Here is a 128,501-nt window from a genome sequence, read left to right as displayed (position 1 = left end):
TCGACTGCTCCCAAGAATCCATGGAAGAAACAAGGAGCATTTTATCGAAGAGAAACGTGGAGCGTTATATTCCACGACGACATCTCACACCGTCACTTTTTTCCCCAGGACTTGGTTCCTTACCATGATCTGCACGGTCAGGAATCATTGCCAGGTACACAGCACTTCAGTTTCGTCGCCATGTGTTCTTCAGATCACTGTTTGGAACCATGCCAGCCTTGCTAAATGCCAAGGAAAGCTAGTACATGTGTACCGCATTTGAAGCTTTGCACTTAATCTGTGATGTTTGTTCGTCTTCCTCAACGGGGAATAGAAACCCTGGAACAGGTTAATGATTGATCGGAAGCAAGGCCAAGTAATGGACTCCAGCATCGTTCCTAGAAGCAGTCCCTGTATTGTTTCTTTCGATTCAGCTTGGGGCATTGAGATGCTAACATCAAGTCATCAAGTAACTGAACGAGAGCTATGAGCTTTTACGCTTTTATTTCATTTCAACATTGGGCTATAAACTGAGACGATGTAATAATGAATGAGGATTGTATGCATCACACGATGCAAAAGGCCTAAACTTTTTTCCATTGTCTAGAAAAGTAATTGATACAGGCCTGCAGCTCAGCGGATTGAGCAAATGAAATAAGCATTTGGTGGGTAGGTTGGTTTGTTTATCTGTTCGAGTGTTGAAAAGTCGAAAAGAAGACCAAAAGAAATTCTTCTTCCTTTCCGAGAGGAATTTCTAGTCAGCACATAAAGCTAAACATGATCTCAAAGCACGGTGATGAAAAGCTTGGGACATGCTTACAGTGACAAAGAAAAATACCAGCCAGTTTGGCCTTTCAGAAACAAAACAGGCACAAGCTTGTAGACGCTTCTCCACGAGAAAGTACTAGGGAGAAACCTGTTCACTTGGTCAAAATGAATAGTCAGCAAGCTAGCGACACGTAAATCGGTAATGCATTGATGTTCATTCTCTATGAAGTCATTTGATCATCATTTGGATAATTCCAGTTACAAATATAAACTAACTTCACGTTGTCAATTGGATACACAACCTGTTCAGCAAGCAACGGACTCTTGATCTGCTTATGGCTTTGGGTTACGTGATTAGAAGTTGAACCTATAATGTTTAAAGATTTGCCAAGTCAGATATGATATCTGGTTTGCTGAATCAACGGTTCATTTAACAAATTCACGCACCTGCATGGTTAGCTAATCGTTTCCTCTTATGTGGATTTGCCGTCCTCGTATATGTTTTGGTGAGACGTCCATTTCAGCATCGATTCCCAAGCAACTTTGCATTTGCTGATTGGATCCCGTCACCCCAAGGAAAAGATTGTAAAGTGAGCCCAATTCTCTAATGATTGACGATATGATATGCATTGCAAAGTATGCAAACTGTGCTCACAAATTTCAGCTGACCTCTGCACATTTCTCTGGTCTAAGCCTTGTATTGTATCTGAAGCTTGTGCAAGTGTACAGCGACTTTGCTAGTACTAGAGACACGTCTCTATTTTTCATTTTTGTTTTTAGAGCCAAGATTGTCATTGAGAAGCTAATCATGCAAGTAAGCTTCTTGTTTAAGGCTCCACATGAAGGTGAAATATTTAACTGAAGACTGGTCAGCTTCTCTCTTTCAGATCAGGCTTTTTTTTAATGTCTGAGAGGAACAGCTCACAGTTTTTTTCTCCTTTTCTTCCGAGAAGAGGAACAGCTCATGTTACAAGTTGCGTCTCTCCAAAAGATACTTTATTTCAGGGTGCATGCAAGGTGAGGTGCCATTGCAAGATCGATGAAGCATTGTCTCCGAGAAGAAGGCCTGAATCTTTCTGCACATGCAAGGATGCCTGATGCCGGTAGCTAACCGGGCACTTCCCAGATCATATACTATAACCGACAAACTTTTCACCAGAAAACTTGCAAATAGCGCAACGCAAATCGGGGCCCTTTTTTTTTGCTTTCCTTGTTTATCTTTATCGGTAGAACTATTTGCTGTATAGCAACTGGCGTGAGGGCTGGGCCCTATAGTGTTAGAATTACGAGGGCGAAGTCTGTATAATAATTTTTAATAAATTTTAAAGGATTATATTATGGAGAGATAGTTTATGATAAGATTCATTTTATATTAGTATCTTATTATTAATTGAGGTAAGGAATTTCCTCTCTATATATGTAATGATATCTATCTTATTAGATGAAAAATAAACAGACTACTAATTAAGAGTAACTTTTAAATTGGGAACGCTCTCATTACGTGAGTCCCTATAAAAGTTAGTGTTTTACCTCTTTTCTTTCTGTCGTGATGCCGCTGTAGTCTGCTCTATCCCGGTATCGATGTGCACCGGCAATCGGGAGAGTAGGTCTCCAAAACCCCCGCTCTTGAGCTCCTGCACTGGGAGAGAGCGAATAAGGTTTTTAAGCACGCTCCGCGAGACTGCTCAAGTTGTTCACCATGGCTTGCCTTACTGAGTGCTTGGACGTCGCCCGTTGTCATCATCAACAGATTCAGCGCGTCATCAACGGGATAGATCGTGCCGTCAACATGGTACAACCAGTATCTGCAGCAACCTCCACATCGCAAGACCAGTATGTAAAAAATATGTTACTCGTACTTTATTTTCTGTGGTTCCTAATTTCGAGTATAGTAGATCTAGACATATATAGTGCTTTCATGCATATAACTAGATTATACTCTAGTAATGTGAACATGTTAGTTTATCAGTTTCCGCTCATGAATTGTTTATGTATTAAATTAAATCTAAAAGTGTCATATATTCTAACAATCCAAATACTTTATTATATACACTTAAGTTTATTAATGGTTGATTTTGTCGATGCACTGAGGCCAGACAAGTTTTCTGGTGTGTACTTTAAGAGATAGCAAGTCAAGATCACTCTATCGCTGACGTATATGAATGTCTACTGGGTGGATAATAGTAAGACGGAAGAAATTCTTACTGCTGAGCAGGAAAAGACGTTTACATATGTCAATACAATCTTTGTATGATGCATTCTTAGCGTTCTTGGTGACAATCTTTGTGATATGTATATGTACATACAAAGCACGAATGAGCTGTGGAATACATTAAATGCTACATTCAGTGTATCATATGTAGAAAGTGAACTATATATCTTGGAGCAGTATCATGACTACAAGATATTTGAAAATCGCTCTATAATCGAGCAGGCTCATGAGGTTCAGTGCATCGTGAAGGAACTCAAACTCCTCAAGATCAATGTACTTAACAAGTTTGTAGCTAGAGACATCGTTGCCAAGTTACCTCATTCGTGCCTTCGTGGAGAAACTTTGCCACTGCTCTAAAGCACAAGAGACAAGAGATTACTATTGAGAATTTGATCACGTCTCTTAATGTTGAGGGGAAAGCTGAGGCTAAATATTTGAGTCTAAAAAGAGACAAGGGCAAATAATATAAACAAATAATCAGAGATAACATAAAAAGAGAGCCAATTGGTCAGATATTGTGTTAGATTGTTAGTAAAATTTTGAATGAATACAGAAAGATCAATCAAATTTTCGGGATCGATAATTTTTCTGATACTTTTATACTGTTATACTTTAATCTTATAAAAACAGCAATTTTTTTTTTACAAAGCATCACCAAAACTGTGGCCAACCATCATTTTTCCACCCATATCTCATGATAGTCTCTTCCATCACAATATTCATTGTTAATTCAACTGAAAACTCTAACCATCCGGTTGTAATTTACAGTTAATAAGTACAAGGAGTTTTAGAACTTCAAACATAACTTATTTGCAATATTTCCCCAAGCCTTTTCATTGACTTTGCCTGTAACTGCAAAACATCTTTTCAGACAATGTTGTCACTCAGAACATGGATTAACAAAGAAATTAAGAAAACAAGCATGAGGCTTGCAAGCTACAGTGCAATTCATATGTACAAGGCTGAAATGGAGATGCCTAACAAAGAGGGTCTCACCTGGATATAGTTCTTCATTCTACCTAAAATGTTTGGTCAGATCAAAAGCTCCAAACAGGAAATAATGTCCTTGTTGGCCGCTGAGAAGCTCATCTGCATGCAACAGACAATTTCGATGACTTCTCTGAATGTATTCTTACAGGTTTACATAGAATTCGTGAGCGCATTGGCTACACTTCTTAATCTGATTGGTTCTTCATTTGGAATGCAAATTTGAAATTTCTCTCAACGATGTTATTTTTTCATAAAACATAAACAAAATATGTCTTTTAAATTCGTATCAGATTCGAATGATAGTATTAATCTAGATGGCACAAAATGAAAGAACATCAAAAGGAGGACAAGCTTCACCTGTTAGACACAGATTGCCAAAGGCACCGTCGACTCATGGTGGAGCGATGAGGAGGTGGCTGGGATGCATGTGGCACCGACGGTGGAAGCGGAGGCAGCAGAGTTTTGCGGGGAGATGGAGGCGGCGGGGGCTGCTTCTCCCCAAGCGATGTCAGGAGGCGTGATGTGGGAGGAGTCAATGAAAGCACTGAGAGACGGAGCTGGCAGCAGCGGCGTGGGGAGGAGAGGAAGGCGGAGCGGTGGAGGGGAGGAGCTCCGATGGAGACGGGCACAAGGCATGAGGGATTGGGAATTGGGAGGAAGTCAGTAAGTGATGGGCTCCAATTTTTATGTGAGACAAAGATTTTCTTCTTGAGATTTCACCGTGGATGATAGATCAGTAACAAGAATCACACGACATGGATAGGACGATTAATTTTTTTTAAAAGACATAGACAACGCGGCTGGCCATCGACACTCCCAACTTTAATATATAGTAATGAATTGAATACTTAAATTGTTTCTTGAACACTAAAAAGAGGCACTTCAGACTGACATTGAATGTCTTAATACTCGTTCTGTCGTCAACCTAGTAGTTGCTAGTTATGCTACAGCACAAACAAAACATTTCTTCGCTTCATATCATTATATATCACATTGCATTGATACCATCTGGTTGACACTTGATTGGTCCCCAATCGACATCAAATCATTTGAAATGCCAGATCAAAAGTTTAAGGGTGAGCTTGCATGATTAAGACTGAGCAACGTCTAAACGTGCTCCGGAATCGCTTGCTCAGTCTGTTAAAGAATCTACCAATCAAACTCCTCACAAATGACCTTCCAATAGAGCATGGAAAGACATGCCGTATCTGTCAATAACTGTAAAATAAATTCTATAGAATCTGCTATTAAAAAACCTATATAAGACTTTAATTTATACCGTATGTCTCTGATCCAATAGCTAAAACACGTGAAGAAGAGAAACATATGTTACATTAAGAACGGAGGTCTTTTAAAGGACAGAGCAGTATTTGTTTCCGCCTTACAGAGCCTCCACCAACCTCTCAGGACAAGGTTTTCATTTTCTGATAACAACACTTGTCATCTGGTGGGGATACGACTGGTGCTCACATTTGTGTCATCAAACGCCGCCACTATTTAGCTAGTTGACCTTTGCATCAATGCAAATTACTGGTTAGCACTGTTCCACCATCTTCTTCCTCTCACTAGCGCGTCTTTCTCTTAGATTCAAAACAGAAAAGATCGCATATTCAAATCGTGGAATCACCATGGTTAGGCTTGAACCAAAATCACACTGACTGCACTACGCATCGGCTGCCGAAGAGATAGATCTATTGTGTCAATTAACTCCTCTTGAACGCAAATGATCTGAAGAGCATTCCGTAGCCAAACCTGCTGTTCTCTGAAGCGGATAGATAGGTCATGCGAGAGAGCTGGTATGGCCATCTCCGTACCTGCCGACTGTTGACCGCATGGGCGGCTGTCCGGAGCTCATTGAAGCCGGTCGTCCCTTTCATCTGTACGACGGACATGACAAAGGAAGAAAACGAAGAAAGCGGAAAGAAGACGCCATCGATTTATTTCTGCCGCCAACTCCAGCTAGCTCGGTGCGTCATCTGTGACAGAATTTAGCATGGCGGATTATTTGGCATAGGTGAAAGTACTTGGTTTAATTCCCCATTTCAGTAGAAAGCTGCAATCTTTTTCTCTTTCTCGCCCAGCTCGTGACTCGCGGGTAGTTCCAGATAAGCAACAACAAAATCCACAGCTACTCGCACTGAAAAGGACTTCCTTTCGGGTGCCCTCGTCGATCGGCTCATGGTGTGGCTGAGAATTTTTCGGTGAAAGAGATACCAGCTCACGGGAGAGCGAGACGGATGGAACGAACGAAAGAACGTGGCCAAGAGTTGAACGGGACGGCAAAGTCTACCCTCCACTCCCATCAAGCTACCAGGCCAACCTTTTCTCATCGAAACTTCCAAATCGCAGACGCCGACCCCGGCCGGAAGCGGACGCTCCCAGTCCGATCTACCTCGAAGGAGGCGAGCTGGCGAGGATGACTGTGACAAATGGCGATTCTCTTCATCTCTTGCCCTGAAAAAAACATGACCGCAGCATGTGTCACTCTCTCTCTCTCTCGAAATAGGAGTGTTTCTTTTAGGGGTTAACTGAAGCAGAATGAACTGCGAAATGCGATGGACACGTGCAGCATGCTTGCTTGGCGAGACAGTGTGAACCGCGAAGTGAAAACCGAATGGATGTTCGTCGAAATGCCGTCCCCGTTGGCCAAGCAAATTCACGCCTCGTTTCGCTTCCTCGTCATTTTGCATATGAAATTTAGCTTGTCGGATCCGACAGTAAGAGCGTCGTTGATGACAGATAAAGACGGAGGAACAGAGCCCATCCAACGACTTAAAAAAAATAGAAATAAATTCAGACGGATGAAATATAGCAACCGTTTTTTTCTTGGCAGGATCAGGGGTGGGTAACATCGTTCTCCTCGGACTCGGATAGTATGCGTGAACGACGATTAACGTAGAGAAATACTGTTTGTACAGTGAAACGAGTGCAGTGTTACAGTGTTATACAGTAACTAATCAGCGTTTACTGTATCCCGATTCCCTGATGTACTGTTTACCCAAACTAGCAGTGTAGCGCTCGATCATGGTCCATCTATCGTGAAATCAACGCTGGTATGATAGCTAATATAAAGGACCAATCATCTTCTGTATTAGTAGGTCCTCTAATGCAGAGGATCCTTTCCGTTCTCCTCGTGTCGCGCCATCACTTTAGCCGCACGTTCGGTGGTGGTGAGTGTGAGGAGCAAATTATATAGGATCTGGTTTGTGAAAGATTTTTTTCTGTGCTAATATGTATTTATTTTTTTATTCTCTTCAAATAAATCATTAAATTATACAATAAATAATATGAATAAAATTTTATTAATGTCTTTCCGAACAGACACGTATGGAATTTATTTCCGTGCGTGCGCTGTGCTCAACGGCGAGCTCGAGGGCCGAGGGGCCAGGCTTGGCACGGAACCGGATGCCGGGCGGCCTGCTCTCCGTCTCCCTCTGACTCGAGAATCTTTTCCACTTTCCTGACGTTCTTTCCAGTCACGTCCTGATGAGAACAGAGATTTCTGTCCGGCATCCTGTCCCTGTCTGCCACTTTTTTAGCGTGTACCAGTAGCTTTAGTGGAGTGCTATCTGATGTACTTTCTTTTTTTTTGTTTCGGTAGGAATGTGGTCAGGAACTCAGGTTGGAGCACTAGTGTAACAATGCATCTAGTAAAAACATATTTTTGACTGTTAATATGCAAATTCAGCTAAGATTTACGTTACAGTGTTAAATGACCTGTTTCTTAATTAGCTTGTGTAAATGAGCTGGTTATGTCATGTGGTGTGGGTTGTCCTACATTTAGTCGATATCAGGCCACTTCTAACAGTTTTTCTTCGCGGACGAGATTTCCATCGTGAAGGGATTCTCGTTCCCTTCAGCGCTACAACGGTTTTCCTTCACGGTTCCCTTCACGACGAGATTCTCAGGATCATTCTCTTCAGGACGGGATTCTTTCTATTTTACTTTCGCGATTCACCTCGTAGAGAAACTGTTAGAGATGAGAGAAAATAAAGGGAATGAGAACGTCATTCAACAAAATTGACACGATATTCTTTATCCATCTTTAAACCAACATAATTCCTGAGATGCCGATGCCCGTGGGAGGTGAAAGACCGAAGGTTAGATGGTGCCGACGGGGAGGGAGCGCAAAAATGAACTGGTTAGTAGTTTTACGCCGTGAGAATGTGGTATGAAAGCAAAAATGAACATGAGTGTATTTGCTGAAATAGATAATATGTTATCGTATTTATAATTTTAGCATTTGTATTCGGCACATCATTTACCGAATATGAAATTTTGTTACATCGTACGCTAAAAAAACACGGACCCGATCATATTTGGCTCACCGTGTACCGAATACGATACTGTAGCCCGTATTGGCACACCGTATATCGAATATCAATCATATTCGGTGTGTCGAATGCAGCTACAGTGCCGTATTTTGCACACGGTATGTCGAATATGGATTTGTTTTGGCGTACTGTGCATCGAAAATTCATTTTCAGTAAATAATGTGCCGAATACGGATACTAAATTTGTAAATACGATAATATGTTGTCTATTTCGATAAATAAACTTATGTATGTTAGCTAATTTTGGATTTTTAAGAATGGGTATGAAAGCGGCATGAAATGAGCTGGTTAGTAGTTTTTACGTATCTATTAAAACCAATTTATCACAAAGTAGTTTTACGCTGCAATGGTGATCAAAGTACAAAATTTTCCTTGCGTTACTCCCTAACCAATTTATCACAAAACTTTGAAAGGAAGATCCACGAATTGCCAGATTCCAAGTCCAGCCATCCGACAACTGAAATCCTCGATTCAAGGAGGGTTCCTCCGAAAAATCCCACGAAGAAACGGAGCGCAGGAGCCCAAATCGCTCCCCCCTCACTCCTCGCCATTATTTATTTATCCCCTCGTCCTCCACCTCTGCCGCCTGATTTGCTTCCGCCACCGGCGGCCACCCCCACCTCCCCTCCTCCGCCCACTCATCACTTCCGCCGCCGCCGCCGCACCATCTTCACCTCACGACTACACCAACCACAAGACCAGTAGCGCCTCCCCCAACGGGAAGAATCCATTCAACCAGTCCACGATCGGCGGCACCCCATCTTTGACTCGGACTCCGCGTCCAGATCTAGGCGCATGGGCCGAGGAACGATGAACGGAGGCGCTGCCTCCCCGGCGGCCGCGGCGGCGACGCCGCCCCACCGGCGGCTGCCGGACTTCCTCCAGAGCGTGAACCTCAAGTACGTGAAGCTGGGGTACCATTACCTCATCACCCACTTGCTCACGCTGATGCTGCTCCCGCTCATGGCCGTGATCATCCTCGAGGCCGGGCGCACCGACCCCAACGACCTGCGCCAGCTCTGGCTCCACCTCCAGTTCAACCTCGTCTCCGTGCTCGTCCTCTCCGCCGTCCTCGTCTTCGGCGCCACCGTCTACGTGCTCACCCGCCCCCGTTCCGTCTACCTCGTCGACTTCGCCTGCTACAAGCCGCCAGCCCACCTCCAGGTCCGCTTCGAGGAGTTCATGCGCCACTCAAAGCTCTGCGGCTTCTCCGACGACGCGCTCGAGTTCCAGCGCAAGATCCTCGAGCGCTCCGGCCTCAGCGAGGAGACCTACGTCCCCGAGGCCATGCACTCACTCCCGCCCCAGCCCACAATGGCCAACGCCCGCGCCGAGGCCGAGATAGTCATGTTCGGCGCGCTCGACAACCTCTTCAAGTCCACCGGCGTCAAGCCCAAGGACGTCGGCATCCTCGTCGTCAACTGCAGTCTCTTCAACCCCACGCCGTCCCTCTCCGCCATGATCGTGAACAGGTACAAGCTCCGGGGAAACATCCGGAGCTTCAACCTCGGAGGGATGGGCTGCAGCGCCGGTGTCATCGCCGTCGACCTCGCGCGCGACATGCTGCAGGTGCACCGCAACACCTACGCCGTGGTGGTCAGCACGGAGAACATCACCCAGAACTGGTACTTCGGGAACCGCAAGTCGATGCTGATACCCAACTGCCTGTTCCGCGTCGGCGGCGCGGCCGTGCTGCTCTCTAACCGCGGCGCCGACCGCCGGCGCGCCAAGTACAGCCTCAAGCACGTCGTGCGCACGCACAAGGGCGCGGACGACAAGGCGTTCAACTGCGTGTACCAGGAGCAGGACGACGATGGCAAGACCGGCGTGTCGCTGTCCAAGGACCTCATGGCCATCGCCGGCGGCGCGCTCAAGACGAACATCACCACGCTGGGCCCGCTCGTACTGCCTGTCAGCGAGCAGCTCCTCTTCTTCGCCACGCTCGTCGCCAAGAAGCTGTTCAACGCCAAGATCAAGCCCTACATCCCGGACTTCAAGCTGGCGTTCGAGCACTTCTGCATCCACGCCGGCGGGCGCGCCGTGATCGACGAGCTCGAGAAGAACCTGCAGCTGAGCCCGGCGCACGTCGAGGCGTCCCGGATGACGCTCCACCGGTTCGGCAACACGTCGAGCAGCTCCATCTGGTACGAGCTCGCCTACATGGAGGCCAAGGGCCGCGTCCGCCGCGGCCACCGCATCTGGCAGATCGCGTTCGGCAGCGGGTTCAAGTGCAACAGCGCGGTCTGGCAGGCTCTGCGCAACGTCAAGCCGTCGCCCAACAGCCCATGGGAGGACTGCGTTGACCGCTACCCAGTGGAGCTCGTCGATGGCTTCCCCACACACAAGCCGCAGCAATAGCATCCCCCATGGCCACATCCATCCATGCTCCCTCCAATACAGAAATCTTAGCATGGATCAGACCAAATCCAAACCTCATATGGATAGTTGTGACATAATGGGGCTGCCTTTTCCAGTGCGTGATTGCATTGGAAGAATCTCTTGGCCTGCTGCAGGTCTGCTCTGTTCTGTAACTGCGTGTTCGTCAGCATTGGATCGTTGGTGTGTACTTCATGGATCATCCGGTCTGGGAGAGCATGAGGGGTCCTGCCCGGCGCCTGTGGTAAGTTTGCTGATGAGGTCAAGGTTAGCATATTGTTGTATGTACATTTGTCTGATTAGCCATTGCTGCCGATTGTCATTTACTGCTAGACAGTGGTCCTTAGGAGGGGTCATTCTTTTTATTTTACAAAAGGGATTCATGGTGAAAGACAGAAGTAGTGTCTTGAGTGTGTCGACGGATCGATGGAGTATGTATTTGTCCGGTTCAATTGGAAATTTTGCTCTTTCTTAGCTATGTTACTGAACTGGCCTTTGATGACTCGATGTATGCATCATATCATATTATTTGTTGGAGTGGTTTCACTTACTCATCAGTTTATCTTGTTTCATCCCTTATTTATTTCCTTGATGAAGGTTAATTCTCAGATGGTTCAGCTCAGGGGCGGATTTAATGGGTAGGCTTACCGCTTCCCAGCCAAAGAGTCCCCTGGCAACACTTTAAGTCCCCAAAATCCACTTCTAGCCCAGTCCATCTATGGGTGGAAAGAAAGTTATAAATTGATCTGAATCTATTTAAACTATTAATTTATCGCATCGGAACATTTAGTTATATAAATTGAAATCAGGAATACTAATAGATGGGAATATTATACTCCCGCTCTACTCACACATGCACATAATTTCTTATCTGTCACCGGTTCAGCTGATAAGGTTAATATATGCTTCTTTTTTATTAGCGAAACCAAGAGGAGGCGGATGTTTCTGCGCATCATGTTCTTTGTGTTGGGCCACATCCTAGCATCATGTACTGACCTATCACCAAGAAAGCTCTCTAAATATAGTACTACTCCAAATCCAATGTGTAATCTTGTCAGGCCAAAAGGACAGACTGGCTGCTAATCAAGTAATAAACTAGCATGTGGTGAGTGAAGCAAGCATCCAAGTAAAATTATGATGCAGGACAGCAGGAAAACTGCCAATGCTGTCCAACCGGTGGCTCCTGAACTAGGCTGCAACGGTGAGTCATTTGTCGATTTTACAGGACTTTTGCAGAGGAGAGTAGGAGATCATCTGTACTGCAAACTGTCTCGACTAGGCACCAATGTCTTGTGTGTCTCTAAGTGCAAGTTACGTGAGTTTGCTGTGAATTTTTTAGGACCCCATCCTGTCATCTATGATTTTTTTACAGAGAGGAGTCATTTATGATTTTTTTTATTTTTAGCAGAATCATAAAAGAGTTTTTTTTTTATATCGATACGGTGATCAATATACTACTACTATTTTGATATCGATACAGCCATAAAAAATTGATAGGTCATCAATATAAAAATATATGTAAAATATAGCGAAGTTATACTATTTTGAAACTACATTTCAAAACAAATATAATCGTATAATTTTTAAAAGTTCAATCTAAATATTTAAGAAAATATGAATGGCTAATAATTATAAGTGTTGACTGCACGTAATTTAAAATAATAATACTAGTAACCGAAGGAGTAAACTATATTTGACAAAGCTTCAACTTCTAGTATACTAAAATAAAATAATTTAAGTTTATATTTTTAGTTTAAAATAGAAACAAGATGGTTATTCAAAATACTTTGAGTGTACTTATAACCTTAGTTTTAGGTATTTCTAAAGTTAAAAATACAAAGCTTTTTTAGCTGGAGCTCAAACAGACGCTTAAGAACGATCTACCAACTTCACCCATCCCGTCTGTGCTTTGCTTCCCGGGCTTGGCCTGCTCTGCTTGGTAACCGCGACCGCGCAAGATTTGTAAATGTGGGTTGGTATGAGCTTGGAAATTGGGGGTCGATCTGGCCCAGCCCAATAAAATGACAGGCTTCTCCATTGTTGTCATTGTTTCCCGGCAGGTCCAATATTTGGTGGTTTGTCTGGATGGGCTAGCTCCAATGGCTTCTACACATCTATCCACTGGCGTCTGTTGGATTGTTGCGTAGAACGGGACTGTCAACCGGTGATTCGTCGTCCAGCCGGCATCGTGACTGACAGCCATAAGTTGAGAATCATTAACTGAGCATATATTATCTTAGGAATTGGGAAAAAAGTCTCCTCCTTAAAGGTTAAAAATTACTACACTAATCTGAAAAAAAGAAAAAAATCAACACCATTAATTATAAGGAGTCCAAACTATAACGGACTGCTCAGATTGATTTTGTATTAGCAGCCACAATATAGAAACAACTCTATCGATCGGTAAATTGGGCTTTCTCTCGTCTCTGCCCACGACGAACGCACGTTGCGTGTATGAACACATCCAACATCGGGACAAAGCTGTCCAATAAAAGATTTATATATAGGGTTAACCACTACTTGCGCGAGTCATATTACTAGTTTATAAAGGTAGTGAAGATTTATATGGGATAATCACGTAACTTCTCTTTGCCTAAAATGCTTAATGTAGAATACGGTCGGGAAAAAAACTGTTGTTGGTTAAGCATGGCCCCATGCAGCACCGAGAAGCGAGATACAGTGTCGGTCAACCTCGAGTCTTGAGGCCGGGTCCCCCAGCATCCAAGTTGTCCGAGTCCTGTTTTAAAAGGCGCATGCAGCTCCGGCCGGCGGGACCGCGTACCGGTGTGTCATGTCAAGTGGGCCCTCGTTCCGTTACGCGCCAAAGCTAAGCAGCGGCGCGATTGGATGTGATGATGGCGTACAGCACGGCAACCGCCTTCCGTGTGAGGGCGCGACTTTTTCCGAGGCGTATCGCGTCTAAGCTACGTGCTCGGGTGGTGCGGATGTGCGGTACACGTCACCAGGAGATCTTGGCCAATTCTCTCGCCAGTAATATAGCCTATGATGTAGAGACTAGTCCATAGGGATGGATCCCAGCCCCTATTGGCTGTAATGCTATCAGGATCGGTCATGAGATTTCAGTGATTCGAAAAAAAAAAAACTAAAAGCGAGATCCCATTAAACATAAATATTAAAATATTTATATATTAATTACAAAGATAATATTCTAGGTAGAGTACATGAGCATTTACGATAAGCTTGAACAACTTAGAATGTATCTGTTACGGTAAGCTGGAACAAAATTATTGTAAATGCGAAATAAAATTATGAGGGATCAGAGTACATACATGTATGATTGCGTTAATGCATGCTAGCTAGGTAGAGATACTCATGTGCCTATGTACAACTTGCTGCGTGTAGCTCTAGTTACTCATCGGTACATGCAGCAGTTAGTTTGCAACTATAGTAGCTTTAGAGCTATCTGCTCGCAGGTGCCAGCACCGCAGTACAAACACTGGACCCATTGATCACCGGAGCAAGCGGGGACCTTTCCATATTTCAAACGTGCGATTTCAACAAGGATCGGATCCATTTGAGGTGAAGTAGAAACTATAGAGCAGAAAAACTAGCGACGAAAACTCATATGACAAATAGCTGATGCATGTCCTCGATCGAAGCTGCGGGTATGAAGGATGCCTTGGAGTCGTGGTCCCACGGAACGCAAGAAACTAGATTGTTTGTACAGAAGAAAACATGAAACAGCCAAACAACTAAATAGGCTAGACAGACAGGTCACTTGAATTTTTATGGACCAGAGAAACCATGCTACTTGCGTCCTACCGTAGGGACTACTAAGTCTAACTGCTGCTTTAGATCTAGTTCTATCTGTTGTCGTACAAACTGTTATATATGTATATTATACACAGATACATGAAGAAGGGCCCCTTGGTTTTGGGGGCCCGGGGCGGCCGCTCTGCTCGACCCTCCTCAGGGCCGGCCCTGAATGCTATTGAAAGGAAAAGATGGAGGAGGTCCAAGAGGAGAAGGAAGAAGAAAGAAGAAGAGTGAGAGGAGGTAGAGGAGGATAGACCTGGAAACATGTGGGGTTAGAGCTGAGTGCAGCTAGAACGCATATGATTTGAAATCCGAATTAGGAAACCTGATCCGGATCCAATTCAATTAACGGGTGAAAATATGCCTTTAGCATCAAATCCGACGGGGACCCGAAACCCATATGGGCATCGTGGGCATGACTATTCTGATAAACCTACCACGCATAACACACATGTAAGATAAACCTATTCTGATTTTGATTGGATTGACTACACCCGACATATGATTTTGGAATCAAACAAATATATGCATATGATTCGGGTATAAGTTTGGAGCATATATGATTTTTTCTTCCTCTAATATAATTTTTATCTCTTCTTCTAATTTTATATGTTTAGTAACTAAATGACACTAACCTCATAAAAAAACTAAAGAGACAATTTTTTAATCGAATGTTATCGTAACAAAATATTGCAGCGAACCCAGCCACGATATTAACGTGCACCACCTTGCTAGTTTCTTTTATAAACAACAAGGTTAATCTTATCAACAAGCGTGTTACGGTTAGTTACTAAATTAAACTGACCACGTCAGAGCGAAGTATCGATCTATTAGTCGATGAATGGTTCAAACCTAGAGAAGACAGAAGAGATCATGGTACTATGCATGGTATAGTATCGCTATCATTTGATACTGGGCAGCACGTCGTATAGCAGAGTAGAGTTGCTCTATGGATCTCTGCCTCTCTCACCGAAAACCAAAGCCAACAAAGGGATCATGGTTAAGCAGGGCGGTCCTCATGCATGCATGCATCAACATGTGTTCCAGGCAATCAAACGACATCAATCTCTAGGCTTAACTCTGGGCGTGTGTCGGGACAACTTGATCTTCTCGAGCGGATTGGGCTGTCACGCAGGGCGAGCATTCAGCTGATGAGTAACAGCCACACGACAGATCCCCGGCAGGTGTCCGTACTTGAGAAAACTTTACTTAATCATCTCTGTACCTGCATTTTCTTAGAGTAATCATCTCTGCACTTACATTTTCTACGAAGCGATGAGTATTTTGAAACATTGGCCAGTAACAGGAATGAAAATATACTAAATCTTTTGCGTGTAAATGTTTTTTTCTGAACTTATCATCGAAACATACAGAAAAAAGGAGAGGAAATATCAGTGGTACGTACTGGTATTGCCTATAGGGTAGGGATGCAGGATACTAGTATATGATTGTGCCAGTTCGACATGCAGCCAGAGCCAGTGTACGTACTACTGCTACACGCACGAGCGATCCTTAATCGATCTCCTGGTGCGTTTCAGAGCGTACTCTCGCACGTACGTACGTGTGCAGCACATAGGGGCCATGCATGCATGCAGATGACAGAGGCTGTGGCGGTCGTGTCGGCACTTTAACTTGGCCGATAGCCTGCAGCAAATGGAATCATTGGCAGGAATAGGATAGGCTTTGGCTTTCTCTGCAACCGATCACTGCCTCCTTTGACTTCACCAGTCGTAGCTAGAAGAAGGAGAACTGAAATTAAAACAGCAAAGATGTATAGAACGTGAAGAACTTGGGAGTTGAAGAGCAAATCAAATATGGGGCTACACATCGATCGATCATTCCGATTTGATTCGACCTGGGGCTTTTTTTGAACGGTCGAGGGGCTCATCATTTCGTGGCGTGGCCAATCCATGCAAATCTATCCCTTCCCAGCAATTATATCTCCTCGTCTTTTCTCGAGTTCACCCTGCATGCATGCATGCATGGATGGTTTGCCTCTTTTCCCTTTTGCTTCTTTCGATTTTCTTCCTTTTCCTTTCCCGTTTATAGCCCCAGGGCTCTTTGCATGCATTGCTTGGCTCTTCCTTTGTTGTTTAGAAGTTCCCGATACACCTTGCGCTCCACTTGAAAATGTAGCCAAACATTGCGACACGCTTTTCATTTTTGCAAAGAAAAGTAGGGACATGACGTTTGGAGCATATCCGATTCCGTTGTTATGTATGCCCCGTACGTTTCAAGTGAATAATTAAGCACGTGAGACTTGGGACGAGCTAGCTAGTGATGCTTTAATTTGATCAGTAGTAAAACCATCTATATCTTATACCGTATTACGGACATTAAATAATAACACCCAAGTAATTTTCATATCATACATCTGTGCTCCACCTTAGTAATACTCGTAGCGCAGTACGAACTCTGAATGATGTATCCCACGGATCAACAGGGGGAGCAGATCTGACTGTGCGCCTGGTGATCGGATCCTCTCTCCTGCAAGCAGGGGCGAAGCTAGGTAAAGCTATGATGGTGTACTAGTATCGATAAATCAATTTTTTAATAATAATTATTTTATTATAATCATATTTGCAATAAGATAAATTAGGTTATATGATCAATACTAGTATTACTTTTGGTTGTAAATTTGATAGCACCATTGGTTGTAGCTTCGTCCCTGCCAACAAGTACGAGGACACGACCCACGTCCCCAGCCCGAGGCCAGCCGTGGGAGACTGCTCCCCGCTTCACGTGGCCGTCCTCGCCTCTCTTTTGACCGCCCTCGCCTCCCTTGACCGCTCGCCCTACCTGCAAGCTGCAGACTGCAGAGCAGAGCCCAGTGGAGGCAGACATGCGCGCGCACACCACTCATCGCTTCCCGCGCCGCGCACCACCAAACCCAGCCAACTCACCGTCGCACGTCGCGTCGTCGTTATAAGAAGCAACCGCGCCCAGAGCTACACGCCACAAAGAGCTGCTTCTTCTTCATCCGCCAGCCGACTCCCAACCGACCGCGCGCAGCCGTACTGTACTGCTGCCACTGTGCAGTGCACACGAGCGTATGAGCTGAGGCCGTTTCCAAGAACAGACAACACCGACCTCACTGCTCGCACACTGCGCTCCAATCCATGTCCTGATGTATATCACGACGCACGCTGCAAGTACCTAGAGAGCGGTGCTAGCTGTAGCCGGCCTGTAGCTGCGCAGGATGCTGCAGGAGCTGGCGCCGTGCGCGTGCGGACTGCACTACGCCGGCGGCTGCGGCGGCCGGTGCGGGGGCGCCGCCGCGTCGTCGGCCTTCTCGCTGCTGTTCCCCATGGCGGCGGGACAGTGCTACCACTGGGAGGACGAGGAGGAGAAGGGCCGGTCGCCGTACGGCGGCGGGCCGGTGGACTGCACGTTGTCGCTTGGCACGCCGTCCACACGCCGGGCCGAGGCGACGGTGGGGCTTGCACGGGACGCGGCATCCACGCGCGCGTACAGCGGCAGGCAGGACGGCGGCGGGGCATCCTGCAAGGAGCCCGGCCGCGGGTTGCCGGCCCGGCGGTGCGCGAACTGCGACACCACGTCCACGCCTCTCTGGCGGAACGGGCCGCGGGGACCCAAGGTGCGGCGGCGCGCGCGCTCACCTTTTCACTTGCTAACACAACCACCTTCCCCGCACGAGAATGAAAAAAATTCTGTACAGCGGCGCTTCAGATGCCTCCTAATGCAGCGCCGTCTAAATATCATTCGTCACCGTTCACGTCCCGAGAATAACGTGCCACACATTCTGACGCTCTTTGGTCTTTGCCTTGCTTGCAGTCACTGTGCAACGCCTGCGGGATCCGGTACAAGAAGGAAGAGAGGCGCGCCGCGGCGGCCGTCGCGCCGGCGCCGCAGGACGGCGGGCTGGGGTACGCGTGGGGCGGCTACGCTCGACAGCAGCAGCAGCAGTGGGGATGCTACGGCCCGGCCGCGGCGAAGTCGGCGTCCTACGCAATGTACGGCGACGTCGTGGACGCGGCGGCGGACGGGCCCTGCCTGTCGTGGATGCTCAACGTGATGCCCCCCTCGCCGGCGTTTGCCGTCCGGGACAGGCCTACCCTGTTCCAGTACTACAAGCAATAGGCTACTACTAGCTAGCGTAGCAATTTTTTATCAGCGTAGTTCAGCAACGAAATCAGTAGAAAGTTGTACTGCTTGACCAATCGCGTGTCAATTTACCTGTTCTCCACATTTCTTCTGTGACTTAACTAACAGTACTTTTTCACTGTTCAATAATCATCATCATTGGATTCAAAAGGTCTGAGGATACATGTAGAAAGAGATGTTTGCCCTTTTGAGCTGTGAGGTCACTCCAACGATCAATCATCACATACATTTCGGGACCCACGAAAGGATCCTCTTTTGCTTCCGTCTACACTGTATTATATGTGTTGCTTTCTGTTTAAATTGACCGAACCTTGTCAGAACATCCTCTCTCTCTCTCTCTCTCTCTCTCTCGATCGACTGACAGACGAGCAACGAGCATAATTTCTGAAGAAACCCGAATCAGTTTTGTTTTTGTTTTTTGAGTCTTGTTAGTCACATTGCTAAAACTGATCTGTATGTCTAAGCTCTCTACATAAATCAACCAACCAACCAGTTGTTCTCTTTCTGAATCTTACCAGTTTTTGACAGTACTGAATCTTGACAGTAGCCAAATTAACCTTGTGTCGAAATCGAATACACGCATGATTTAGAGGAAATCAACATGGTAATCGCGCGCGGTAGAAGGTAACGCGATGGTTGTTTGTATGATCAATCCAACATCACTTGGTCGATCACACTGCGAAATTTCAGGCTCGAATTGGTTCTGCAGAGGGAGAGCCAAAAAAGAGAGACGCACCTGGGGGTTGTCGGTCCTCCCCACATTCGCGCTTTCATACGCTCCAAGTCACTTCGAAAAATTCTGCGAAATTCGGGAGAGGCAGGGAGTACACACGAGAATCGTTCCAGAAAATTTCAAACTCACACGAATCCGCCGGGAGACGGAGAATCAAAAAAGAGAAATGCTCATAGGGGTGGTCGTTATCTCAAATAACGACCCCCCCCCCCCCCTCTTCCAATTCGTTTTTGTATGTTCCAAATCAATACGAAATATTCTGCAAAAACTGGAGGAGACAGGGACTACACTCGCAAGTCATCCTGCAAAATTTCAAACTCATACGAATTCGAAAGAGGGAGAATAAAGAAAGAAATGTTGACGGGGTGGTCCTTATTTGAAATACCGACCACCCCCTCTTCTTTCGCGGCTGAACACCGACCACCTGCAAATAACTTTCCTACACTGAAAATCACCACAGAAAATCCTACGAAAAATAGGAACACGAGGGGATTACAGTGGCGCATCATCCTGTAAAATTTACACTGAAACGAATTCTGCATAGACAGAAGTGAAAAAAGGCAAAATGTTCATGACGGGGGTGGCTGCTTCAAATCCCGACCACTAAAAACTCCAGAAAAATTCACATGGACAGGGGTACAGTACTGGATCATCCTGCGAAGTTTTATGCTCGAATAATTTCGGAAGAGGAGCAGTAAAAGGGAGAAATGTTGATGGGGTGAGGTCGTTGCCTGAAACTCCTGTCACAGTTCCTCTGCTGTTTTCGGACTCTGTGAAGCAGCAGCATGTAACACGAGCTTTGCAAGTTGCGTTGGGATCATTCCTCTCTTCCTGATCATGTGTTTATCAGATGTGCATCAGTTGCTTTGATTTCAGTGGCTGCTAAAGCAACTATGCAAGTTTGACAGACCTGGACTGAACGTGCAAGTTTGGTGCCATCACTTTTCACGGCAACTGTAATCGATCCATCAAAACCGTGGCCGAACAAGCCTTTGATTACAGTACATAACACCACCGCACTTGCCCGAGCGAGAAAAAAGGATTTCTGTTTACCACAAAGCTGATGACTAACCCGTGACTAGTTTAAGGTAAAAGTTACACTAATCTAAAGAAGCATACGGCAACTGTAGCAGAACAGGCTAAAAGTACTATTCTGGTCTAAGGAAACATCCAAGTACCTAGCATTTGCAACTAAAATTACATAACAAACGGTTCTGAACAACCATCTAGTGCTAGAACCATTTATCCACTTTTATTACAAGATATCCTGAAAGGCATGACATCAATATGTGCCAAGCAACAGTGTAGCGTGGGTCCAAAATGTACTCTCTCAAAAAAAAAAAGGGGGAAAAGAAAAAAGAAAGAAGGCGACAATTAACAAGATCTACATTGTCAGTTTGCAGGAGTTCTGATAAAGATAAGAAAATTTCCAAAGCAGCCAGGTCAAGAAATGTGCCTGAGATTTACCAGGAATACCAAACCTCTCATGTTTACACTTTATTTTCACAATGTGTCTTTGATCATACAATGCTGACGGCGAAAAGAAAGCAATTTGAGTAAGAGTCACTGCACAAGCATTTACATTTCAATTGGGATAAGTTGAAACAACATTGTACAATAATGTACAAAGCATCGTATGAACCAAAAAAAAAAAAGTGTGGCCTTCCCCAGTAATTGAGTTGGAAAATAATACACAAGAATTCTGATTATGCAAATCAACCTTTGCCTTTTATGAGGACAAAACTAGAAGAACCATCACATCCGCTAAACACTGGAAAGCTCAGCGAAACGACCATTGGATCTCCTCAAGAGTTCTTCCCTTTGTCTCTGGCACCCAGAGGACAACGAACACGAGAGTGAAGGCGCTCACAATCATGTAGGAGACGAAAGTTCCTGTTGGATTTGCAAACAAAGGTAACCTGCATCAGGTTTGATGGTCCATAGCCCTACACTACGCAAGAGAGAAGTGCAGAAGTATGGACCTCCAGAACTCCAGCTGAGCAGCAAATTTGCTGTCATTGTTATAGCAAATGATGTCAGCCAGTTGGCAAGTGTCGCGAAGCTTCCTGCGAGACTCTTGATGCCGACCGGGAGGATCTGAAAATGTAAAAATCCAGGACTAAGTCTTCAGAGCACTTACAGCATGAGACTGAGTTGTGAAACTCAAATACTTGCTCCAAAATTGTGGTGACGTGAATAGTGCTCTTCAGTGGAATGCCAAAACTAGGAGGGAGGCATCTTACGAGCTATATGAATAACGCGACAAAGTACTGTACCTCAGACATAATAATCCACGGTATGGCACCCATACCAAAAGAGAATGCAATGACATAAGTCTGAACAAAGTGATTTGAGTTAAAAATTTCCGCACATATTCCAACATTTGGGTGTAAATTTTCAGAAGAAACATAACTGGCAGACATACCACGAGAGCAACCAATGATACCATACTTAAGATGTAGTACATGTTAGAATCATGTGAAATATTATCCTGAAATGAAGAAATCATGATAAGAAAGAATAATATTCAGTGGATTGAGACGAGAGATACTGAAACAATAATCAAAACATTCATAAGCAGATTACTAGTCAAGTGCGAAGAGTGAAGCAGAAAAATTATGTTCTCATGCGAATCCTATGGTAAAGAAACTTGAACCTTGAGAAAAAATACAACAGCAACTGCAAGAAGGCTTAGAGTCATCCCGGCAGCAGAAATCTGTAGTTTGAAGTGAGAATTAAATCAAGCAACAGAAATCTTACAAACTAATGGTTTTTACAGGGAAGCGAAAGTTACAATAAGGAGGATCCGCCGGCCAGCTCTGTCTAATAATGCTGTTGTAACTCCAGTGGCCATAACCTGACAAAATGCAGTGATCAGATTAATATAAATTACAGAGAAACTATATCAGGTCTTCCTAATTAGTAGTTACACACCTGAATAGCTCCAAGTGCACATGTGGCCAAGTCACTGTTTGTGAGCCCTGAAGAACTTTGGATGTTAAATGAAATCTAAAAGCCAAAATTGACTATAATATCACTATTGCACAAAAATATAGTGGGAACTTAATACTTATTTACAATAAACAATGAAATGGCATCTTTCATCAAGGAAGGAGAATGATAGACCATTTTATAACTTGCAACTTGATTGAACCTATTATGATGCATAGCGAATAATCAGGTCAGTTTGTCCCAAGTGCAGTTCTTTGAAATCTGTAGACTGTAGTCCGCTACAGCATTCCTACCTCTGGAAGAAATATATTGCCAAACAGACACTCATTTTGGCTATCGAGCAAATACTTCTCCTGAAGTTTCAGTTAAATTTGCAAGGTATCCGGACTTTTGTACTTAAAACTTATTATGCCTAACTAGTAATAAAAAGTATAGGCGAGAGAAAACCTGCGCAACTTACCTGCAGCTTTGAAGATGCTACTTGCATAGAACAGTATACCGTTGATTCCACTTAGCTGTTGCAGTACAAGTAGGCCAATTCCTAGCTGCCAAAAGTTGTAGCATGTTCACAACTAGAAAACACAATCACTAATTTTGGTATGAAATAAGCCAACAAAGGTAAGAAAGTTACAATTAGGGGTGTGCGGTATTTCTTTTGGTTTAACTCTTGAAAACGGATTGTAGTCCTTTTGTTTGCTGTTGTAACTGCTCTCTGCATAATGGGGATGAAAGCTAAAGACGATTCCATCGATTCCAGAAGAATGAGGTACATATAGCCATATGCCCAATGTAAAAGAAAATCTTAACAACTAGACTGAAGATAGTTCACACAGAATGTAGTCAGTCAGTCCAGAGGAATGGATGAAAGTGCTTGCCTTTATATCATTTACTTCTGAAGTGATGTCAACCTCGAATCCCCTCAGAACTTGTAGAGAAGTCTCACAATCATCCATCATGTTCATCTTTGCCTAGAGACAAACAGATAAAAAATGGTCGTTAAAATTTCAGTTTGGTGCGATACTCCACAGTTCATATCCAAATTGTGCATGTCTATACCAGCCATCTTGGAGATTCTGGAATGAAGAATAAACCAGGTATCAACACTGTGCAGGGCAAGATTCCTACAAGCATGGCAACACGCATATTTGGATAAGAAATTACCGGCAGTCCAGACGCATATACTAATTCCACAGGGTACACTCACTTTTGCAATACCAATAGGATCTGCAATGAAAATATTTACCTACTGTATTTCTAGGATGCAAGTCATATATTCCAAAAACATTGCAGTTACATGTGAGCGGAAATATGAGAGGTTAAGTGTGTGTAAGCTAACAGCAATAAAGAACAGACTCAGCAATACATCCAGATTTAGCCACAATACCTATCACTGCAAGCAGCCTCCAAGGAACAAACATGCCGAGCAAATAAGCCAACAAGATACCAATGGTTATAGATAACTGTACAATGAACAATTGCATAATGAGTTCAAATAAACAAGCCAAGTGTCTGAATAACAAAAGGATAAGATGCAGGGAAGGATAAACACACCTGGTTTACAGCGCCAAGAGCTCCTCTCATATTCTGAGGAGATATCTCTGCTATGTATACTGGTACCTGTATCACATAATTCACAGATCAAGATTTGAGTGTTGTAACTAGTCCAAGCTTTCAAGGTTCTCATTGTATCGAGGAATGACCACTTCGTCTGAAAAATACTGACAGCTCAGTTGATATTTCTTCCCTTTACTGAACAGCATACAACCTTACAGAATCAAGCTCTAAGCATAAATCATCTACACACAAATAAGAAGGCATGAAGTCTACTTATACTAACCGTATAGGATATGATACCAACACCAAATCCTTCAAGCAATCGTCCCATATACAGAAATGAAGAGTCCTGTAAAACAGACATCGACAGGCATCAAGCTTATGTTGTCAGAAGCAGCAATGGTGAAATAAACTCATGAAAGATGTAGTGTCGTACTTTTGCAAAGGAGATTGCAAGCCAACCAATGACGTTTGGAATCGCAGCAATCATCAATGACTGCAAACAGTTAGCGATCCCATTAGAGTAAAATAGTACAACTTTAGAGCGATTAATTATTGAAATGTTGTCATACATTGAACAAGAGGTTGAACTTTTGTACAAAATACATCACCCACACTGCTTTATTAATGATTAACATATCAACGGCAAAGATTTTTAGGAAATTAGCCATCAGCGGAAGCAACGGATTGATCTGCCGAGACAATACACACGATCACAGATGACACCAGAGGCACGATATTTGTTAACGAGGTTCAACCGAAACCTACATCCCCGGGGTATGACTATAGACACTCCTCACCAAATAGCAACACCGGTCGTTTCTAGGGGTTCTCGGCAAAACCACCGCCCCTTACAAACCTTTCTCTATGCCGTTATGGTTACAAACGGTGGTCCTCCTCTTATATTTATGAGTAGGCCTAGTTACAACAATTCTACTAGAATTCCATCTAGAGTCCTACTAAGATTCCACCATATAACGCTAATACAACTTCAAGTCTTATACGTAACCAACTCCACACAATTATTCGACACATATCCAACAAACTCCACCTTGGCGAATAATCTACCACCTTGCGGCCATCATGCGCGAACCTCCATGTACACCAGACTTGAGTTGTTGCCTTTGCCGCCCAACGATACTGCCCTGATGAGTTTTACTTAGACTCACCACCTTTCAGAGACTCTGCTATCCCTACAACTTCAGACTTTATGACTCCACCTGCAACTGAGCACCTTTCTCTTCTATCAACACAACCTCTTTGAGCGAAATCATATTCCTCTTTAGCTTTGACACATGCCTGACTCCCTGAAGCACACAACTCTATAATAGATCTTAATTTTGATAGCACCTTACTCCAACAGCACGGTAACCCGCGTCGTCACATAAGTAGATAAAACAAAAATCACCAAACTTCATGAAGAGAATTGCTCCCTGTTGGGCGTCACGTGATAAGAGCCAACTGAATACAACATCCACGCTTTCAATTGACTGCATTCATGATACTGAGAACTTCACTGTCGCTTTCCGAGTCACATATAGAAATCGTCACATTAGCATTGCTCTTCCACTTGATTCTTAGGTTATGATTATCCGACATCTTATACCATAGCCTCCTGCAGTCTCAGACCAACCAAATTACTCCAGTTGCAAGTAGAGGCATCTCTACTTTCTTCTAATTCAGCCCTTAAAGCTTCTTCACACCCATCGATCTACACTTCAGGAAACCCGTACGTACAACTCGAAACAATCCACGCTCTTGCTAACTTCAAAGCACACAAGCTCTCTCCAATATCATCCTAGATCCTGAGCTCGCGCCACGTGTTGCCAAGTCACAGAGAATAATCACCACCGTCCCTCATGCTCCTATGTCGTTGTTACCAGTCTCTTCATCTCTACTAACCGCGGTATGACTGACCTATTACCGTCACTCTGTCCGCCCTGCACCACGGTATGTTCACCCTCCAAGTGAATAATCAACTCCACCTATATTATGAAATCTTATCTTATCTGATTTCCATCACCGGAACGGAGGATTATTTAATCTCAACTCTCAACACAGCATCCTCTCTCTCTCTCTCTCTCTCTCTCTCTCTCTCTCTCTCTCTCTCTCTCTCTCTCTCTCTCTCTCTCTCTCTCTCTCTAGTCCTAAAAAAAGTGATGACGAACTTTCTTAACTGTTAGGCGACAAGTAACAAACAGATCATCCAATTAAAGAACAAGTAATGGCAGTAAAGGATCAAATTTCTCACCCCTTTGCGTCCAATGTATTCAGCCATCTGCCCGCTGGCGATCGCCCCGACCATGGCACCGACGTTGGACAGCGAGCCGAACACCGAGAACTGCGGGGCGCGGTCAATATATTTTCAGACAAGAAGAAACGAAAGAAAGACAAACCGGAAGCAAGCGTGGAGGTTACAGCCAGGACGTACCTCGGAGATGGAGAGGTTGAGGTCCCTGGTGATGGCGTCCTGGGTGGGGGAGGAGAAGCCGCCGGTGAACCCGAACTGGATGGGGCCGAGCGCCACAATGAGCGTGCAAAGGAACGCGGAGACGTGGGACTCGCGCATGATGGACATGGAGGAGGTGCCGGCGGTGAGGCTGGACTGCCGCGACCCCATCCCCATCCGGTACCAGCTCCCGCTGTTCGGCAGCAGGGGCTTCTGCAGCCCGCCGTCGTGGTCGCTGCCGCTCTCGCCCCCGCCCCCACCGCCTCCTCCCCTGTTTCCGCTGCTAGTCATGGCGCCGCGCTCGCTTGATTCACGGTCAACACCTGGCGCAAGAACGGATTTTTTCTATCCCTCCGGCTTGTGACGGGAGAAGGAAGAAGAGGAGGTGTCGTGTTCAGACAAGGATGAAGGATGTGTCGATGTGCAATGGTCTTTTCGCCGATCCCAAGCTATACTATGACTATCCAATGCGCGAAGCTGGATCATGGATAAATCCATCGTTGGACAGACAGTGACATACTCGAGAAACCTTTTTTTTTTGTCTGCAAATGATAGTACACATCTTGTGATATTTTTTCACGAGGAAAGGTCTCGCTTGTGATTGGGAACTTTGACCGACAGATATGGGCATATGGCCAGTGACCCAGTGTGCACAACATTGCGAGTAACTTGTTTTTTATAATCTGTACAATATAAGTTAGTCGCACGTTCGTGCCAACCCATCTTTTTTTAAGTGCAAGTTGGCCGCACACACATACTTATATATACACACAATACTCATATCCAGTGCATCCTAACATATATCCAAATAAAATGTCCAGCTCCCCGTTACCAAAACAACCCGCGATGAAAGTGTCAATCATCAAGATTCACAGTGTCAGTTAGCAGAAATTTTTAATCAACAAAAGAATCCCAAAGCAGGCAGGCTTCAAGAAACTTGCTTCAGACTGATCAGGTAGTGCCAAAGCACTCATGCTTACATTTAATCTTGATAATGTACTGTTGATTTTACAACTTTGAAGGCAAAAGAAAGCAATTTGAGTAGACGGCCAGATGCTAATGACTGACATGGGCTTCGGGGATACAAACTTGGGCCTCTATTTGTACGGACCAAATTGGGTCGTGATTATTCTCCACGGTCCAAATTTAGGTCGCGCCATTCATCGGCGAACTTAACTGGACTGGGCCACACTCAGGCAGGCCAGCCCCACATATCTAACGTTTGCACTGGATTTTGTGCATGTTTGGATGAATTTGTGAATGTTTGAATTTATTTGAATTTAAATTGAATTAAAAAGAGAACATCACATGAAATGATAAAAATACATATAAATAGAGTATCGCAAAGGAACTCAATAAGTAATCTAGGGAAGGAAATAATTTTAGATATTATTAAGACACATTAGAGGAATATTGATGAATTTTTTCAGATTTTTGAGATTTTTTTATGCTTAAAAATTGCTAGAAGTAGATTTTTTGGAGTTTTTTTTTTGAAACCTATATGGGATATTGAGATGAATCCTTTTAAAATGAATTCATCATGAATTATAGTCTCTACAGAAAAAATTTCGTAAATTTTAGAGTACAGTAACCCTACTATCCAAATAAAGAAATAGAAGAGAAGAAAAATTAGAAAAACTGATGGGTACTGTTCATCAGAGCCTAACTGTCTTTGCACACCCAGGGCTGGACCTAACACGGTGGCACCTTACCGCCCTCTCACTTTCTTATTTAATTATTTATATTAGAAAATATAAAAATAAAAAACACCAGATTTTTTTATTTTTATATCTGGATAATAAAAAAATTACAAAAGACATCTATTTGAAAAAATTGCAAAAAATAGGTGCTATAGCTATTCCAGCGAGCGATACATTTAAAAATAAATATAGATGTCATCCTTCTAACGGACGATAGATTAAAAAAATTAAAAAAATATTGTGTTATATTGCTCTCAAAATTTAAAACACTATCGAAATAGTCATGATTTTTTTTTTAAAAAATAGGTTATAGAAGATATTATGATCTAGCTCTAAAAAAATTGAAACCAAAATATTACATGTACAATAAAAAGACAAATTTTTATTGTACATAGAAATTTATCTATTATATTCTCATTGTAAACGTAATTGATTGAGTTGAATTTTTTTGAGAGATAGATTATATCATTTTTTATAATATATATTTTAAAAAATCATAATTAATTTTTGATAGTGTTTTGAATTTTGGGAGGAATGCAATGCAATGTTTCTTTAAATCTTTATTTTTTAAATATATTGTTTGCTGGAAGGAAGACTGTAGTTTATTTTTTGTAATTTTTTTAAACATCTAGGTGTAATTTTTTATTTTCGAAATAAAAAAATAAGAAAGCTCGTTTGCACCGACCTTCCTTTATCTAGACCGCACAGTTTTAATCGGATGGTGCGAAGGATCTATCCCATGTCCAGTTGCCTACTCCTTTGACCAACTCCGGCGGCTCCGTACGTCGCAACCGCACGCTACCCCGCAGAGACGCCGAGATGGGACGGCCGGCGCGCTCACGATCTCCGGCGGCCGTGCCTCCGACGGCGGTCACAGACCACGGGGCCACCAAGATCTCCTTCCGCTCCCGCAAGATCGTCAAGGCACCGCCCGCGAAACCTCTCACCACGACCGCCGTGCCACCACTGGCTCCGGCGCTGCCCGCGCTGTCCTTCCTGGGCGAGCTCGCGGCGGCGCTGCGCCACCTCCACTCCGCCGACCCTCTCCTCTCCGCTGTCATCTCCTCCACCGAGGCCCCCACCTTCACCTCCTCCCCCTCCCTCCCCGCATTCCACTCCCTCGCGCGCTCCATCCTCTACCAGCAGCTCGCGCCCTCCGCTGCCGACGCCATCTACGCTCGCTTCCTCAAGCTCCTCCCCTCTGCTTCCGCCGCCGCCTCCGACGCGGTCACCCCTGCCGCTGTACTCGCCCTCGCCGCCCCCGACCTTCGCGCCATCGGCGTCTCCGGCCGCAAGGCCTCCTACCTGCACGACCTCGCCGGCAAGTTCGCCGCCGGGGATCTCTCGGACTCCGCCGTCGCCGCGATGGACGAGGCCGCTCTTCTCACGCAGCTCACCAGGGTGAAGGGCGTCGGCGAGTGGACGGTCCACATGTTCATGGTCTTCTCGCTGCACCGCCCCGACGTGCTGCCCTGCGGCGACCTCGGCGTGCGCAAGGGCGTGCGGGAGCTGTACAAGCTGAAGGCGCTGCCCAAGCCGGAGGAGATGGCGGCATTGTGCGAGCGGTGGAGGCCATACAGGTCGGTCGGCGCATGGTACATGTGGCGCCTCATGGAGAGCAAGGGCGCCGCGGCCAAGAAGAAGAAAGGCAGTGCGAGCTCGTAGCTAGGTATGTCAGTATCATGTATGTGATGGTCTTCTGTATTATTGTCCTGAAGCTGTTAGATTTAGATGATTCTGTGGTAGATGCTTTCCCAGATTACTGAAATGTTGTGACACTGCGCATGCTTATTTCTACGGTCATTGCATAATTGCAACTGGAATCGATCAAGTTCAGAATCAAATACATTTTTACTTGTAACTTTGTACTTGGATCAGATATTCAGAATGAAATGCTACTGTACTTGTAAGCTATCCTATCCTGATATATGGGCATAACTTAAGGACTTCCTATTCTGAATCAAATGCATTTTTACTTGTATTGTATCAGATATTCGGAATGAAATGTTACTGTACTTGTATGCTATCCTATCCTGATATATGCGCATAACTTAATGACTTCCTATCCTGATTCTTGTGGAAAAGAGGGAAGACTTTGTGGTGGGAAATGATATGGTTTTTCTGCCTCAAAACTCTTGTTGTCCTATATCGTTGTTCAGCTATAACTTTATTGTAGATCTTAGAGCAGTTAATATATAAACAGCTGGAATGTTTTTTTTTTATCTGAACCAATCTGTAGTGCTGTTCTTGACTCTACAGCTACACCACCATGATTCTAACATTTTTTTCGATAATGAAAGCTTTATTAACTCTTAAGAGCTTGCTCCCGGCCTCTGCACGACGAAGATCCACACAGCCCAACCATGATTCTACCATATGCACAAAGGATTCTCTAACAGTGACATCTCTTTTTTGAGTCTGATGCAAGAAACAGAGTGGCCAGCTAAACCAACTATTGGAGGCAACAGAATGCTACCAGGCACAATTTTTTGAATCAGCATAAAGACACTAGTTTACATCGTAATTTGCTCCATAACTTAGTTCAAGGGGACAATGAACACCTGCAGTTTGTGAATGTACACTAGATCCTACGACCACACGGAGACTTAACGTTGCTCAGTACCTACTATACACACACACACACACCCCTTTCCATCCTTTTATTCTCCAACCAGAGCTGGATTACTTTGCTTCCTTGTAGAACCTAAGCCCATCTTAGATTCTTAGAACTTTGTTTTCTGCTTACTGGAGCTTCCACGCTTTCAACCTGAAAACAAAAGTAAATACACACACTGTAAGTTTGTGTAAATTCTGAACGTTACTTCTGCCTTGTACCCTGTAAGATCTACTTCTACTGGTTTTAGTTGCGCTGCTTCTACAGTTGTAAAGCATTGCTTGTGGGAAAATCGCTCGCTCGCTCGAAAAGAAAAGAAACCACACAAACGCATGCCCGCCCGCACCGCTAAAAAGGCCAGGTCGATGAACTTTTTTGGCAATAAGCTGTGACCCGTAAAGGAATATGAGAGGTGCGTGTCGGCAGCAAGCTGGATGCACGAGGGAATAGACCGTAAGATCCAAGCTTTTCTGTTGGAAGTAGGAGATTATTCTGATAGTACTAGGATTAGATCACACGTGATTAGTGGGCATTAGAGGACAAAGACCGAGTAATTAGACCCAGATCCTTTTACTAAGTGCCAAATGATGTCTGCAGTTTGGCACAGAGAAAGTTGATGAGGTCACTCATGCATGGTAACATCTGAAGAACATAAAATACTTTGATGTCCTTGCGTGTTGAGTGTATGAGTTCAAGTGTTCACAAAATGGCATGGCATCTTATATGATCAGTTCCAATCTGCTTGAGAGGTGGCATGAATTCTACCTGCTTAGGTCCAGAATCCCTGTGTCTTGTACTTGGGGTACGGCAGTCGCCCCGACTCGATCATCTTCACGTCGTCGAAAAGGACTTGATAGTGGTAGCGCACCTCCTCAGCGGATTTGCTGCCTCCCATGGCGCTGGACACCTTATCCCATCGATTGGCTGTGCCCTCGCCATAGTAGGCGAGCGCCTCTTCAAACATCTTGTTCTCTTTCGGGCTCCATGCCAGGATTGAGTTGGGGGAGGAGCTCCGCGACCCAGACATCTTTGGAGCAAGGATCCTTGCTAAGATACTGAACCGGCACCAGTGCTAGTGATTCAGTTATCTAGTGTCTAGACTGAAGGTTTTTAACTCTTCAGAAGCTCTGATGGTTTGGCTTCTCTTGTCACAAGGGCTGCTATTTATAGGCCCTGCGGTTGCCTGTTGTGTGTGTGAGCTGTATGGAATCACGATTGAAGGTGGCTGAGGAGAATAAGGAACATGGAGAACGCGTGATCAAAATTCGAACGAGCCGAACGCTTGTGCTTGCTAACATCTTAAGCTTTTGTTGAGATGACTGGTGGTGCATGATGCTCAGCATGGTATCAAAGCTAGAGTTATTTGCGTCTCGAGCCGGCGACCATAGGACCCGGGAATTCATGTGTTCTTAAAGTTAATTTTGTTTTTTCAATAAGTGAAGTTTTATTAGCTCATAGCGTTACATCAAGATGATACAATCACATAAGAGTTCACTTTCGGTTTATTTATAGCCCAGATGCACACAACCATACAAAGAAACAAAACCAAAGAAAAAAAAAGAAAGGTGGACAACAAGCGGTCTACGATAGGGCTTCTATCCAAAATCTAGACTGTTATCCAAACTGAGTAAAGAATTCCTTGACCGTCTGAACCATAAGAGAACGTGCCGCTTCCACCATATGTCGATGCTCCTACCACTGCAACACAACCTATGTGCAGAGTCAACACATACATGTAAAGATAACCTGCAAATGAGAGTTAATTTTCTTTGTTAAAAATCACATCATTTCTGCTTGTGTTTGCTAACATCTTAAGCTTTTGTTGAGATGACTGGTGGTGCATGATGCTCAGCATGGTATCAAAGCAAGAGTTATTTGCGTCTCGAGCCGGCGACCATAGGACCCGGGAATTCGTCTGTTCTTAAAGTTAATTTTGTTTTTTCAATAAGTAAAGTTTTATTGGCTCATAGTGTTACATCAAGATGATACAATCACATAAAAATTTACTTTCGGCTTATGTATAGCTCAGATGTACACAACCATACAAAGAAACAAAAGCAAAGAAACCAAAAAAGAAAGGTAGGCAACAAACGGTCTACGATGGACCTTCTATCCAAAATCTAGACTGCTATCCAAACTGAGTAAAGAATCCCTTGACTGTCCAAACCATAAGAGAACATGCCGCCTCCACCATATGTCGATGCTCCTGCCATTGCAACACAACCCATGTGCGGAGCCAACACATACATGTAAAGATAACTTGCAAATGAGAGTTAAATTTCTTTTTGTTAAAAACCACATCATTTCTGTATAGCCACGATGACTACCAAAATATTATCGTTGCTACCATAATTTTGTCTTTTCAATGTTTACTAATCTCACAAAACCAATTGCCAACATATTTAAAACACTCCTAGGTGGGTAAAGATTGGAAGCCACGTGAATGACAAACCATACATAACGTGTAAAGTGACAATAAAAAAAAGATATGTTTAATCGTCTTATTCTTATGATAAAAGAAACACTTTTGACTACCCTATCATTGTCTCTTGAAAAGATTATCTTTTGTTAGAAGGACCCCTCTTTGAAGCCACCAAAGGAAGATCTTTATCTTTAGGATTATTTTAATCTTTCAGATTTTCTTGTTCCTTCAAGGTTCATCGTTATTAATAAGTGCTCGGTAAAGAGATCGAATTGAGAAACTACCAGATTTGGTCACAAGCTATGTTATAAAGATCAGGATATTGATTGCTTAGAGGTAAGTTACCAAGCCAAATATCTTCCTAAAACATGATCTGGACCATATTTAACTAGAAAGGTACCAAAGCGAAAAAGATGATGCTTCACCTTCATCAAACCCGCCTAGAAGTGTGAATCACCAGCGTTCCAGCTAACTTATGAAAGGGGTTTTGACCCTAAATATTTATTGAGAAGAAGGTTCTGCTAAATCTCTTCCTCGGATACTAATATGTATATCCATTTGCAGAGAAGAGCATTATTTTGAGCATCGAGATTTTGGATCCCTAACCCCCTGCCTTGATCTTTGGGTTGGTAGAGGACACTCTATTTTGCTAGTTGATATTTCTTTTTGTGTCTATCGTTTTGTTAGAAGAATCTGGAACAAAAATAATCCAGTCTTTTGAGGATCCCATGAGAGATCAGAAAAAAAGACATCATATAAATTGAGAGATTATTAAAAACAGAGTTGAGAAGGACAAATCTACCTCCCGATGATAAGTACTTGCCCATCCAACTACACATTCTTTTTTCATATCTCTACTCAACTCCTTTCCAATATGAATTTCAGAGTTTGCAGTAATGAATAGGTATTTCCAGATAGCGCAAAGGGAACTCACTCTTAGCATTTGAAAATTTCTTCATAATGGCTTACACTATCTTTTGCTTCACCAAAATAGAACAATTTGCTCTTATTGAAATTGATCTTTAAGCCAGATAATTGTTCGAAGATGCAGAGAAGGCATTTCAAGTTTCTAGCATTTTCTAAGTCATGATCCATAAAAAGGATTGTATCATTCGCATATTGGAGAATAGAAAGACCCCTCTGGACTAGATGGGGGAACTAATCCATTTACTTGATTTCCTTTATTCGCTCTTTTGATCATGCTTGCAAACATGTTAGCAACAATGTTAAAAAGGATCGGTGATAAGGGATCACCTTGACGTAAACCTTTTTTTGTTTTGGAAGAAACATCCAGTCAAATCATTTACTTTGATGGCTACATTTCCTCCGGATATGAAACGTTCTACCCAAGAGCACTATTTCAGTGAGAAACCTTTCATCTGGAGGCTCTTTAGTAGAAAAAGCCATTTAACTTTATCATAAGTCTTCTTAAAATTAATTTTTAATAATACTCCATTTAGTTTCTTTTGACGGAGTTCATGTATAGTTTCATGCAGTATTACGACCCCTTCTAGAATGTTACGACCCCACATAAATGATGTTTGGGTAGGTCGGATTATGCGGCCCGCTATGCTATTTATGCGATTGGTTGCAACCTTTGTAAAGATTTTGAAACTCGCATTCAATAGACATATTGGCATTTATTTCTAAATGTGATTGACATCTTTGGTTTTTGGTAGAAGGATGATTTCCCCGAAGTTTAAGCTAAAAAGCAGAAGATCTCCATAATACAACTCACGGAATATCATCATCAAGTCGTCCTTGATCACGTCCCAGTGAAAAGATAATGATATTGCTTAGAGTGGGGTGGATATGCTTTTTTTATAAAAAAAATCGTCCCCTTTTGATAGTTGACCTAAACTTGGAGCAGAAATAAACTAACAGATTTTTCACAAGTGAAAAACCTAAATATACTATGCTCAACTAGTACATAATCACCTAAACAAATATGAAGGTTACAACCCTAGGGTGGCAAAGATTATTTAAATCTAGCAAGATATGTAATAAACTCCAATTAGATGTTCTAATATTATTTATCAGATATTCTAATTTTATTGTTCATCGGATGTTCTGATATTGTTCATCGGAACATCCGATCAGTTTAAAATAACAGATTTGAATATCATGAGATTAACTCAATGCACATACATATAAGAATATAAGCATGAATATGAAAGTAATGCACAAGAGTAAGAAAATACGAAGACAAATGATTTGTTATCGAAGTTCGGATATTCACCAATATTCTACGTCTCTGTTGAGAAAGCTCGATCACACTTGAGTCGGGTCTCTTTCAACCATTCTCTTCACGAGGTTGTACACATGCACTCATCGTCTCCACTATAACCAACTCTTACTCCACTCCGAAGATGATGAGTTCTACAATCACTTCTAGGCCTTCTTACAATCTTCACTTGAGAAGATCGCTGGCAATCCACCACCGAACCATTTAGGAGACGGTGGTCTCCAAAAGTAACAAACTCCTGAACTCATGTACGATCAACTTCAAGTTATCAAACACACGCAATTAATGTGACACGTGCCCAAAATTGCCAGGTATTCAACAACACAAAACAAATTGGATGTTCTGACACAAGGATCGGATATTTCGATATATGAAAAACTCCAGAAATTATGTAGAATAATGAATCTACCATAATGATGAAGAATATAAAATTAAGGCATTGTGATAGAAAGTTATCTTCATAGAGTGACATTTGATAAATGATAATTATATTTATACATAACTTGACTCTTTAATCAATTAGATAAATCTTTAAACAATTTGCCAAGTCTCCAATGCCTCTATTTCACCTATTGATCAATTTTGAGATTTTTGGTCCCCAAAATTATTAGGTCGTAAGACATTAGTCACAATAGTCTTAGTAACCCAAGTGTCTTTCTTATTTTCAATCCACATTGAGTACCAACTAATTTAGCAAACACATTCCAATTTCCTCCTTCTCAAGCAAATGATCATTATTGATAATTTGAGGCTTAGGAAGATTACATTGGGGACATGATGATGATAAATGTCCATTCTTACGGTATGTATAATATATTTTGCCGCATAGCTTCTTAACTTGAGTATTTTCACCTTGATGACCATTTGTTTGACCACTTTGCGTGTGTGATCGTGGCATAGCTTGGGGCCTCTTCTTTTGTATTTTGTCATCTTGATGAGTTTTCGCTTGAGTACTTGATGGTGATGAAGCCTCTTCTTTCATTGACTTCTTGTCTTGTCATTTTTCCATCAATACTCTTTTCCCCTTCAAAGGGCAATTCCAAACATAATAACCCTTTTTCTTGCACTTGAAGCAAGTGATGAGTGGGGTGATCTTCTTTTAACCTCGACTCTTTTTGGTATTGTTGGACTTGTTCTTCTCGTAATAATTGAATCTAAATCCAATTTTATTTTTTGGATGCCTTCAGTCTTTAAGCATCTCATCTAGAGTGGTCTGCCCTTTAAAGCACATAGTCAAATCTTCCTTCAAAGAATTGACTTGATCTTTGAGCTCCTCTATTTCCTCTACAAGGTTAGTTTTACAAATAGAACTAGAGAAAACAATTTTATTTGAGCAACAAGAAATATATAATTCATCATTGTATATAGAATTTTTATTAAATGAATTGCTAGGACTAGCATAAGTTAAATTATACAAAGAATGTGTGTTGTTGTCCACACAAGGTTCATATGATTTCACCTTTATAAGAATTACCTCGTGAGCTATTTCTATCTTGGTATGAGAAGATACTAGACTGTCATGAGAGCATGTAAGCTCATCATAATTTTCTTGTAGTTTCACATACTTGCTAGTAAGCGTTTTAAGTTGAATCCTTAGTTTAACATTTTTTTTTCCAAAGATGCTACATAAGAAATAGAGTTATAGGCACAAGTATCATCAATAAGAGAAATAGAGAAATAGTATTTTTGTCCTTAGATAAAGAATTATAATTAGGACATAATATTTATAAATTCACTAGAGGCATAACATCTAATTTATAAATTAGATAAGCATGTTTAATTTTAAGATTCTCATAAATATTGGATAAAGAACTATGAGACTCTATAAGCTTCCCTTGCTTCCTATTTAAGTCTTTATGTTCTTCAATGAGGTATTTCTCTTGTCTCTCGAAGTTTTCCTCTTGACCTTTTACTATACTCATGAGTTTGATCATTTTAAATATATCATTTTTACTCAAAAGATCAAATTAAAACTTATCACTATTACTAGCATCACTACTAGCATTATCAAAATCAACCTCATTTATGGTTTTCTTTTTACCTTTTACCATAAGGCATATTGGTGCATCAGAGTGAGGGGATGCACATCTTGAGAAAGTGGATGCTTCACTTCCAAGTTGAGAACAATCCATGCAATAATATCCATATTCTCAATATGTATAGCAAATCTTGTTTGTACTTGATATTTTCTTAAGTGGACTTCTCTTCTTGATTTTTCTTGAGGTCTTTTTACCTAAGTTTTGTCTCAAATGAGCTTCTATTTTCTTCAAAATATTAGTTTCACAAATACTAATGGAAATAGATATATTGTAATGAGGATAATTAACCATATTATCATGATATATAGACAAATTTTCACTAGATAATATACAAAGGTTAATAACACTGGTAGTTATAGAAATTTCATTGCAAGTGTTGTTAAAGTCAAAAGAGATAATATGACACTTACTAATCTCACTCACCATATTATTATATTGCTCGGATTTCTCAATTGGTAAGGTAGATGACGAAGTGACATACTCTTGGACAAAGAAAAATTCATTTGGTGCTCTTTATGATGTGATGATGAAGTAGAGCACTCTCCGAATGACATCTCTAGAAGAAGACCTTATTCATCATATTTAGGTTTGTCATATCTTTCTTTAAATATTGTCTAAATGAAATGATCATCTTCAAGCGGTATGATCGTTTTAAATATATTTTCGCTCAAAGCATTGAATAAAGTACTAGTAGGTTGAGCATTGAGATATATGTATATATCTTTCTCATCAAATAAAATGAATTTATCACTAGAAGGAGAAATTATCACATCTATAACTCGCTCTATTTGAGGATCTAAAGTCCTAAAAATAGTAAGCATGCGAGCACTCCACTCAAAATAATTAGAACTATCTAATATGAGTAAATCTATGTGTACTAATCTATTAGTCGACATCTTTACTCTTTAGACAGTAAAGCTCTAAAAGAGATACTTGACTTTGATACTAATTAAAAAGATAATGACGTCGTCTAGAGGGGGTGAATACATGTTTTTGCAAAAGTTCATCCCCTTATGATAGTTAGCCTAAACTTGCAACAAAAATAAACTAACGGATTTTTCACAAGTGAAAACTCTAAATATGTTAGGCTCAACTAGTGCACAATCACTCTAAACAAATATGAAGGTTACAACCCTAAAATGATAAAGACTATGTAAAAGAATATTTTTTTTATAATACTATGTTATGTATTCCTTTAATTGAATCTCATCCTCAATTTTCTTTTCATCCTGCTCTAGGCACAAAATTCTCTTTTTTTTGTGTGTGTTTTTGCTATCATTTGAAAGTATTGTGTATTATCATTAGGATTTGATTAATTTTAGCTATTTGGTACCATTTAATTTCTTTCTCTCGTAGGAGTTTAACTAACTTTTCATTAGCTTGATTTTTTAGATGAAGCTTAGAATAAGATAAGTCTCTCGACTCTAACACTTTTGTCAAAGGTATCTATTGTATCCAAAAGTTCTTCATTTTGTTGTTTATATGTTACACTCGTGTGTGCAGCATATCCTCTGAGATGGCGTCTAAGAGTACTTAGTTTGTTTGATCATATTTGGATTTGTGTTCGCCCTTTTTTCCAAAGTTAATTTTGTTGTTTGGGTTACTTGTCATGATCACGCATGCACTTTTTCACCCTGTCTAACACATCAATCTTTTGGGTGAAATTGCAGGTGTAAAGCTCAAAAGAGAAAAACTTGCAAATTCTGGTCCTCCTGTTTGGGTTTCACTCGGATGGAGCTGACCTGGTCTGGACACCCCATTTCAGCAGCCTACTGAGTCAGTGGCAACGCCAATGGGTTTGTTTCACGCATTGATTATTCGAGTCGATTGAGGAAATGTAATAACTTTTCATCACTATGCACTTCATCGCTGGAGTGCCTCTTTCTACAACAAAAAAAGTACTTGCATGCCATCATATCACCTCATCTCACAAGCATTAGCATAGTAAAATTACCAAATTAGTATGCTACACCTTTTGAGATGGCAAAACAAAATCTCGTGTTTGAGCACACACGCACATTTGCCTCACGCACGAAAGATAAAAAGGTGAAGAAACTTTCTCTGCATCAGCGATAAAAGTAATAGACTCCTATTTATAGCTCAAGTTCTGATTAACTTTCTATTCTCCAGTTGGCCTCTGTTTGCTCAAACTTGGGCTCTGAAGTAAAGGTGGCAAAAACAGTGTTACAACTTACAAACAGGCCGACAAGAGAGAGGGTAACATCAAAGTAAATTGTCAAATCAATTCTATTGTCAAATATCCAGCAGTTGTTTTGTGTCTTCCATCCTTGCAGAGACCACAAGATAGAAATGCATGGTGCTTTGGATACATGCGGTTGTAGTCCAACTAAGTTACTAGTTGGCCTTGCTCTCTAAGAAGAAACCGATGAAGCCCTTAGTGACCTGAAAAATCTTGGTTGCCTCTCCTCTGAGTGGCAGGTCAGCTGGATCGCATGTCTGATGAGTTGGCTGGCCAAGTTTGTAATGTTGCCTTTTGATTTCTTCGCCATGGCAGATTGGCTGAAAAGTACTTTAACTTTTTAACCATCTGCTTGGTGAGTGAAATGGATCTAAATCCTAGCCTTTTTGTACACCTGAAGTAGGCTTGTTCTGGGCTGCATGCATGCCTTATGCATTATGAGACAAACTGGAAGAGTATGTGCCAAAGCAAGGTTGTTGAGCCCCTTTTTGACTGACGAATACGTCTCACCTGTTGCCAGGGCCCTGGAAGAGGGAATTGCATCTGTTCTCTATGGTCCATGCTAATGCTACCCTCATGATTTTGAAACCGCACTTGGACAGTAAGGTAATTGTTGCATCATCAAACCCTAAATCAGTAAATCTTTATTATGTCACGCCTTCAGAATACTGTCGTAGCAGCTTTTGGAGGCTGTCTTTGGTGTCTCAAATATGAGCCTGACATGCAGGTCGATGGCTGAGCACAGAGCTCGTAAAGTGTGCGTATCAGCCAATAGAGAAAAGTAAATTTTATAAAACTCTATCATACAAAAGACCCTCTCAACCTCGATAACACATATCCACACTCACTTCTTTTCAGCATAACTATTGAATTGTAGGATAAATAACGTGAATAAGATCTCACAAGAATCTTTCTCGTCCTATAAAGTTTACTTTCTAGATAGATTGTGTGGCTGTGCCTGCAAGATGCATTGAAAGACGTGATTCCTCAGAACTGCAAAGGCGCGCAAACAAAACCTCTCATTGAATGCTTCAACGCTTCATAGTTCCTAGATTCTTGCCTCTATCTGATAGCCAATATTTACCTTGTTAACTGACAGACAAGCTTGATGCATCTGATCTCAATTCTCAAATATCCAAAGATCCTAATGCACTGTTCAGAAAAAATAATAATATCAAAGTGCTGTTACTTAAACAATGACATGCATGTGACTTCAGAAAGTAATTTGCACTATGATGCATAATTCATTGGAGAATGAAGGACAGCAGGATGTGGGCTAAGAACCTCCATTCTTTTCACCATGTATCTCTTTGCAATCTCAGCCACCTGGTGTATGATCCATAGAACATATTCCAAAGGTGATCAGCAGCCGGCGAACACTCCTGTGGACCAGGGGAATATATCTGTGTGGGTATGTATCTTTCCATCTCCAATGACCCTGGAAAGGGGAATTGACAACATGCCAATCTTGTTCCTGGCTTGTTCGTGCTCGTAGAGCCCGTGAATTGGCATATTGTCCTGCGCAAGAAGATTTTATTTGCCGCCGCTTGACCTGTCCAAAGGCTGCCGTTTCTTCTCAACCTCTTTTTAAATAATATTATTATATTAAAAAATTGCAAAAATAATAATCAAAATCATAAAATTACAAATATAAATACATGCCGGCCCTATAAAATATAGGCCATAGCTAGCATAGTTCAATGGTAAAGCATCTCCTTGCCAAAGAGAAGATACGAATTCAATTCCCGTAGCTCGGCCTGCTACGCCAAAAACAAGAAAAACTCCAGCTCTTTCCTTTTGATATCCCCATACCACCACACCACACGGGGGGACATGGGGACGTCAAAAAGGGAATTCTATCACTATCAACTAATTTGTTCCACCTTTTCTTATTTATCTTTATCCACAGATAAAAAATATTCTAAAGTTGTTTTTATTTGTGATAGAATGAAAAAGAATTCTATATAAAAGGGGTTGGGAATTATGCCTAGATCTCATATAGATGGAAATTTCGCGAAGTGCTGACTAAGTACCTGTCAGCATTTACGTGCCGATATCCTACGTGGCAGTAGGCCCGAGGGCCTATCGGCACTCCGCGTGCCACATACGATATTCTAAGAAAAATTTATAACTTTTTTATATGATCTCCGATGGAGATATCTTTATACTAAAATTGTACCTATAGACAAGATATACAACTTTATAGTTAACCATTTTTCTATTTGAATCCGTTCGGTGCCAAAAAGGTGGCTAGAAGTTTCAGATTTGGAATTTATAATCATTTTTGAGCATCTAAACTGATACAAATAGAAAAATGTTCAACTATAAAATTTTAGATCTCGTCGAGTGACATATTTTTTATATAAAAATCATCTTCATACAAGATCATATGAAAAAGTTATGATTTTTTTTTTAAGATTATCTGCTGACAGGCCTCCAGACCTACTGCCACGTAAGATGGTGGCATGTAAAGTGCCGACAGGTCTGACACATATTTATTCTTGCAATTTTATGATTTTAACTATTATTTTTGCAATCTTCCAATAAAATAATATTATTTCAAAACAAAATCTTTCTTCTCCGGATGAACTGGCGTGGAAGGTTTGCGTCCATCGGATGCATCGGAGCAGCAAGTTGCAGTCTTGATTCTTGCAGCATGGATCGAGCCATCCGTAGATCTTCCCCTCGGAATCATATCTGCATAAAGCCGTCGGAAAGATGCAGGATTCCCTCTGATATTTTGAACCATCCGGGCAAGGCTTTCAGGGAGATGCTAGGTAGTGAAATGAAGGCTTGTTTCATTCACTTTGCAAGGGTTTCTGAAGATTTGGGTTATTGTTGGAGTACGTGTAAAGCTATGCGTGGGCTGCTGCAACAGATCAATTGTGTTGTTCACTGGTCATATGGCAACTTTACGATACTTCAGATCTTGAATTTCTGTTTGTATTTTCTTCTTATTTTGTAAAATTGGAGATTCTGGAATGTATATACTGTGTTGTTGGCAAATGACAAGGGAGAGTGGTCTAAAAAAGAAGATATGTGCGAGTGTTATATTGAAATGACTGCATTATCGTTTTTTTATAAAGAATAAATTATCCTGTAGCTTTTTGCCTACAGAGATGTTTTGGTTCTTCCGATTCTTCTGACGTTGAAGTTTCAGAACATCCACCAATGAGTTATACGGTCAACTTGTCTCTTATTTAAATCCACCGTTAAGTATTAGAAATGCTTTCGTATGAGCCAACTCTGGCTTTTGCTGTGAGCCATCGCTTGCTCCTCATTGATCTGAGCCATCATTAGTTGGTATCTGGCCAGCTGCTTGATCGTAACAGTAGATTGGATTCTGTGGCCGTCTCTGCATCAGCCGGATTCCAAATCTTGAACACGCAAAAGCTTGGATCCGATTCTACTCTGATCAACAAGTTGTTGAGGAATTGGAATCCAGGGAGGTCTCTGCAATGTTGGGATTCAAAGTGCGCGCCTTCTTTTCATCTGAAAAGGAAATGCACACGGATTCCAAAGGAACTTAATACCCAAAGGCGCTTATCAAGTCCAAAACATACCCGAAGGTGAAAACTTGGTTAAATAAAGACCAGCTGGAACGGCGGTTTTTAACACAAACTATATTGTTCACAAATGCATGATTACTCACGCAGCAAAACTTTTGACGGCGTTTTTCTCATAATATAACTAGAATAGAACAGCTGCGACCTGGAAGATATAGCTGGACCAAGACAAAAATTCAGTAGCAACGTTGCCGAACAGAGGTAAGGCCTCCCAGCCACGCATGGCGTCTCAGCTTCTTATTTTGGGGCTTTCCCGGCCTTCTTCCCAGCTTTCCCTCTCATGCCTTTGCCACCTTTCCCCTTCCCCTTGGCGCCTTTGCCACCCTTCCGTTTCTTCCCAGTCCCGCTGGCTCTCTTGTCCTTCTTCATCCGCGGATCCACCAAAACCTTCCCTTTGCCAGCCCTCACCTGAACCCCCTTCTTTGCAACAACGTATTCCTTTTGAGGTTTCTTTGGTATCGCCTTCCTGTAAATCCGGTCTATCATCTTCCGCTTTGACTGCTCGTTTATGTCACTCTGGTCTGCAATAGCATCCGCCTTTTGGCGTGCCTTGTCGAGATTCCTCATGACAACTCGCTTCTTCCGAGCCTTGGCCTCTGCAACCTTTTTGGCTGGACGGGCATCAATCTCCTTAAACATGGCCTTCATGGCAGCTACTTCCTCACGTGTAACAGGCTTCATTGGCTGTCTATGCCGCTTTTCATCCTCAAGAAACCATGTAGGTAACCCTTCATCATCAAACATGTACCTGTTGTAAGCATCATCAAGAATCTGCTCTCTCTGCTTCTTCCTCAACATCTTCTTTGCATAGGCTAGTACTTCAGCCTTTGAGTCATCATCGAGATCCTCCTCTGGTTCATCTGATTCATCAGAAGATGAAGATGAGTCCTCTTCAGTCCGAACAGGTTCTGCCGGTACAATCTCAAAATCATCTTGTTTTAAACGCTGTGCTTTAGCCAGCTTTTCCTTTTTACCAGTATCCGTCTTCCTTTTCAAATTCCTCTGCAACTTCTCTCTTTCATCTTCACTGTCACTCTGCTCAGTAACACCTGTTCCTGCTTCTGTGAACACATCCTGACTGTACCACTGCTCTACAATCTGCTCTTTAGTTGGCTTCTGTTCATCTAGAGATAATAGAAGGGGATTGGTCTCTTGATCTTGACCATTGTCAAAACCTTGATCCATTTCAACATCGTCACCATCATCTTCACCCCCCTGATAAGTCCAAAAGATAATAAGAACATCTATCATCATCGAAGCCTGCAACTTTATTACTGTAACCTAGACAAAAGAATTGGGGCTAACATTGTACAAGTATGGTCCTTTGGCTGCTGCAAAAATCTGGCTTCAGATGCCAGAATACAAATTGACAGAACTATCTTACAAGCACACAAAAAGCAGCGAGAGAGAGAGAGAGAGAGATGCAATTGTCATTGTGTTAAGACATCATGCGAAATAGGTCAGTATTACCTCTAACAAGTCTGCATCAGCATCAGGATTAATTCGCTTTGCACGCTTGCGTTCTTGTTTTACTTCCCCACCCTTTTTTGTTACAAAGCGCTCATAAGCTTCATCAAGCATATCCTCAAGCTGGGCATCGTACCTGGTGTGAGTGATGATAATTTACAACTTTTTTGGGATTAGTAATTTTGTGAAATATGAATATTCGACCACCTAATTGTACGTTCTGATGGCCCGGCTGTCCAAAAAAATACCTCTGTTGTTCTTCATCAGAATCCATTTCCTCATCAGAGTCTTCACGAGCTTGAGTTCCCTCATTCTCACTGTCTCCAATGTCATCTTCCACATTAAGCTCTGCTGATTCAACAGCTTGAAGTTCTTTTCCACCCTAAAAAAGAAAAATGAACATGAAACCAAAGAATTAGATGATCCTGAATATATCGTGTTTGCAAGAACAATTCACTAAGAAAAAATATAAGCTATACAAGTCATAATTACAGGGTGACTTCAGAGAAATTCGAACAGAATCAGTTTTCTCAGTATGTTTCAGCAAAAAATAAGGCTGCTGCGTTTAGAAATTACAGCATACACAGGTAGACGGCTGAGATAAAACTCTGGAGAGTAGCATGACAATTGCGTTTTTCCTCTAAGTGTAAAGAAAAAAGTACAGTTTCAATACCAGGAAAAACTGAAGCTCTTCAAAGGAACCATTAGTATAAGATTCCAAAGAAATACCACTAAGAAAACATCAGCACCAGCCATGACTACAGAAACAACGTGATACCTTGATAGCACTAATAGAAAATAAATCAGGATCGCCATAGTCATCTCCTGTAGCATCAATCTGCATTCCAGTTGCCTTGCGTGCTTTATCCTGGAATGAAGAGACCCATATGTTAGCACAAAACTCAAATTAAAATCACATGTTGCAAAGGTTATATACATATTTCATAATACCTTTGCTCGACGCTTTGACTGGCGCTTTTTCTCTCTCTTTTTCTTTCTATCAATGACACTGGTCAATTCTTCCATTTCCTGTAGAAGTTGGTCATCATCCTTGATCTTTGTGTTCTCCGCAGCATCATCGACCTTTGGGGTGGCTTGTGAAGGTGACGACAATGCTCTCCGTAAGCGAATCCGCCATCTGACATAATTATGGAATAGATACATATGAGATCGCCATCCTCAGCACATGCTCAACTTATAGACATGTTTGGGTTATCAAAAGCATTTAAATGAATGGAACTAAATTATGTATGAAAATAGAATAAGCGAAGGTACTCACTTCAAGATATGCTTGAAACCATTTTTATCCAACAAGTATAAATCATCACAGAGAGCTTTTATCTGGCACAAAGCAAATAATAAGCAGTCAGCACCTATGACTAGAAAAGATGGAAAGACAAGCCAGACAGTATGCTTAGGAAAGGTGTCACTCCACTACCTCATCTGTAGTAAGCTCATGGTTCTTGATGGGCAGAGATGCTGGATTATCAAATGAAATCATATTGTAAGAACCCAAAAAATCCAGAGGAGTCTGGACCTCAGACAATATAAAGTCTGATGCCAAACCGACTTTCCGCAATGTTGTATTCCCTTCGTCATACCTACATAAATGTAGTTGATTTCAACATAAAAAACTAATGTATTATATTGTCCACCAAACAGGACTTCGTATAACCAAATAATTCGATGCAACAAATTCACAGGAAAGCATCAGCATATCCAGCTAATGTTAATTTTTCTTACGCTTATTCAAAAGCAGAAAAGAGCAAAATTATCAGGCTCAAATTTGAAAAGCTTAATTGATTATTTTACTTTGAAAAATACAGAATTGGTGACAACAGACATCAAAACATGCTCATTTTTTACCACTGCAAAATAGGCTGTTATACTGAACAGCAAGAAGTGGAACGGAAATGGAAGAACTGATATAAGTTGAACATTCTACTCCCCTGTGTCGTGAACACAACTAATCACGCCAATATAACTGTTAAACCATGTTTTTTGTGTTAAAAAACTCAACCAATAGATCCTACAAATTACAGAAGTACCAAAGAAACTATTTGATATCTTCAAAACTTAAGTATAGAAATACAAAGAAATTATGTAGCATGGTCCCAATCCAGACAAGTACTTTCAGAAGTAATAAAGCAAAAGACTGAAAGGAAGAGAGAGGAAAACGGAAAACAAGCAGGCAAACTCCAGCAACGAGGTAAGAAGGGGACCCTACCCATCACGGTGTCTCTTCGACTTCGGATTCAATATATCCCTAGGCTGCAGAGCACAAAAAAATTGCAACATCAAGGGATGCTAGTGCATAGAAGAAGAGAAGGCGAGCAAATAATCTGGACACATGTCTCAAAGTACCTTGTTCTGTTCTGGAACCACACTGAACAAGTGCTTTATATCAAGAAGTTCTGGTTGAATCTTTGCAGGAGCTTTATATCTCTGGCATATTATATAAATTTCAGCAGATGTAGACCGACTGGCGGTAGGTTTAGTCGCCTCAACTTTATCGAAAAACTGCAAGTGGAGATGGTATTTGATGTTTCAATTAACTAATAACTACATAAAATAAATAACAAAAGATTGTCATAAAACCTGTGATTAAACGCACCTGTTTAAGGCAGTACATAATAGCGTTGTAATCTTGAGATCTAAAAACCTGCTCAAGAAAAAGAACAGCTGATTAAATATGCATACTTGAGAAGGGGAACAACATCAAGTGTCATTTACAGCTGATTCATAGCGGATTAAATAACACAAGGGGATCGAGATCAGTCAATAATAATAATAAAAAAATGACCACTCTACAAGAAGGTATCAACTATCATACTGCTACACTGCTGTACGGTACAGAACCTCTATGAACCTTTAAGTGACCTAACCTATAAACAGAATAGCTTTTATTACAGCCTACCAAAAAACTAAGAAAATTTCACACTGCAAAAAAAATCCGTAAAGCATTTTTTGTCGCATATTTTCACTGAAGATATATTTTACATTCAGATTTATCTCGTGGCGCAAACACATCATACTCAATTACTAATTGAAGCTAATGCAAAGTGTCTGATGCAACAATAACGCGTAAAAGGAAGGAGCGGCCTTCTTTTGTAGATAATTCCTTACCTTGGTGATGAAGGCGCCCTTGGGTGCGAGGAACATGGTAGCGAGGCGTAAGGCGTCGATGACGAGCGCCGACTGCGATGTGGCCTCCTGCGCCCAGGCACCGCCGACGTTGGGGGACCCGTCGTGGAGAACGACATCGAAGGCGGCTACGCCGTTGGCGTCCATCAGCCTTCGCACGGCGGCGCGGCACTTGGTGGTGGTGATGTCTTCGGTGAGCGAGTGCGCGCCACGGATGGGGCGGATGGGCACGAGGTCGACGCCGACGACGAAGGCTCCCACCGGGGCATGGTTGACGGCCACCTGGACCCACCCTCCGGGCGCCGCGCAGAGATCGAGCACCGCACGCGCCGTCGGGAGGAAGCGGTAGCGCGCGTCGAGCTGGAGCAGCTTGAAGGCCGCGCGGCTCCGGTAGCCCTGCTCCTTGGCGAGATGGTAGAACTTGTCCTGACGCTGCTTCCCCTTAGCCTTCCCCATATCCTCCGCCGCTGCTTCAGCCGCCGCCGACGACGAGGAGACTTCCCAGCGAGGAGGTGGGAGCTAGGGTTTTGGAGGATGTTTCCCTCCGCGGCAGATGGGCGCTTGCTGCTTTTGTCATTTTGTCTCGGGCTCCGGGGCGGTCACGTCGCAATGGGCTCGTGGGCCTGGGCCTCTTCTGTTTTGGGCCGGTGCAACCGTAATAATGGGCCTGAGCCAGCTCTGCTTTCGGCCGTCAAATTGAGCCGAAAAAACGTTTCCTCGTTCGTTTTCGTAGAGCTGCATTTATAAACATGAGAGTGCGCGGAGTTATATTTATCAAGTAAAATAGTATTTAGTTAGTTATATTTTTTAATAAGTTAAGTTAATTTTTTGTTTGATGGATGTAATCTAGATTACATGAGTAGATATAAAGGTTAAGATTATGGTTAGTTATTTATATAAAAATAATTTTATAAAATTAATAAATAAATCTATCTACATAAACGAAACGAAACAGATTAGAGCGTATATTTATATCATTAAACCATATTACAATAATAAATACAATTTTTTTTTCGAAACTCTGTGTCTGCTGGCCCAGACCAAGAGGGCCGACACAGCCTTGCTCTCTCTTATCCCCTTCGGTTGCAAGCACGAGCACCTCCCTGCGCACTGCCCCTCTCGCCGAGGGGCATGGAGCTAGCCATCGCGCTCCGGCTCGTCGCGCCGCCGCCGCCCTGTATCTCCCGTCGAGATCTTCCTCCGCCGAAGGTTTTTCTTTCCCCATGTGTGCTGCGAGGAAGCGGCGTCCGCGCCTCGAGGCTGGAGCATGGGGTTGGTGTTGTGTCCGTTGGGAGTATGACCTACTCAGGAGTGGAAGAGCAGGAGGAGATGGTGGAAGAGGAGCTGGAGGAGGAGGAGTCTGAAGCGAAGGTGAGCACTAGGCCGCGCCTGGAGCTCATCGAGAAGCCGGACCGGAGCCTGGCGCTGCTCGATGAGTACGAGTCGGAGGAGCTAGGCACCTCTCATTGCGCCAATCACCGCAGCGGTTAGTCTTCTGTTCTCCCAGCGTTTCAAAATTAGTCGAAATTTAGTACTGGTTTGGGCAAGTATAGGTCTTGAGGTTATGTGCCTCGAGTTCTAAGATTTAAGCACCAAATGCTAGTGATATAAGATTCCCATGGCCCATGGGACTGACAACTTTGTTTTAGTTATTAAAACAATGCGGTCGAGCTTGCAAACCATTTTGGTCAGGATTACAGAGAAAAATTCAGAATAATTTTTTAAATGAAACAAATCAACTTTGAATTATTTGCATGTGCTGATAATGTATCTCCTCAGGCTATGTTGCTGTATTGGGGAAGCCAAATGTTGGCAAGAGCACCCTTATAAACCAAATGGTTGGTCAGAAACTTTCAATAGTAACAGATAAACCACAAACTACACGACATCGCATTCTCGGTATATGTTCTGAACCAGAATACCAGGTATCAATTTTGTCTCTAAAGTGCTTGCAGAATTTTGTTAAATTAAATGCAAATTAAAATCCTCTTAGATTACTGGTCCTGCCGCCCTGGTATGGGTCTATGTTGATTTCTCACTGCTAATCTGAGTCATCATTTAGTTTGCAGATAATTCTTTATGACACTCCTGGTGTCATTAAAAAGGAGGTGCATAAGCTGGACACGATGATGATGAAGAATGTCAGGAGTGCTATTGGCAGTGCAGATTGTGTCCTTGTTGTTGTTGATGCTTGCAAAGTGCCTGAGAAGGTATTTCCAGCAGTAATAAGCAAATGAGTTGATCTTTCATTTCAATGACTCTACCTTACATGATGTGAACCTTTTGCTTTTAGATTGATGACATGCTGGAAGAAGGTGTGGGAAATAAAGAAACTGAGGTTCCTGTTCTGCTAGTACTGAACAAGAAAGATCTCATAAAACCTGGAGAAATCGCAAAGAAACTTGAGGTATGAAACTTTCACAAAATTGAGACGGTGCTTTTTGTGCTTTCTCTACATGCAAATGGTATTGATTCCCGGACAACTCTTTTCACAGTGGTATCAAAAATTTACTAATGTTGACGATGTTATACCTATAAGTGCCAAGTTTGGTCATGGAGTGGATGATATCAAGGAGTGGATATTGTCAAAGCTCCCTCTGGGTCCTTCTTACTACCCCAAGGTATTGGCAGATATTATACAATTTTTTCATAGGCCATCTCCACAAGTGCTTTGTTAATATTTAACTGCAGTTGTCTGTGCTCATATATTATAATCCCAGAAAATAAAATGCAGATGCTGAGTGCATTTTTGTAGTGTTTAAGTTATTTTGATTTGGTTTCTCGGCTTCAATCAACAATAAATCAAATCCTTTTAGCATTAGAAGTGGGGTGCATATCCGGTGAAAATGGGCAAAGTGTTGTAAGTTAATAAGATATTTTGTCGTTCTGGTCAAGAATGCGGTCCTGAATCTCCTGATTGCTGATGTGGTGGCATGGTAATTTACTTTTTCTCATATTTCGCACACTGAACACTGTGAACTCGAAGCCACTACTAATTTTTTAGCGCGTAATATCTTCTTTCTGGGCTACTACAAATCAGTCATGCAGTAATTTTTCTAAGGTGGAGAATAAGAACCTCTCCATATTTCCTAGTTGAAGTCAGTCTGATGCTAAAATCATTGTTTTACCCCCTTTTTGTAGTTGGTATATTTCTTTATTGCCTTGTAGTTTATGTATTAAAGAAGCCTGATCTATGATCTAGGATATGTTTCTGTTAGGGTAAACACCTGCTGGGAAGATAGTCGGGCAGCGTCTGCTGCTAGATAAGGGATTAGATCATAGATCGGGAGACTTAGAATATTGGGGGAGACTAGATTAATTCTTCTTGCTTGATTTGATCTAGGCGCAATGCCACATATAATATATAGTTGGCTAGGGAGTATCCCAGCCGGCCTAAGTCCCAATTCAAATCCCACTTCTATCTCTAAACTCTATCTCTAATTCTTATCCTGATTTAAACTAACTAATCCTATCTTATCTCCTAAACCGAATTGATTTAAACCAAACTGAACTCTTATCTCTAAACCGGAGATTTTATCTCCTAAACCGGCTAGACTTCCTCTTCTAAACTGACTCTAGACTCTTCTTGCTGCGCGACAGTGCGCATGAACAGTAATCCTATACATAGCAGTTTTCGTGCTTGAATGAGCCCATTTGTTTATCGGATGTTTTACTGTGTTCACTTCGATGCTTAGCCACGGCCGATTTGTCTTGAGACTAAGAGACATCAGAATTTTATGCTGTGTATTTACTATTTAGCCATGTGATTCTTGTTTCAGGACATTGCTAGTGAGCATCCCGAGAGATTTTTTGTTGGTGAAATAGTGAGGGAAAAGATTTTTGTTCAATATAGGCAGGAAATTCCGTATGCATGCCAGGTATGTATTGGGTGATTTCCCCATCTGTTTAGGGAAGCATATTCTCCATTATGCTAGCCTGTATCTCTGAGATGTAATTTTGCTTTCTGACAGGTTAATGTTGTAAGTTACAAAAGCAGGCCAACGGCCAAGGATTTCATTCAAGTTGAGATACTTGTTGAGAAGGAATCCCAAAGAAGCATTATACTTGGGAAGGTAAAATAGCTGAGAATACCATAGCTATGCATGATTCAAAATTTCAGGAATTTTCTAATTTTGAATTCAAATGAATATGACTTAATAGTAAATCAGCAAATTTCATATAAATTGTTTGTTTGGAAATTCCTTGGAAAGATAAACATAGTTTCTTTTATTTAAATAGTTGGAATAGTGAAATGGAAGTAAGGTTTATCATCTCTATTTAAGGTTAAATTGATTATCTAAAAGTAGTTGAGAATATAAATTCCTGCTATGTTTGGTAAACGCAGGATGGCAAAGCCATAAAGATGTTGGCAACCGCATCGAGGCTTGATATTGAGGATTTCCTACAGAAGAAGGTTTATCTTGAGGTGATAAGCTCTTCCCTTATTTGGTAGTTGTGAACTTATGTTCTTCCTTCTGCAACTGCTATGGAGCAATTTCTAACAGCAACATGTGATGTCATGTACAGATAGAGGTCAAAGTGAAGGAAAACTGGCGGCAAGATGAACGCCTTTTGAAGCGCTATGGCTATGGCGGGGAGATTCAAGCACTATGACTACAAAAGCGCTATCAGCTGTGAAGAGTAGGGAATGACTTGCTTTTCCTTTTTTTTCCCCCTTCCTTTCTTGTTGGTGCTGTGAGTGAAGAGCTAACTGAAGATCAGAGTAGTTCAGTTATTAGTGAGGCCCTCTCAGCAGATTTTGCGTCCTTGATGTACTATGGAATTGATTCTTCTACACAGAAAGAAGCATAGTTCTGTTCTCTCACGGAGCCACGTACTCATGGTAGATAATCTAAGGTGAAGACCATCCACATGGCAAACCTGAACTGCATGTAGAAATTACTCTTTTGAGTTTGTTGTCACAAGCTAGGCATCTGCTGAAGCTGAACCTCCACATTAGCTACTGCTTGCATGTTGGTGACTAACCACAAGCGCCGCCGCGACTAAGATAGTACATCATGAATATTTATCTCGTTTTTTACGTGTAACTTTGACCGTGATTTTTATTAGAATATAGTTATAATATCTAATAAAAATATAATATTATGAAAGTATTTTTAAAGAAAAATTTATACATATGATTTTTATGTTTTCCAACTAAATATTCTAAAAGCTTTTAACGGTTAAAATTTTAAAAGCTTAACCGGATTTTGATTAAATGATAAGTAATTATGACTGAAAAGAGTAGTAACATATACCCATGAATGCGATGCTAACCACGCTCAACAAAACCGTCCACTACCGTGTTTGGCGTACGCTTGGCTGCTTGGGCACGTGCATGGTTCTTGGTTGGGCGTGCTGCGGGAAGCGCTCGTGGTGACAGAGCCTGCTCGGCGAGACGTGGAACGGAGGGAGGAAAGGTTCCCCTGCAAGGCTGCAGACCACCCCTGGTCCAGCCGCGGCGGAGCGGGTCGCGGTGATCGGGATGGTGCACGCGAAAGAATACCCACGCGTCCCGGTGTCCAGCAGCAGGGGACGGGCTCGGTGCGGTGTACCGGGGCGCGGCGGTACTCGGCTCGGCACAGCGCCGCCCGCGGCCGGCGTGTTCCCGTGGCGGACTGGCCTGGGTACGCGCGGTTGCGTTAACACGGCAGACGGCAAGCTGCCGGCGCGGAGAACGGTAGCTCGTGCCGACCGCCGAGCAATGTAGGTAGGAATCATCTGTGGCGTGGGCGTTACGCGGCGGCAGTCCAGGCCGCGGTGCGCCGTGTGCCCTTGTGGATGTGGCAAAGTAAGCACGGCGGCCGGGCCGCGTTACTCGGCTTCGCCGGTTCCTCCAGGAGGCACGAGAGGGCAGGATCGAGCATGCAAGTCAGACCTGTCGCGGTGTTGACTTTGGCTAGGATCCTGCAGCATCGACTTCGTCGTAACTCCTCAGCAGCTCTTGAACGTATACATATACTGGTATACTTAATTTGAAAGCCGCCATACGTATACACTACAGTTTTCTCTTTTCTAGCAAGTCAATACCGTGATGAGATCAACAGCGACCACTGAACGACGTGCCTGGCCGTGCACCGGAACATATACCTGCTAATGTCAAAGCGTGACTCAGCCTATGGAATAGGAAATTCTACTAGACATGTGGACGCATGTCTTATCAGAACATTTATTTATATTGAGATTTATATTAGAGAGTAAGTAAAAAATTATAGGTATATAAGAGAATCAACGGATAAATAGATATCAAACGAGAAAAATGAAAAATCGAGATAGACCCTGTGTGCATAAAGACATTCGGAGTTGTATTTTACTAGCTCGGCGTGAGGCAACTTAAGTGTGAAATTGACTCCACACCTTGCGCCGCGTGTTGGTGATGGCAACCGCCACGTTCGAACTCAACCAGGTTTGACACCAAGTATCAACATCTGTCGCAGCAGCAGTCGCTAGCAGTCAACGTGCGTGATGCATAAATTAGGGGGGAAACAGAGTGCATGATGAATCATGCAGTTTACTTGCACCAGGTATCAAGATCATCGAGTCTTTCTTTTTGAACAATGAATGGAACTGTCTCATTTCATTGATAGGAGAAGAGAAATACAGGAATAACAAAATACGGGAGACAGCGCTTGCAGGGTTGCACCAAAGCAACAAAAATGACGACACCTATGTACAGCACCAAGGTTCTGCACTCGAACTGTAAGTTGAGCATATTTTTTTCCTTCTAACCAACAGTTGTTACTATAAGATCCCTCTAAACGAACCAATCAAGCTCACACAAAATTGTTACTCCTGTTGCTGCCACAAAAATCGACCGAAAGGTGTGAAAGACAAAACCAAAATTTTGATCTCCTACTGCGAGGAGACAAAGGAAACTGAATTACGAAATGAAACTCACGAGAGGAACAAAACTTCAGCAAACAAACAGTCGCTCGGCAGCCATGTCAGCTGTTCTGCCCCCCTGTCCTGTCATATCTGCTACAGCTATCGCCGCCGCCGCCGCTGATCACGGGCGGCTGCACGGTGCCGGTGCTCCGCCGGCCCCGGCACCACCGCTGCTGCTACTAACTATGTACGACGTGATCGCGTCCCGGAACACTGCGGTGAAGTTTGGGTCCGACGTGATCGCGTCCGTGGCCGCGCTGACCGTGTCGTCCAGAGCGCCCCCGTCGGCCGCCTTGGTGCCGGCCACGGCCTGCACTGCAGAGAGCTTGGACGTGTCGTGCAGCTTCTGCCCGAAAAGCTGCGGCAGCGGCAGCGGCCGCGCGGCCTCAGCGAGCGCGGCCTGGGGCTGGGCGGGCTCCGGGCGCGGCGGCTGCGAGGACGACGCGCCCGGCGCCGTCTGCGTGAGGTCGAGCGTGACCGTGGGGAATGGCGCCGACGCCGAGATGGTGGCGACGCTGGACGAGCACGGCAGCACGGCGCGCGCCAGGAAGTTGGACCCCGCCATGAGGCTGCCGTCCGCGCTCGGCATCGAGCCGGACAGCAGCATGGACGACGCCGCCGCCGTGGTCGACGCCGTTGCCATCGCGGCCGGAGGCAGCGGGTGGTTGTGGTTCCCCTCGTACGTCGTGATCAGAACCGTCCGGTCCTCGGCACACCTCTGAACCTGCCATCATCACACCATACACTCGATTCACGACGTTCCATGCATGATTCATCAAAATGGGCAAGTGTTCCAGCGATCTCTGCCAACTTCTAGCTCGATCAGGATACCTGCTTGCGGACCGTGCAGTCGGCGGCCATCGTGCACCGGTAATACGCGCGTGGGCATGGGTTGCCCTTGGCCATCTTCTGCCCGTACTTCCTCCATCGGCATCCATCACTGATATGCATACCGCCAAGAACAAATATTTCAATAACTCAAGAAAACAAGCGTGCCTAGAGTCAGAACCATTCACGTAGGAGCTTACAATGGCGGCCTCGGACCGAGCTCGGACGGAGACGCGGGCCTTACGCATGGTGGCGGCCTCCGGAACCGCCTCGGGTCCCTTGGTGGGAAGAACTTGGGCACCTTATTGGGGAGCCAGCCCAGCGGCACCTGGTGCGGCGGCGGTGGCTCCGGGCTGCCGCCGCTCTGGTTCCTCTCGTGGACGCGATGGTGATCGAACGTTGGCAACGACATGCTGTCCTTGCTGTTGATCATGCCGCCGCTGCCCTTGCTCGGGCAGAAGTCCATCGGCTGCGTCACGGCCGTGTCCAGGTTGCTAGGCGACGGCGCGCAGTCGCTGCCGCGCACGTCCACGCCCACGGCAACGGATGAACTGCCGCGGGAGCAGGCTCCCCTCCTGGTCTTTCTTCTCCGGATCACCATTAAGCTGACGATGACATATGGTCAGTTGTCCTCACCGTTAGCTATTTTTCATGGCTTGCTCATCGTTCTTGCGGCGTGCATGGATGCATGTGTTCTGCTCGTGTGTTTACCTCGTGGCTTGGAGCGCCAAGGCCTTTATGGTTCCTTTGCTGCATCAGTGTGAGGGAGGGAGTTGTAATTCGTGGTCACGTTGCGCTCAGCTTGCTCTTGAGCCGCTTGTTCTCTTCGTTCAGGCGCACAAGCTCGGATTTGGCCAACACCAGCTGACCATGTGTAGCAATAAGAAAGCATGAGACCCTAAACAAGACCAATTCCAATTTTTTGCAGTCACGAAACCACATGGACAGGTTTGACTAAACTACAGAATCGGCACGTTTGAAAGTAAGTTCCCAAGAACAAGCAGTTCTTAATCAAGCGCATGGATCACGGTTCGTTCAGTTGTAGCTTGCAAGATTTTCCTCACCTCAGCTTTGGTTTCCCTGTGATCTCCCTCGTTGGAGTGCACGCCATCGTCAACAATGGATTCCTCGCTCCCGCTTTTCCTCCTGCCGACGTGCAGCCCCATCTGCAACCGATCGAGGCACGTCAAGCAAATCGGCGCAGAAAGACGAGGGGAATTAAACTTGTCGAAATCAACAAGGAGTTCCACCGACAGACGTTGATGGTGAGGTCATCTTCCTTGATGCTGAGATCAACGGGCCCGCTGGCGGCGGCCTCCTTCTTCTCCATCTTCTCCGTCTTGAAGAAGTCCATCTCGTCCACCACACGCCGCTCCTCCGCGCCGGCCGTCCCGCCGCCGTCGTCGTAGCCCAGCACCACGGCCGGGACCTCCGGCCCGGCTGATGGTGTTGGCAGCTCCGGCTGGGCGCTCGGCCGGCGCGCCATGAGCATCCTTCCGCTTGAGGCCCGCGGCCACGTATGACTCCATCATGCGCGAGACGGTTGTGGCGCATGTCAGATTGTCAATGGCGAGCTGAGGAGGGGAGATCGATGGCCAGGGAGGGCAGGGGGGCGTACAAGAAGGCGTGGGGGCGCACGCGTGGTGAGTCGCGGCGGGCGCGGGCGCTCGCCGATCCGAGTCCATCTTTATAGGCAGTGTTGGTGACCATTGACCAGAGGACGGGAGGAGAGCGCGAGGTGCGCTGCGCGTGCAGGAGAGGACGACGTAAGTCAGAGCTGATGCGATCACTGGCCAGTCCATGAGATGAGAAGGAGAAAGAATGCAGCTGCACCTGGAAATGCAACTCACACTGTACTGCATACTTACGACTTATCTCAGCGGTTTATTTTTCTTATATAATACTTATCCATCCGTTAATTTTTTATTTATTTTATATTTTTTACTTAATTTTTTAGTATGAATCTTAATACAAATAGATAATTCTTATCAAATATATATCCACATGCGCTTGTGGAAATTTCCCTTGGCAGCTGGACCCCAGGCGAACTGGGCACGGGCAGGCATCTGGGCTGCGACGTCCGGAGGAAATGGTCAGCTGCGGCGACTAGCATCTATTGGTCGGTGGGTCATCTCCTGATCCCAAAAATAGCTGGAGAGAGAAAGAAAGAGAAGGATCTCAGGAGACAGAATGTCTAACGGTTGTGAACGGGCTCATAGCCTGTGGCAAAGTCTAGGGAGGGGCCCCCATTTCGCTTTACCAACCCCAGGGAAACCTCCATTACCAAAAAGGGTGCTCCATTGGACGGGGTTCCTACGAGTCGATCGGGGTTCTAGTTTTCAATCTCATATGATCCTATATATAATGAAGACTGTGAAAATAGATCTTACTATTAAAAAAAATAACTAACTGTTATGAATGTTTGTGAGTAGGAGATGTGTCTGATTGAATCTTAAGCCAAGACTCAGTCGCAGTGTCGCACCGCGCGCGGCTTGCAGCTTGGTACCGAAAAATGATTTTTAGCAGAACTACCAGATAAGATTCAGTCCAGTCGGGTCGAGAGGTCTCCAATTCTTCGGTGCAGAAGGAAGTGAGCAAATGCAAGGAGAAATTAATTAAAAGAATTACATGATGTCTATAATTAACACTACTAGCATTAACTATTGATTAGTCACCTAAGGCGCCAGTGGTGGTACGGTTAGGAGTGCAATTGATGAATCTAAAGTACCCATTGACTTTTTTAGTTCAATTAATAACTTTTTTTAACAGTGAAACTACCAACACCATCTAAAAAATGTATTTTTAGTCTATTAGAAGTGGCTCTGAAAAAATAATGACTATCACTGTTAATGATAAGTGAATAGTAGATTTTAGAAGCGGCACATGCATACTACCGATAGGAATTACTTTACATATTGAAGAAGCATTGTTGTGTCCTGAATCTATAAGAAATCTCAATTTTAAAGATATTTGCGCTAACGGTTTTCATATAAAAACCAATGAAAAAGATGGTAGGGAGCATATACTCATCACTAAGTGTGATAGAGAATACTAGAAAAACTTTCATCCAAGAGCATTGGCTTGTACTACACTCACATTAAAGCATATGAAGAGCTCACTATCTTAAAAATTGTATTTCATAGTGCAGGATTAATTTCCCTATGGCATGATAGATTAGCTCATCCTGGTCTTAGAATGATGAGAAACATAATTACTAACTCACAAGATCATGACATAAATGTAAATAATTTTCCGAATCATAAAGATTGTGTATGCCCTGCATGTGTTACCGGGAAATTAATAATAAGATAGTCTACCTTGAAGGTACAAGATGAAATTTCTGTATTTTTGAATCGAATCCAAGGGATATTTGTAGTCCTATTCAGTCGTTTTCTAGCCTGTTCCGGTACTTTATGGTATTGATAGACGTGTCATTAAAGTGATCGCATATATGTCTATTATCTATTCGCAATCACGTCTTTGCAAAGTTGATCTCACAGATTATACCGATCAGAAATAATTTTCCTGACTATCGAGTGAAATCCATTAAAATAGACAACGCTGGAGAATTTACTTCTAAAACATTCGATGATTATTGCACTGGTATGAGAATTAAAGTTGAACATTCTTTACCGCACGTCCACACTCAGAATGGATTAGCCGAAGCACTGATAAGAAAATAAAATTTATTGCTAGACATTTGTTACAGCAATGTAATTTGTTGCTACATGTTGGGGATATATAGTCTTATATATGACGGCTCTCATTAATTATAGATCATCATCCTATAACATCTATTTACCTATGTAACTAGTGCAACGGGTAATTCTGAAGATTTCCTATATACATAAATTTGGATCTATGGTTTATGTGTCGATACTGCCGCCACAACGAACCGCTATGGGACCTTGCATACAGCCTGCTTCGCTGACTTCATTTGATGAAAAAAAAATCCGTCATTAAGAGGAGGAAATATACCCTTGGATGAAAAAACTGTAGGGAAGTTATATTACGGGCCGAAGAAATTACAGCATATGATCATCATACTAGTGAAACAAATGATGAAGTATATAAAATTATCGTTTAACAAAAATTAGCAAACGATCTACCTGATCATTTTTTATTTAAAAAGCGTGACTAAGTCACATGTGCCTGCATATAATGCACCGGAGAGTGTGGAAGTAACAAAAGATGGTACCTCTCGTCTTGTCCTAGGAGCTCCGAAAAATAATAAAAGGATAAGAAATTTGGTTCCTCGAGTCCCAAGTAGGCAGAGATGTCTGGCGAAAGTAGAAAAATATGAGCTTACCATAGCCGATCACAAAAATGCCCCAAAGAAAGAAGAAGGGGAGCCAGTTGAGACCTAGTGATGGTATAGAACCTCAGGAAGTAGACATACCGGATTTGAACATTTCCACGCAGAAAGAAACCTGCGAAAATGCGCGCACTGGAATCAATGCTGATAAACTAAAGGATCTTGCTCCCATAGTAAGAAGTAATGAAGAAGCACCTGAAAGAAATAATAAAAAGCAAGATGAAGAAGCACATGAAAGTGCAACTCATGATAAAATAGCACTGAATTATGTGAATTCAGGGGAATCCTAGAACAGAGTAACCACAATAGTTGATATCTACTTTGCAAATAAAATTATCACAATTATAAATCATGATCATGTGCCTACATCGCTCACTGAATGTAGAATAATGTCAGATTGAGAAGACTGATAGAAGACAATAACAGTTGAACTGTTATCCTTAAACAAAAGAGAGATTTTTAGACCAATATGCTGCACACCTCACCACATCAAATCAGTAGGATGCAAGTGGGTTTTTGTTCATAAGAGAAATGAAAGGAATAAAAATTGTGAGGTACAAAATATGACTAGTTATACAAGGTTTCACTCAACGACTAGACATTGATTATGAAGAAACCTATTCTTTGGTGATGGGTGATATTACTTTTAGATATTTAATTTCAATGACAGTCAACTTGAAGTTAAAAATGAAATTGATGAATGTTGTGACTGCATATCTTCATAGGAGCCTTGATTCGAATATTTATATGAAAGTATCTAAAGGAATATCATTGTCGAATTAGGATAGAAGAAATAGACGCATTTATAGCGTATATTGAAGAAGTCACTGTATGGGTTGAAACAATCAGATTCTATGATGGTTTTTTGCATATGTAGATGATATGAATATCATCGGTACAGAAGAAGAAATAAAAGCTGCAAGCATGTGGTTGAAGTCTGAATTTGAAATGAAAGATTTGAGTAAAAGCAAGTTTTGCTTAGCTCTATAACTAGAGCATGTGCCAGATGGAATCTTTGTATATCAGTTAAACTACACTCAGAAGGTGTTAGAGCAGTTTGGTTTTAAAAAATCATTTCCCGCCAAAACCTCCATGATCGGAAGGTAATTGCAAGCAGATCAAGATCCCTATAGACCCAGAGAAGAGGCAAACGAAGTATTGGGACCGGAATTCCTATACTTAAGTGCAATAGGTGCACTAATATATCTGGCTAATTGCACTAGGCTAGACATAACGTTTGCAGTAAACCTACTTGCATGATATAGTACAGAACCTACTAAAAGGAATTGGAAGAGCTTGAAGGATATTCCACGTTACTTGTAAGGTAGCAAAGATATATGTCTATTCTACAGAAAGAATCAAGACTTAAGTCTGGTTAGATATGCAGATGCTGGGTATCTATCAGATCCACATACAACAAAATCATAGACTATCTATATTTTTATATGTGGTGGAACTACAATTTTCTAGAAATCATCAAAGCAAAGTATTGTATCTACTTCGATGAACCACTCGAAAATAATAGCTTTATATGAAGTCGCACAGGAATGTGCATGGCTTAGAAGAGTGGTCAACCATATCCAACAGTCAAGTAGTTTAAACACTACTAACACTCCTACCATTATCTATGAAGATAATGTTGCATATGTTGCACAAGTACAATCGAAATATGTGAAAAGTAACTTAATAAAGCATATCAATCCTAAATTCTTTTATGCTCATGAATTGCATAAGATGAATAAAATAAAGATAATGCATACCAAATCATGTGAGAATCCTGCAGATTTATTCACTAAGTCTCTCCCTGTGTCTAGCTTTGAAAGATGTATTCGTGGTATTAAAATAATAAGGCTTAGAGAGTTGCATATTTTAGGGGGATAATTTTTACATAATATGGATAAAAGGAATTAAATCTTAGTTAAGAAGATTAAGTGCTTAAAGTCAATCATGAAGATTATATGAAGTATTTTGGATAGATTATTTTTTTTTCTTAGATGAGTTTTCCTGAAGTTTCTCATGATAATGTTTTTAACGAGGTAGTTCGTGTGACCATATCACGAGTTATTTATTCTTTCTTCGATGCATTTTCGAGAAGTGCCAAGGAGAGTGTTAGTAAACCTATAGTTTTACAACAGGAATTGGATCCGTCTTGATCTCTAAAAATTTAATTTTATCAAAATAGATGTCTATCTCTTAGGAGTTTTTGATACTATATATACAAAACAGAATCCCGCAATGTAAAAATAGCTGAATAAAAAATAAATAGATTTTCTCTAACTACACCTGGTAGCAACATGTCTCCTTTACAATCGTTCTCTAAGTGGTTTCTCAACCCTTTCCTATTGAGTGCAGTGTATAGGTTCCAATTTGATCCAAGTTATATAGCATGCTTCCAGCAACACCGCCGTGGAGCTCGGCATTCACCGCGAAGGCTTATCCAGCTGCAACCATCGGCTGTCGCTCGTAGTTCTTTTCATCAGTTGTTAAAACCTCACTAGCTGCTGGTAATCCTCTTTAAGATCTGTTAGCGAACATGTCTCGCATACCAAAACTCACATAGCATAGAAATAGTGCACTCCTCTCCACTATCCGGTAAAACTTATTAGCGTTGCAATTAGATGTGTCGGTGAACATTTGTCTCGTACAACGAAGGATATGACGCGTTACCACTGGTTCACGGCGACAATCCAGAAAGACAAGTCAAACAACAAAGTTGGGAAAGACATCCAGAAACATTCTTGCAAGGTTAAAACAGACGGGCGTCATCTCAAGTCTCGGAAAGCATCACTAAACATGTACATATATACACACATCGCCGGACAACAAGCTAATAAACTTCTCTCCCGGCGCATGCGTTCAAGTTCAACCATCTCTTCAGGCCGACTGTGCGAAGCCAACCCTCAGCTTGCCGTAGTCGAAGACGGTGTGGTAGGCTCCCATGAAAACATCGCCCAGGATCCTGCAATTGCAAATTGTCTCAAGGTTACAGCCAAAGATCATACATGGAAAATAATCGGAACCCGGTTCAGCCCACCAAAATTTGGATAGCGGACAATGATCGCGATCAATTAGAAAGTACTAGAATCATGAGCTTAGAAATGCATAGATTACCAGAGAGGGCCACGAGGTGGTGGGATGTCCATAACTGTGAATCCACTGATGCACTGGGCAGCCGGTCCTTCACCAACCTTCAGGATATACTGCATAACCAAAGAGAAGAGAGCAATGTTCAGATACTGCAACAAGACAGTAGTATTGGCTGCTAAGCTTACTGGGCTAATTTGGATGCACAAATGTGAACAGAGCGAAGAGTACAATGGAGAAGTCGTCGCACCTGTTCTGGTTTCAGTGCAAACTTTTTGCCTCCAATGGTGAACGCAATGTCGGGCATGGATTTAAAACTGCCGCAGTCCACTGATGATTCTCCCATGGGACTAGGGAGACGTTCACATAGCTGCAATAATGATACAGTTATACAAAGTAGATTACTGATGCAGTACTAAGAACGGACTATGCCAAATAAGTCACTGAGCTCACCTGATTAATGTAGTTCAATATCAGGTCCTGGGTTTTGTTCTGTGCAAGTTGGTTCTGCATCCATACAACAGCCATCTCACAGGCATTGCACATTGGATCGTTTCGGAGACCATTCGATTTCCCAGCTTCATCATCCACTACGCTCCGAATTCCAGAGCTGTGTTCACATAACATATAATAGAAAAAGTAAAAAATGAGTACGAACAGTGGCAAAATAAAGGTACAGAATGCCTAGATGGCCAATCCAACAGTTTGCACTAACATAACAAGGTTTGCCCAAAAAACAAACAATAACAAATAACAAGACAATTACAGGCAGCTGCCGCAAGTCTAAGCATAGATACTCTATTTACAAATTCGAACAGTAGATAGAGTGTTGGCAGTTCTCACCTCACACCATGAGTCCCATCAAAAGTACACAGCCCAACCTGAGAGCAGATCTTTGCTGGCTGTGTCTGCAACATAATCCCAGAGCAAGTTTAGTTGTATTACTCTAAGTGAAAACGCAATTGTTAAAGCCAGCAACCAAAATGGACCACTACCGCAATTTGAGAAACAGGGCAGATACAAACCTCAGCTAGTAACAGATCTAGGATCTGTTGTCCATATTGAGCAACAACTGTCTTGCACTCCTGGCTGACTATCCCAGCAGCACCAATCTTTTCATTGATTTCAGTAATTATGGCCTGCATTGATCATATAAAGTTGGGAACACCACATGGTGGAACAAAAAAAGCAGAAAAGCAGAGAAAACAAATCATAAACGGGATCCACTAAGATCATCAACTAGACAATATTTGAACTTAAGTGCATGAAGGGTGACTGTTCTTTTCTCAAAATTAAGCTTGGGTGATTACCTAGAATTATTTGGGGAATTGCTGAAATGATACTTGCTAAATTGAACACCTTTTAACATTTCATATGTAGAAGATAGTATAAAATGATAAGACAGCATGGCTTAAAACAAAGGCTAAAGTTTCCAAGAGGCAGCTCAATAAATCAAACAAAGTTTAATTTCCACACTGGTTTAGTTCTCAAAGTATTAAGCACCTGATTATAAATTTGTGAACAAGGGAATGGTGCGGTGCTATTTTATCAGTTTTCTCAAGTACAACAACAGGTAGCCAGTCAGCCATTATTAAGCTCACATGACAGCATCAACCACATTTTGAATTCAACAAGGATCATCAGTTCATTACTAGAAATAGGATATTTGCTCCAAAATTACGACAAATGACGAAAAGGTTTGACATTAAGTAAAGAACGCCAAACGAAGAAACATAAACAAGCAGCAGCTTCAATTGCGAAAAGTGAATCATCATGGGTTACGCAGACAAAAAAAAAACAAAAAGCTCAGACATACTGTGGGGCCAGCAAGCAAGGAAGTTCCAGAATCTGCAATCGCTGCACAACCGCCAGCACAAAACCCTGATAACGAAACAGAGGTAGCATTTAATATATTTCTCATTTACATGCAATTAGAATGAACATGAGAAACATTGCAGTACCTGTGGACTTCCCACCAACAAGGACATCACCCATCTCAAACTGCGGCAAGCAAATGCACACTTTTATACCAGATATTAAAAAAATACTAAAGAATACAAGAAACAAGACCAACCTGCCAATATCCCTTCTGAGTGACTGGGACGTATGTATGATCACCCTTGTAATGACTAGGATCCATTCCACCAAACACAATTTCACCACCTTCTCCTTCATCACCATGTCGGTTGAACCAGAAAGAGAAAACAGGGTCGCTGATGAGACTTTGTTCTACCATGTTATACCTGTAATTTGTTTTTGTCATAACCATTTCAGACACTGATTTTCCAACACAAGTCCCAACAAACAAATAAACCAAGATGTAACACTGTTTCGCATGCATGAACATAATTATACCTCAATCAAATGTCTCACTACTGTGACAGATGCAGCAAAGCCTATCATGGGAAGTTGGGAACACATAAGAGCAAAAAAATTGCCTTTAACAGATAAGTGTCACAAGAAACGTGGGGAGAAACTACTAGTGACAGGGAGATGACTTTTTTATTTTTACACAGCAGTCAATACGAAACATAAATCAGGTTGCATCACCATAGATATCATGCATTATGAACACCACAACCTCAATGTCCAGGCTAATCAACAGCGAAAGCTATTTCGAGTAAGATGAACTATGTCCAGGAAGATGAACTACTCAACAACAAAAGCCATATGCACAAAGAACAATAGTCTCTTACATTACAATTGAACTACACAATGAGGACTGAACAAACAAGATCTGTAGTCCAGGCTAGCTTACCACACAGGTACTGCATTTCCAACAGATATTTCCTGAAATCCTAGCCCAAGAATACCATCAAATTTTGCAACCATGAAAGTAATGCTAGGCTCCCTGGTAGCTTCAATAAATTCCTAGTACAACAACCAAACAATATTAAAATATTTCAAAGTGGAATTAATGTCATCAGAGATAACCAATAAATGAAATTAGAAACATAGAAGCACAAACCTGATCTTTCACAACCAGATCACCTACTGTAACACTATCCTCACTAAAATACCCAGAAATTGCACCAGTTCCATAATGAATGTCAGCAGGTTTTCCTGGTGAGAAGAAACAAAATAGCATGTCATTGTCAGGAAGCAGAAAGGAAAGGTGCAAAATCGAGAGCTGGACAGCTCAAATCAATGAAAAAGAACGAGCAGTATCATAGAAGATTCTAAGGCCGTATACTTCCAAAAAGGAAAAAAATATTCCACACCACAAAACATAAGGTGACTGTTAGCATTACATGCATATGAAGTTAATATGAAATAATTCAGGGTGTGCATTGAATTTGAAGACTAATAATCAACATGCTCAACAGATACAAGTACAGTAAAATGTCAGCATCATTCCTGCATCCTGACTGCATGTTGCTACATCTACGCAAAAAGCACCTAGATCATGTCAGCATCATTCCTGAATCCTAACTGCATATCGCTACATCTATGCCAAAAAAAAAACACCTTGATCGACAACTATTTTTAGCATCCTTTTCAAAGATGTTGCACCTACCAGGCGGTGGATCATTGATTTTGTTTTGATGTTGCCAACCATGCAGTATTAATTTTCTGTTCCCTCATAAATATTCTGTAACAACTAAGACAGAGCAGACCTCTTTAGGTTGCAACTAAGCAGGTCTTGACTTTTGAATTATCAACATGCAGAAGTGTTCAATGTGCAAAAATAACAAGTGACATCATAGTATTACTGTATTAGAAGTGAAGATTAAAAAAACAATGTATTCTTGTTCAACAAAGAAAAAATAACATTAAATTTATGATCTTCTGTTAATATAGGTATGATGGTTTGGACCTAGCTCAGACCTCTTTAGTTCGAGCACTCAATTTATAATTCCAGCCAGATAACCGTACTTTCCATCTTTACACATCCTTAACATATTTTCAAGAACAAAGGCCATGTTTCTTAACAAGAAGGCAGATTTTAACATGATACGTAACATGCGTCACTGATTGGAACTAAGTAGATGACAAAAGCAAGGCAGGTCTCAATCCATCGATGACTAAATTGAGAGGCAGATAGGCACAACAAAAAACAAGCGCTCTGGAGGAAGGCTATAAGATATAAACCGTTCTTCTTGTAAGTGTTTGACTGCCCTGACTTGTAGCGCGAGTGGAAGTAGCAAGCAATCTGCATCATATCATCACAAATACACATACCGGTCTTAGCACCAAACACAACCAAACCCTTAAAAACCACTCACCGAGGCAAGGAACAAGGACGCACCGAGAAGTAGCACTTGGAGGACGGCACCCAGAGGTTGGAGCTGCCGGTGTCGAAGATGACGGTGAACTTCTGCGCCGGGGTTCCGATGCCGATCTCCCCAAAGTACTGCGCGTTCATGTAGTTCTTCAGCGCGATGATGTCGCCCTCATCTCCCGAGCCCAGGGAGCTGGCGCCGCGGAGGCCCTGCCGGCGCTGCCCCTCCTCGCCGGAGACGCGCGTGGCGACGCGGCTGTTCCGGTCGATCGGCCGCTTCTTCAGCGCGATCCGCACCAAACCCTCCGCCGCCGACGCGGGGAGGAGGGTTTGGAGCAGCACGGACGCAAGGATCACCAAAGCGACGCTGCGGGTTCCCATGGTTGCGATCTGCGGTAAATCGAAGGAAAAACAAAGCAGCAGGAGGAATTAGCCCAGGGCGTGAGGAAATTTGATACTGCACTGGAAAATCACTGGAAAAATGGTGTTCTTAATTGATACTGCAGCGATTAGATTGAGTACGACACATTATAGAAACGGAGGAATTAGTAGCTGATTTGGGAGGAATCAAGGCGCAAAAGTTAACACCTAAAAGCTCGACCAAATCGAATCGAGGGTTAAGCTCGTGAACTTGAGACTTCAAGAACAAAACGCTAAAAAAACAAAAAATTAGAGCGCAATTGCTGTAGAGCACACGAAGAACTGACTGAAAATCGATGCGAAAACAAGAGCTGAATTTTTTTTTTCAAAAGAACACAACTTTTAACCTATCAAAACTGCTTAGAAACCGCAAAAATAAACCGGGGAAGCAGGATTGCATCTATGAACACGAGGAACTAAGTAGGTCTAGAACAAAACCCACATCGCAATCACCAATCCCTCCGCTGATTCGAGGCGTAGTCAAGGCGAGTCCACGAGAACTCACCAGAAATCGCAGTCGGGAGAAAAGAGGAAAGGAAAGGAGGAGCAACTGACGCGCGCAGCACTACCGGGGCGAGGCGTTGTGCGCGCTGCATATAACGCGGCAGGGTGAGGGGACACGTGCCCTCCTGTCCGTCGGATCGGTCGGCGGGTCGAGTCGGCCGTTGGATCAGGATAAGGGGCATCGGGATGCGCAGCTAGAAATTGCTACTGTTACACCGGGAATTGACAGAAATTGGTGCGCGGGAGTTAGTATCTAATTGGTTGGCCACTAAATTTGTCACACCTAAAATTAGGTGTTAGCCACATTTATGATTTGACTAAATTTATGGTAAAATAAGAGTGTTTGTGTGGTAGAATACCACAGGTTAGTTATGACAAATATTATGTGGCACCTGTTTGGATTGGTATCACAAATATTTGGTAAAAATTTGTGATAGTTTTTGATTTGTAGCTAATAGTGAGTATAGTCATTCAAACAAATTATAGTGGTGAAGATACCTTCTCTTGATATTGATGGTGTGGTAACTGCTATTACACCCTGTATGCTTCTGTGGTAACTGTTTTTCTAAATTCTTACAACGCGTATACTTATGTGGTAACTGCTCTTATAATACGTATGCGTGTGTGGTAACTACTCTTTAAACACGTGTGTTTATGCGGTAACTGCTCTTACAAATTTCATATAGCGCATGTGCTTGTGTGATAACTGCTTTTACAATACATGTGCTTGTGTAGTAACTGCTCTTACAACACGTGTACTTGTGTGGTAACTGCTCTTATAACACGCATGTTTTGGTAACTATTCTTACAAATTATTACAATATGTGTGCTTGTGCGATAACTGCTCTTATAACAAGTGTGTTTGTGTGGTAAGAGCAGTTACCACTCGGTCTTAAGGATCTGCAGCCACTCCTCCAAGCTCAGTCCCTCGGTCGTGCTGGTTGGGACGACGCCGAGCGCCGAGACTTCGGCTTGCTTCTTCACCTGCTCGGAGAGGGCAGAGAGGGCCTGCTCCCGAGCAGTTAGCTCTGACTCCCACATGGCGGCCCGCTCCTCCCGAGCAGTTAAGGCCGCCGACGCCTCAGCAGCCTCCGCCTCCCGACGGGTCAGTAGCTCCTCCCGGGCGTCCAGAGCCGTCATCGTGATGCCGACGTCGGTCTCGCGAATCGCGATGCCCTCCTCCCGACGCTGGAGCTCGGCGCGGCTCTGCTCAACCTCGTCCTTCTGGCGGGCTAAGTCCGCCTGGGAGGCCTCCACCGCCCTCTCATGCGACAGGATCGCGTCCTCCCGGGCCCACACCAATCTCTCCCTGGCGAGCATCTCGGCGGCCCGCCGCCGCGATATCTCACCCAGGCAGGTGTCTTCTTCTTGCTCGGCGACGGCCTCCTCGCGTATCTCGTCCAGGGTCTGCCTCTCCGCGTCCATCGTGCGCCGCTCCTTCTCGTGGGCGGCGTGCGCTACGGCGACGCGGGCCTCCAAAAGGCGGCTGATCTCTACCAGCCGCTCCCTCTCCTCAACAAGGGCGGCGCGGTCCGCCTCAAGTTGGGTCCTCTCCCCCGCCACGGCCGCCTCCAGCAGCTCGATCACCTCCCGGGCGCTTCCTAGCACGTCCGGGAGGGGTTCTGCAGGACAGCTGGACGACGGTCGGGCGCTGGGTCCCCTGCGAGCCCTCTCTGAGGGGCTCAGGGTCCCCGAATACTGCCACGAAGGCACCGCCCTCGACGAGGCCATCCGCCCCGCACTCGATGTGCTTGGGGCGGGCTCAGTCGGCGGCTGCTGCTCGGGCGCGGCCTCTGCCATCGGCTCGGGGCAGGGCGGCGCCTGCGGCTCTGGTTCGGTCGACGCGCTCTGCGGCTCCGGCTCCACCGGCGCGCTCGGCTCAGGCGCGCTCGGCTCGGGGGCTGGAGCCAACCTCGGCGCCTCCGGCCGTCCTTGGTCTCCGGCGGCGTCCTTATGCGGCCTGAAAGAGAAAATAAGGTCAGTCTCCGAACTCACTCCGGGCAAGGCATGCTCGGGGAAAAGGAAGAAACGTACGCAGTTTTCGGTCTTCGGTATTGCCATCTCGATTCCGGGATCTTGTACTCCGGGCCCGACGGCTTTGGCCTGGAATCCTCCCTCCTCCTCTTCGGCGGGGGGCTCTGCGGGGCCGCCGCGGGGTCTGTCTCTGACGGCAGGCCGGCTTGGGCACTCACTGTACACATGCTCCCATGCCGGCCTTGGTCTCTGGGCTCCAACTGCTCCTGCCACGCTCGATGTCAGTCCCTGTCATCTTCTGGCAGAAGGGCGTGGGGATATTTAATGCACGGGTCCCATCCCGCGCTATCCGGCGCGCCTCGGGACAGCTTCACGAGGCCCGAGGCGTTCCGTCTGCCTGCGCTGCTGTGGTAGGCGAACAAGACCGGGCGGACACGCTGGGCCGCTCTGCGGCTGCCCGATGGGCCCTCTCCATGGTGCCCGTTGCCAGCGCCATCATGACGACTGAAGACCGGGCGCGGGGCGCGTTTTCAACCCCCATCCCTTCGCGCAGAGACTATGATGACGCATTTTCCATTTATAGCGCCTTGGAACTCGCGCCCTCCTATTCGGGGCACGCTACCGTCGGCGGGTATTTAAAGCAGCCGGCGGCACGGACAAGAAAGAAGAGGGTGAACTGAAAGGCAACGCTCGAACTCTCAGACAGGCGTACACAGAGTCCAACAGAGATCGAAGAACACCTTTGTACGAGTATAGAAACCGAAGAACAAGGAGCCTAAGGTTCTAGGATAGACAGACATTCTTGTAACTAGCACATTCCTGAGAGACATTCTCAGGACATTTATACCATCCACACAGGAGTAGGGTGTTACGCGCAGTGCGGCCCGAACCTGTCTAAAAATCCCCCAGCTCATTTACTCTTTTTCTGCATTAGCTCATTCCACCCCACCTGTCATCGCATTTACATCCATTTATTTCTCCAGCAAACATATTCAGAATCATCCCCCCGGCCAAATCTCTAAAAAAGGGTCCCTCAGGATCCCTGCGACAGGAGCTAACCCTCCGACAGTGAATGGGGAGAATGAAAATGCATCGAGATGAATGAGCTCTAGGTGATGCTCGGGTAAGTGATGACAATGCCTATGGACTAACAATCATATTGAGAATTGCTATTAGGTTATTCCATAGGAGATGCATAAATGATGAAGCATGGATTCTTTGAGAAATACCATGAGTTCAAAGAATTGTATCAAAAGTTATTGAGATTTTAGTGATGCTCATAAGAAGAAGAAGAAGCTCAATAAAATTAGCAATAAGCTTGAAGGCTAAGTTACTTGTGGAGATCAAGTAACTAAAGGTATGACTTGTTAATAGAGTTTTATGGACTAACCCGTGTGCTATATGTTTAAGAATGAGTGGGTTATGTTCTATATGAAGATTGACAATATGCATGAAGGATAATAAGTTACTTGTAGAGATTAAGTAACTTAAGGTATAAATGTTGTCATTTAAGTTTTATGGACTAACCCATTTGCCTTGTGCTTGAGAGTGAGTTGGGGTTAGGATCCATAAGAAGGCATAAGTTGAATTGAAATCATATATGCCAAGAGTAAAGAACAAGAGTGGACTCCATATTTGATAAAAATAAATTAATTGAAGATGCCGAATACAAAGTGGTTTTCTATGGCAAGACGGTGAATGGCAAGAAAGACTCGGCTGCGATAGACCATCCGTGGTGAAGGGGAAGCAAATGGCTTGGCGCCGATGGACCAAGGCGGTGGTGAAGAGCGAGTGAAGGCTTTACGCCGATGGACCATGCGAGGCCAAGGGAAGCAATGGATGATTTACATCAATCATATGAAGAATCAAGAAGAGATAGAGTGAAGAATATATAGAAGTTGGCAACCCTCAAGGTTTGAAAGAAAGAAGCGGTACTTGAAAATTTTCAAATGCTCAAAGTGGCTCAAATGAGTGTTATCTTTGAATTTGAGTATAGGTATGCCGCACTATTAAGAGGGATGCAACGTGAGCTAATTGTCGTGTCTCAGTGCTCAAGAGTTTCTAACTAAACCCATAGTGAGAGTTCTTTTTAGAAATCCGGAGTGGAAAGTGTGGAAGTGTCCAAGTTGGGTTTCGGAGTGTTCCTAATTTGATACTATGTGTTTTAGGTCATAAATTCAATTGGGATGTATAGCCCTCTGAATAAGCTTTCCATAGAGTCCAAAATCATCGAAATCGGACTCCGGGATCAAAAGTTATCGCCATTTTTCAGAGGTTAACTGTGCTGAACCCGGATACTCCGGTTAAGGCCGGATACTCCGGGCTGGCGGGAGACTCCGGGTGAGTCTCCGCCAGAGGCTCTCGGTTTGGGCTGTTCCAGTTGACCCGGATACTCCGGTGTACTCCGGAGACTCCGGGTAAGACCAGAAAAGTTGAGTAACAGCTAGTTTTTTGAAGTGGACTGTTTATATCCCCTCACCCCCATCCTTTGGGGCGGCTGCAAAGGCACGAAAGAAACACATTTTAGAGCCAAAAGAACTCCTCCCACTCCATTATAGTGTGTGATTTGAGAAGAAAAGTGAGTTGAATTGTGAGATTGGAAGATTGAGTGCAAGTGAGCTAAATCCAATCTTGAGCACTTGAGTTCTCGGTAAGAAGTTTGTCGTCGTGTTTGTTACTTTTGGAGGTGAAGCCTCCTAGGCGGCTAGGCGTCGCCGACGAGCACCCAAGGTTGTGGGTTGCCGCGGAAGTTTGTAAAGGGCTCGATTTCGCTTCCGCAAGGGAAGAAATCAAAAGTGGATCGAGGAAAGTGGTTGAAAGAGACCTCGCTCGTTGGAGCTTACTCAACGGAGACGTAGGATTCACGGTGGTGAATCCGAACTTCGGGAAACAAATTTTGTGTCTCCTCTTTTGTCCTCTACTTTTGAGTTCTTGTTCAATGTTTGTGCATATTGCTCGATCCACTTGTTTATGTGTATTTGAGTGTAGGTTCTCCGTGGATCTACTTAGAATCATCTCCGAGAACACACGACATCACTTTGTTTGACCTAGAACTCTCTACCCATCCTTTATATTCAGTTTTGGGCTCAGTTCTGTACAAAACCCTAATAATCCGGACTTTACCGGAGATTCCGGACCTGTACAACCCTACCCCGGATACTCTGAATAAACAGTAATTTCAGTCATGTGAACAGTATTTTCAGCCTTTTTAATTTAAGTTTTATTGCATATCTCTCGCTAGAATTGAATAATTTTTGTCACCTTAGGATTGTAACTTCCACACTTATTTAGGGTGATTGTGCACTAGTTGAGCTTAGTATATTTAGGTTTTTCACTTGTGAAAAATCCGTTAATTTATATTCCGCTGCAAGTTTAGGCCAATGATAAAAGGGGACGAATTTTTGTAAAAACGCCTATTCACCCCCCCTCCCTCTAGACGATATCATTGTCCTTTCAGTGAGGGAGCGGCGAGCTGCAGGGCCAGCGAGGCGGCGACGACGGTGGCTTTGAGCAACGGTGGTGGTACACTACGAGTGACGGTGGCGGAGCGGTGCGGTGCCGGCAACGGCTTCAAGCCGGGCGGCTGCTTCGGGTGGCGTGTATGGCGAGCGGCGTCGCTTGGGGGCGGCGCCGGCAGGGGCGATGCACAGGGGCTACTTCGGGTGGTGATGCGATATGCGATGGGCGGTAACGATGATTCGATGGCATGATGGCCCGGCAACGCCGCTTCGGGCGGCACCGACGGTCCTCGCATGCTTAATATCTTTAAGGCCATGGATCTTAAAATAAAGTGAGTTGTAGATATAAGTATTTCTCCTCCTAATGATAAACTCATATCACCCGAAAAGAAAGAGAAATGCATACATCTCAATGCTCAAGCTACTAATTGGCATGTGTCATCGTGTGACATCACCTAATCGCCGCAAAATCTCCAGACAATCGCGTGACGTCTCGACTTCCTCCGTCGGACTTCCTCCGTCGAACTTCCTCGCGTCGCGCCGTGTCGCCGTCGCCACTGCCGGCCCGTTGCCAAGATCGCGTCGCCGGCCACCGCGCTCTGCTGCAAGCCAGCGAATGCTGCTTTATCGAATACTAGTGTCTTGCGCGCGCCTTTGTGCGCGAGTGACAGCAGCGCTGTGAAGTATAAAGGTATGTTTTGCTCAGTTCTATTTTTTTATAGTGAAGTATTAGATAAATGGGAGTCAAAGGATTTAGAGTATGTACTGTTAGGTTTTTTTCCTTTGTTATGTGGTTATTTAGCAAAACTGATGGAAATAGTTTCAGCAGTGGCGGAATTTGCTGAGTGAGTAAGCGGTGACAAAAGTAAATGCAGAATGAAGATGGGGAGTGGTCATAAGGCAAAGAATCTACAATACATGCAGCAGCTATTTTAGATTTCAAGATCCCAATAGAATGAGGTGATCAGTTTGCATACCAGATGTGTTGGTGTTCAGGTAGGTATAAGCTGGAGGGAGGAGTTTGTCAACAAAATGAATGAGTAATTAGATGATGCAAAGTGTTGCTGTTATGGGAATGAGAATCACAGCCGAATGATTTGGGTGGCAAATGATTGTAAACAAAAGATGGCTTAGTATATGTAGTTTTCATGTGCAAAGAAAAGCTGATGTAGTGTGAATGGGTCATTGCAAAAGCATTTTGACACAGAAATTGTACATGCAAGGGCACAGAGATCCGAGATAGTGGCTGATATAAATTCTAGCTACAGATCCTGTGCGAAAGCAGTATATGTATTTTTATGTGCTACCATTGTTGTAAGGAAGCTGTTAGGAAGAATACCTCTAGGTTGGCAACGGCAAAAGTGAAATACTATTTTTCTCATAGCAATAAGAGTAGTGATTTTCAGGTACAAAATACTGTAAGAGGAATTTAGTAAGTAACAGTGTTAGAAGTAGTGCTGAATATATTTGTGTACTGGTTGTTTAAAAGCATAAGAGCTGTTTTAGTGTGCAGATGTCGGTGGATGCTTGAATATAGACTGGTGTATTATACATGGCCATCATTAGAAGAGGCTAATGCTATTTTGTCCATAGTATCTAGTTCCAGGAAGACATAGTGATAGCGGTTTGCTATGGTTAGCTTCTTCCGCATTTTTGCTATCCTAATAGGATTTATATGTACATATAATGGTACAGGAAGGGCACTGATAGTGTGTCTAGTATTGGTTGGCAACTTAACAGGTTGCCTAATAGAGCTGCAAAAGCAAGTTGCTGTAAACAAAAGGGAGCATCAGGTTACTTTCACTAGCAAAAGATAAGCAATGGTCCAAAGTTAGTTTCTATTCAGTGCTTTAGGTGCCTGCGGGCAGAAGAGGAAGCAATTGTTAGTATGTTTGTGCTGTGGTTTTGGGGGAAATAGATAGTAAAAAGGTGGTATATGATTGAAACAACCTTTGTTATTTGTTTTTGTGTGCTGGAGGAGGTTTCAGATTGGGCGCTTTTGTGGCTTCATTTGTGGGTTCCTGGAAAGCAGTCCTGTGTGAATAGACAATAATGTGACAATATCAATACTAAGACTGATTGCAAAAGAGGTTATGTAAATTGGAAGGTTGGAGGAGGCTTATTCTGTACTGATCTGTCGCCAGGTGGAGTGATGCGCCTGCTGTTGATCCGGGAGAATCATTTTTGCTTCTTTTGCGGATAGTACTGTCGCTCTAGTTAAATAGAGAAGCATATGTGCAAAGTTGAGTCAGTTGGATGAGTGACTAAATGCATAGGAGGGGTTAAGCAGTGAGGAGAAGGTATGCTTGCCTTTGTAGTGTCTACAGTATCTTGGAATAGCCTTTTGTGAGCAGCGGAATGTTTAGATGAACCAATATCATGTCTGCATGTTATAGGGATAAACACTTGTTATGTTATGCAGTAGAATAGTAAGGATATTTATTTTATATGTAATGGTGATGGACAGTTACATGAGTTTAGATTTCTTCAATGGTGTCTCATCATGGTCCAGTGATGGGGGAGGGGTCTGCAAAATGAATTTAATTTATTGGCTTGTAATCACAACAAAAAGTGGCATGTGTGTTTATGTGCTATGTAATAGGCTACAAAAAAGGGTGCATTCTTATGGCATCTGGTGGCGTGTTCTTGGCAGTCACTTTCTCAATATCTGGTTGCAGTGATGGTGCGGTGCTCTTGGGTTCAGATGGTACCGCAGGATCAGGTGGAGCAGCATAAGAACTGATGGGATAGTCTAGTGTTTGAGATGTTGGGTGGGTGCTTGACGATGTTGGATATGTGAGTGAATGGATTGGGATTTGAGAAGTTGCTGGCTGTTTTTGCTGGTCATCTCCTGTGTGTGGGAGTGCGTGCTGCCTTCCATAAGCAGTAACAACAGAGTTCACTTGGTATGATTTTTGGGGGTTGTAGTAGCTCTGTTCTGTTAAGGTAACTGCTAGAGTGAATTTTAAAGACACTATAGCTGCGATGTCTGGCGGTGTGTTATTTGCAGATCTTGATGATCGCAGGACTTGTTGGACAGGTTTACCTACAATACGCCGGGCAACGTCGCCAAAAGCTATCATCTCAGCTTCGGCAGTTCCATCATTTGCAATGAAGCATAGCTTGTATCTAGATAAGTCAATTTTTATCAGTAATATCAATCAGTGTACATCTGTTTGTATGGTAAGGAAAGGGAGAGTGATTCTTACTTGAAACGATAGCTTGTGCAAGAACATGTGTTGCATCTGTAACCATCAGCATCTGGTGCACAGGCTCTGCTGCATCTATTACATGATGGGAACCACCATGCTGTGTTTAGCACTAGACGGGTGATAGTAATAGTGCAGCGATATCCACCGTCCTATCATTGGATTTATTGAGTGATTGGTAAGGGATGCAGGTAATAATGGAGGAATGATTAATTATGCTTTGTTATTTAGAGGTAGGTGTAAAACTGTGGTGGAAAGAAGTAATCTGTGAATGGGTAGCTACAATGATAGGTTGAATATTGCATACCGGGAAGTCATATGGATCCATTGCTTGTAAATCGCTGAGATATTTATCTTCGAGGTGAAGTGATGTTCGCAGCGGAGTTGCTTGTTGTGTGGCAGCAGTGATATGCTTGATTGGTAGGCGCTGATTGTGAAGCCTGTGTATGGATACTTGTTAGTGAATATGCAGTAATATTTTAAGGAAAAATAGAGTAGAGAATGGCATAGGATTGTCATTGAATGGTATGGAGCAGTTTTAGTAGTGCTTACGCGGTGTAAAATTGTTCAGCTTCAAGAATTGTGGGATTGAAATACCAGCGACATGCGGTATTCCCGCTCAAATATCCTTGACCTGTTGAAACGAACAAAATGGGAATGTTGGTTTTTCATAGTGAAGGAGTTGCTGTTGTTGTGTGTAGTGGTATGGTTACCTGCATAGGTTTTCATGAGGCTGCCAACGATGAGGACAACAACTGGCTTAGCTTGTTCCTCATTGTAAATGCTGTCGATGCTAAATTCAGCAGCTCGTCGGCCCCATAGAGTCAATCTAATTTCAGCATTGCTGTGGATAAACAGAATTAGTTTTGTGTAAAGCTGTATTGGCTGTATTTGTGATGGAGTGTCAAAAGAATTAATATATAAAATCGAAAACACAGGTTGATGTTGTATCACAGATATTAGTATATAAGATTGTAAATATGTGTTGATTACCTAAGATCTTTAAGGACAATGTCTCTGTTTAAAGTGGGCGTTGGCTGATTTGGAAGCTGCACCGAGTGTGTGTCGGAGACTTCAGTGATCATGCCAAGAACATCTGCAGTGGTTAGATTAGTATGTGTTAAGTTCCTGTTTGAGAGGTGGGAGTACATGATTATTGAATTATAGGCACCACTGGTATTAACCTAGGAAGTTCCTGTTTTCGCCTGCGTGTCTTGGAAGGTCAGCAAAAGGTGTAAGTTTGTAGATGTATGCTGGGAACGTTTCTGGGACATCTTTTGCTATAGTTATTTTTGTGTAGCAAGTAAATTCTAGCATATAGGGTCTATCAACAGGTTTGTAAAAGGATTTGGCTTTTGATACTCTAAAACGGCTGATGATATAGATGCCACCCTCTTGTATCAAAGGACTTTTACTGTCTATTTCAGAGTTAGGTATTTCGGCGTAGATGGCATTTCCCTGCAGGGTCAAATTGAAAGTAAGTGTCGTAAATTATCAAACTGTTATTCTAGAACTGTATGTGTAAATTTAGAAAGCATTATGTGTCTGCAAGGTAGAATATGTCATATGATAATATAGTGTGCAAGACATGTAAAGAATTGTGCTCGCACATATGTATGTGGAACAAGAAGCTGCATGTTTGCAAAATTGTTTTAGTGTCGATTTCAAGGTCTGGAGGTTGAAGCTTTTTTGGCTGCTTAGGGACGCGGTGCAATAAGACATCTGCATTTATAGGGCAAGGGTAAAAGTATTGTGAAGAATGGAACACCAAATCTATTGGCAAGGCACTCTTCCTAACCAGATAAGGCAACCGAGGCAGACAACAGATTTAATTTGAAACATATAAGAGTCCAGCAATACGCTTGGGTAAACTGATTTTACCGAAAATGTTCATGGTAGGCTCTAAAAATGGCATTGCATTGAAATCAGTTGGCTTTCTTACTGTCCAAGGATCATAACGATGGTGCATTAGAAATTATCAATCGCCCAAAATAGGAATTATCTATGGGCCTGAACCTTTAACCCTCTATATGTAAGATCTTAAAAATCTGTGCAGCTGTTGAAGCTACAAGGTATGCATAAGTCAATTGTGACATAAATGAGTGGCATATATGGAGGAAAACTTACACACGATGTAATACAGAAGGAGATACAAGGCAATAACACGAAGGCATGTACTGTTTGATTTTTTTTTGGCCAAGGATTTGAATACAAATAGTAAACCATGGTGTGTGTATATACGGAAAAGTAAATAGGCTATGCACAATCATCTATGTTATGTTCTGAATAGGGATAGGTATGAGAATGATATCTGCATAAAAATCTGGTGATGTATTGCAATAAGAGGTAAAGTATGGATCTATCTTAGAATTGTAAATCCTTTGTGCTAAAGTCTTTTTTAGTAGCACCACAATTGGTGTGATGTTTATATTTCGCTAGAAATATTGAAGACATGGTATGTATAGTTAGAAAACCAAATGAATTATGACTAATTACGTATACTATATATAATAAAGTAGAAGATTTTTTAGGAGATATAGCTGTGAAAAGGGAATTTGTATATTGTGATATGGTGGAGCATTGCGGGAAGAGCTAGAAGATGGTTTTATTTTAAAAGCGCAAAAGCGCTGTCATAAGGCCCTTTTTTTAGAATTATTAAAATTGTAGGGTTTGTGAAACAACTCTCTTTTTTATATCATTTTGGTGCATATTTTAACTATCATTTTTAGAATCTCCTTCAAAATCCATTGTTTTGTACATAAGGAAAGTATCTTTTATGCGGTTTCTATATTGGAGAAACAAAACAATATTGGTCTGTGGGGTAGTACGAAAAAATGTGCATGTTCAAATGAATAAAAGAAGTAATAGATGTATGTGAATTTGGACATGGATGTTATACTATTGATACTTAGAAAAAATTTAAACTATGTATATACTATTGGTTGCAGAGAGTTACAAACATATACGAAATATGAACACTTGATTTCAGTATAGCAAGCAGTAGGTTGATCGGATAGAGTTGGATGTTTCACGCAAAAAAAAGGAATGCTTTTTTTTTCTCATGGTTTGAAACAAATAGTGGTGGGCAAAATTGCGCCATAGGTTTTCATAAAGTTGTCGAGCGTATTATAGGTTTTGATAAACCTGCTGAGTGCTATGAATTAAGTGGAAGTATTCACATTGGTGGACAATGAATAGACGAAAAGCATAGCAAGGATATAGTGTAGCATTGCAGCAATAGCTAGAGTATGGCTGTATTTTAAAATTGCAAACCCTCTGTGCTAAGCTCTTTTCTAATATTATTGAAATTTTTATAGGGACTATACTTCATTAGAAATAGTAGAAATATGTTATCTATGTATTTGCAAAAGTTAATAGAGTGCGCATAATCACCAATATCATCTACAATTAAGGTACAAGGGTTGTGAACAGGAATAGGTATGAGAAGGAGATTTGTATATAAGGATACGGTGAAGCATTGCAACAACAGTTAGAGAATGCATTTATTCTAAAAGCGCAAGACTCTTGTATGGTTTTTTTGTGTACTTATATATATGTATATATATATATATTTCAAAAATTGTAGGTTCTCTGAAGGAATGGTTTTTTTTATAGCATTTAGTTGTAGATTGTAATTATGGTTGTTAGAATCTGGTTCAAAATTTATTAGTTCCTAGGTAATCAAAAGCATTGTTTAGCTGACCCGCACATTAGATCTATGAAATGGCATTGGTCTGTAGGCAACCATGGAAAATATGTATGTTTAGATGAGCAAGAAGAATTAATGCAAGCATGTGAATGTGGGTACGTATGTCATACCCTTGGTATGTTGAAAATTTTGAAATTCTGTGTACACTATTGGTTCCAGATAGCTACAAGACTACATGAAATATGCACACTTGATTTCAGTATAATAATCAGCAGGTTGGGTCAACAGAAGCATATGTTGCATCAAGGAAAGTAGAACATTTTTTCTGTTCGTTGTTTGGAACAAACAGCGGTGCACAAAATTGAGTCACTCGTTTTCATAGAGTTGTTGTGCGCTACCAATTAAAAGGGAATATGTAGATGGGTATATAATAAGTAAATGGAAGACATAGTAATATGTATGGTATAGAAGTGTGGAAGGTACATGAAGGAATGATTTAGTACCTCCTGATCTGCAAGGACAAGGTCCACATGCGCTATTGGGCCATCATCAGTGCCAGCACGATATTCCCATTTGCGTGCCCAATGTTTAGATTTTGGATGTAGTGTCGGGAGGAGATCAAATGCCATGTTGAGGATCTACAGGTTGTACATTCACTGGAAATATTAGGGAACAATAGAACGGTTGAACTGGCAATGAATATAATCACCTGCGCCAAGTGGATATAAATAATGGGCATTGATGAAAAAAAATCGCTCTGTAAATAGATGCTGCTGTGTACCTTGCATTTTATAAACGACTGATGAAATATATCTTTGGCATTTGTATGTTTGTATGAGGAAATGTAGCTCGATACATAGTTGTGTTGCTGTAGTATGTAACTATAAGTAGGAAAGCAAGCAGTATTTGCAGTTGCTGCACGGCTGTTTTTTACGTGCAGTTTCACGGTGGCAAGTTTTTTTGGTTCTCCCATAGGGGAATGTATGGTTGTTCTATCATGAAGCAATTGCAGGTGAGATAAATCGCAAAGCTTCTTTATATACTATGTTACGTGTTGTATCAGTGCAGCGTCCGTTGTCATCTTCTATTAATAATTTGAGGCCAGTTTTTGAGGTAACACGAGATACTGCGACATACAATTAACCATGAGTGAATACAGGTTTTTTTAAGTACACGCCTACTTTATCGAGTGTTTGTCCTTGGCTTTTATTAATAGTCATAGCATAACATATCTTTATAGGGAATTGACGTCGTTCAAGTATAAAAGGTAATTTAGGGTTTTTCAGCGTCAAACAAATGCGGGGAATATATACAAGCTGGGTTGCATGAGTGCCAGTGATTATTTGTGCCTCGATAATCATATCGCCCATAGCTGTAACTATCAGGCGTGTTCCATTGCATAAGCCTCCAGATTGGTTTAAGTTACGAAGTAACATTATTGGAACCCCTTTTTTAAGGTGCAACTTGTGAGGGGGGAAATTATTTCCATTTAATGAATTTAGAAATTCGACAGGATATAGTAGGTCATATGAATCATGAACACCCTCCGCCTTTGATATCCTGTCGCAACTAAGGTATTCCTTTTCACTGGAAGGAATAATAGACACTATATGCGTATTGACTTGATCTGCCAGGTCGTTTGTCGGAGTGAGTATGGCCCTTGCACGAAGGTATGAAATATCAGGAAAGTTTACGTTCAAATCTGGGTATATGGCATGGACTAAGCAAGCAATTTTGTCATCATTGGTCATGAGCAGTAGGTCATGAGGTATTTGTATCCACGTGGGCTCTAATTCACCTTCGTGTGTAATTGCCTCTAGTTTGCCCTCACCTAGGTCTAGTACCCATTTGCTAAATTCAGCAATCTCTTGTTGGGCATGTGGTTCTAAAAGCGGAGAAAGCAGCCTCATGTTTTTGTTTAATGTTAAAACAGAGATACTGTTCCAAAGGGGCGAGTTTATTATTGCCGCATTTACAATCTGTGCCCTTGTACCACCCTCGATGACTGGTAGTATTTGCCTAAAATCACCTCCCAAAACAACAATTTTGCCACCAAAGGGAATATGTTGCATGCATGGTGTTTGGGACGATAGTAGGTCACGAAATGTCCTATCCAAGGTTTCGAATGCTGATCTATGCGTCATTAGAGCCTCATCCCAAATTACCAATGAAGTTGCCTCAATAAGCTCAGCGAGCATGGTGCCTCGTTTAATATCGCAAACAGTATCATTATCTATTTCACAAGGAATTTTGAAGTGAGAATGGGCTGTTATGCCACCTGGCAATAGCAATGATGCAACACCGGAGGAAGCGACAGTAAGGACAATTTTTCGAGACGCTCGTAAGTACGTAACTATAGCGTTCCATAAATAGGTCTTGCCAGTACCTCCATAACCAGAAACAAAAAAGGAAGCAGGAGTATTATTAAGGACCGCATCTATTATGCGTTTGAAGACATGGTGTTGTTCGTCATTAAGTTTTGAAACTAACTGATCTGCTTTAAGCATCAGGTCTTCAACGTTATATGATAACTCCTCGTCTATAAATCGGTTCGCGCACGCTGTTTGAGAGTTGCCTGTTCTCTGCGGCAAGTTGAAGTCTTTGATCCTGCCTCCATTCTTTGCAATCAGAGTTGACAGATCGTTTAGCAAATAATTTCGCAATTCAGGTTCAGGTATTTGGTAGCTTTGATTATTGATGACCTGTCTAAATCTATATTGAATGTCATCAGCTAATGCTCGCCAAACTTTTTCGAAGAAAATGTATTCGTCATTCACTTCACAAAAAAGCAACATTGTAACAAACAGCTGCCTTAACTGCGCGGAAGTAGCCCAGGTTGCTACTTCGTCGAAAGCATCAAACCATTCTTGATCATTACCAAGGAGGTCGCGCGAGTTGCATGCTTCTTTAAATGTTGGATATGTAATAGTGTTATATGTTTTGATATCATTGTAACTTTGTGCACCTTTAACAATCATTAACAGCATTCTGAGGTAATAGCGTTCGCCAACAGATGGATGCACATAGTATAAACGGCCTATTTTTTATCCTATTTGTCTAGGCCGCCACATTCTTAGTGTTTCATCCCATCGCCACATGGAAGGGAATTCGCAATATGTTAGATTTCTTCCTTGAGAATAGTTTTGGTTGGCGACGAACCATTCAGTTAACATTGTTTTGCGGAGGAACTCTTGTGAAACTATTGCGGACAAATTAGCATTGCTGTTATATGTTATATTATTTTCATGTGGCAAATGTACAGGGAGGCGCTCTACCGCAGGAAAGTGACGGTGGATATCAAATCCGAATACGTGCCAACATGCATCTTGCTCGCAGATATAGCGACAATCTAAATATTCCTTAACCTCATTTACAGTTTGAGTATTATTATCATTTGGAGCATCTTGGGCATTAGTCATTCTCTGGATATAAATTTTGGCGCAATCTGGACCTTTGGTTACATATTTAAATAGATATTTGATAAAAAATGGTTTTGTTGCACCACTCTACATTTATATGTGCCTGGAATTTTTTCAACAAATGCATATTGTGGGGAACTATCCATTGGTTGTTTAGCCGCATGTTTCCTTTTTGAATATATCTGTTGTTGATAGGTCTTTTATATACGGCGAAGCCATCTTGCTGAATCGTGGTTTCAGATTGTAAAGCTTTAGGGTATCCTTTGGAACACTTGCCATTTTTCATGCAGGGACTATCACGGTGGTTGTTACCACATAGTCCATGTGTCATGTCCAGCAACTAATGCGTATCCTAGGGGATCAATATTTGGATCCGGGATCTCAGCATTTATAAATGAATCAATGAACGCAGCTGTTGGTTGAGAAGTGTCGTGGGAGATCCACACAATTATGTGTGCATGAGGTAGGCCACGCTTCTGGAACTCGACGGTATGTAGGACTGATGCGATGTGGGCAAACGCAGGGTAATAATTAAAAAAAAGGGACCATGGTTAGTATTCGTGCAAGTTAATTCGGCAGTGAGAAATATCGAAGAGGAAAACTATTCTGAATAGGGGAACGTACTTGCGACAATGGAACCAAAGACTACGCCGCTTTTAATATCCTGTAAAAGCTCCTCGAGTTTCATGTTGTATACTCGTACAATGATATCCGCTCTATCTGTTGCTTTTTGTCCTGGCTCGTTGCATAGGGCTTCATGAATCTCTGGTCATTTGGAATCGCATGTAAATGTTGTAAAGAAGTCTGGTGGGCCGTATACTCTACATATTGCTATGCTATCGTGGTAATTTTGGATCATGTATCGTCTGCCGCCTGTGTGTGAAGCCGGTAGGACTGTTTTGCCAATTTCATTGCCATCTGTGCAACCACGGCTGACAGCATCAGTAATACCTTGTAAATTCTCTACTCTGAGTTTGGATTGATTGCTAAGCACAAACCATAGCCTCATTTCATCTATGCAAGCGCGGGCATCAACCTTGGCCTGGCTTGATAAAGAACCGTAACATAAGTAGGGATTTGGCTGATTTTTTTTATAATGGAACATATAACGATAATAGTCCTGCATTGTCACTTTAGCACGCGCTGTACCTTGAACCGGGTTGGTGTCATTATAGGGTATTCCAATTTGGAAACCGCGCTCGCCATATGGAAAGAGAAGAGGGTATTGAAGCGCCATGAAAGCGGGATGTAGCGCAGATATCTGGTGGAGTTGGCCACTATGTGTTTCTATCACTATATCTCGCTTGAATGTGTCTAATGTAAAGTCACCAACAATAAGCATGGCAAGCTGATCAGTCGTGGGTAAATTGTATTGTACTGGGTCGCCTTCTCTTGCGCCTATAATTCTAATGATAAATTCTTCGTTGCCATGCTCTCGTAGCTTATCTCTTGCAAGCCTAAATTTTCTTACAAATGGGTTGTGGTTATCAAGCATTTGTATTAGCTCTTCAATTATTGTTTCATCTAAAGGATCTCTAGGTATCTCATCTGGATCTAAGGCATGTAATCTGTTTCTAATTTCATTAATGGTATCATATATGTATAGTTGAATGAACTTAGGAGGTGTTCCTTCGTGCGGGAGTAGAGAGCCAATGCGGTGATGAACTTGACCATTAATTTTGAAAACGGGGGGTCCTCGACCATCGTTGATAGAACGGTCTATGTGTGCTCCCATTGATGTAAAGGCAAATAAGCAGTTATATTGGCGAATGTGTTTTATAAATTTTTTGGAATTAGCGTTGCCATTGAATTTAGCCAAGGTATTGAGAGGTTCAGGTCGGGCTCTAAAGGGTGGTATAGAAATTCTGCCTCCTTTGCAGCAAGAATTATAGATAATCCTATTATTTTTTATTGATGAATCAGATTTAACCCTTTCTCCAAGCCAAAATATAGCATGGCAATATCTACACTCGTAGTCAGGTGAGCCAAAATAAGAGCGATGAGGATAAGAAGCTACATACCAAGATGTTAGAATCAAAACACCGTGAATGTTGCAACGATGGAGAGATTTGTTATAGCAACGTAGAAAGAGAGCGAAGCAACGGTTAGTTAGCTTGTAAGAATGCTGTAATCATATGCGACTAATCATTTATTTGCATTAGCTGAAGGAGCAGGGATAGAACGTGTAAAATTGTGGGGAGAAGAGGAGGGTAGGAGAGTGACAGAATATGTAACGATACTACGGGAAATGTTGGCATAGCATGATAACCACACGTACCTTTCAACGCGTTAATGTAATCCTGATTGAAGTGGCCAAATTCTATGGAAGAGCTGCGATTATGTAATGGTCCTAGAAGAGCATGGCAACAGACAAGGCTTAGATAATGCAGGTGAAGGTTATTAGCAGTGGAAAGAAAGGATTCTTATTGATGGTACAAGCTGGTACCAATCACCTGCAAGCCTCAACCTCTGTTGATCTAGTAATCTGCGTCGTTTACGGCGGCACTCAGTTGGGTCCAGAACTAAAGGGCGGTGATATGCGGCGCCTTTTTCAGGATTTCCTATTTATCAATAAGGAACTGAGATATCTAATGTTGTGAGGGTGTATAGGCTAAATCCAACAAGGTATGAAAAGGAGACATACTTTGTCTTTTGCGAGTTCCACTCGTAGAGTGTGTGTCGTGAGCAGACAAAAATGCTGAACGCCGTCAAAGTAATGGGTACGGGTGGCACGGAGACGGTGTGGGTGACAGGGAAGAAACAAGAAATAAAAAGGTATGTAATGACATAAACGTGATGAGCCTAGCAGCGGCACATATTAAACATAAGGAGAAACATGGAAAATGAAAAGAAAAAGATGATAGACGCACATGGCACAGCAGCAGCGGCTTCATGCGATTGGGACGAACACGGCTCCATTGGCTACCAATGCGAAAAGCACGGGTCTATATGGCGCGAACGAGGTGGGAAAACAAACAGAGAGAAAAAGAGACAATGGCAAAAAAAAAATAGGATAATCATGCAGCGAAGAATGTGTTTTTTATTTGTTCTCTACATTGTTTTTTTTTTCCTCGTTTGAGCGGTAGCACATGGAAACGCTGATACGAATCTGTTTACTAAAAGTACAAGAAGAAGTAAAAGCAAGAGACCAACAACACTGCAAATAGAGTAGGGAAAATATGTACTGAAGGGGATAGGCAAAGAAAGAAATATAACGATGCAAGTTGCTTTAAAAAAAACACAGGGACCATTAAAGTATTAGCAGGCTGCGAGCCATAATATGTGCATGCACACTCATAGGATACGCATATTAGGAAGCAAAACATGCATATTTTTTTTTGCAGAGAACTAACCTTCCAAAATTGTAATCGACCACAACAAAACCATATATACTTTGAAGACAAACAATGGCTTGCAGCGCAGCGTGCTCATAAGCGGCCATGCACCCTGCCTCACAACATGACCAGAAAAAGAGTTGGCCGGGGTGCTCTGGAAGCTCAGCAAAGGAAGCTCAATCTCTACTCCACAAAGGACGCTTCCATCGTTAGCAACCTCACAAAGCAACGAAACGTATGGCAAGCGACATCTACACGCAACGATTTGCAAAAGGGAGATGTAGGAAGTTCCAATAGCAAACATAAGGCCACTAACGTTGTCCTGCCTCTGCTATTTTTTCCCCATTTTTTTTTTCGGAACATACACGAAAAGAACAAGCAATTAATACAAGGATAAGGAAAAAGAAGAAGATGTCCAGGGGAAAAGAAGGAAAAGGGGGAAAATAAAAAAAAAAGAAGGGAACAATGTGTCAGTCGCTATATTCTGCATAATAAGATAATGTAATAAACATAATGCAAATACGACTACAAATTTCATGTGGAAGACAGCTAGGAATAAGATGCCCACATAGTATGGTCACTGGCAAATCAATCAAGGACAATAGAGAGGGAGGGGGTTATCTTACCAAGGATAACAAATTTGGCTCAACGCCAATTCCTTCTAGATCGAATAACACAAGGGGTCTTAATTTATAAGAACCTACATGGGAACCAAGAATACATGTCAGAACAACAGATATGATCAAATCCATCCTAAAGAAACAATACAAATACGCCATAGTGTAATATGTGGGAGCATCGTAGCAGGTGATATACTATGCAATAGCGAATAATGCAATAGAGCCGACAAACAATACGCTTTATAACATCGCACCGAAGGTAACAAACTAAAACAGGGCGAGAGGTGTATTGCACCTAGGAAACCAGAAAAGATGAGCTCAGTATTCTGGCAATCTGCTCATGGACCAAACAGTGAAAACAACTGCAAGGGGTGGAAAGATAAACAATCTTTTAAAAAGGATGTGAGATATCTAAGATAACAGAAACTGTAAAGAGCGCAGCATAAAGCAATATGCGGCACAGCATGACGAGAACAAGGAAAATATGGTGTAATATAATGTGCAGGGGTAATCTAGCAACTGGTATAGAATGTGCAGGGACACAATGGTCTAAGCACAATTATAGCACAGCGACTAATCTCATGGATAAACAGACAATATGGCTACAAACGTATTGCTTAGGCACAATAAAAGGGGAGAGCGAAGTATACCTTATCAATGCTAACGTTTTCAATCGAGCAACGATCCTCCTTGTGAACCAAACGGGACAAAGGGCCGCAAAAGATGCAAAACCTACATGGAACAAAGGACACCCATTAGACTAACAAGCATAAATCAGTATATCGATGATATCAGCAACATGCGGCAGGCTCTTTTCCCTCCCTCGCATAAAATAAAAATAGAGCAACAATCAACGAAGCCTAAAGCAGAGCGGACAGGGAGCGCGGGGGGTCAACAAAGGAACAATAAGACCATACCAGAAACCACCACGAACAGGTACAAGGTTGAATATTTTCGCTCTTGAAACTCTTCGGCTGTAATTACACAAAGAGCTAAAAAAAAAATTAGCCTCAGGTTGGGTTTCATCGGTTGGCGTTGTTTTTTGCAGCCTCTGTTCCTTACCTTCTCCTGTACGTGCTCCACTTTTGCTCTCTTGCACACGAGAACAATCAGAAGCACTGGAGGGCCAAATCTTTCCATTGGAGCAACAAACAGCAACCAACATCAGAGCGAACGAATGGGATCGCAATGACAAAGAAACAAGCAGGGTTCGAGAGGAAAAATCCGCCAACCTATTTAAACGGCAAAAAAGACGCAGGGAAAATAGCCAACAGGGAAAAAAAAAAGAAAGGCAGGCAAAAAACACAAGAGGCAGCGAGAAGATAAAAAAAAAAACCAGGGAACAATGGCTGAAATGAACGGAAAATAAACAAAATACGCAGACCAAGCCCTGGGAAAAACTCCATGGGATTGAAAAGATTCATGGGATTGCAAAAATCGTCGAAGAGCATAACAACCCAACGATACAGGAGATAGAGAAAAAGGGAAAGCTCCACATCGCTTTCCCTGCCCCCTACTACGTGAACAACCAAAAAGAGATCGATACATGTAAAAGGGAGCACAGCATCTGCTGAGCACACCGCCATAGAAAGGGACAGCAAAAGAGAACGCAAAAAAAAATGGAAACAAACCAAAGGTGCGGAAGAGAAAGGCACACGGATCTACGGGGAAAAAACGTCCGATCCAAATCAGGCGCAGACCAAATTAGAGAAGCAAAAAAGAACTGACCACAGCAAGGGATCCAAAAACGCGGCAGCGACCAAAGCAAGCAACAGCGTCCAGTCAAGGAACCAAGGCTCAGCAGCGAAGGGAGGGAGCAGGGGGGAGAAGAGGAAAGAGGAGGGCGGAGACTCCATGGGCTGCGGACCAGGCTAGACAATGGGCACCGGAGGGCACAAACAGCGAGACGGTCACGCAGCATGGGAACCGGACAGCAGCCATCCCTCAGCACGAGCCAACCGGGACAGCAAAGGCCTTCAACCGGCGCGTGGCGGACAACAGCGCAGCGCACGAGACACACAACCAGAGGACGTGGGCGCGCGGCGGACAACAGCGCAACGCGCGAGACACAGAACCAGAGGACGTGGGCCCGGCACGGCAGCGCGAAGCACGCAACAGCAGACGCTGGATGACGAATTGAACGCGCGAGGATTTTCCTGGTGACGTGGAGGCGGCGCCTGGCCGGGAAGCCGCGCGGCTCTAATATAGTTAATTTTGTATTTGAGTCAGGGCTGATTCGAGTGATTCACATCGAGATTCAATGCACAAGCACTCAAGCAGCGGCAGGCGGACGTCCGTGTGTACACATTGAGCCACAGTTGGACTTGCAGTAAATTGATCTGTACACATCCGTGTAGCAAAAAATTGATGTAGTTTATTTGATAATTGATTATTGATAGTTCACAAATTTCATTATTGATTAGTGTTCGAGATACAGTTTGATAGTTTCCAAATTTGATTATACAGTGTAGATCAACAGTTGTTTGAGTTAGAAGCACGATTTAGTCCTCACGTGACAGAGCTTCTATCACTTCGTGCCTCATTGGCTCCAAGACTCAATACCTTTGACAACATGTCAAAAATATGCACTCTAGTGGAGAAATACTATTATGTCAATTTTTCAAATAAAAATAGAGCTCAGTTGGAGTGCTAACTATCACATTTTCAACTTGATATATGCAATCATCCTGATCTGAGTAGATTATCATCACTTGCTGATTTGGCAAATGGGCTAGTTAAATTGAGAAAAGATTCTACTTATCCAATGGTCGACATGTTGTTAAGCTTAGTCGTAACTCTTCCAGTGTCAACCGCGATCACCGAGAGAGTATTTTCAGCTATAAAACTAGTGAAGACCTGTTTGCGGAATAAAATGGGTGATGATTTTCTGCGAAGTTACATGATAGTTTATATTGAAATTGAATTGGCAACGAAGATTAGTTCTGCTGATATTATTAAATCTTATGATCTAGTCGGTTTTCGTAGAGATAAATTCAAGTTAATATAAATATAATTCTTTTGTATTGTCAAGCATATGCTAACTTGTTTTGTTATCCTATGTTGGAGCTGATTAGTAGACAAAATATTGATTTTTCTTTTGTATTACAAAACATTTGTTACTATAATGCTATAATTATCATCTATGCTCCATTAAATCAGTATTTGTACATATATACCACCCTATCATACTTCTTATATAATAATTATATCATACTTCTTATATAATAATTATGAATAATATTAACAAGCTAGCCCCCTTATGTTGGATTGTTGGCTCCGCCCTGTGGAGATTGTCCCGCACATTGGGCCCAGACCTGCACCGTGCCCGTCCACAGGTTGAAGAAGGATGGCCAGGCCATCTGCCCGCAGTTGCCACCGTCGGGATTGGCGCCGATACCGTCTTGGCGGCTATTCGCATCGTTAAATCTGAGGCATACAGGTTATATATATATATATGGGCCAAGACAGACGTATCTTTACATATCTGATTTATAGAAACAGAGATCGGAGGGAGGATTACCAGGCATGTGATCCGTGAGAGGACCGGTACGGCCGAGTCCAGGTGGAGAAAAACCAGGCACCATAACAAGTGGAGGGAGGATATTCGGTGTAACACTGTCCCGCCGGGAACCACCCGGCCGCCAACTTGGACGACGAAGTACTCAAGAAGCCGACGAAAAAACAACATGGACGCACGGACGAAGGCGGCAGGAGGCCAATGGGGAAGGGGAAGGATCACTGTGGTCTCAAGGTGCGCGTCGTCGATTGCGCCGGGCGTCAAGTGGGGGCGAAATTGACACGGTGAGGGTCGAGCGTCCTGCGTCCAGACCGTAGTCAAAGGGTGAAGGAATTCTTGCGCAGGAGTGGTCTTGTGGTGGAAGATGAGGTTGAGATTTGGGCCTTCCGGGGAGAGCCGGGCGGCAAGCTGTGGTTAGACTATCTCCAATCATATTCTCTTCATTTTGTTCTCTTCCCGATTCTCTTCTCCGTTCTCATTCCCTTTATTTCCTCTCATCTCCAATAACTTTACTTCGAGGGGAATCGTGAAGGGAAAGGAGAGAGAATCCCAACATGTAGGGAATGACCCTGGGAATCCTTTCGCGACGGAAGGGAACGAAAATCCTGTCGTGAAGGGATTTTGGCTCCTGAAAGGAAACCGTTGGACACAATCTTAGTGATCGCCAAGACCGACGGCGAGCTGCACCCGCCGGCAGTGGCAGCCGAGCCAGCGCCGGATGCGTTGCCGGAACGGCAGGACGACGGTGCATAGAGTAAGATCTAAGATACCATGAGCCGTTTGTTTTTAACTAGTCAGTGAGCACGTCTAATCCAAACTGTAAAAAGAAATTGCAAAGTACGGGTTCCAAGTTTCAAATATACTCCTAAAGCACAAGGCTAATTATAATTGCCATCAAAATCGGTGCACGGAGAGCAAAGATGTAAACAAGTGTGGACATGACATATTTGAAACCCATACTTTCATAAATAGTATAGATTCCATATATTTATATAGATTCCATAATTGTCTTGGACATTAAATGATAAAACGGAGCCCTGAGCATCCTCTAGGAACCTAATATCCAAACAAGGATATTGTGAGGTAGCACCAGGATGCTATCTCCCTAGACTCTCATTCATACAATGACGGCGCAAAGGCACATGGTCACCATCTGATAAAATGGGCGAAGCCGCGAACATTCAGAAACGAGGCAGAATCAGCGCAAGGTCAAGACAACCTCTTGGGAATCAGAAACGACTCCTTGTTAGGTGATTATGTCTCAGTTTTACAGGACTGCGCCTCCGCACATATAACTTGCTATCGAAAGAAATCGCAATCCATCAGTCTGACAACACGCAACATGTTAAAAACGCTCTCTAGAACTGTTGTATGCCTGGACCCTATCAGCGCTAGAGCACAAGCTCAGCTTGTCCGAGCTGCTTTACTCCGCACCGAGTTAGGATATGGGAACGCGAAACCTGTTTCACAACAGCGAAAAAGACACTATAACAGTGGTGCAGGGCTCAGTAGGTGTGCTGGTGCTGCCAGTTCGGGTGAGACAGCCGCGAAGGCGCGCTCTGGAAGCCGTTCAGGCTGCCCTCGGCCAGGTTCTGGGGGTGCTGCTCCTGCGTAAGACCACCCTGAGAACTGTAGAAAGTTGGGTACCCATGACCTCCGAATTGGGAGGGCTGCGACTGCTGTGCTTGGCGAAAGCCACCCTGCTGACTCTGTCCCTGGTAATAGAACTGGCTAGGCGGAAGCGCTGACGGTGCTCTTGAACCTGAGCCATGAAGCCACATTGCAGAGTTGTCACCCTGAAAGAAATTCCACAATCAACACTTCTGAACAAACTAAACATAAATCAATAGAGATGACATTAACTGGGTCAGAGAGCACAAAAAAATCCAAGGTTAAATGAGTCAGCCTGGTCGAATACCTGCTGGAGGGCCATGTATTGACTGGCATCTTTGTACTGTCTGCTCAATGCTTCATCAAAACCAAGAGTTGTTGATACAGAGACAGTATTCTGATTAAGGGTGACACTTCCTGGGAGATTACTAGAGCTTCCAAAGCCTCCATAGCCAGAGATGACTGAAGAAGGTTGTTGTTGTTGCAAGCCTGTAGCAGACAGGTTGCTCTTATATTCTTGCATTGCGTACTTCATACCAGATCCTGGCACAGCAGCGGCAGACCGGTGGAATGGTCCATTACTCGAGTATGCTTGCTGGAACGCGGCTGGTAGGTAAGTAGCATAGTTTTGTGGCACATACGGATAGCCAATAATATTTGCAAAAGGCGCGAGAGGTAACGTTGGCTGAGAGTAAGGGTGAGCAGCTAATTGCTGAGAGAGAGCAGGCCCTGTCAGAATGCTCGTACTTGGAATATTTTGTGTAGACTGAGCGTTGGAAAAAACTCCTGTTTTCAGAGTCTGGAAAACATGTTCACAACATGCAGACTTAGCAAAAGGGAAGTGAGACAATACTAATACCAAGTAATATATGCAATATTAAAAACCCGGATGTCAATACTTGCACGATAAAGTTCAAACAACGTTATTCCCAGAAAAGAAAATTAACAAGGAAGTTCAGAATCCATACTGGACGTAAACAGGGCATTATTTTCCCATTTTAATAAGAATAGATTTGGCTTGCTACTAAAAATATATCATTGAACTAGGATGCTGCTTCTATGAATTTTCTAGTTAACTTAACAATTGATATTGAATGGTTGAGCATATGCATGGGAACTTGGTTTTTCTAACACTAGCACAGCCACATAAATTCATTTCTACATGAGATATAGAATAAAAGCCATTTCATAACATTCTAAAGATAAAATGGCATATGAATCTAAATGAAGCAAGTCAGAAAAATGAATTCAAATATCTAACTAACCTCCTGCATGGAGATGGCTGGTCTAGGATTAGTAGATGAACCCGCATTATATTTTGCCACAAGATATGGCGGTAAATCAAATTCTAAGTCCTGAAGAGTTGATTGATTTGACCCCAGTAGGTTGGTGCTCAACGGATTTGCTTGCTGGAGGAACAAAATGACAAGTGAGAATTGTGCACAAGCATAATCAACTGGATTAAATAAATAAACAGAAAAAGAAAAAAAATTAGCATAATCCTTTTCAGTAAGAATGAAGATGTTTGACATAAATACACACCAGGCATGGGAACCAGGAAAACCTTTTGGTCCACATGCTATCTCTGAATGGTTCCAGAATGACCAGTCTTTTACAGTAACGACAAATTAAGGCAAAAGACTGGTTTATATGGCAAGCAAGTCCTTTCTACTCTTTATGATTTCTTTTCTAATAGAGTTAAACTAGTACATGTCTTCTTATGGCAAGCTTAATTGGCCAAAATTGCTCAAAAGCCATTGACTAATAGAGTTAAACTAGTACACGTCATCTGAACTCCTGTTGACTGATTACTAGCAGTCACTGGCCAGGCAAGCATTCTAATTCCACTTTCTGGATCCTTATTTCAAAATTGTTTCAGGAATTAATGTAAAATAAGATGGCTTTGGGAATTGCATATTTCACATACCCTTAGTAGGAAAGCTCTGATTGCTCATCTAGTTATCTTGTTTTTCTTAAAAGGTAGTTCAAGCTTTTTCTTAGATATATAAAAAAACAGTCAACACTTGTCAGCATACAAGAGAAAATATTTTGTGCAGAAGACCAATTTGGTGCACAAGTACAAAAAAGGCGTTGGATACAAGATGGGTGGACGAGTTACAAGCGTGCTTCTCACAGATCCAATGGCCCTGTATCACTTTTCATGTTTCCTCACCAAATTACCTTTATTACCTAATATTTTCGATAACTTAAAAACCAAGAGCAAAACACCACATAGTTAATTACTTGAATTTGTTTAACAAAAAGCAAAAAAGGCAACCCTAATGAGCCCCCCAAGTACTGCAGTTTACAGAGCAACCTTTTTGAAACAGCAAACAGCCAATAAAAAACCACCTACCCAAAGTATGCTCCCCAGCTAGTTATATATGATTCACTTACTGCAGAAGGTGATATTTTAACTACCTCCGCTGGATCAATATAAGATATCCAACACCACTAATGCCCTTCTGTGATCCAGAACATAATTCTGAAAAAGTATATTTAAAAAAAAAAGACACTTTCAAAGTATAGTTCTTAGGCAAAACTATCACAAAACCACACTTTTACACAACACTTTCAGAGAACCTGACTTCTATTTGCATAATGTCGCGACAATATCAAAGAACCACACTTTTATTTTCATAATGTTTCAGAAAACCACTTGACAGATACTCAAGTGGACCCACTTGTTGGATATTGTAGCAAAGCTTGAAGTGTAGTTTTTTTTTTCTCGAACACACAGGAGAACTGCGTGTCATTGTATTAAGAAATAGAAAAAAGGGGTCCGATTACACTTAAAGTGTAGTTTTGTGAATGTTATGCAACGAGTAGTGTGATTCTCTGAAATTGTTGCTTAAAAGTGTGTTCTTTTCTGATGGTTTAACCAAAGGTAGTGTCGTCACTTGAAACTTACTCTAATTCTTAAGATGGGCCTGAATTAATATTCATATTAGTTCTAGTATTTTATAACACCTGTCACACAGATTAAAACTGTCTGTGTTTGTTAGCTGTTCCGGGGTCCTGCACAGGTTATGAAATAATGAAGTTTTTTTAAGACAGAAACAAAGCCCTAGCATTAGGTTGGCATATCACTTCAACATGTGCACCTAAGCCGATTCTTAATCTCAGCAAGTTCAACAAAGATAAGGGCATTTAAGGTGAGATAACTCCACAGATGACCCTATGGCCTACAAGTGCAATTTGCCTTGTTTCTACATGTGCATGCCACAGTTTCTTACTGATAAGACCTGCAGCCTCATGCATACTTCATGTTTGACAGAAACGCTAACAAAACGCTACAGAGAGACCAGTGCATCTAGAACTGTTAACATTTCATATCAACTCTATAGGCTTTTCCTTAACATTGTAATACATGCTTTATTGCCTATGACTGTAGATTAACATATTGCAACTTGCAGGTACAACATAGCACTAGGCACAAACAATGTGAGCAATGGAAGATCATTATCATTGGCATATAAAAGATGAAAAGAGCTTACCATCAAGTTTGAAAGATGGGAAAGAGTGTGCGCTTGGTTGTTTCCTTGTGGGTCCTCCATTGTGCTTGGCTGTGATGTGTTCATGTTCGAATATGCATGACTTGATACAGATGGGATGTCATATTGAAGACCAGATGGATCAAGTACTTCCGGCCTCAGCACATCAGCCTGTGAGACAGAAGGTGCATTGGCATTCTCCATGTTAGCTCCCATCATGGCCTCAAGGTTCTTGTTTGCTGACGAACTCACAGCACCGGTGTCATAGTAATCTTGATTCCTGCAACAAGCAGCTCCGCAATGTATTGTGTCCTTTTACAAAGAGGTGCAACCAGTGCGGCAAAATAAAGAAAACAGCTGTAAAATGCTAACCTTGCATCTATTTGATCTACCGGTGCAGATTCCACTCCAACAGGCAACTCCACATTGCTGTCAGTGGTCTTTTGTGGGAGGAACCCAGTAAATGCACCAGATTCAAAACTGCCAAAGCTCAAACTGACACATTCTGTGTTTGTAACTTGCAAATGATCAGGGATTATCACTGCAGGGTTATCTTCAGCAAACTTTTTTGCAGGTAACTCATCATTATGTAGGCTTAGACTCTCAAAGTTTGCTGCTGCTGCTGATACATCAGCATTGGAATCCTCAACTGCAAGGAAATGCCAATCAGAAGATATAAATACAAATCATAGTTATAAAGGAATCAGAACACATTGCAGACCATGCCAACAAGTTTGTACAGCATTGAGACCAAGACCAGGCTACCACAACACAACGTGGTTTGTAAAATAGTTAAAGAACAGTATGACATGTTAAGCAATGTATGCATACAGTGACATGCCGCATGCATAAGCTGGCAAGGATAAACAAAAACTGGAGGCACAGAATAACCTGCCAGTCCGAAGTATATCATGGAAAAAAGTATGACTTCTATAGTTTTATGAATATGTGTGAATTATCATATCTGTTCTTAAAAAACTGTTAACTACATTTCCCTCTCAGCCCAGAGGGATTGATTATTTGGCTCTTTATTTGTCCCTACCTTCCTTATTATGCTTACGAGTATTATTGCATGGATACGTTCATCTTGCTCAGGGTGAAATATGATGAGGATGAAGCAATTTGCAATATACCCTCAGATATTTCAATGATTTTACCACGATGAGTTATAATTAAAGCAGTCTTTCAATAATCCTGGCCAAGAATCACCGACCTTTTTAATGGAATATCAAAAGCTTCTAATAGAAGACGTTATGCTGTTTATCCGTAGCTAGTGAATGGAAAACGGTGGCAACATAAAATATCCAGGTTTTCCACATGGAACGGGTTAATAGGATGTTTCAAACAAAAATGTTTGGCCTCTAAGATGATTAACCAACAGAAGCTAAGCAGAGTTTGTACAATTAACTATAAACTCACCTTCGCCCTCTGTGTAAGAATGCTCTTGGGGCTGATAGGAACTTGAGTTGTTCAACAATCCATCATTATAATCAGAATTACCTTCATCATGTCCCAAGTGTCCCTCAGAAGCAGTTACTGGTCTCACTGCAATGGTGTTGTTTTCATCAAAATGCGAATTTTCATGCGAGTGAACCACATCATCAACTAGCACCGATGACTGTAACGATGCCTCGTATGAGTCACCAGAAGTCTCAGGGAGGGATGATTGATTCACTGTGTGTGGCTCATCTTGTTGAGTCCAATTATTCCCATATGTGTGCTTGTTGTCAGCAGTAGAATCACTGTGATTCTTAATCTGAACAGAATCTTGCAGAGGAGGTAATCCGTGGTCAAGCTCTGTCGGTAAAACTGTGCTTGCGGATTGTTTTGGATTCTGGTTTGCAGTGCTTGGCAAAGATGGATATTGTCCGGCATATCCTCTGTCAGCTGTAACCACAGGCTTGATAGAATGCTTTGCCTGAGGCCTACCCATTTTCACAATATCGGCCATCGACAACTGACCTGGCGTCCCAGACCAACCGTGCTGAAACCCAGATGATGATTGCACTGGTACTACTGGTCCCTCAGGAACCATATGTTTGTTTACAAAGGAACTGTGGGAGACAAGAGAGGGCATGAATATCCAACACAATATGAATAGAAAGCAAATAATATGAAACCATCAACAGACAGGATAAATTTTTAGGTTTTTAGTGATAGGCGTCATTCAAACATCTGGAGATCATAATGTTGATTCCGATCCAACACTTAATGATATCGTCGCCAATAACAGAATGCCATAATCCAATCAAAATGAGCTACCCAACAAAAGAATAAGTTCAAGTCCAAAACAAAGGAGTTAATCGAAAGGACTCAAGCTGTCCTCAGATGTTTTTTCAACATGACAGGAGCATCAACAACAACATATATAGGCATCTCAAAGGCCAATAATAAGAAGATTTGAGGGAAAACAGACAGGTAGATAATAGTTTGCCTAAAAAAGTATAAACAGCATAAATATCATCCTTCAAATGCATAGGGATGTTTTTCTTACCTTGCAATTGTTGACGGCATACCAGGTCCCGAGACTGGTGACCTAGAGGTCACATTATCTGATTTTGTGAATGAGACAAACAGAGGGTTAGAAGGACTAATGGCCAAAAACAAATAGCCTTGAGGACATAAAAGGTACTCTGTCTATTACCAACGGAGCTGGATTGCACAGAACCGTTCCATCCACCACGATCTGCACCACCTCTGATGCCTCGACTTGTAGAATTATTTGCTGATCGAGATCTAGGCTCAGGAGTCTCTTTAATCTATGTAAATGCCCATAACTATAGTTGTCATTTCTACTAAGAATAGAACATCTTTTTAACAAAGCAAAATTGTAGTTCCATATCTAAACTTTGGTGCTTTGGTGCAATGGATCATGCTGAAATAAAAGAACAAACCCATATGATGCAAGAAGACAATTAGCTACCGATTCATAAGTAACCCAACCTAAAGCTGGTCAATGGTTATAAAACGAAATGAACATTTCAGACACATAGGGTACATTGAAGATAAAGTTCAGTGTTAACTGACCTCCTTTTTCTTATCACGCTTGCTCTTTACCTCTTGAAAAGTATCTGTAAAATAATAATGATAGTGGCAAATGAGATACAATGCTCATACATGTGCTGGATCCCATTAACATAACAGATCAATCTTGGTGTCACTGCCAAATACAATAATTAATAAATAATGCAAACTAATGAACAAAACAACAAGATAGCTAATGATCACTAAAAACAGCAGAAGAAACACAGATGAGTAAAAATCGAAAAGAGAATTTGTATGACAAGATCAGATGATATCCAGGCAGCTATGTACATCTATGCAGCACCAAAATGGATACGGGTATTGGTATTGGACCGATACGGATATAGGTATGGGTATCGGACCGATACGGATACGGAGATACGCCATTTTTCTAGAAAATCCGATATGCAGATACGTTTTAATACTTAAAAAAACAGTAATATGTCACAAGTCTGATGGACAAGTCACATAGGTAGCAATTAACTATACATCAGTACATCACCTTAGCCTAATTAACTAAGCTCCTATGTTCCACTTAGATAACAGATGAGTGGAGGCGCATCAGTACATCAATACTTCACTGTACGGATAAAAGATACATTTCACAGTACAGGAATAGAGAAAGAGCAGCAAAAACTTCTAGAAGCCAATGTCATCTGGAAAACAACGGAGGCATCACCACAAACTATTACAGACCAACATAACAAAGCAGAGGACCTATAGAAACAAGAGTAAGCCATAATCTTCAGGTCACTTCATCAGTAATCCATTTTTTATCAGGTGTTGGGAGATCTGGTTCATCAGCACTCACCGAATCTGGAGCCTGGAGGCGCAGCCGCGCGGGAGCCTAGAACCTGGAGGTGTGGGCGGCTATAAGCCCGCTAGAGCCTGAAGGCGTGCGCGTCGCCGCCGGCGTGGTTGTGACTGGCGAGAGGCACTGCATGCTGGCGGCGACTGGTGACAGATTTGCGAGAGAGAGGTGGCTGGAGAGGGAGGCGAGAGCGATGCCAGTTTTAGGGATTCGACTCTGGGCTGATCCGGACTGCTGCCAGGCTGAGCTGTATCCTCGAGGTATCTACGAAGTATCCAACACATATCCTTAATTTTCGATTTATTTATTTTTTCAGATACTCCTCGGATACGTATCCGAGGAGTATCCATATCAGATACCACGTCAGATACAAATACACTACCTTCTGGGAGTATCCGTGTTTCATAGATGTACATTGAAAACAAAACAAACTCAACAACAAAAGAAGTTGTGACCTGTTCACGCACAACAACAAAAGAAGAATTACCAAAAAAAAAAAAAGCAGAAACAGCAAAAGCTGTTATTCTTCTTATGAATATGAATGAAACATCCCACTGATCTGATATCTGAGACAAACCCAAGACATACACACCTTCCTCTAAATTTTATATAGCCAGGTGATAGGAAACAGAATCTAAAAGAGTAGAAGTTCAAATAAGAAAAGAAAATCCCTTCTGCCATTTTTCCCCAAAAGCCTTAACAAAATAAACCCTGTCCCTGATACTCCCATACATGTGAAAAAGCTTGCAAAATCAGCATACCTCTATCCTTATTTCTCATCCACCACATAAGAGATGTACATAGAAAGTACTCATCCCACGGCAATATAGCACCACTTAACAGATCTCATATAAGTACAGGCAACAAAACAAGCAACTCAGCGATGTTTCAACTTTTCAACAAACTAAAAAGACAATCCAGAAGCTCCACCTCCTTTCCCAGTCTAAAGGCTCCCTTTCCTGCTAGCTAAATTTACCACAGCTATCCTTTCTAAATTGAGTAACTAAACTTTCCGCAACTGTCTTTTCCAAACCTGGTTGCAAGAATCAAATATCAATCAGACTCATTTCAGTTTCCCTCCTACGTTGAAAAGAGCTAAAAGGTATGAACAAATGCAGCTCGCTTATCTTCCGTTCTCCCAAGTTTCCGGTATCCACATTCTCCACACCATCAACACATTACATCAGAGAATAGCAAGTCCTCCCCCAAAAGCTACAGCCACAAAAATTCGAGCATTCTTGAAGTGTCTAGCTGACCGCCAATTTAAACCACAGAGACGCAAAAGGAGGCACAGCAGAAATAATAACCAGAATCTACCTACACGCTAATCCAAATCTGGAAACACTTACCATATTAGCATTTAGCAGGACATCTAAAACAGAAACCCTAAAAAGCGTAGAACCAGAAGAATATTTGCGACAGCCCTTACAATTATAAATCTAACACTATAATCTGATGCCGACTTAGATATCTAAAATCGCGAAGTATGAACACAAAGCCCCGGAGGGGAAAAACAATACAAGTTCATCAGATTCCCACTAATCCGTAGCGGCCGCGCGCTCAGACGCAACCTTCACGGCGACGAATCGCCCCAGATCGACAAGAGCCCACTGGTCTAACGCCCCTCCAAACCCTAGCAACGTGCCCTCCAACTCCATCGCGCATCCAGGGAACAACCGGTGAAGGAACAGCGAAACAAGCACTAAATCGTGGGCGTGGGGGAAGATAGCGCGGGCCCGGCCCGAACCTTGGGAGAGGAGGCGGCTGACCGCCTCGTCGGGGTCCATGCCGCACTCACGCAGCGCGGCGTAGATCTCAGGCCCGGGGCGGTTCACGATCTCCTTCAGGCTCTGCACCAGCTTCCTCGACGCCGCCGGGACGGGCGCCGCCGCCCCCTTCCCTCCGGCACCCCCGCCGCTCATCCTCGCCGCCGGGATCCCCTCCTCGCCGGGAAACCCCTCGGACTTCGGGAACAGGGGGCGCGGCGGTGGGTAGCTTCGGCTTGGTTCACTCCCACGCAACGCAACGGCGGCCAAATTCCAAAACCCTTCCTCCCCTCCCTCCGCTGCGCCCACGTTTATATATCCTGCCTATATGGATTACGGAGGAGGGGTTAATAAGGCGCGTTAACTCTTTTCCTGCCCGCGTTTGATACGACGTACTATGCAGTAATTACCGTGGGTCTCCATCGTCTAATCTAAGCACACCACATCCTGTACATGTTTTGCAGGTAATTTTCTCTCTATACTGTAATGTAATTTTCTCTTTATCCTGACTAGACCTGCACTATCTTCCTTACATGACTAATCAGGATAAAACCAACACAATCTACATACTTTTTTTCTTCCTTTTGTAACTATTCAAAGTTGGACAACATATTCCATGTTGTATAAACCGAAATCATATATATCATACGTTGGGCAGAATAATCAAATTGTGTTTGTTGTAAATTTTATTTGAGACAAACTAACGTGTGCATAAGAAGATATACGCTAGAATAGAAACACTAATAAAAGGAGTTGTGCCCCATGACTTCATCATCCTATCAATACAACCTACATACTTTTTTTTAGTTAGGACAAAACCAACGCATGACCCGCGCTATCTTCCCTACATGACTAGTTAGGATAAAACCAACACAACCTACATACTTTTTTTTCTTCCTTTTGCAGTTGTTCAAAGTTGTTGAACATATTCGATGTTGTATAAACAAAAATCATATAGATCATATGTTGGGCGAACAATCCAATTGTGTTTGTTGTAAGTCCCATTTAAGGCTAACTAATGTGTGTATAAGAAGGTATACACTAGAATAGAAACACTGGTAAAAGGAGTTGTGCCTCGTGACTTCACCATCCTATCAAAAGACGGTTTGCAGATTCGACCTCCTCGTCTCAAACCATGTCAGTATCCATCTAAGTGGCTCTGTCTAACGTATGATCTTTTCCTTCCTTTCGTGTTGAAGTCATGCAGCCAGGCGAACTCCCTCCTGCCTCTTGGGCCTAGATGTTTTCAGCGTGTCTATCTGTCTGGTGAGCCATTATCTAGCCCGGTCTTGGCAGAGAGGTGGGCCGTGGGGACTCGTCAGTGCCTATAATCTTTGGGCCGTAGCATCTAAGCCGAACCGTGAGGTGGTTTGGAGGCAGATGCGATTAATCTAAGGTCTGTTCTGATCTCTTCGTCTTTTGACTTAGCGACGTGTGGTGTCATCTTCAAAGAAATCAAGTTCAGGATGTTTACTAGCTTCACTGATGTCCGAGTTTCTTACGGTCCACATTCTTGTAATAACGTAGCGCATAAGCTAGCTAGTTTAGTGCTAATCTTGGGTCGAGAGGTATTTTAATCTAGTATGACACTGTCCTAAATGATGTAAGTTCTCTCGTGGACGTAAACATTATGTCAGCCTCTGGTTAAAGGAATTACTTTCCATAAAAAAAATTCGAGTGCTGCACCAATCACATGGATCTTCGTCCAGCAACGTGTGCCTCTGTGAGCACTACTCCATCCATTTCGTTCTACAAGGCTTATTGTTTTCTTGAACTTTTGTCAAAATATAAGCCTTGCGTATGGATTTATTGATATTTTTCCATGCTTTCCCTTATTTACTGTTTTTTATCTCCCCTATATTAATGGATAGCATATCACAAACTATTCTTTCTTATGTTTCCCAATAATTAAGTAGGGTTATCATGGTCATTTTCCTATGGTTTCATGCCTTCCTTAATCTTTGTGTCTATCACAAATAAGCATTATATTTTAAAATGGAGGGAGTACTACATAGCGTCTGGTCTTCAGCCTGCAAAAGTTTGAGAAGAATTTAGCGTTCTTCGGCAGTGCATTAACACATCTAGAATGGTGCATACCTGATTAGTAAGTAAGTAAATTTTATAAAATTTTTATGAAAAATCTCTATAAGATTTTGATCCCGTTACATAGAAAAGATCACTTCAAGCTCATAAAGTCTTACTAAAGCAAATACATACAGGCAGTGTAAATTAGCATACCGAACACTAAAGAAGTTGTGACCTGTTCACACACAACAACAAAAGAAGAATTAAAAAAAAGCAGAAACAGAAAAAGCGTTATTCTTCATATGAATATGAATGACGAGGACTAACAAAAGGAAGCTGAAACATCCCACTGATTTGATATCCGAGACAAAAACAAAGCAGTTGGAAAGAATATGGTACAACTGATTAAAAGAGTTCATGTAGAGATTCGACATTAATTTTAGTTAAACCTATTCTACAATAATGAATGAAATCAAGTTTCAATATCTAGTTTCATTGACAGTTCTAAATAATCTATCTATACGGTTGATAGATATAGTGACCACATACCTATATAAATCATTTAATTCAAACATATATATATAAGTCCCCGAAAGACCAGACATTTTGAATCTAAACGCAAACCACAATATCTATTGTGTAAAACTTAAAAAGTAATATGGCTTAAAACAATTGAGAAGAATTTAGTACAACCGGTTAAAAGAGTTACTTCTTAAAAAAGAGTGTTCTAACAATGATGATTGCCCATATAATTTCATAAAGAAGTCCTCAACAGGAATTTACATCATCTGTGTATATATTAATGATCTGAATATCATTAGAAATATAGAAGATATAGACGAAGCACGTAATCATCTAATGACAGAATTTTAAATAAAGGATTTGAGTAAAATCAAATTTTACTTCGGTATACAACTCGAGCACCTTCCTTCAGGTATTATAGTACACCAAGCCATATATACCATAAAATATTAAAGAAATTTAATATGGACAAATCGTATCCATCCAAGACTCCCATATTTGTTCGATCTCTTGATATCGAGAAAGATCTATTTAGACCACGGGAGTAAGGAGAAGAGATACTATGACCTGAGGTTCCTTATCTCGTTACCATTGGAGCGCTTATGTATCTTGCAAATTATACCAAATTTGATATCGCATTTACAGTGAACTTACTAGTTAGACATAACGCTACTCTAACTAAACGCAATTGGGCGGGAGTCAAAATATCTTTTGATATCGCCAAAGCACCATAGATCTTGGTCTTTTTTATAAAAAGAAAACAATATATGAATATGATTAGATACACTGAAGTTGGCTACTTATCAGATCACCATAATACTTATCACAGGCAAGCTTTATATTCTTATACAGTGGAACAACCATTTCATTGAAGTCTTCAAAATATACTCTAGTTGCTACATCCACAAATCATTCTGAAATAATTGCAGTATATGAAGCATCACGTGAATATGTATGACTTTTTAAATGATAAATCACATACAACAATAATATGATGATGATTATATTGAATCACCAACTATTATTTATGAATATAATTCTGCATACATTGCTAAATACAAACAGATTGCATAAATAACAATATAACAAAACATATTGTTTCTAAATTGTTCTATCATCATAAATTACAAAATAATAGTAAGATAGGAATCTTACAAATTAAATCATATAATAATCTCGTTGATTTATTCACTAAGTCCTTACCAATTTTTAGCTCTCTATTACACATATCATGTGCTCAGTTTTTTTACTAAATCTGTCTCATTTATAATTAAGAATTTATTAACCATATCTAAGCTTTTTCTGATTCAAATTTTTTATAGGGAGTGATTCTTTTGAGGAAATGATTCTATCGCTGAAAGTGATTCTCTAACATAAAATATATGGAGAAAATGGTTTTCTGCGAGAAGTGAATCAGGGGAAGCTGCTTTTTTCAGCTTTTCAACTTTTAGTTAATTTTAGAGAATCACTCTCACGAATTTCATTCAGAAAACTAAAAACTGAAAACTGCTGTTTAGCAGAGCTCCTCCTACCTCCAACCAAAAAACTGAGAGCTCTGCCAAATAAACACCTATTTAAACTCTGACTAAAAAATTTAAACGCGAATCAAAGATACTCTAAACCAACTGTCCGACCGGCAGTCTGGTTGTGCACGAGCTCACGTACCACTGCTCCTCCCGCAACGCGTTGCGCCCGCGGCAGCAAATCCAGCCGTCGTCGCGTTCCAGGCTCGGCACACCGCGCGCAGCATCGACACGAAGAAAATAACCTTTCCCCACCAAATCACAGCAGCAAGCGTAACGCGGGCACACCAGGCCGAGCAAGGCCAGGCCGCCCTTGTCGCTGCGCGCGATCCGTTTCTCCGACGCGGAGTTCAGGCATCACACGAGCCCGAGGCCCACCCCGCGCCGGGCGAACCAAGCGCCGAAGACAAGCAAGCACCGCGCGCGCCCGTTCCCTCGTGGCGCGCGGCGGGAACGTGCGGCCCCTCGTGGTCCGTTGCCTCCCCGGCGCGGCGGGTACGGGCGTCCGTCCGTCCGTCCGTCCGCGGACCCTCCCATGCCCGCGACTTTTAATCACAGCGGCTCACTCGGCCACCGCTTGTCACATCACATCACAGTGTCCACAGCTCACGGCTGCCACTCCACTCCAGTAGTCCAGTCTCCAGCCCTCGAGAACGAACCCGACTTCTCCAGGATTCTAGAGACAATACCACCGCATCAGTAGGCGAATCCCGCTCGGAGAAATGTCCATCTCGACGCGCCTCGCGATCCCGGCGCTCGTGGTGCCGCCGCGGCTGAGGGTGCGAGCGGCCGGGAACGGGGGTTCCGGTTCACCTGTCGCTCGCGTCGCCCTGCGCACGGACGCGCTCAGGTGAGGTCTTGGGGCTGTGCGCCATCGGAGGCTCTGACTTTCGCCTTCTGTTCCTGTGATTAATCGGCACTGCAACGGTGATGTGCATTTGTGCAGGGGCCTCGCTGCCGCTGAAGCCGCAGCCGTTGGCCGTAGGCGCGGGCCAGCCGTGCCGGCGCCGGGGGGCCGCCGCCGTCTGCCACTCGTCGGCGCATCTGAGCGCGCGGACGATGCAATGGATCTCCGCCGGGGCGACCGCGTGAGTGGCAGCTCCCTATCTCGCCACCCAAATGACTCTTTCCATTCTCTTTTTTCGGGGATACGCATGAGAACTCTCTTTCTACTCGAACTTAAAAAAAAAAAAAAACTCACGTTCCACCCTGTACTGCGATGGATGCGATTTACCCGTTCAAAAGCGTGCGCTTTTTGTGCTTTGCATCTGTTCGCTATTTTGCCTGTTAGAACCCGGAGCTATTGGTAGGTGTTGACATGCTAATACGTAATAACTGGTCTTAAAAAAATAGTAATGACTGGTATCTGATTGTAAGATGCGCCATCCTATGAATTCTGATCTTGATTAGATGATTATTGGAAGATCATGGCACCAGGTGCTAGATTAGTTATATGGATCATATATTGGTCCTGTTAGAATGGGTACAGGGCACAGCATCAGCATGTGATGGCACTGGTCTAGCTAGTACGACGGACTAGTGCTGACTCCAGTGAAAAAGATATTTGTCCTAGATGCGTGCAACTAACAATATCTCTATAGATGTTTAAATCGGTCATATGAAAACGATATTTAGCTTTCATAGATTTTATTAGACCTTACAAATGTCTTACTATAGAATTTGGTGGTCAAAGTTGTACTAAAGACCATTTCGGTGCAAAAAAAAAACACTTCTTTGTAACTTGAAGGAGTATTTATTTGCTCATTTTACTGCACACGCATAAGGTACTTGTATTGTAATCCCTCCATTCCGAAATAGCTGTCCTTATAAGGTGCCGTAATATCCCCTCTTTCAAATGCTGGTTGTGTTGGATAAAAAGGTATACAATGAATAGTGTCAATCCGTTTCATAAAACGAAGTATCAATTGCTTCATTGCTACGTGCTTGAGCTAAAAGGATGAGTAATTCAGACTGGAGAGAGTATGTTACACGATATAGGTTATGGATCTTTTCAGATTTTTTATTCATTTATGGTTGAACTGAATGCCCTGTGTTAATGGCTCCACTTTTTTTTATATCACAATTCAATGACTCCACTTTAAATTGCCACCTAATGTATGGTTTTCATGTCACTTTGGAGTGGCATATGACTTGTACAAGGAAATTTAACAGGTATTAAATGCCATGCCAGCCATGTTAATGCCATCTATTTCACAAAACATACGGATACAACATGTGTTAGACTTTTGATATCATGATATTCAGAGTTTGGGTCCACTTGGCATGAACTATATGTCTACTTTATTTTTCTGATCTCTCATAAGTTACTAGAGCTGTTCATGTTGTGAAGATGATGAACAGTCATGTAAAAAATTAAAATCATGCGAAGGTAATCTTGCTTCAGATCTTTGATGAGTTGCTAGAGCTGTTCATGTCATTTATGCTATTCTTCTTGAGGATGAACAGTCCTGTAAAAGTAGAATTGCACTAAGACAGTCTCTTTGGAAACTCATCTGTCTCGAGGAATTTCTATTGTGCAACTTATTTAGCTTCGTCAAGAAATACCCTGGATTGTGAAACAAATGCACGATATAACTTACTTTGCTGTACACTGTATGATTATTATCTGAGCATTGTTACTCTTTTGTCTTTTGCAGAGTGCTACTGCTAGCTAAAGGAACAGCCATACACAAGTCTTTCCTTGTGCCATTTTTTGCTCTGCAAGCACCTTGCAGCATCATATCATGGATCAAGTAATGCTGCTATTTGGCGCAAATTATTTGATACATCAGTTTTCTTATTTCCTTTGTTTGCTATATATTATGTATGCTTGTTTCTTTTTAAAATAAGAATACTCTCTTGAAGCCTACTTATTTTGTGGTATCAACATCCGTTGTTAGGAGCGACTATGGTCAATGGACTGCTTTTCTTGCTCTTTTGGTGCGTTTGTTCTTCTTCATTCCAGGTAGAGTAACAAAAAAAATCATAAAAGGTTATTCATGGTTAAATTTCTTTCGTCCCCGTATTTTTGTTCAGACAATGGGATAGTTGCATTTAAAATACACTTGATTGTACAATCTGAATTGAGATATGGTACATGTTTACGGTTACTTATATTCGCATCTGACTATCATAGGTGAGATTGAGCTTCCATTGTCAACAATGCTGCTTGTCAGTGTTGCTCCTTACCAATTGATGAATCTGAGGTATGGAACATTTCAGTGTTCGACCTTTTCAGGAGTACAATCTTAGCACTGAGCAGTACTGCCTCCGCCGCATCTGTTAATGCTGAAATTTGCATATCCTTATGGCCTTTATATACATATAGATGTTTTTTCATGCAGCTAATCAAGCAACCAACTGATCATCATAGTACTGTACATTATCATGTATATTGGACGTGAATAGAAGCAAGCACATATGTATCTATTTGACTACTACTGACAGAGAATCAGTCCACAGGATCTTAGTTTTTCAGTTTATGTCTGGATTGTGACGCATATCCCAAGTCCCAAAACATCAGCTTATAGTGTTGCATATTCTCAAATTTCCCTTATAAAAATCATCTTTGGTTTGTGCTCATGTGCTTCAACTTCCATTTTCTTCATACAGGGGAACTCAAGGTGGTGCAGTACTGTCATTGGCCATAGCCGGATATCTCGCTTTCCAGCACTTCACCAGGGTGGGAGGTTTAGGCAAAGCCTTTGAGCAGGGATCAATAATTGCAACATTGGCCATCATCTGCATCACTATTATCCCACTGATGCTGCTGTTCTGATCTGGATTAAGCTGGCATGAGTTTGTTCCTCATTGTGGGTGTCAGTCGACGGATAAATAAAAACCTTGTAATGCAACATCCTGTCAAGACTCCTAGCTCCTTTTCCCAAATAAAAATGAATTGTGGTATAGTTTGCTAAAATATGCACTGATATATCCTGATGTATGGTATGGTTTACCCAAAAATTACCGTAGTAGTAGTTAGTGTTCTTCAGTGATTAGTGGTTCATCTCCTTTTGTTGAATCTCTTGTTCACTTTTACATAATTTTTTTAGCATCTGCTGGTCTGGGCTAATTGATGAAACACATGGCAGTATGGAACGGGCACCTTTGCTCCTACCTGACTGCATGGAATGCGTATAGTAGTTGTTAAACCAGATGTGATCTCATTTAGGTGTGGTTTTGTGAAACTATAAGACCATGATTGGTATATGTGGCTGTGTGAATCAAGGCCGGATATTTGAGGTTTTCTGTAACTAGGGGCATAAAACCCGTGGGCTTCTACAAATGCAAAACATCTCAAATTATGTTGTGAATCATGCTGTGAGACATTGTAATCTTTTCCCATCAATTCACAAATGCAAAACATCTCAAGAATGCTGGCAGCATAGCACGCTCGGTGATGCACAATTTTACATAGGCATAAGAGTAGATAATCAGAACTAGGTGAAGAACAAGTCGTGAAATATTATTCATCTTAATTTTAAGTCTAAGCCTCAATCTACAAATAAGGTGAAAATCTAGGTTCAGGATTCTGGATAGACGACCTCGGCATCTTCAATGTCGCATCCTCCTTAGAGGTGTTATCTTGGAGATCTTTTCGCGTGTTTGGGCAGCCGACCAGCTTGGGTCTGGCGGTTTTTGGGCATTTCTCTCGCTTTGTGCTTGGATGGTCGGTTGACACGCTTGGAAGGGACGTGTTGAGTGAAGTCGGAGCTACTGTATCGATGGGGTCTGACGGAGCTCGGCAATGATGACATGAGGCATAGCCTTTTCTAGTTGCGTCAATGGTGGTTGTGGGTGTCAACGTGATGACAACGAGGTAGCGGTCGAGGTCCACTGTGTGAAGTTGAAGCTGCTACGCTGAGGGCAAGCATGCCAATGATGACCTGTGATGGGCTTTTCTTGGGTTATGGTTGTATGGTGGGTGAGTCATTTAGTTGTCTTCATCGTCTTGTTGTTAGAGAGTTTTGTAGCGGTTTTCCCTTCTTTTAACCGTGCAGTTGTAAAGCTTTCAGACCCTATTTCTCTTATAAATTGAACTAATTTTCTTCATTTGATATAAAATCGGCAGAGCTCATGTCGTCATTTCGGAAAAAATGTTTTTTTTCCATTCACACAATCTTAATCTAAGCATAAACCTCAGTCTGAAAATTTGAAAACACGGTCTGTCCATTTACTAATCTTTGATTGACTCACAATTGGCTTCCAGTTAACAGGCGAGTAACGGGGAGGCCGTCTGTGACCGGCCGTGAGGGGTCTCACTACCACGGTACGATGCGTTTGGTTAGAGGGAATTGATACAAGGGAACGAGAGTTTAGAGGTCAGAGTTTTAGGTTCTGTTTGACAGGATCTGGATTGAATATTTTTGGAGTTGATCATATTTAGTTCTAAGAAATACATGACTAAAATTGTGGATGGATTGAATGTATTTGATTAAATCATTTGGTTTTTATTTTAGACAAAAATAAATGTTTAAACTATTTTATTTTATTATACAAACTCCATATCTAACATGAATCGGAACTGGAGCTGTGCTAAACAGTCCCTTACAATCTCTTGATTGGGCAGTGACCATGAGAATTTCAGTGGGATGAGAAAGATGATTTGGAAGGCTAACTACCACTACTTTAAACCCAAAGGGAGGGGTGGGAATTGTGTTGTAATATTCATCTATTTTTCTATTTTCTTTTCACTAAAATTGTTAGATTTTCGATCAAACTATATCCGCATTTCATATAATTAAAACCATAGCACGCCCTCCTATCTCCTCTACTTCACCCCATGGCCATTAACTAGCTCCATGACCCACATGTCGCCTCGTGCTACCGTTTCTAGTGCTAGGTTGGTCTTTCCACAATCGCTTTTCACTACTCACTCTGCCAAGTCACTTCTTCTCCGACTACGCTTCTCCCCGCCCTCCCCCTTCCACTACCACTTTGGGTACCTCCTTTGACATCATTGCTACATAACCACTTCCCAGTAATCCTGACCATTGACGCCCTCCATCCTCCTCCTTCCTAAGGGTGGCAACGGGTCGGGTCGGGTCTGGGTGGAGCGAGAATGCACCCAACCTGAAACTTGAGATAGCAAACCTAACTCGGCCCCAAAATGCTTACTGGGTCCAAAACCAACCTCGGTTCTGGCCCTGGCAGGGACCCGGGACCGACGGGGGACCCGAGACCCGAAGGAGCGGATCTAGATCATTCCTGGTGTTGGCTCGTCTTCCCCGCACGACGGCGTAGCTGCCTCGTCGTCGGCCCGTTGCCCTCCCTTATCGCACCTCCTGCACTGTCGCCCTCCCTTGCCGTGCCTCCCTCACCAAGCCTCTCACACAACGCCCTCGCCCTCCCTCCCATGCCGCGCCCTCGCCCTCCCTCTTGCGCTCCCGCACTGTCTCCCTCCCTCGATTTGCCCCTCCCTCTACCGGCACCTCCCTCGCCACGCCTCACGTGCCACGCCCTCGAGGGGAAGGGGAAGGGGAGGAGGAGATGGAGGAGGTGAGGAGGACGACAACATCGACTGTAGCCGCTGCACGCGGGGGAAAGGGATGGGGAGTCAGGGAAGGAGCAAACAGCGAAGACTGCGGTCTACGGAGTGCCGGAGGGGGTATTGGGTGGCCCGGGAGTGGTGTGGGTTATGTGGCACTGTAACATCCTGAGTTTTAAGTATGTTAATGAATTGCAAATTTCACTCCAATTTAATTAGGCTAACTAAAGTCAAGGGGATATGTATATAAATGTAGATATACCAGTATGTATATATTTATATGTAATAAATGTATCAAGTTAACTAGATATTCCAAAATGCACTAAAGTTATTTTTCAAAATAGTCTCTACATTGAATTGATTCAGGTATGTTGGTTTGAGGTTTTTATGGTTCTTGTGTGGAGATTTGAAATTGAATATCTCCCACTTTCAAATCTACTCATAGTCTCCATTTAGCTCAAATCAAATTGGATTCAAATCCTCTCGCCAAAAATAAAGATCCAAGTCCAAATCAAAGTTAGAATATGTTCAATTGAGTTGATCTTAATCCAAAGTCAAAATTCATATTCAAATCTCCCATTTGAATTTAATCCCAACACTCTTCTCTCTTTTCTTTTCTTTTTACCCTGGGCCGAAATCCCCCTCCCATCTCTTTGTTCAGCCCGCATGCAACCAAGCCCGACCTCTCTTCCTTCTCCCCTCTCTTCTCCATGGCGCGGCCTAGCCGGCCATTCGTCCCTCCCACGTGAGCTCGGCCCAGCTCGCACCACGCCGACCAGCTCCCACGCGTGCTCCTGCGCCGCACGTCGCTCGACCATCCACGTGTCACTCACCCCGCCGTCACCCGTCGCGCCTTCTCCTCCCTCCTCCACCTCGCCGCTGTTCCGACCGCCGTTTTCCCCTCCGAGAAAATATCCCCACCCGACCTGTGCACCCTCTCTCTCTCTCTCTCTCTCTCTCTCTCTCTCTCTCTCTCTCTCTCTCTCCGTCCATGCTCACGCGCCCATGCACGTGACTTCTGCGTCCACATCGGCACGTGGAAGTTGTAGGGCGCCCATGCCTCGGGAAACATGGTGGGAACTGCCCCACCACTTCACAACCAACGAACATGTGACACAAGTTCACTCATCAATTCTCTACTCACCTCTATGTGCCTCTCCCTCTATAAATAGCGTAGCCTAGCTCCTCTCTTTCCCTTTTTCCCCATTTCACCGCCACCATTATCATTCTCGTCATCGCACCTCTGTCATCATCAATCTGCCGTCTACAAGCCGCCAAGGAGCACTAGGGAGCCGACGCTGTCCCAGTGTTGCTCTCCGTTGGTCGGAAGAAGTCGTTCAAGCCGAAGTTGAGCCACTCCACCGCCAACGCATCGACTCTCCGAGAGTCGCCATCCATCTCCTCGCTGTCTCCGAGTATGGTGAGCCTCTTAGTCCCCTCTTGCGACCGCCTAGATAGCATGTCACCACCCCAAGGTCTCTATTAACGTGTAGCCCTATCCGCTGTGCTTATTGCTTTCCACCATCGTGATGTGATTGTCGCGAGCGTGCATATGCTCTGGCCGTCACGTCGTGATGTCCAAGGGTGCTAGACCCCTTTTCCTTGCAGGAAGATAGCACATAGTAGTGGGTTTGTGTTGCCTAATTTTTGTGAATCACCGTCGTTTGCTCCGGTCTCCATCTGGTATTGCTTCCACTGCCGCCCATCGTCGATAAGCTCCCCGCCGTATCACGTAGAAGCCCGGTGTCCATTCATCATCGAGGAACTTCGACGGATACCCCGCTCTAGCTAGCTTTCCGATGATGTTCTGCCATAATCCCTCACCGCCACTGTTCTCCCTCCCCCCCCCTTCTTCTCCATCGTGTGCCCGTGTAGCGGGTGACCTGCTCTGCTTCACAGCCCGCTAAGCCACTAGGCCATAAACAAGTAGGCCTGCTCTATGTAGCTCAAGCTCGGCCCGACCTAGCCCATCCAGGCCTAGACCCGGCCCAATCCGAGACCATTTCAGCCTAGCTATACTGTTCATGTGGGTCCCACCGAGTCACTCTTCATGTGGGCCCAGGTTATTGTTTAGTGGGTCCCACCTGTGATCCCCACTCATGAATAGTATAGTTTCATAATTTTTTGATTTAATTTTGGATTAAATCTTCCCAGAGTCATAACTTCTCTGTTCCGGTGATTCTTTTGCCAAAATTCATCTACATTCGAGATCTATTTATACATCACAGTGTGATATCCATTAGGACTCATTTGGCCTTCCATTTGGTGTTATTTGATTCTTCCCTAGTTAATGATCGTAATCACAATTACAGAACTGGCAGAATTCTGCGAGTGCTGTGCGGGAAGTGTCAGGAGCGAGGAAGATCCTGACTACAACCAAGATCTTGAAGAAAATCTTAGATAAGGCAAGTCATATCTCCTTGATCATATTGAACCTATGTTTTCAACAAATCCGCATGATCAACTAAAATTGGATTTATATCGCATGTGCTATGTATTGCACTTTTACAATATGCTTGTAATAGTTAATCCTATTAAACACTTGTCATACCATAAATGTTATCATCCAAAATACATATCACCCTAGAATTACCTGTTGTTATATATATATTCATGACAAACAATATCTTGATATCTAACATGCTTAGGATTCAATACGTCTCCTTGAAGACGTCACTTTTAAAACACATATCCTCGGAGATAAGATTTACTATTATCAATGATAACTCATATATCATGAATCCTTGATAGTTGTGAATTCCGTGATGGTTGTGAAATCGTTGATGTCGTGTGGGATATGGTGAGTGATGTGTAAAAATAAGTGAAATCTGTTTGGCGGGGACAGGTGGAGTAGTACTCTGGATGAGGATGCTTATGGAGGCTTGAGTCACATCTATGGTGTTCATTGCCAGAAGATACCTACCCCGACCATTTAAGAACCGAGTTATTGCGCCGTTATGCTTAGCCACCCCGTGGAACTATGCGTCCTAAATGAGCAGGACTTAACTTCTCCTTCATTGGACTAGGTTTGGCATCATACTAAAAGGCTGAGAGTAGTGAGAAGTCAAGTAACCATCTGTCCCTCTGTTTAAAGGTTGCTAGTACCAGCCTAGGCTTAAAAAGAGGACTGAACTTCAATACATGGACTCTGACGCTTGGGGGTAAATCTTGTAGAAAAGCCCGGCAGAAAAGGTGATTGGAGTGTCTCGGTATGATTCGCTCCTCCACTTACAATAGTTAGAGACTGAGCATATCGTGTAGGTATAGTGTACAACCTATACAGAGTATAAACCTATTTGAATAGCTGCGTCCATGGTCATGAACATACGAAAGCAGTAACCCAGATGACTAAACTTTGGGTGTGTGTCTTGACGAGTGAGTGTGTGGATTAGATATCCGTGTGATGAGGTTCCTAGCTCAATCCGCCAGAAATTGTGTGGTACTAGAGGTACATCAGAGGTGATGATAGGGACTACGGAGTGAGGTGTAGCCCATTCTAGGACCGAAAACCCACAGATATAGCTTGTTACCTGGTTTTGAACTATTTAAACTATTTTAAAGTCAATTATTGATGGTACAATTGAATATATGTATAAACCCTAAAACTAAACCGTAAAGCCTCATTCTTGAATTATCCCTTTATGCATCTACCAACACCTTAAAGTAGTATAAAGCTTATTGATTACCTTCCGTACTTACTCTTGCTGTTATTCATATGAGGAAGATAATGCTGACTTCCAGAGGTGAAGGTGGGGATGAAGAGTAGAGTTAGAAGTCACGTTCATACCCTAATTTCTTGTGGCTTGGGTCATCATCTTTCCGGTGTACTTTTGGTTGGTCGTTCAGCTAAGTTTGTATTAATGGTGTGGTTTGTAAACCTTTGTGCTCAAAACCTTAATACTTATGTACTTAATTTGACTGTGATGCTATAACTGTTATACTGTACGTATCAGTTACTTGATTCAAGGACTGATACAAGAGGCACAAGAGATCCTGGGTTAGAGTCTTACAGGCATTGTGGTCTGTGGGTCATCCGGCCGTGGGATGGGCGGATGGCCTCTAGTTTTGGGTAGCATCCGCTGGTGCAAAATAGGACCCAGATTCGAACCCGACTCGAGTCGGACCCTCAACCCGATGGTCCTGTAGGCTAGTTTTTACCCCCGAACCCCTCTCATCAGGTCTGGAACCCACAGGGAACCGACTCAACCTAGCTCACTGCCACCCTTACTCCTTCCCTCATGCGATCCCTAATGAATCCCCTTCACTAGGGATAGACGTTGAGCGATCTGTAAATTCACTTTAGTTCAACTTAATCAACTAAATAGTCATTTTGACTAAATCACAAGCATTTGAACTGGAGTGGACCCACAGATACACACATATGGATCCACGTCCATCCCCTATTTACAAACAGAATCCCTAACCTAAAATATGTTTGTCGAGGCAACTCCATCATTACTGGAGAAGGACACTTAACTGGAGCATGAATCTTGAAACAAGATCCTTAGGTCCTGTTTAACATAACTGCAGCTTCCAATTTAAGATTTTGAGGTTGTAGGATAAAATAAATTTTTTAAGTATTTGTTTTTAGTTTAAAATAGAAATAAGATAACTCACACAAATACCTTCACTATACATATAGCTTCAACTTACAAATTCTCGAAACTAAAAATACCTAAAATATTTTATAGCTGAAGCTCTACCAAACCGTAGTTCCTACGTCGCATGCCCAATATAAACACAGCCTTATCGGAGCCTGTCCAAATAATTATTTTCCTTATTTTATATGTGAAAATAAAAAATGGTCCAGCTAAATAGCCTTACTGGGCTGGACCATTCCCGTATCTCCGGCCCAAAATGAACCGGGCATATCACTGGCCAGCCCGACCTGGAAAATGCTCACTCTATCAGTCAAAAAAAAAAAAAAAATCAGTCAAAAAAAAAAGAAAAGAAAAAAGAAAAGAAAAAAGAGGAAGAAGAAGCCACACCACACAAAAATCTCGAAGCATCGCACAGTGCTCACACCGTCGTCCCGTTCTTCGCCCGCGCGCCGTCGAACCCCCATCCAATCATTGGAGCACGCCAGCCACCGCGAAGGAACTATTCGTTCGTAGTCGTCGTCATCGTCTTCGTTCTGCTCCCCCCCGTACCGGTATTGGATTGGCGTCGAGTGGAGATCGATCCGAACCTGGGATCGATTTGCTTTGCTGGTAAGGAACCCTAAACTGATTGGATTTGGATGGATTTCTCGAGGAGCGTGTTCTGTTCCGGGAGATTTAACTGCTGTGATCAACTAAATCCATGCCTCACTTTCTCTCCATCACTTAGTAGCGGGTTTCTCTGCTGAATCTTATGTATCCAGTCCTGGTTCGGTTCGATTAGGCTCTTCTTCTTCAGTGAGCGCAGGATCGATCTCGGTTGACGCCACAGGACGGATCGGAGGCGCGGCTGCAGCTGTACTAAACCTGCAACCCCTGGTGTGGGGATTTTTGTGGTCTCAACGTAGAGCTGGAGTGCAGGACAACTGAGCCGTGCGGATTTTGCAGTGTTGCGTGATCACACGGCTAGGTTCCGCATGCACTATTTCATTCGGTTGCCTCTTGAATGCGCTTTAAATGTGGCCTTGAATTTGGGTCCGATTTGGATTTTCAGTAGCCTTATTTCACCGCGTTGATGTACTTCTGATATGCTAGTTTGATGAATGTAATGTTGAACGCTGATATATGAAATGATGAAGTATTTTGCCTCATTCGTTGTAAATGAGAGATTTCTTATGCATTTATCATATTAGTGGTGAAAATAGCACGAGGAGGGAGGGGTTGAGGTGCTGTGTGACTTCGCTTTGCATTGTTTTGAGGGAAAACCCATAGGGGAGTGCCTTCACCTTGTCTTATGATTAGTGATATTGTGAATCTGTAACCATGAGATTGCACATGGTGCTGTTGTGTTCTTTAGCCACTCCCAGTGTTTATAACCTCACTTCTAGCTACTCCATTTGTTGGCTGAATAACGCAATGTCAATTCAGAATCAATTTTATGACGCAGTTGCCACAAATATTTTGTCTGATTATTTTTTATTTGCAAAGCATTAAGATAGAAATACCCAGTGATAACTTCTACTCGCATAATTGAGTCCCCTATATATTCTTACTCAATCAAAGCAGATTTTGCTGGATTGATCTTTCTATACTATTCGTCAACTATTATGTTACATTGAGTTTTCTGCTTGCCCCTTTGGACTTTATATATTTCAATTATTGCATTGGTCAGTACATAACAATCCTGTAAGCGCTTTTACAACTAATGAAAGCTATGATTAGATGTAATCTCAAAAGAAGAAAGAAGTTCTGTGTTTATAGAGTAAGGTCATCATGATTGGACTATTCTGCACTATTCTCAAATTGCTCTCGACGAGGATTACTCTTTATAAATTTACAGCTTAGGAGCTCACTCACAAGTTAAATTTATGCTATAAAACTTGGGTGGTCCCGTAGAGCTGTGTGGTAGCCAGAATAGAGTGTTAATTCATTTAGTACTGAATTGATATTTATTCGGTTCATTGAGAACTTTGTTTGTCTTGGGAACGACTTCTGGACATTTATAGAGAGTCCAGGTTGGTCTGCTCTCATGTAGTCATTTCGAGAACAACTGCCTTGTTCAAAAATATTGCCTTCTGTACTGTTTCCTACTTCTCCTGGTACCTGACTGAGCAACAATCTTGGTGAAATATATTATCCTAGTTTTAAATTCAGTGTTAGGACATGTGCCAGGTCCTAGTGGCGGCCGGTAAAGTTTAATACTTGTGAAAACATATTAAAGTTCAAATGCAAGACAATGTTTTCCAGCATCTGTTTCAGTTTATTTCACTATTTTGTGCTGGCCCCTGCATTTATGCCAGATGATTTTGGTGGCTTCAAGATAAATTATCTGATAAGAAATCTATCAGCTTGTAGCTGATCCAAACATCTTCGAGTACAATATGTCGGAGAAGCAATCTGATGATACAACTGCTCATTTGAGGCCTGAGGGAGATGTTCCTGATGAGAAAGTAGAAACTTCTTCTCAGAATGGAGATGGTATGCCTTCGCCACAACAAGAGGTAGCGTCTTTCGTGAACAATTGTGACTTCTATTCTTAAGCAGATTTTCACACTCACCTGTTTCATTTATATGGTTTTTCTAATGTACCTTCTGTCATGAGACTCCTGTAATTATATCCTTTTGCACAATGGGACTTAACTGAGTATTTGCAGGAAGCAGCAATCAAGAAAAAGTATGGAGGAATAGTGCCCAGAAAGCCACCACTTATATCCAAGGTTAGTACCATTGCCTTACGGTATCTGTAACCTTTAATACAGATACAATTTACATGATCTATGCATACACCAATCAAAGAAGTCAATTTAATTTTATCTCTATATCCATGTTCTCTTACATATGTTAAAATGTCTTATCAGGACCATGAACGAGCTTACTTTGATTCTGCTGATTGGGCTCTGGGGAAGGTAGTGTACTGATATTTTGAAAAGCTAAAGCTAAATTTGATACCATGCAGCTGGACAACCATCTGACAGTACAATCTTATTCATCTGATCCTTGGCTTCCTGCAGCAAGGAGGGAATCCTCAAAAACCTAAAGGACCACCGGAAGCACTTCGACCAAAATTACAGGTTAATACTTTCTAGCCTTGGCATCAAGTGCAAGCTGGATGATTAGGATACTTGAGGGGTCTTTCTAATAACCCAAGAGATCACACATGTATTTGCATCCAGCTTTTTGCCCGGCAGTCACACTGAATTGACTATTCATGACGCATTTTCTTCACTTCAATTTTGTAATTCTTCTTTCTGTTACAAAGCTGAGATTGGTTTTTCTCATTTAACATGGTAATATTTTTTAAATCAACTTGCATGGCTTATGGTATACCAAATTCATTTCTTGCCTTGAATGTTTCTCAATCTTCTTTCAGCCTACTCAACAACAGGCTCGTTCACGTCGGTTTCCTTGCGTGTCTGCTGAGAATGAAGGTACTGCATATCATAAGATGCCAAGTAAGCAATGCCTTATGTGTATGTACTTATTGTTACAAGCATCACTTTTGACTTGCAGAGGGTGTCAATTCGCCTACTGAGGATACGAGCCAGAGCCAGGATTGCACTGAAGGCGAAGGACAAGGAATGAGTATGACTCAGAACCAGGACTGCATCGAAGGCAAGGACAAGGAATGAATATGCCGAGTAGTTCCAAGTTTTTTCAACGGGACTTTGCCATTTTCTATGCTCATGCTGATTTGTTGCTTTGGTAATAAGTAGTCTCGTGCCTGTATTGCTCGTGCCCTCGTGAGGTCAAGTGCCGAATTTTTAAACTGCATTCGAGACATGCGGTGGCTATTGCTATTGCATTCTGTTGTCCCATGTTTGATACCTGTACACTTCGGATTGGATTCAGAACGAATTTGCGGAACGATGTTGAGGTACTGGACGTTTGAGCACCCTGAGGTCGCCGCTAATGATCAGATAGGTGAGGCTTTTGCGCAGACGTCAAGATTTGCCATATCAAAAACGAAGAGCGAAATATTACCGATCGGCAACCATGCACTGTTGTAAGGAATGAGAGACCAAGCTAAAAAGTTTCATGCCCCACTTGAAATACGTTTTCTTTTTTCTTTTCACTTTCTATAGGTCATACATTTTAAAAAAACACTGGTATAACCCGTAGATGTATGTATATATTTACATTACTATTATATACACTTATAAATGGCTATTGACGATTAGAGATATGAAACTTGAAAATTAATAAAATTATAATATACTCCTTCCGACTGTAAATGTAGATCGTTTTAGACGTGTGTACAGAGATTAAGAAAGTAGATTAAATAATTTTATTATTTTTTATTTATTCTGTATTGAAAAAGATAATTTATTCATTTGGTAGAGTGATAGTATTTATTAAATAAAGATAAAAAGGGATAAAAAAGAAAAAAGTGTATAGAAATTCGAGAATAACTTATATTTAAAAAATAATTGAAAAGGCTAAAACGTCTCGCGTCGTTCCGCCATCCCCTTCGCGTCCTTCCGTCGTACACTTCAAATACTACGTCGTACACTTCAAATACTAGAGAGATTTTTTTTTCTTCTAAAACCCTAAATCCCCCTCTCATCCCAGCCGTAACCCACCCCGGCGCCGCCACATCCATCCTCCGGATCCAACTCACCGCGGTCAAACATGGGCTTCGACGCGGGCGTCATCCCCTCCAACCCTGACGGCTGGGGCCCTCCTGACGCCCCTGCCGTTCCGCTGTCCCTGGGCGGTGGCGCCGCCACAGCCGCCATCCCCTTCGCGTCCTTCTCCCGCTCCGACAAGCTGGGCCGCATCGCCGACTGGACTCGGACGCGCAACCCCGCCGGCCCCGCTGCCCTCGCCGCGGCTTCCCGCGACTCCGTCGTCGACTTCACCTCCGTCGACGACTCGCTCGCCTTCGCGGCCGAGGACTCCTCGTTCCGCCTCGTCGATGCCAAGCCGCCGCCGCGCCACCCGCGCTTCGGCCCCAAGTGACGCTTCAACCAGCGCCCGCAGCTTCCGCAGCGCCAAGACGAGGAGGTGGAGGCGCGCCGCCGCTAGGCCGAGAAGGAGCGCCCCCGCCGCGACCCTCCTTCTCGACCGCCACTTCCAGAACAACCGTTCCCACCACCACCCCGGCTTCCGGGGTAACCAAACCTCGTCGGCCAAGCCCTCGGTCGACATCCAGCCTGACTGGACCATGCGCGAGCAGATCCCCTTCGCGAACTTCACCAAGCTCTCCTTCTCCGTCGCTGACCAGCCCGAGGACCTCCTGTTCTGTGGGGCCGTCGAGTTCTACGACCGTGCCTATGACCGCGTCAACCCCAAGGCCGCGCGCCGTCTCGAGCGCTTCAAGTCCCGCAACTCTTCAAGTCCCGCAACTTCTTCAAGGTCACCACCACCGATGACCCCAGCACGTGGGCAACAAGCTCTTCTTTGACAAGCGTGATGGCACCCAGCTCGATCTGCTCACTGTCAATGAGACTGCCCAGGAGCAGCTCCCTGAGAACAAGGAGGACATCAACTCAGTTCACTCGCTTGCTGTCGAAGCCACTTACATCAACCAGAACTTCTCGCAGCAGGTGCTGCGCCATGATGGTGAGAAGGTTACCTTCGATGAGCCCAACCCGTTTGCTTCTGAGGGTGAGGAGGCAGCATCTGTTGGCTACCGCTACCGCAACTGGAAGCTGGGTGATGATATCAGCCTTGTTGCTCGCTGTGAGGTGCATGCTGCCAATACTGATCCAGCTGGTGTTCGCCAGTTCCTTACGCTCAATGCTCTCAATGAGTTTGATCCTAAGATTACTGGTGTTGACTGGAGGCAAAAGCTTGAGACTCAGCGTGGGGCTGTCCTTGCTACAGAGCTCAAGAACAATGCGAACAAACTTGCTCGCTGGACTGCCCAGGCTTTGCTTTCTGGTGCTGACATGATGAAGTTGGGTTATGTATCACGTGTACACCCCTGTGATCACTACAACCATTCCGTACTCACTGTGATGGGGTACAAGCCAAGGGATTTTGCTACGCAGATTAACCTCAACACTGCAAACATGTGGGGAATTGTCAAGTCAATCGTGGACATATGCATGAAGTTTGAAGAGGGCAAGTATGTGCTTGTGAAAGATCCAGCAAAGCCACAGTTGAGGATCTATGAGGTGCCTTCTGAAGTGTTTGAGAATGATTATGTTGAAGAGCCACTTCCAGAGGAGGAGCAGGTTCGCCCGCTTGCAGATGTTGACGCCACTGCAAAGGAAATGGATGCAGCTGCCAAGGCAGAGGCCAACAGTGCATCGGCTGCTACTGGTGGTGGGGGTGAGAAGGGTGCAGAGGCTACTGTTGCTTGAAGGGTATAGATGATTCTTTTCCCTTTGCAAGATAGGTCTTTTTTTGGCTAATTGTCTGTTTTGATGGATACCTTGAAGGGTTGAACTGCTTCATATCGGTACAGGTCTTGTTTTGGTTAATGAGAAAACTGTTAAATTCGTTTTTCATGCTTAGAGATGCTAAGTTTTGCTACACCCATTGTTTGGCGTTAGTGATTATGCTGGTAGTTTAACCATTTGTGCTACCATGTTTCTGTGTTTGAGCCATTGAGTCTACTTGAACATCTGTTTGTTGACTGTTGAGCCTTGTCAACAGGCACATCAATAAGTGTTCTAAACTTCTAATTATGCTTAGTAATGTTTGGATCATTTTGAATTATCTCGCAATTGATTAATTATTGCACTTGAACACTGCTGGCAGTGGCTTGATTATGTTGCTGTTGGTGCATTCTAGTTGAAATGCTATAGACTGTGAAGAGCACTGTGAATCTTGTCCTTGCGTTCACTAAGTTTGGGGTGGCAGTATCCCCAATTGTAAGAAACCAGACATGGATTTCACTACAATGCGATTATTTAGCAAACCATAGACATAGGCACACAATAGAAATCCAAGTTTAAGGCCAGTGACTATGTTATATATATGCATTGCAAGCTTTTCCATTGCAACAGGTTTTAATATTCTCATGTTGTGACCTGGCTGCAAATTTTGTTTGCGACTGCATATTGCATATTCATGTCTTGCATTTTTCACATTGAAACTTATTAGTGTTGTGTTTTGAATATAGGAGTTTGATGTTTTCAGCCGCGTTAGCGAGAAATGTATCAGCTCCGATAATCCTGTCGAGATTACACTATTATTTCCTTCTTTTGCAGTAGTTTCCGCTATTGAAACTTGGGCTTTCTGCTTGTTGGTTTGTTGATCTCCCTCTGTTCTGCATAGTAAGCCAGGGTCAAAGATAGTTTGCCTGACATTCAAGTGTTTTGGATTCTTCACATCCCAACCTTTTCTTTAAAAAAAAAAGAAATGTCAGATCAGAAATGTGTTTGGCAATAGGAAAACAGGTACTCGTGTTTCCTTGGGGCTTAGGGTGCCTTAATATTTCACAGAAACATACTCCCTCTGATTGTAAATATAGGTCATTTTAGATTTGTGCATATGGATTAAGAAAGTAGATCAAATGATCTTATTATCTTTCATTTATTCTGTATTGGAAAAGATAACTCATTCATTTATAAGAATTATAGCATTTATTAAACTAGTGCAAGACAGATGAGTAGGCTAAAACGATCTACATTTGCAATCAAAGGGAGTATTATGCCAAATTATTTGATAAGGTTCGCTGGCAGTTTCAGTGTTGAAATGCAGGTTCAGCTGGGCTGATTTTGGGACAACGAAGTATGCATGGTACTCGATGGGAATTCGGAGGAATTGCTCTGTTTCCCACCAAGCTCCAAGCTGCGGGAGAATTCCCACATCCGGCAACTGTGTAGAGTACGGTTGTTTGACCACCATTTCCCCCTCGCCGTTTTATCATTCACTACTGGTGTATTGCTGCGCTGAACGATCATCGTTCTCCTCTTTTCTAGTCGGTATCTTGCAATAAAATTTTGTTACATTTTCGAATCTGCCCAGCAAAGGCAGACCAAAGCCGTCCGTGGGCTGCAGCTCCTGTAAACTCGCGACTCTTCCGTCCAAGATCGCCGGGCTGAATATCTCTGCTATATACAGGTTTTCGTGTCATATTTTCACTACTATCCTCTTATCTAATAAAAATCTTTAAATTTAAATAATTTATTTACTTTTCCTATCTACTCTTATGCTATCGTGTCCCTAGCTACGGATATAAAACCGTTTTATTAATAAAAATATTTATTCGACAGTGTTCCTATAACATGTCTATATCAATGTTGCCGCATTTGTTTGTGCTCGATGTTATTGCATTTAATATTTATAGTTTCATTATAATGTACTGTTTATAGACTTTTTAAAAAATTGTCTGTCTACTGGGCCGGTGGCATTTTACTGGTAACGCAGGCTCGCATCTCCGTTGTGCCGTGTGTTGTCGACCTCCTCGAACCGTTCTCGGTTGGTACATCTTTTTGAAGCCTCAACACTGTGGTACAAGCTGTAGTATCGCTTGGCACAACATCTGCTCTGCTGTGCGGCTTGAATCACCCTTTCATTTTCATCTACCTCTGCCCGCTGAGCAGAACGTTCGGGGGGTGTGCCTCTTTTAGTCTTTTTGACCAATCATCTCCGTCGCCATCTGCGAGACTGCGACTGCGCGTGATTTCACGTCGCGTCGCGGTTCAGCGCCCGCCGCTTCCCATTCGTGCGTCTGGCTGGCGACTCTCCATCTGTACGGTGTCCGGTTACAGGACGTGGCTGGTTTATCCGATGCATGCTCGCTGACATGGCATGTACGGCACGGCTAGCATCGACCGATGCCTATTGGAGGCAGCACAATGAACAGGATTCACAGCGATGGGACGCGCACGCCCGGAGCCACAAAAGGCACCACTGCGCAAAGCACTGGGTGCTTTCGGAAAGCGGCACCAGGCCCTGTACTGACATTTCGATGGTGAGGTGAGATTAAAAATAGGATTTTAATATTAAATATAAATTATTAAGATCTATTTTTTTAATTTTTTTAATCAATATATACAGTATACATATACATATGAACTTCTGGGTTTTGGGGGCCTAGGGCGGTGGACCCCCTCAAGACTGGTCCTGACCAGCACGTGGGTCCGGGAAATGTAAATTTACATAAGATTAGTAGACGTATGATTTATCTTAATTATTTATCTATTTCATCTGATATTCATCTATTTACTATTATTTTTATCTATATTATGTTTTTTAAACTATTTTTTTTAATACAAATCTTAATATAAATAGAGATTCTGATAAGTCATGGGTAGAGAAGGCTAATGTAAATTTTCCTTACTGTCCGGGAAATGTTTGCTTGACCTCGCTTCCTCTCGCGGCGCTGGCAACTGCAATCGCAATAGCCGAGCTCTGCTCGTCCATCCCTGCCCATTCACGCCACGCGCACGTGACTGAGGCTGAAAGGGGCGGATCTTCTGTGCGTCATTGCTCTGTCTTCCCGGCAGAGCGGCGGTCGCTGGCCTGGCCCCGACGCCTGCGTTGGGTTGGGGCCGAGCTTTTCAGCTCTGGCGGATGCCGCCACGGGAGCGCGGGGTCACGCGCCGGATTGATTCTCGACCGTGGCCTGTCCCGACTGGTGGATCGCCAGCCACGTGCTGCAGGTTACTGGAGCAAGATGCTTACGTCACTGCGTACGTGTGCGCTAGTTACAACAGAGCGATCCGATCGAGCGGCTCTTCATACATACGTACACACCGTAAAGCGAAGGCGTTTAGATACTAGTATTTTGGTCTACGTACTGTATGATATGGTCTCAAGGCTCACAAGTACCTCCGGTTATAAATACATAGTATTTTTTGAAATATATTTTAAAAATTCATTCAATTTTTGGTATTATAAACGCATTTTTAAGGTAAATTTACATGAAACTTTAAAAAAATTATTGAATTTTTTTAAATGACGTGTATTTATGAATAAGAAGGGAGACCTCGGTGGCTCAATTCGGCGTGCTCTCGAGTTCCCATCCCTACTGCTGATCTATCGAGGACTGACCACTGACTGACTGGTGGAGTGTATAGAATCAATGATTAAAAATACAAAAATCTCTCTAAAAGTCACTTGGATTTTGATTTTTCCCTCTAAAATTGTTTTCTTGTAAAAAAATCCTCCAAAAGTTTGACTTTGTTGAACCCCAAAATTCAAAAAAAAAAATCACAAAAAAATTCAAAAAAAACTAGAGACAATTCTAAGACCTTATGTGAAATTTGTTTTCAAAAATAATATCTTTCGTATCATATTTCATAGAGAGAAAGTTTAGAAAAAAAAAGAAAAATATGCAGCTCATTTATTAACTCATGTTATTTTAACTTTATCATGTCTACCATTATTTTTTCTACACAAATAATTGTTTAAGTCAATCCTGTATGTTAAAATAACTATTTCAAGATTTCATGTATTTTTAGAAGATAGATGATCATGTAAGAAGACTAAAAAAATTTGTTTCATGATTTTTGGATTAGTAAATAATTAACTATGCATTTAACTCGAATTAATAAATGAGCTGCACGTTTTTATTTTTTTCCAACTTACTCTCCATAAAATATAATGCAAATGATATTATTTTGAAAACAAATTTCTCAAAAGGTCTTAAAATTGTCTCTAGTTTTTTTAAAAAATTATGTTTTTTTAATTTTTTTTTGAAGTTTTGGATGTGTTTTTCAACAAAACCAAATATTTGGGAGGTTTTGGTAACCAAACAACTTTTAGAGGAAAAGTCAAAATCCAAGTGATTTTTGAGGAAGTTTTTGCATTTTCCCCATGATTTTATCATAGGCGTGCTGCTAATCAGTGCTGTATGAGGAAACGTCGGCCAGCCATTCCTTTGGACAGACAAAGGAAAAGCTAGAGAGAAAATAAAGTTGACGAATTAATGGTTGACAGATGCGTGTATAATAAATTGCTGATAGGAAAGGTGCGTGCCGTTGTATTGTACTCTTTTCTCTGATTACAAATACACGATGTTTTGATAAGATTTGGTTAACTTTTAAAATTTTAATCATCGATACCTTTTAAAATATTTAAATTTAAACATAAAAATTATAAGTGTAAATTTGTCTTCAAATTACTTTCATAACCTTATAAATTTATTGTATTTTATAAATATATTCTAATAAAAAATAGTTGGCTAAAATTACACATCGAAGATATCATATCTAAAATGCCAAGTAACTTTTATCGAATGGAGTAATACGTGTGTGTGAATCTCGTGCGCCTCGCTGCCATAGATGTATTGGAGCTAGCGTGATTGGTACTCCGTGTCCGTGCTATGCAAGAGCCAGCCAAGCATCCACGGACCCCTCTTGCAAAATGCTTGGCCGCTCCCTGCCTCGTACGGCGCCATCAGCTGATCACCGTGCCGTGCGTTTCTCACGCCGGAGCACGCGGCCCAGCTAGCACGCGCGTGTTCCGCATGCCGTTTCACCCGGGACGCGTCTGTGAGCAACGACGCCGCAGGGCAGGCTGGGCAGCAGTGGAGCTTTCGGGATCACGGGCACGGCGAGCGGCCGAGCGCGACGGGCTGACGGCCGGAGACCGCGCGCGCGCGCATGCACTTGAGAGATCGATAAGAATCTTCTCGCCATGCAGGTGCGCCGGCC

General features: G+C 42.7%; 12 protein-coding genes, 1 long non-coding RNA gene and 3 pseudogenes across 18 annotated transcripts; 9 read left to right on the top strand and 7 right to left on the bottom strand.

The window, feature by feature from the left end:
* The first annotated feature begins 8,774 nt into the window (after nucleotides 1-8,774).
* LOC133929440 (3-ketoacyl-CoA synthase 4-like) lies at nucleotides 8,775-11,187 on the top strand. The gene has a single exon (XM_062376193.1). It carries the CDS (start codon nucleotides 9,079-9,081, stop codon nucleotides 10,639-10,641), a length of 1,563 nt encoding a protein of 520 aa, XP_062232177.1. The 5' UTR covers nucleotides 8,775-9,078; the 3' UTR covers nucleotides 10,642-11,187.
* A 6,413-nt stretch (nucleotides 11,188-17,600) lies between these two features.
* Nucleotides 17,601-18,537, top strand: LOC133928197 (GATA transcription factor 15-like). The gene is made up of 2 exons (XM_062374432.1): nucleotides 17,601-18,034; nucleotides 18,232-18,537. Exons 1-2 carry the CDS (start codon nucleotides 17,636-17,638, stop codon nucleotides 18,535-18,537), a joined length of 705 nt encoding a protein of 234 aa, XP_062230416.1. The 5' UTR covers nucleotides 17,601-17,635.
* Nucleotides 18,538-20,851: 2,314 nt separating this feature from the next.
* Nucleotides 20,852-26,692, bottom strand: LOC133929439 (sugar transporter ERD6-like 4). Its single transcript, XM_062376192.1, has 17 exons — nucleotides 26,232-26,692; nucleotides 26,052-26,141; nucleotides 24,237-24,296; nucleotides 24,084-24,149; nucleotides 23,798-23,863; nucleotides 23,631-23,706; nucleotides 23,303-23,367; nucleotides 23,122-23,214; nucleotides 22,878-22,958; nucleotides 22,707-22,791; nucleotides 22,229-22,275; nucleotides 22,089-22,151; nucleotides 21,951-22,010; nucleotides 21,720-21,785; nucleotides 21,571-21,630; nucleotides 21,277-21,391; nucleotides 20,852-21,187 (listed from the first exon to the last, which is right to left on the bottom strand). The coding sequence occupies exons 1-17, from the start codon at nucleotides 26,538-26,540 to the stop codon at nucleotides 21,075-21,077; spliced, it is 1,515 nt and encodes a 504-aa protein (XP_062232176.1). The 5' UTR covers nucleotides 26,541-26,692; the 3' UTR covers nucleotides 20,852-21,074.
* A 1,997-nt stretch (nucleotides 26,693-28,689) lies between these two features.
* Nucleotides 28,690-29,793, top strand: LOC133929914 (alkylbase DNA glycosidase-like protein mag2). The gene has a single exon (XM_062376669.1). The coding sequence runs from the start codon at nucleotides 28,769-28,771 to the stop codon at nucleotides 29,612-29,614; it is 846 nt and encodes a 281-aa protein (XP_062232653.1). The 5' UTR covers nucleotides 28,690-28,768; the 3' UTR covers nucleotides 29,615-29,793.
* Nucleotides 29,794-40,179: 10,386 nt separating this feature from the next.
* LOC133928196 (uncharacterized) lies at nucleotides 40,180-42,213 on the top strand (annotated as a pseudogene).
* A 799-nt stretch (nucleotides 42,214-43,012) lies between these two features.
* LOC133929437 (uncharacterized) lies at nucleotides 43,013-48,196 on the bottom strand. Its single transcript, XM_062376191.1, has 11 exons — nucleotides 47,629-48,196; nucleotides 47,117-47,164; nucleotides 46,867-47,022; nucleotides 46,730-46,773; nucleotides 45,941-46,103; nucleotides 45,782-45,843; nucleotides 45,454-45,640; nucleotides 45,281-45,370; nucleotides 44,751-44,884; nucleotides 44,506-44,638; nucleotides 43,013-44,250 (listed from the first exon to the last, which is right to left on the bottom strand). The coding sequence occupies exons 1-11, from the start codon at nucleotides 48,100-48,102 to the stop codon at nucleotides 43,273-43,275; spliced, it is 2,469 nt and encodes an 822-aa protein (XP_062232175.1). The 5' UTR covers nucleotides 48,103-48,196; the 3' UTR covers nucleotides 43,013-43,272.
* A 485-nt stretch (nucleotides 48,197-48,681) lies between these two features.
* Nucleotides 48,682-52,471, top strand: LOC133929436 (GTPase ERA1, chloroplastic-like). Its single transcript, XM_062376190.1, has 9 exons — nucleotides 48,682-49,132; nucleotides 49,426-49,571; nucleotides 49,716-49,856; nucleotides 49,940-50,053; nucleotides 50,142-50,267; nucleotides 51,426-51,524; nucleotides 51,618-51,719; nucleotides 51,992-52,072; nucleotides 52,174-52,471. The coding sequence occupies exons 1-9, from the start codon at nucleotides 48,778-48,780 to the stop codon at nucleotides 52,258-52,260; spliced, it is 1,251 nt and encodes a 416-aa protein (XP_062232174.1). The 5' UTR covers nucleotides 48,682-48,777; the 3' UTR covers nucleotides 52,261-52,471.
* A 1,812-nt stretch (nucleotides 52,472-54,283) lies between these two features.
* LOC133929912 (probable WRKY transcription factor 31) lies at nucleotides 54,284-56,101 on the bottom strand (annotated as a pseudogene).
* On the bottom strand, nucleotides 55,834-56,987 carry LOC133929913 (WRKY transcription factor 42-like). Its single transcript, XM_062376667.1, has 4 exons — nucleotides 56,618-56,987; nucleotides 56,424-56,525; nucleotides 56,071-56,223; nucleotides 55,834-55,964 (listed from the first exon to the last, which is right to left on the bottom strand). The coding sequence occupies exons 1-3, from the start codon at nucleotides 56,849-56,851 to the stop codon at nucleotides 56,146-56,148; spliced, it is 414 nt and encodes a 137-aa protein (XP_062232651.1). The 5' UTR covers nucleotides 56,852-56,987; the 3' UTR covers nucleotides 55,834-55,964; nucleotides 56,071-56,145.
* A 5,273-nt stretch (nucleotides 56,988-62,260) lies between these two features.
* On the bottom strand, nucleotides 62,261-67,986 carry LOC133929435 (aspartic proteinase oryzasin-1). Of its 3 annotated transcripts, none has more exons than XM_062376188.1 (14): nucleotides 67,906-67,986; nucleotides 67,008-67,370; nucleotides 66,851-66,911; nucleotides 65,727-65,821; nucleotides 65,517-65,629; nucleotides 64,833-65,001; nucleotides 64,720-64,759; nucleotides 64,575-64,639; nucleotides 63,784-63,897; nucleotides 63,602-63,666; nucleotides 63,212-63,368; nucleotides 63,009-63,128; nucleotides 62,786-62,874; nucleotides 62,261-62,633 (listed from the first exon to the last, which is right to left on the bottom strand). In XM_062376188.1, exons 2-14 carry the CDS (start codon nucleotides 67,359-67,361, stop codon nucleotides 62,549-62,551), a joined length of 1,527 nt encoding a protein of 508 aa, XP_062232172.1. In that variant the 5' UTR covers nucleotides 67,362-67,370; nucleotides 67,906-67,986; the 3' UTR covers nucleotides 62,261-62,548. The 3 variants fall into 3 exon arrangements, with proteins under 3 accessions (XP_062232172.1, XP_062232173.1, XP_062232171.1); XM_062376189.1 differs by having other exon boundaries at nucleotides 67,843-67,953; XM_062376187.1 differs by lacking the exon at nucleotides 67,906-67,986 and adding an exon at nucleotides 67,569-67,758.
* Nucleotides 67,987-73,987: 6,001 nt separating this feature from the next.
* On the top strand, nucleotides 73,988-74,642 carry LOC133929911 (uncharacterized). Its single transcript, XR_009911668.1, has 2 exons — nucleotides 73,988-74,027; nucleotides 74,166-74,642. It is a non-coding gene; the product is annotated as an uncharacterized LOC133929911 (long non-coding RNA).
* A 2,130-nt stretch (nucleotides 74,643-76,772) lies between these two features.
* LOC133928195 (uncharacterized) lies at nucleotides 76,773-77,757 on the bottom strand. The gene is made up of 5 exons (XM_062374431.1): nucleotides 77,539-77,757; nucleotides 77,259-77,389; nucleotides 77,098-77,179; nucleotides 76,853-76,985; nucleotides 76,773-76,790 (listed from the first exon to the last, which is right to left on the bottom strand). Exons 1-5 carry the CDS (start codon nucleotides 77,694-77,696, stop codon nucleotides 76,773-76,775), a joined length of 522 nt encoding a protein of 173 aa, XP_062230415.1. The 5' UTR covers nucleotides 77,697-77,757.
* Nucleotides 77,758-92,307: 14,550 nt separating this feature from the next.
* On the bottom strand, nucleotides 92,308-102,100 carry LOC133929434 (uncharacterized). 2 transcript variants are annotated; one of them, XM_062376185.1, is made up of 11 exons: nucleotides 101,773-101,913; nucleotides 100,026-100,289; nucleotides 99,218-99,261; nucleotides 98,835-98,949; nucleotides 98,685-98,742; nucleotides 97,610-98,244; nucleotides 96,563-96,839; nucleotides 96,194-96,470; nucleotides 93,962-94,105; nucleotides 93,004-93,495; nucleotides 92,308-92,881 (listed from the first exon to the last, which is right to left on the bottom strand). In XM_062376185.1, exons 5-11 carry the CDS (start codon nucleotides 98,702-98,704, stop codon nucleotides 92,591-92,593), a joined length of 2,136 nt encoding a protein of 711 aa, XP_062232169.1. In that variant the 5' UTR covers nucleotides 98,705-98,742; nucleotides 98,835-98,949; nucleotides 99,218-99,261; nucleotides 100,026-100,289; nucleotides 101,773-101,913; the 3' UTR covers nucleotides 92,308-92,590. The 2 variants fall into 2 exon arrangements, with proteins under 2 accessions (XP_062232169.1, XP_062232168.1); XM_062376184.1 differs by lacking the exon at nucleotides 100,026-100,289 and having other exon boundaries at nucleotides 101,773-102,100.
* Nucleotides 102,101-106,776: 4,676 nt separating this feature from the next.
* On the top strand, nucleotides 106,777-109,882 carry LOC133929431 (cold-regulated 413 inner membrane protein 1, chloroplastic-like). Its single transcript, XM_062376180.1, has 5 exons — nucleotides 106,777-106,949; nucleotides 108,519-108,614; nucleotides 108,762-108,826; nucleotides 108,998-109,067; nucleotides 109,474-109,882. Exons 1-5 carry the CDS (start codon nucleotides 106,792-106,794, stop codon nucleotides 109,637-109,639), a joined length of 555 nt encoding a protein of 184 aa, XP_062232164.1. The 5' UTR covers nucleotides 106,777-106,791; the 3' UTR covers nucleotides 109,640-109,882.
* Nucleotides 109,883-117,301: 7,419 nt separating this feature from the next.
* On the top strand, nucleotides 117,302-120,737 carry LOC133929432 (uncharacterized). 3 transcript variants are annotated; one of them, XM_062376183.1, is made up of 7 exons: nucleotides 117,302-117,558; nucleotides 119,247-119,447; nucleotides 119,601-119,663; nucleotides 119,805-119,852; nucleotides 119,958-120,017; nucleotides 120,317-120,374; nucleotides 120,457-120,737. In XM_062376183.1, exons 2-7 carry the CDS (start codon nucleotides 119,328-119,330, stop codon nucleotides 120,573-120,575), a joined length of 468 nt encoding a protein of 155 aa, XP_062232167.1. In that variant the 5' UTR covers nucleotides 117,302-117,558; nucleotides 119,247-119,327; the 3' UTR covers nucleotides 120,576-120,737. The 3 variants fall into 3 exon arrangements, with proteins under 3 accessions (XP_062232167.1, XP_062232166.1, XP_062232165.1); XM_062376182.1 differs by having other exon boundaries at nucleotides 117,304-117,558; nucleotides 119,302-119,447; XM_062376181.1 differs by having other exon boundaries at nucleotides 117,304-117,558; nucleotides 119,295-119,447.
* Nucleotides 120,738-121,504: 767 nt separating this feature from the next.
* On the top strand, nucleotides 121,505-124,362 carry LOC133929430 (eukaryotic translation initiation factor 3 subunit D-like; annotated as a pseudogene).
* Nucleotides 124,363-128,501: the final 4,139 nt, after the last annotated feature.

Source organism: Phragmites australis, chromosome 9 (genome assembly GCF_958298935.1).
Source record: "Phragmites australis chromosome 9, lpPhrAust1.1, whole genome shotgun sequence".
In the NCBI taxonomy this organism is placed as follows: domain Eukaryota; kingdom Viridiplantae; phylum Streptophyta; class Magnoliopsida; order Poales; family Poaceae; genus Phragmites; species Phragmites australis.
The sequence above is the reverse complement of the archived record's forward strand: the minus strand, read 5'-3'. Positions and strand labels throughout refer to the sequence as shown.

Bases quoted from the DNA above. Each gene is read 5' to 3' on its own strand.
- LOC133929440 (XM_062376193.1), top strand. From the start codon at position 9,079: ATGGGCCGAGGAACGATGAACGGAGGCGCTGCCTCCCCGGCGGCCGCG.
- LOC133928197 (XM_062374432.1), top strand. From the start codon at position 17,636: ATGCTGCAGGAGCTGGCGCCGTGCGCGTGCGGACTGCACTACGCCGGC. The intron at 18,035-18,231 runs GTGCGGCGGCGC...CCTTGCTTGCAG, and splicing joins ACGGGCCGCGGGGACCCAAG to TCACTGTGCAACGCCTGCGG.
- LOC133929439 (XM_062376192.1), bottom strand. From the start codon at position 26,540: ATGACTAGCAGCGGAAACAGGGGAGGAGGCGGTGGGGGCGGGGGCGAG. The intron at 24,297-26,051 runs GTGAGAAATTTG...AACTGTTTGCAG, and splicing joins AATACATTGGACGCAAAGGG to TCATTGATGATTGCTGCGAT. The intron at 22,011-22,088 runs GTAACTTTCGCT...TTCAAACTACAG, and splicing joins GCCGGCGGATCCTCCTTATT to ATTTCTGCTGCCGGGATGAC.
- LOC133929914 (XM_062376669.1), top strand. From the start codon at position 28,769: ATGGGACGGCCGGCGCGCTCACGATCTCCGGCGGCCGTGCCTCCGACG.
- LOC133929437 (XM_062376191.1), bottom strand. From the start codon at position 48,102: ATGGGGAAGGCTAAGGGGAAGCAGCGTCAGGACAAGTTCTACCATCTC. The intron at 47,023-47,116 runs GTGCGTTTAATC...CTCCACTTGCAG, and splicing joins TTATGTACTGCCTTAAACAG to TTTTTCGATAAAGTTGAGGC. The intron at 44,639-44,750 runs GTATTTTTTTGG...CACTCACACCAG, and splicing joins TCTGATGAAGAACAACAGAG to GTACGATGCCCAGCTTGAGG.
- LOC133929436 (XM_062376190.1), top strand. From the start codon at position 48,778: ATGGAGCTAGCCATCGCGCTCCGGCTCGTCGCGCCGCCGCCGCCCTGT. The intron at 50,054-50,141 runs GTATGAAACTTT...CTCTTTTCACAG, and splicing joins AAATCGCAAAGAAACTTGAG to TGGTATCAAAAATTTACTAA. The intron at 50,268-51,425 runs GTATTGGCAGAT...TTCTTGTTTCAG, and splicing joins GTCCTTCTTACTACCCCAAG to GACATTGCTAGTGAGCATCC.
- LOC133929913 (XM_062376667.1), bottom strand. From the start codon at position 56,851: ATGCTCATGGCGCGCCGGCCGAGCGCCCAGCCGGAGCTGCCAACACCA. The intron at 56,526-56,617 runs GTCTGTCGGTGG...GATCGGTTGCAG, and splicing joins AAGATGACCTCACCATCAAC to ATGGGGCTGCACGTCGGCAG. The intron at 56,224-56,423 runs GTGAGGAAAATC...ACACATGGTCAG, and splicing joins ACAGGGAAACCAAAGCTGAG to CTGGTGTTGGCCAAATCCGA.
- LOC133929435 (XM_062376188.1), bottom strand. From the start codon at position 67,361: ATGGGAACCCGCAGCGTCGCTTTGGTGATCCTTGCGTCCGTGCTGCTC. The intron at 65,002-65,516 runs GTAAGCTAGCCT...AACAAATTACAG, and splicing joins GGAAATGCAGTACCTGTGTG to GTATAACATGGTAGAACAAA. The intron at 62,634-62,785 runs GTAATCTATGCA...TTGCAATTGCAG, and splicing joins CCACCTCGTGGCCCTCTCTG to GATCCTGGGCGATGTTTTCA.
- LOC133928195 (XM_062374431.1), bottom strand. From the start codon at position 77,696: ATGTACTCCCACCTCTCAAACAGGAACTTAACACATACTAATCTAACC. The intron at 77,390-77,538 runs GTAATCAACACA...GTTTATCCACAG, and splicing joins ATTGTCCTTAAAGATCTTAG to CAATGCTGAAATTAGATTGA. The intron at 76,986-77,097 runs GTAAGCACTACT...ATCCATACACAG, and splicing joins GCTGAACAATTTTACACCGC to GCTTCACAATCAGCGCCTAC.
- LOC133929434 (XM_062376184.1), bottom strand. From the start codon at position 101,947: ATGAGCGGCGGGGGTGCCGGAGGGAAGGGGGCGGCGGCGCCCGTCCCG. The intron at 99,262-101,772 runs GTTCGGGCCGGG...ATTATTTTACAG, and splicing joins CAGCCGCCTCCTCTCCCAAG to ATACTTTTCAAGAGGTAAAG. The intron at 93,496-93,961 runs GTTAGTTAGATA...CATGTTTTCCAG, and splicing joins CAGCCATCTCCATGCAGGAG to ACTCTGAAAACAGGAGTTTT.
- LOC133929431 (XM_062376180.1), top strand. From the start codon at position 106,792: ATGTGCATTTGTGCAGGGGCCTCGCTGCCGCTGAAGCCGCAGCCGTTG. The intron at 106,950-108,518 runs GTGAGTGGCAGC...TGTCTTTTGCAG, and splicing joins ATCTCCGCCGGGGCGACCGC to AGTGCTACTGCTAGCTAAAG. The intron at 108,827-108,997 runs GTAGAGTAACAA...TGACTATCATAG, and splicing joins TTTGTTCTTCTTCATTCCAG to GTGAGATTGAGCTTCCATTG.
- LOC133929432 (XM_062376183.1), top strand. From the start codon at position 119,328: ATGTCGGAGAAGCAATCTGATGATACAACTGCTCATTTGAGGCCTGAG. The intron at 119,664-119,804 runs GTTAGTACCATT...ATGTCTTATCAG, and splicing joins AGCCACCACTTATATCCAAG to GACCATGAACGAGCTTACTT. The intron at 120,375-120,456 runs GTACTGCATATC...TTTGACTTGCAG, and splicing joins CGTGTCTGCTGAGAATGAAG to AGGGTGTCAATTCGCCTACT.